Genomic DNA, 144179 nt, shown 5'->3' on the forward strand with positions numbered 1-144179 from the left:
ATGAACTATCAGAAGGAAAACTAAGAAATTAATTTCATTTACAATTGCATCAAAAAAATAAAGTACCTAAAAATAAATTTAACCAAGGATGTAAAAGACTTGTACTCACAAAATTATAAGACACTGAAGAAAGAAATTGAAGAAGATGCAAATAAGTGGATGGATAAGCCTGGGCAACTTCACAATAGGTACAGGGCTTGCTGAAGCCAGATGCTGCTTGTTCGAGAGAATTTAGGAAAATCTAAGGCATGGGCCAAGACAAGCCATTTGTATGGAAAAGCCACTGGAAACAGCTTAGGTGGGCCAGAAAGTTGGGTAGGGCAGGGTCTCAGGGAATCCCCAGGGCAGGGCAAACAGTGAGACGGGTTGATGAAGTATCAGATATGGCACCCTGCTGCTGGCTGTGTGCCTCTGTTGGGGGAGGGCTCAGAAAAGGAACAGTGGCCTCTGCCAGCACTTCTGTCTAGGAGAAAGACACCCCTGAACTCTTTCCCTGATGACAGACAATTCAGTTCTTCCCCATATGTTTCTGATTCCTTTCAATCTGCTGCTCATGTGCTGGAGCTCAGAGGGAGTGAGTCTAAGTAAATATGCACATGGACACTTTAAGACTAACTGCCTGGGACTCCAGAGGTTTTATCTTCCACAGCCTCAATCCCCACTGGTTTTATAGCCAGAAGTTATGGGGACTTAACTTCCTGGCTCTGGAACCCTGGGCTGGGTGGCTTGGTGGGGCTGGGACCCCTCACTCCTGAGATATCTCTCCTGATTTTTTTTTCTTTTTTTTTTTTTCTTATTACAGCAAAGGCGAGTGGCAGCTGCAGGTATTATGCTGACCTGAACTGTCAAAGTCTCTCCAGGTTGCTCTAGCATGCAGTTGGAGATCCCATGTCTCTCCTGATTCTTATCTGCCACAAATGGTTGTGGGACCAGTCCGTTTGGCGTCTGTGCCCCTCCTACCAGTCTTGATGTGGTTTCTTCTTTAATTCCATAGTTATAGGACTTCCATACAGCTCGATTTCTGATGGTTCTGAATGATGATTGTTCTATAGTTTAGTTGTAATTTTGACGTGGTTGTGTGTGGAGGTGAGCTGTGCTTACCTATGCTTCTGTCTTGACCAGAAGTCACCTGTTGTTTATCACATACAACAAAAATGAACTGGTAATGACCTCCACACTTTTTCCCCTTTCCTTTGTCTCCTTATTTCTTAGGACTTTTCCTCCAACTCTATAAAAATCAAGTATGATTTTTAGGTGTTCGAGAAGCCAGCCTCTACTCAGCAATAGTTAAAAAACACAAATCTTTGCTTAAATAAGTCTGGATAGTTTCTAGAAAGATGAGATTGTTGAGAACTAGAGGGCATGAAAGGACCAGCTGTAAGACCCTCTGCTGGCCTGGCAAAGAGGCAGCTGTGGGCACCTGTACAGTCTGGCTCAGAGGCAGCATGGTGCTCTGCCACACTGGTAGAAAGGCAACATGGAATGTTATGCTGGTCTTGCAGAGAGGCAGCCTTAAGGCCGTGTCCACTAAGGCAGAGAAATAATTTTAAGACCCTGTGAGGGACTGATATAAAGACAGTATTGGGTCCTGTGTAGGCCTGGCAGAGAGATTGCACAGGACACTGTCCCAGCCTTGTTGAGAGGCAATTATAGGGTCCTTCCTGTACAGTCCAGCAAAGTGGCAGCATGGGACCTTGAGTAGACCTAAGACTCAGCATGGGCCCCTGCTCAGTCAGGCAGAGGGGCAGCAGGGGGTCCCATGTGGGCCTGGCTGTGGGGCAGCATTGGCTTTGAACCATCCAGGAAGAGAGGCAGTTGTAGGGCCCTGTGCAGTATGACAGAGAGGCCGTTATAGGGCCTTGTGCAATCTGGCAGAGAGGTAGCATGGGGGGAGGGGGCCTCTACCAGGGGGTTCCAGTAGAAAGGGCAGTTGAACTGCCCTGTGCAATAAGGCAGAGAAGCAGTTCTAGCACCCTGTGTGGGTCTGGCATAGAGGCAGCATTGGGTGTTCTGAAGATCAGTCCTTAAGGCAGTTTTAGAGTTTCGTACAGACTAGCAGAGAGGCAGCATGGGACCCCGTGTAATCAGGCTGAGAGGTGCCTGGAGTCCCCTGGAGTTCTGGCAGAGGCAGCATGGGAGACTGATGGCCTGGCAGAAAGGCAGAATGGGGTCCTCTTTAGTCCTGGCAGAGAGGCAGCATTCGGTTCTGTTCAGGCCTGACAGAGGGACAGCATGGGATCCTATGCAAACTTGGTAGAGAGGCTGTTGTAGGGCCCTGCGCAGTACAGCAGAAAGGCAGTTATTGGGCCCGGTATCATCTGGCAGAGAGGCAGAGTAGTCCATGTGCAGGCTGGTGGACAGCACGGGGTCCTTTATATAGGCCTGGCTGAGAGGCAGCATGCAGTCCTGTGCAGGCCTGACAGAAAGGCTGTTTTAGGGGCCTTGCAGTCTGGCAGAGGCAGCATGTGCCAAGTGGCAGCATGGGGTCCTGGGCATGCCTGGCAGAGAGGCTGCATAGGGTATGGTGCTAGCCAGCCTCGAAGGCAGTTTTAAAGTTTTAAGCAGCCAGGCCCAGGGGCAGCAAGAGCTGGTCTTGCCAGATGTAAATAGGATAGAAATCTGCCCCCCTTGACCTAGACTTTAGTAGCTAAGCTCCTTGGGAGTATTGAGGAACTAAGAATATCCTGGGCTAAGCAAAACGTCTCAAAAGAGTTACATTTAATCAGAAACTGATTATTGTGAAAGATAAACATATCAACCTGGGAAAGTGGCCCCAACTCTATCTTTCTCCTTCTCCTAGTAAGAATGGTCTTTCTAGATAAGTAGCGATTTTGATAATGGCTGTGGTGCTTATTCCTCATTCAGTCCGGGGGCCCAGATGTGCTGGGAAGGGGTAGGGCTATCCCTGCAGTTGTGAGGTCCAAAGGTCTGTAGTCATTTTGTCAAGTGTGAGGATACCCTTCATCCACGCAGGAGCCAGGGTGCAGCTCTGCCCATTATCTAGGGCCATCAGAGGCCTCTGGACTGAGTGCCGAGTTCAGACCATTGGAAGCCTAATCAAAGGAGCGAATGGCTCCTACTGCTTCCCTTCAGTGAGATTAATTGTATCAGCTGGTCAATGGTCATAGGACGAAGTTCTTAGATAGGAAGAGCAAACTCAGGACCACTAAAGCTGTGATCCACTCACTGGCACCTGTGTGCTGGCACAGGACTGCCAATCACAGGCCATCATTCTTTCCAGCCTAGAAGAGAGGCCTAGGGAGAGGGAAGGTGAGACCATGGGGGACACATCAAGGACATACCTGCGCAAGATGGTCATTTCCCTTGTCAGCCTGCTGTGCTCCTATCCTCATTCCCACACTGAAAATCCCACTATTACATTGTGATTGGGTTTGATAACACAGTGGAATAAGGTTACTTGTTCTGTCTGAAACTGTGCCTTCTTATTTGTTTGTTTTCGTTTGCAGGATGACATGATAGTCTATGGTACTTATTATTATTTTTATATCTTAACATCTTTGCAATTTAAATTATTTTGAAAATATTATGATTTATGAAATCCAAAAATTGGGGACACTGGGCTATATAGCAGGATTCCTAAAATGCCCTCCTTCACCACCCCCTACCCAAGTCTTCTTATTCCACTAGACTTCTTTTCTCACTTCATCTGCTTGGAACTGAAAACTGTAAAACAATGAGACTAGACAATATACCCCCCAGAGTTTTAAGCCCAAATCTACATGAATATGATTCACAGATTCATCTCTGCTCAACTCAGAAAGTTGGTGCTCTCCAGAAGGAAGTGTGTCCAAATGCCATCGTGACCCAGCCAAGTCCACTTTCCCAGTCTCACTGCTTACCTCTTCCATCCTCCCCTCAAACACTCATTGCTCACAGTCACATAGACCATTTGCTTTCATAGCTCTCTGCTTTTTCTTCTGCCTATAGTCAGACTGGTGAACTCCTACTCATTCTTCAACATTAGGCCTAAGTATCACTGCCTCTGTGAAGTGTTCCCTGAGCTCTCCCTATACCTTTTCTTTCAGGCAAGTCGAATGCCTTTTATCACTATGTCCATAGCACCCTGGACAAGTCTCACATTCAGCATGTAACACACTGCATTTGGAATAGCTGACTTGCTTTTCTGCTTTTCCTACTAAACTATGACTTCTCCCTCAAAGTTTTTACCACCTGTATCTCTCTATGCCCAGCACCTAAAATAAAACACTTGGTGTATATTTGTGCCATGGAGATTACTGAATTCAAATAAGACAGATTGAAGCAAGTAAAGTTTATTGTTTAAAACCAACATCTTAGTTGGTTAAAACCATTAACCTTAGTTAAAAGCTTAAGAAAACTTAATAAAATTAGAAATAAACTTACTATGACCATTATTGTTATCACAGTTTTGGAGGTACTGGCCAGGATTCTAAGGCAAAAAAAAAAAAAAAAAAGTTGTTATATGTTTAAGGATTGGAAGGGAAGGGAAGAGATTAAATTGTTATTATTTGAAGATTATATAATCATCAACAATTTAGGACTTCCAGCCAAGATGAAGGCATAGGTAGACACACTGTGCCTCCTTGCATAACCAAAAGAAGGACAACAACAATTTAAAAACAAAAAACAACCAGAACTGATAGAAAATCTAACTGTATGAAAGTCCAATGACCAAGGAGTTAAAGAAGAAACATTCATCCAGACCAATAGGAGGGGCAGAGATGGGCAGCTGGGCAGAGAGGACTCACGGCAAAATGTGGCTGGCAGACCCTGCGAGGCTGTGGCTGGCGGACCCTGCGGTCCCACATTTGCATGCAGATAAACCAGGAGGAACAAAGAGAGAGCAAAACAGACCGCACAACACCAGGGCTCCAGCACAGGAAAATAAAGCCCCAAACCACTGATTGAAAACCCCTTGGGGGTAGAGGCTGCAGTGGGAGAAACTCCCAGTCTCACAGGAGAGTTCGTTGGAGAGACCCATAGGGTCCCAGAATGTAAACAAACCCACCCACACAGGCATCAGCACCTGAAGGGCCCACTTTGCTTGTGGGTAGTGGGGTAAGTGACCTAAAGCCGACAAAGGTTGGAGCAAGCACTTGTTCCCTCTTGGACTCCTTCCCTACATACATCCTCACAGCACATCGCCATGGGTTGCCCCACCCTGGTGAACACCTAACGCTCTGCGCCTTTATGTAACAGGCATGCCAAGACAAAAAAAAAAAAAAAAGCCCAAATGAAAGAATAGATCAAAGCTCCAGAAAAAATGCAACTAAGCAACAAAGAGATAACCAACCTATCAGACGCACAGTTCAAAACACTGGTAATCAGGATGCTCACAGAATTGGTTGAATGTGGTTGCAAATTAGATGAGAAAATGAAGGCTATGCTAAGTGAAATGAAGGAAATTGTACAGGGAACCAATAGTGATGGGAAGAAAACTGGGACTCAAAACAACGGTATGGACCAGAAGGAAGAAAGAAACATCCAAGCAGAAAAGAATGAAGAAACAAGAATTTGGAAAAATGAGGAGAGACTTAGGAACCTCCAGGACATCTTGAAACGTTCCAACATCCAAATCATAAGGGTGCCAGAAGGAGAAGAGGAAGAACAAGAAACTGAAAACTTATTTGAAAAAATAATGAAGGAGAACTTTCCCAATCTGGCAAAGGAAATAGATTTTTAGGGAGTCCAGGATGCTCAGAGAGTCCCAAAGAAGTTGGACTCAAGGAACCATACACCAAGGCACATCATAATTACATTACCCAAGATTAAAGATAAGGAGAGAATCTTACAAGCAGCAAGAGAAAAGGAGAGAGTTACCTACAAAGGAGTTCCCATAAGACTGTCAGCTGATTTCTCAAAAGAGACCTTACAGGCAAGAAGGGGCTGGAAAGAAGTATTCCAAGGCATGAAATGCAAGGACCTCCATCCAAGATTGCCCTATCCAGCAAAGCTATTATTTAGAATGGAAGGGCAGAAAAAGTGCTTCTCAGATAAGGTCAAGTTAAAGGAGTTCATCATCACCAAGCCCTTATTATATGAAATGTTAAAGGAAAAAGAATATAAAAAATATGAACAGTAAAATGACAGCAAACTCACAGTTATTAACAACCACACCTAAAAGAAAAACAAAAGCAAACTAAGCAAACCACTAGAACAGGAACAGAACCACAGAAATGGAGATCACATGGAGGGACATCAACAGGGGAGTGGGAAGTGGAGAGAAGGGGAAAAGGTACAGAGAATAAGTAGCATAAATGGTAGGTGGAAAATAGACAGGGGGAGATTAAGAATAGTATAGGAAATGTAGAAGCCAAAGAACTTACATGTATGACCCAAGGACATGAACTAAAGGGGGGAATGTGGGTGGGAGGGGGTGTGCAGGGAGGAGGGGTGTAAAGGGGGGAAAATGGGACAACTGTAGTAGCATAATCAATATAATATATATATATATTTTTTAAGGCAATCCTTTACCTATTGATATATATTTTATTTTTTTTCTTTTTTTTAAATATATTTATTGATTATGCTATTACAGTTGTCCCATTTCCCCCCCCACTCCACTCCATCCTGCCCACCCCCCTCCCTCCCACATTCCCCCCCTATAGTTCATGTCCATAGGTCATACTTATAAGTTCTTTGGCTTCTACATTTCCTACACTATTTTTACCCTCCCCCTGTCTATTTTCCACCTATCATCTATGCTACTTATTCTCTGTACCTTTCCCCCTCTCTCCCCCTCCCACTCCCTTAATGACAACCCTCATGTTCTAGTTGTTTGCCTAGTTTGCTCTCGTTTTTGTTTTATGTGTGGCCGTTAATAACTGTGAGTTTGCTGTCATTTTTACTGTTCCAATTTTTGATCTTCTTTTTCTTAGGTAACTCCCTTTAACATTTCATATAATAAGGGCTTGGTGATGATGAGCTTCTTTAACTTGACCTTATCTGAGAAGCACTTTATCTTCCCTTCCATTCTAAGTGATAGCTTTGCTGGATACAGTAATCTTGGATGTAGGTCCTTGTGTTTAATCTTGGGTAATGTAATTATGATGTGCCTTGGTGTGTTCCTCCTTGGGTCCAGCTTCTTTGGGACTCTCTGAGCTTCCTGGACTTCCTGGAAGTCTATTTCCTTTGCCAGATTAGGGAAGTTCTCCTTCATTATTTGTTCAAATAAGTTTTCAATTTTTTGTTCTTCCTCTTCTCCTTCTGGCACCCCTATAATTCGGATGTGGGAACGTTTCAAGGCGTCCGGGAGGTTCCTAAGCCTCTCCTCATTTTTCCGAGTTCTTGTTTCTTCATTCTTTTCTGGTTGGATGTTTGTTTCTTCCTTCTGGTCCACACCATTGATTTGAGTCCCAGTTTCCTTCTCATCACTATTGGTTCCCTGTACATTTTCCTTTGTTTCTCTTAGCATAGGCTTCATTTTTTCATCTGTTTTTCGAATAGATTCAACCAAGTCTGTGAGCATATTGATAACCAGTGCTTTGAACTGTGCATCTGATAGGTTGGCTATCTCTTCGTCGCTTAGTTGTATTTTTTCTGGAGCTTTGAAGTGTTCTGTCATTTGGGCCATTTTTTTTTTTTGTCTTGGCGCGTCTGTTACTTTAAGGGGCGGAGCCGTAGGTGTTCACCAGGGCGGGGTAACACTGGTCGCTGAGCTGTGACGCTGTACGAGGGGGAGGGGCCGAGTGGGAGCAATGGCGCCCGCCTCACTCTCCTCCGGATTTCAATCCTTCACTCCGCTACCCACAATCAAACTGGGCCACTCTGGTGCTGGTTCCCGAGTAAGTGGGCCTGTGCACACTTTAGGCCCCTGTGGGTCTCTCCAACAACCTCTTCTGTGAGGCTGGGAGTCTCTCCTGCTGCCGCCCCAACCCCCAGGGGCGCTTTCAATCAGAGGTTTGAGGCTTTATTTCCCGGAGCTGGAGCCCTGGGTTGCACGGTCTGCTTCGTTGCCCGCCGTTCGTCAGGTTTATCTGTGGGCGAATTTGGTGCCGCGGGGTGCTACCCGCTGCTCTGCCTGCCCCACTCTCCGCCACTCTGAGTCCGGCCCTCTCAGTTTATCTGCGCTGATGTGGGGCCACAGGGTCTGCTAGTGCTCGGACTGCCTGCGCCATTTGTCCCACACTCCGCCAGTCTCAGTCCCACCACAGCCACGCGAGTCCTCTCCACCCCGGTGCCCGTCTCCGCCCCTCCTACCAGTCTGGATGAATGGTTATTTTCTATTTTCTTGGTGTTGGTCCCCCTTGCTGTTCGATTCTCTGTCAGTTCTGGTTGTGCGAGGAGGCGCAGTGTGTCTACCTACGCCGCCATCTTGGTTCTCCAATATAATATATTTTTAAAGATTATATAATCATCAACAATTTTAAAAAAGAAAGAGAGAACTTCTCTTTCTGGCCATAATTAATCTTCTTGCTGAAACAACCAAAAACTAACAACATGTATGAAACAACAGCTTCAAGGCACTGGACAGCATGCAATGAAAGAAACTGATCTCCAAGAGACTGGAAAAAAATGATATGAGTCTTACAATTGTCCCAACTTAAAGTCTTGAGAGAATTTCTAGGCTATGGTGCAAATAGGGGAAACCCAGGCAGACCATAGTGAATTCCCTGAGCTGAGTTGAGGAAACGGAGCTGAAACTCCAGGAAGACTAAGTCAGCTAGATTTTGCAGAACAGAGTACCAGAAAGGACAGAGTGACACAGGCAGAGAACCCCAGGGATCTGCGGAGTGTACCTTCCAGTATTCACCAGACACCGATCAGCAAGGGAACTACCCAAAGCCAAGGAAAGAACCAAGCAAATGGATTTAAGGTAACAGTGTCTGATGCTCACCTGGGGCTGGAAAAGTACCTGTTCTTACCACATGATTTATGGGCTTTAAATACATTACACTGAAAGGTCTCATCCAAGTACTGGGGGATAATTATCCCTAGTCAGAACACTGCTCTAGTCCTACCTATCAAGTCTTGAAAGATCCAAAGGATCAAATTATTCTGAGGTAATAAAACTGTATCTCAGTCCTGGCCAGTGCAGCTCATTTGGTTAGAGTGCCATTTGCCAGAAGGTTGGGGGTTCGATTCCCACCACATACCTAGGGTTATATTGAAGGCACATACCTATGTTGTGGGTTCAGTCCCTGGTCAGGGTGCATATGGGAGGCAGCCAATCAATGTTTCTCTCCATCATTGATGTTTCTCTCTCTCCCTCCCTCTCTCTCTAAGATCAATAAACATATTTTTAAAAACTGTATCTCATTTTTAGTTTTCTGAGGAAATTCTATACTGTTTTCCACAGTGGCCTCACCAGTCTGCATTCCCACCAACAGTGCACTAGGGTTCCCTTTTCTCTGCATCCTCTCCAACATTTGTTTGTTGATTTGTTTATGTTGGCCACTCTGACTGGTGCAACAGCATGGATGGAACTGGAGAGCATTATGCTAAGTGAAATAAGCCAGATGGTGAGGGACAAATACCATACGATCTCACCTTTAATTGGAACATAATCAACAGAAGAAAAAAGCAAACAAAATATAACCAGAGACATTGAAGTTAAGAACAATCTAACAATAGCCAGGGGGGGAGTGGGGAGGGGACATTGAGGAGAGGGGATTACAGGAGCTGCTATAAAGGACACATGGACAAAATCCAGGGGGAGGGAGGAGGTGGAGGAGGGAGGTGGGTTCAGCTGGGGTGGGGTGGAGGGATGGGGAGAAAAGGCACACAACTGTAATTGAATAACAATAAAAATTAAAAAAATAAAATACATAAAAATAAAACTGTATCTCAGAACAAAGGTCAAGAATATTAGTGGGAATAATAAAATATCCACAACTCAGTGAAGTTAAATTTATAACAATGGCATCCAATAAAAAATTATCAAGCTTACAAAGAAACAGAAGAAAAAAACCCATAATAAGGAGGAATCTCAATCAATTGTACTTTCTCAAACTGATGTAGATATTAGAATTAGAAGGTAAGGACATTCACATGGTTATTTTTATTTCATATGTTCATTATGTTAAGTACAAGTATGTAAGATTTTTAAAAATCTACATTGAATTTCTAGAGATGAAAACTATAATGTCTAAGATGAAAAAATACACTGAATAAGATTAAAATCAGATTAGATGTTTTAAAAGAAAAAATAAGGAATTGAGGACACAGCAATTAAAATTATACAAAATGTAGAACACAAGGGAAAAAACAATTAAAAAAATAAATGGAGGGTCAGTAATCTGTGAGACAATCTCAAGCAGCTTAAAAAAGGTGTGGTTGGAATCACCAAAGGAGAGAAGAGAGAAGGAAGTACAGAAAAAAATATTGGAGAAATAATAACCAAAACTTTCCAAATTTGATTGAAGCTGTAAACATGCAGGTCCAAGAAGGTCACCAAACTCTGAGCAAAAGAAAGATGAATAAAAGTACTCCCAGTTAATCTTGTGTAAAACATGTGAAAGTAAAACGTGTGACAACAGTAGCACAGAGGTCAGAGGGGAGAAACGAAAGTGTAAAGGTTCTTACAGTATATGCAATGGTATAGTATCACTTAAAAGTAGCATGTGGTAAGTCTAAAATGTATACTCTAAGTCTTAAAGCAATCACAAAATAATAAAGATTTTATAGTTAATAAAGTAGATAAAACTAAAGGAGATAATAAAAGGAGATAAATGGAAGCATAAAATATGTAATTAATCCAAAGACAGAAAAAGGAAAGAATAAATGAGATTAATAGTAAATAAATAGCATGATGATAAGCCTAACCATATCAACAAACACTTTAAATGTTAATGACACAACAGATACAATACAAAAGCAAAAGCAATAAAATATTGATGAACTAGATTTAATCAAAATTAAAACTTAGGTCAAGATGGCAATGCAGGCAGACATGGCTCGCCTCTTCGCACAACCACATCAAACTTACAACTAAAATATAGAACAACCATCTCCCAGGAACATCAGAAATCGAGCTGGATGGAAGTCGGACAACTACAGAATTAAAGAAACCATATCCGCCCAGGTGGTAGTAGGCACGCAGACACAAAACAGACTGGACCCACACCACGTGAATAAAAATTTGGGAGGGATATCTCGGGAGCAAGGAGTCCCAGACCCACACCAGGCCCCCCAGCCCAGGATTCCAGTTGCGAGGAAGATAAGTCCCCACAACTTCTGGCTGCAAAAACAAGTAGGGATTAAGTGAATAGAAGAAACTGCTGGAGCCCCAAGCAATTCCTCTTAACCCACAGACTCACCTACTCAGACTCACTCCCTCTGAGCTATAGCACCAGGGCAGCAGCTTAAAGGGCACCAGTGACATACTGGAAGAAAATAAGTGCCTGCCATCAAGGCAAGCAGTCCCTTTTCTGACACACACACACAGAGCAGGCAAGCTGATACCATACCTAAGACTCCATCAACATGGCTAACACTGTTTGACCTGACTTTGAGATCCCCAGAGGCTCTGTCCCACCCAGGGCCCATCCAAGCTGCTTTTCCATAAGAATGGCTGGTCTTGGCACCTAAATCCTATCAAACAAGCAATAGCTGTCTTCAGTGAGCCCTAGTGGCAGCCAGATTAGATTCACAGTTTGGTTTCACCTGGGAATCTCCAAGCCCAGCACAAGTAGTGGCCATCTCAGATTGCTTTGCAGCTCAGACAGGGTGCTCTGAGCAAAACACAGGTGGGGGCTGACCTTGGCCAGCATCACCCAGGAAACCCCAAGGCCAGCACACCCAGTAGACTGCTACGGACCACCACAGAGCACCACTACACTGCCCCTGCACACCTGAGCCTCCATGGACAGTGGAGGTTTGTGGTCAGTGGTCACAGGCAGTCCTCGCAGCTGTCTGGCCTGGGTAAATCTCTCCCATTGATCTGTCATCAGCAACCAAGGCTCAACCACAAGAGGAGGGTGAACTCAGCCCACACGAAGGGCACACCTCAAGTACCCAGCTTGGGTAATAAGGGAGGCTGTGCTACTGGACCCTACAGGACACCTACTACATTAGGCCACACAACCAAGAGAGGGAGTCAAAGCAGCTCCACCTAATGAATGGAGACAAACACAGGGAGGCTGCCAAAACAAAGAGACAAAGAAACATGGCCCAAATGAAAGAACAGATCAAAACTCCAGAAAAAGGGCTAAACGAAATGAAGATAAGCAATCTATCAGACGCAGAGTTCAAAACACTGTTTATAAAGATGCTCAAGGACCTTATTGAGGACCTCAGCACCATAAAAAAGATACAGTCAGAAACGAAGGATACACTAGTTGAAATAAAGAACAATTTACAGGGAAACAACAGTAGAGTGGATGAAGCCAAGAATCAAATCAATGACTTGGAACATAAGGAAGCAAAAAACAACCACACAGAAAAACAAGAAGAAAAAAAGAATCCAAAAAGATGAGGCTAGTATAAACAGCCTCTGGGACAATTTCAAGTTGTTCAACATTTGCATCATAGGGGTACCAGGAGAAAAGAAAGAGCAAAAGAATTGGAAATCTATCTGAAAAAATAGTGAAAGAAAACTTCCCTAATTTGGTGAAGGAAATAGACATGCAAGTCCAAGAATCACAAGAGTCCCAATTATGATGGATGCAAAGAGGCCCACTCTAAAACACATCATAATTAAAATGCCAAAGGTTAAAGATAAAGAGAGACTATTAACAGCAGCAAGAGAAACGTAGTTACCAGTTGGTTGCCAGAGGGGAGGGGGAGGGGATTAAGAGTACAAATAGATAGTTACAGAATAGTCATAGGGATGTAAAGTACAGTATAGGCAATGGAGTAGCCAAAGAACTTACATGCGTGACCCATGGACATGAACAATGGTGGGGGGATTGCCTGAGGCAGTAGGGCATACTGGGTGGAGGTGGGCAAAGGGTGAAAAATCAGGACAACTGTAATGATGTAATCAAGAAAATATAATTTTAAAAAACATAAAATGAATAAGATAAAAGCCGATTAAATTTAAAAATAAATAAGAAAAACTGAATTTGAGAAAAGGAAAAAGAATGTAAGAGGATGTGCACTTGGTGAGATGACAATATTATAAAAGACATCTCTCTGGATTGATACAGACAGAAACATAGGAATAGAAAGTACTTGATTTATCAGAAATGCATACAGCTGCAGTAAGAGAAAATACAACAAGATGGGTTTTGTTAGCAAGGAAGACAACCGAAAGACAACTGCATCAATAAGCAGTAGGGAAACATTCCTGTTAGTGAGTCGAGAGTCTAGGGTTCTAATACGAGCTCCAGCACAAGAGCACTGGAAATATGGGCCAATCTCTTAACATCTTTGCCCTCTTACCATCATCCATAAAGGCAAAGTCTGGACCATTTAATCTCTATAGTACGTTTAGCTCCACATTTTACCACTGAAGTGACTAACAGGCTATTCCTTTTACTTCTGTACAACAACCCAGGAAGCAAGGAGGTGCCTCCAGCTCCCCAAAATCCTTAGCCTTTGTCCATTAGGAAGATATCCACCTGGTTGATCCCCATTAATCTTCTCAACAACTTCTAAAAACAGCCAGCTTTGACTTCTGGCAGGATTAAAGCTTTACAAACTCCTCAAAAACAATAGTCATAACTTGTTAATGTCTTGTGATGAGCAAAATCCTGGAACAAGGTAAATGTTTAATGAATAATTAATTATTGAATGGGTGGATAAATAAATTATTTCTTATTCTACAAATGAGAAATTTGTGGCCATGGAGGCTGATGGGATTGTGTAGCCAGGAATCCCTGATGTCTCCTACAAATCCATACTCTTTTCAATCAATAGCAATGCCTATTTCTCATGTGCATTGAAAAGAGTGAAAGAGAGGCAGTAGTGAGAAACAGGGGCCCTCTCGAGAGTCACCGTAAATGATTGGCAGCAATAAGCTGTGAATGTGGCCATTTGAGTCTCTGAATGCTTTATGCTACAATGTGAGGCAGTCTTGTTATGCCCACTTGAGTGCCAGGAAGGTCTCTTTAAACCAGGGTACCCTGATCTCTGATGGAGAGGATGTAGTCAACTTGCAAGGCAACTGGGGACTTTCAAAAGGGGTTGGAGAAGGTAGGAAGGGGCACCCTGGACAGATGCAGGGTGCTCAGGGAGCCCTCCAGCAGCCACATTCAACCTCATCAGCAGAATGTCACGGGTCATGCTTTTTTAATGAAGTACAGAAGCTCATTGACAATTTCCTTGGTCTTTTTTTCTTTTCTCTCTTAATGTGGATTCAAGCTTCTTTTTATGATTATATGGCACCTACCACTTGGTCCTGCTATGCATTCCTGAGGGTGAGAAGGGTCGCATACAACTGAAAATAGGGCAGGTGGCATTGTTACAGAATGGACCCATGGGCGGGGGGGGGGGCGGCAGAATGATATACTATTAGCGAATGGACACCCCTTCTCCTGGAGTCCCCCTGTACTAGGTTCACCTTGCCTGCTGCCAGGGAATTATAGCTCTCAATGTCAGAGATTGGTGAAAAGGAAAAGAATTATTTATTCAAAAGTTATACAGACTTAAGAGTAATGACTTAATGTCTTCATTAAAAATCCCAAAGTCCCTTAAAGCACCCACAAACACACACAGTCCTTCCTTCCCCCCTTTGCCCAGTCTGGGGTACCGTATCTCAGGAAAAGAAATAGAAGTCCGTGGCTCAGGTAGGCCCCAGTTCTTCCCAGTAATCCGTGCTCGGCTGGCAGGCCTCCCGTGGTTCCCAGCACCATCAGCTGTGTCACTGGGATCTCCAATCTTAATCCATACCCAGGTGGCACCTCCTCATGGCCCACCAGCAAGAGTCCTTTCACCCCTTTCCTTCCCACAGTGTCTCTCCTGCATTCTTCCAAACTGCTAAGAGAGAGCTCTGTATCGCTGCTACATCCTGCTTTCCAGCTTCCTAAACTGCATGGCAAAAGGAGCCCCAAAGCCGCGTGATCCCTCCTAGCATGGCTGCCATGCCTGGGTTTAAATCCCAGCACCAATCTTCCTCTGCAGCCCCATTTCCGACTCCTCCCACAATCGGCTACACCTGCCAGCATTCCCACGTTTTTCCAGCTTTACTGGGCTGCCATAGCAAGTCTGGGCAGGCGTGGCCCTGTGGTGTGGAGCAAATCATGTCCAAGCTCTCACACGAGCACTGTAATCAGGGGGAGCTGCCTCCCAGTTACATCGAGTGTGGAATTCGCTCCCATCTCCCTGGCTCAAAGCAAGGCCACAGCTATTTAACATATTCATGAAACCAGTTAAAAGTTATAGATATGTTAAATGACCATTCCTGAGGTTATTTGCAAAACTGTTGCTATGCAAAACAGCTCTCAATGGCTCTGCTCCATGTGCCCCATCCCCCAGCTCAGACATGTAGGGGTGAGGACATCTATATATTTTTAATATTTCCTGGATACCCTGAGTTCTGGACCCCATTACAAATCCCTATTTGTGGACCCCCTTGCTGCACCCTGTTACAGTATGTGCAGCTTGTGTGTGGAAGCAGAAGACAAGCCTGAAAACCACTCGCCACCTTTGAAGCTCAGTGCTAGAGAGTGCATAGCGGTCTGGCACTCAGCCACAGCCCCAGAGCACCAGCCGAACAAGCTTCAGTGTGCAGAGCGAGGGTGACTGGGATCGACTTGGGCCTTGAAAGCAAAGGAGTCTGCTCTGCCTCATCAGCCTGGGCCTGAAGTGAGCTAATAAGAAAAGCCAGGGGACACTACTGCTGCAGCATGGAGGCCTCTAAGATAGTTTTAAACCTCATTCATTTACTCATTCATTCATTCATTCATTCAATAAATAGTTATTTCACACCTACAATGTGCCAGGCACTGATTTCTCCGGTTCTCTGATCTAGTAGCTGAACAAAATTTGATGTTGATAAACCAAAAGAGAAATTTCCAAATTCTGAGTTTTTATACAAAGGGAGACCCCCCAAAATACTAGAATTATCATCTGGAGGGCAGGCCCCTTGTAGTATAGGCTTCCCCCGATAGGTGAGTGTTCTAGGAACCCATCTGTATCAGTGTACTAGCTGCTGGTGGTGTGTGAGGCTGAGTTCCACTTCAATGAAAATTTTTTTGAAGATCCTTTGAATGCCTTTGCCCATTTCATGATGGGTGATTTACAAGCATACCTGCCCACAGTGCACTGAGTGTTCAGCAGTTTTTGACTAAAAACGACATGACCCCCATGCCCCACCCTCCCTATTCACCAATTTCACCCCAAGTGACTTTTTTTATTTCCCCAGATGAAAACAGTTCTGAAAAGGAAACATTTTGCCAAGGGGAAGAGGTGAAACAAAAAAACAACAAAAGCACTAAAAGGCATCAAAATTGATGAGTTCAAAAACTGTTCTGAGGAGTGAGAAAAAGTTTCAATAGGTGTATTGCATCAAATGGAGAGTACTTTGAAGGTGACTGAAGTTTAAACATGTAAAAATAAATACACAATATTTACAAATAAATTTCAAGTTTTGGGGGTCCCCCTCATACTTCATTAAAATACTGTACAAAGCTTGTTTTGCAATTAGAATGAAAATGTAAAGGGAGACATCTCTGGCATAGAGGAGACATAGGATTGCTCTCAGAAGGCCTGTGTCCTGCGCTGTTGCCTAACTGTGTGTCCTCCAACAAGACACTTTCCTCCTCTGAGTCTCAGTCTTCTCTGTGGTGGAATGGGGATTGTGGTATGAGCTGTCTGCACTCAACGGTGGTTGGGAATGAGTTAAGTCTTGTTCTGTGAAGGATGAGTTTTGACATTTGATTCTAGCATTTGGGAATTTGGAGTCTCTTTGAATCAGTCTCTCCAATGAAAAGGATCAACCAAAACCAGAGTCAAAAGTTTGCCCCTTGGGCTTATTTGGAAAAGGAGTCGAGTAAATGGTTTAAGACACCTACCTGGTTCCATTTGGGCCCACACATTTTTGTAAATAAAGGTTTGACTCCAACTTACTATGGCTAGTTCTGCCCTTTCTCAAGGTACCAAGGTTTCCTTGGAAAACTTTGCCCTGACTAGGAAAACAACTCTCATCAGAGCTATTTTCAACAACGACGGCCATAGAAGACTGATCGATCCCAGCACCCTGAGTTGCAGGGGAACAGTTTAGTCAAATAATATTCAGTTGAATTTAACCAAATAGCAAAAGCTTTGGAGAACAGAAGAATTTGGGCCAGAACTGGACATGTGGTTAAAAATGCCCCCCACCTACACACACACCGATGGGTGGATGGGGTGACCCGTCTCGCTCTTACTCTCAACAGACAATGTGTATTTTGTGAGCTCTGCCTGTTTTCCAAGGGCAGTGGACGTTACCGTTTCTACAAAATGCTTATAAGGATATTGCTAAACAGACTACAGGTCCTTTTTCATAGATCTCTAATTACTCCTTAATCTTCATTCTGTGCAAGGCATTTGTTCCTTTACAAAATCAAGGATGCTGCCAGGATGCAAGTGCCAGAAGTGGTGTCACCTGCAGGCAAAACTTGTGGCATTTGTTTTGTTCTTACCTGTTCACTCAGCCAGACATTCAACAAGCATCTCTTGCCTACATGCCTTCTACTTTCAGCAACTTTGCTAAGCTCCAAAAAAACATATGAAAACTCGGACACTGCCTTCAAGAACTTTATAAGTAATAAACCAAAAAAAAGAAATAGAAATGTCTTTATAAACCAGAAACCTCTATGTCTGATTTTATTATACCCCTGACTTAATATTAGCATTATTATTATCTAAAAGTTGAAATTCTCTCAATTATAGATCAAAAAGTAAGCAGTTAAAATTTTCCTTTGTGTGTTTTTTGAGAACTTCATCAAATTTTTACAATATTTGAAAAATTTAATAGTTCAACTGGAATTTGAAGCACAAGGGAAAAGATAATAATTCAGGGAGCCCCAGGATTTTCCCCTTGGCCCCAGACCCGTGGAGCCTTGGGTGTCCCTGAACCTGTTGACAGGGCATCAGAACAGCTCAGGGTTACATCTGGAGCCCATCACTCTTAAAGGTCTTGGCAGGCTCAAAAATTCTACAGAGTATTGGGTAGGTTCCATTTATTGAGAGGCAGTCCCAAATGTGGGGAGAGTTTCTACATTTGTGGGAAATATTCTGACAAAGGATTTACAGTGGTTCCTCCTAAATGGAGACACTCCTATGCCCAGTATAAATAAGAAGCTCAGAATGGTTTTGACATTAATGGATCCATCTACCCTGGTTTCCATACACATTTCCCATGGATTTGGTGAATGTAGGTTTTCGCGGAAATCTGATAGTTTGACTTATCTTGCACTGATGTCCTTGGTAGGCATAGCTCCATGGGTTTGAATTCTGGCTCCTCTGTTTTTCACCTGGGAGAACTTAAGTAAGCTTCTTTACTTCTCTGAGCCTCAGAATGCTCATCTCTAAAATGGGTTTTGATGGGTTGTGTAAATGGGATAATTCATGTAAATATGTCTAGTAACATTGATCGTTCAGTGCTAGCGATGTGTAGCTATGAGTAGCAGCCAAGGACATGCTAGAGGAAAGTGGTGGTTCTGCAGCAGGTCAATAGTGAGTCCTGTGGAGACAGCTGGTGCTGGTCTAGATCTGAAAGGAGCCTGGGCAATAGCTGTTCTCATCCACACAGGCAGGAGCCAAGACCCATCCTTCGCTAGCAGAGAAAGAGATCAGGCTGAGTATTTCTCACATGACAATGCCTGCCTCATTTTTTTAAGTTAATTAACTAATTTAACTAGCTATTCATATAGGAAATATGTTGTTAAAAAAATCAAATAAAAACCAAGGTAAAGAGTACCAAGTACATTTGCACTCACTGCTCCCTCTCTTCCCACTGCCCTCTTCAGAGGTAGCTGCCTGGGATGTGCCCTTCCACACTTGCTCTACACACATGTGGTACTTGTACATATATAGTCGGTTATTGGGTTTTTTAAATTCAAGTGAAATCAGTTTATTATTTTTCTATAACGGCCTTGTATTACTTTAACAGTACATCTTTGGAAACATTTTCAAGTCAGCACAAACAACTCACTTATTCTTGTTAATGTCTACACAGAAACTCAAGTCACAGAAGGCACATAATCTCTGTAATCAATCCTCTACTGGTGGATATTTTGGTTACCCTCACCCCCTTTTGGAGGGGAGCTATGGTAAACAATACTACAGAGAGAATATCAGTGTGGAGACCATTCCTTCATGAGTCCAAATACATTGAAACTTCTGAGTGAAGGATATTGCAGACCCTTGAAATGAAAAGGTGCTACATTTTAAGGCAGAACCAGATTCACTTTAGTCGAGTAAGTATTCACTGAGACTAGACTACATATATGAAGCCAAGGAATCCCATCAGGGATGGGGCAACTGCCACAGGGGTTGAGTGACAAGGCAGCTTGAGTGAATCTAAGCAACTTTCAACTGGCTTTTGCTGTTCTATTCAGCTGCCAACATAGATGCTGGGTTTTGCCCTAACGATTTCAAAAACACCATGGACATGTGGCAATGCACAAACAATCTACTAGGAGCTGAGAAGGGTGGGGGACGAGATGGGGAGGCATGGCATGCAAGTGCACAGGTAACCAACATTATATTATTACAGACATTGCTCCTTTCATCAAACATTTATTGAGCCTGTCTTGAGCCAGGGACTGTGGAAGTCTGTAGGCAAGACGAGGATGAGTGCTCGTACCCTGCCACCAAGCACCACCACGTATCATTCAGAGGGAAAAGAAAACACGAAACCAGGTTAAGATGTAGGATAAAGTGGCACAAACAGTAAGAGGGGTATAGAAACTAGATCGGGAGAATTCAGAGTGGAGAGAATAATACAATACTTTCATCTGGGAGAAGGGGGAAGGGAAAGGGATGAGGGTGATTGTCTTCTCCCTGCATCGCCCACCTGTGTGGATGGCATTAACATCCCCACAACCCAAGATGGAGCTTCCAGGGGCATCTTCAGTTTCTCCCATTCCCTCATGCCTCCCATAATGGATCCCCTAATGGTCTCAGTTACAATTACAGAATAGCACTCCTGTGTCCTCCCAAATTCAGGTCCTCGCCCTCTCTTATCAATATTTGGAGGAGTTTTCTAACCCATGTCTTCACATTCAGATCCTCTACCTGCTGCCTCAAGAATAATCACCCAAAATCACAATTATGAATGTCACTTGTTTGCTTAAGATCTTTTGCTGACCTTCCCTCACTTAGCATAGCAATATCAAAATTTTATTACTATCCTATCAGCTTCCCTAATTTATTTTTATCATAACTTCATATGTCCTTTTGCCAGTTTTTTGCTGGTCTCTCAGTCTGTTACCTTCACTTCACCACTATGCTCTGTATTTCAGAGGCTTGGTGTCTATAAACTTTTGCCAGCGGTGTTTCTATCAGGACCTAGAGTATGCCAATCACCAACCAGCAGGAAACTGGAAGCTGGAAGTAAGAGACAATCTTCCTTCTGCAGCAGGTCCTGAAATTCTTGTGGTTGCTGTTGTGGCAGCAGGCATGCAGTGGTTCTAGATTCCAGCAGCTTGAAAAGGGGCGCCTTTTCAGTAGTTCAAGCCCTGGTCAAGGTGATACCACCTTGTTGGATCCAGAACTGAAGGCACCAGCAACCTCCAACCAGGAACCTCTGGGTTCCAGCCCAGGAACATTAGCAGCTTTAAATTCCCTTTGTCCTGTTTCTCTTCCAGCTCTTCAGTACCTTGGTAACCAATCCCCTGTATTCTGTTTTCTCATTTAAAATACCTATGGTAATATCTGTTTTCCATAGTTGACTCCTTTACTATTTTTCTCAGTTACTCCTTAAAAAACAAAAAAAGAACTTGATCTTATCCTAAGTAGTAATGTCCATGAGTTCGTAAATTGGTGTATATTTTTCTAATAAATATTAGTCTAAATGCATAACTGTTAATATTATCTAAAATCATCTTTCCTACTGATATATACTCCATTCTGGGAAACTCTAGTCTGGAGAATCCAATCCAGCCTCCCCTTCACCATTTGCTTGGGACTTCCCTCTCCATCTCCCATCTCTGGTTCCTCTACGTGGACTCTTCCATTCTCCTCTCTATCCTTCCTCCCTGAAACACATGCCTTTCTTCAGCAACACAATGTATTTTCATCCCTTTTCATGCTTTGTTCTCTATTCATGAAAATATCTTGACTCCTTCCTTGACCAGAAAATCTCTTCTTACTCTTAATTCAATCATTACCTAAATTTTGAAGTTGTATTCAAACTTCATTCTATTCAAAAGTTAGCTTTAACTTCCTTCATGCTCCCTGCTAGACAGTGAGTTCCTTTGTGTAGTCAAAATGTAACCCCCACGTGAATTTCACATAGTAGGTCGGCATATAATTGTTGAGTACATAATTGAGAAATGGATGAATCCTCTGATGTCTGTGGCTCCAGTGGAATCTGAAGCTGGGGAAGGCAACCTGGAGGAGAGGACAGAAAGATGTGCATGGTCACCATGAAGCACCAGGTACGTGCTTACAGAGTGGTCCGAATGGGATGGTCCAGTAAATCCAGTATAGGAAGAACTATAGACCCTAGCTTTAAGATTTGGAATTCAGTAAAAATGCTTTGCACTGCACCTCTGCTGACCACAAGGGCCCAGCAGCCACCTCAGGATATTTCATTTCTTTGAGATCTCTCTTCATGAACATGGACTTTCAGGTTATTTGATCTAGAGTAATAGGAAATTTCTGAACCAACAGCAACCCAAAAACCATTTAATGACTCAAGAGTCAACAGCACCTGGACTATTGTCCTATCAATATTTTCCAGACATGTACTCCATGGAAAGTGCAATCCTAATCACTGGCTTAGAAGAATTTTCAGAAAACTAGCCAAAATACACCTTTAATAATTATAATATGGAAATAATAAAAGTCAAAAACATAAGCTTTGGTGTCCAACAAACTAGGTTCATTGCTCCTATTTGGCAGCTTTCTGTTTAAGTAGCTGGAAGCAGTTACTAACCTTATCATGCCTTAGTATTCTCATATGAAAAAATGGGGATTACAGTGTTTACCTGACAGTATTGCTTTGAGAATTCCATAAAATAATACAGACAAGCACCTACTTAGTGTTCAGTTAATGGAGGCTGTTATTTTATTACTATTAATCTAATAGCATAAATGGAATAGAGTAGAAATTGCTATCGGGGATATTAAGCTAGAGGAGCTAAGGAAACAGAGAGCTCAGGTGGGCTGTGTGAAAGGGGACAGTGGAGCTGAGCCTTGAGGGATCAGTGGAGTGGCTGTCCTTGCTCTGAAAGGCTGATGGCTCGTAGCTCTACAGCAAGGAGAATGCAGGACTGCAGGGTGTGGATCACAAGTTAGCCAAGGATTCTTGGAACAGATTTCTCTTTGAAGTGTCAGGCTGATCTGAAGCCAAATGGGCTGGCTTTCAGCCCTCAGAGGGCAAAGGGACACAAGAACCCAGGGACACAGGATAAATAAACACCATTAGCTCTGGCAGCCAAAACAGGGGCCTGATGAACTAGCCTTACAGAAAAGTTTTCAGCTCTTTCTTGATTACATCAGCCCTCAAATTATCTCCATTGTCTGCCCCATAATCCACAGGTTTCTCTCTACTGTTCACAGTAAAGGAGATCTCACTGGGGGACTTAAACTAGGTCATAGGGTCTCACTTTATACAACAAGGGTACTTTTAAAAGCTATTGTGTAAAAGGAAATTTCACTGAGAACATTTTTCAGTGTAGTCTGTGTAGTATGATTCCTTCCACAGTACACACCACCATCCCACGATTTTTGTTTGGCATATTTGTGCTTTTGCCCCTCAGTGGGTTCTTCAAGCCTGCATATCTCTAAACCGTCCTGACATTAAATGGCTTTGAGTCAGATCCCATTCTAGCTACTGGACAGTTGTTCCAGGGATACACTTTACATTTAAGGAATTTACAATGAGAACAGACAGAATAAGCATATGAAAGAAAAGGCTTAAGAATGTCTTCTAAAAGTTTTTTGGAAGGCTGTATATCCTGAAACCTTATGAGAAGGACTTAAAATAGCACATAATACAAACACAATACTTCTAGGACCTACAACGTGGCCAACTGAACTGATACAAACTCTTTACTCAGCAAGAAGGTACAGGTTGAACCGCCTGAGCAATAAACAGTGAGGTGAGTCTGGGGCATGGTTGCCAGACCTGGAAATAGGCCAGATGGCCAGGAGCATGAGTTTTCAAATCCCTCAGAAGATGAAGCCTCAGGAGATGAGGCTACGGGCCTATAAAAGACACAAAGTAGGATCTGAGATGCCTGGTAGGACAGCTGCACCATAGCAAACCAGGGACTGGAGACTGTACCTAATGGCCCAGGGAGGTGGGAAGAAACTTATCACCAAGTCATGATATAACAAAAAATTGCTCTTGGGCCAGGGACTCCTGATACCTCTGGACACATGGCAGAAGCAAATGCAAAGTGCTCTGAGTCCCTCTAATATGAGCTTCACATTCCTGAAGGGCTGGGCAGTCTACCCAGTGCTTTCACAAGGCAGAGACTGTCATAACCATTTAATGGATAAGGAAGTGGAGGCTCAGTAAGGCTGAATCATTGTCCAGGATCACACATCAGGTAAAGAAAAGAGCTGGACCCAAACCCAAGGACTTCCGGTCTGCAGCCCTGACTCTAGCATATGGGCTGGCAGGACACTTCTTGGGACACCAGGAGGTGGGCAAGCTGGTGCTATAGACACCCTGGGATCAGATACAGTGCAAAGGTGCCTCACTTAAAATGAATGCCAGTTATATCCTGGCCACCCAAAGGCATGTCACCTCCTCTCCCTCACCTTTATGCTGCTCATCTAAGTAGGGAACATGAGGACAGGGGACGTCTGGTGGGGACTGGAGGAGTACTGGAGCCTCTGGTTGACAAAAATCAGAAACTGTTCCCATAAAGTGGGAGCCTTTTTTTTTCTTGAAAGCCACTTGAACTTTGTCATTCCAATTATGTGAGCTTATCTCTTCTTGTGTTTGCTTAGCTCGTGGGTGGGAAATGTCATTACCCTCTCCTAATTTTATGGGAAACTACTTACAAGTGATAAATTTTGAAATGGCCACTAGCCTCCTTGGCTTTGTGGAGGAGAAAGGATCCTTGCCTTGTGGCAGCCAGCTTGTTCTACCTGCCTCTCCATCCGTCGGGCTGTCCATTTATTCTGGGAGTTGTCAGGTGCTCAGCGACTGTGCCAGCCCCTGACCGCCTAAGTCATGCCCAGGCACTGCTTGGACAGGAAGTACAGGCAGCAGCTTCCACGGGGAGTCAGTTCACAGGTCCTGCTTTCCCTCAGACACCCAAGAAGGAGTTCCTGATCGATCCGGGATTCCTAGAGGCCTCTGGGATGGGTGCCCTAAGAAGAAACTTTCATGACCCTCCTTCCCACTCTCCACCTCAGAGCCCAGAGACCAGCATTGTGGGGACAAGTCCCCAGGCATCTGTGGTCCAGGGGAGAGGATCTCGATGTGAAATTCATGTGCCAGATGTAAAACAAAATTGATTTCAGACTGTAATAAAGAATAAAGAGCATTTATTTCAGAAAAAAAGAGCAGCAGCCCAGAAAACACAGATTCAAGTAGCAACCTAATTGTGTTCCACCAAGACAAAGGGGAGGCCACCTTTTATAGTGAAAATTCCCACCCAGGTTCTCTATTAGGTCCATTTTATGTAAATGAAGTACCCAAATTGTACACTTCTGATTGGTCTAAATCTCAGTTGATTTTTCAGCATTATGCATCCTGATTGGTAATTATGGAGCAGTTCTGATTGACGGGGTAAAGGAGCAGAATGCAGAGGGGGACGCTGAAAGTTCAGTTTGAGGTGGGTATACAAAGTATGTGAGAAGCCCTTGCTGACTGTGGGGAGTCCATCTCAGCCAATAAGTTTCTTCTCGGGTTCATATCAAATGAATTTTTCTTCTCAGGGTCCACATTTGACTGAAGTATTTGAAGTACTTGAGGAGGGGATTAAGGAAAGATGACTAGAGATTCACTGTGCAGCGAATGAGCAGCTTCAAACTCAACATTAGCCTTCCTAGGAACACTTCCAGTCTCACCGACACTGGGGGTGTCTTAGCAACCCATCACCCTACACCCTTTCACTGGCACCTCTCCTTTCTGCCTTCCTCACTTCTCTCTGCTCCCCTGACATTTAGCAGGGAGAAAGAAAATACAACCAGGCCTCTCCCAGACTCTTACACAGCAGCCCTTCTCCTTCACTAACCTTGCCCTTGCTAAACATATACCTTGGGTCTCACTCACCCTCTCTCCCAAGCAGCTTATCCAGTCACACACACACACACCCCTTCTTCTCTGAGAAGAATTCCAATGCCACTTCCTTACATATATGAAAATAACAAATCTTTGTCTCACCTGGAAGAAATTAGGGTCTAATATGGTCACCCTTGGTATAATGTGACCCATTAAAAGGTACATAATCAAGGTTCAGAATAAAATGAGAGGAGACTATGGCTGTGTCTGTCATCCTTTGAAACACTTTTCTCACTCCCTCCTGAGTGCTAGGGCATTTGTGGAGACTGTAAATAACTCTGAGTTCTTAGCATACAGCCTGCTCAGGGTTCTCCAGGGACAGTCCCAGCTTGTGACCTGGTAGACACTTTGTGTCCTGGGCACTATCAGACTAAGGCCGAGCAGGGAGGGCAGCACCGCTGTGCACTGGAAGGGAAGGTTTAATGGTGCCAGAATCCACATGGCCACACATGCAATGAGTGCCCTCTGCCCGCACTGTTCAGAAGGCAGTGACCCCTCCATGGCAATGTACATGCTAGTGCCACTTGTCAGGGATGCTGGAGAAGGGCTCTGGCATTGAGCATGTGAGTGGACAAGAGGTCTTCTGACGTGCTGGATCAACATGGAAGGGTATGTGTGAGGGAGGGGAGATGATGGAGCATACCTTTACTGTGAGCAGCTACGCTTGTGCTAGTCCCGTGCCCCTCATGCTTGTCTTCCTGTGACATCAATGTCCACTGGCATTAGCCCTCATCCACTTGTATGTTCCTGCTTCATGCAGAACCAGAATCTGAGGACTGCCGGGCTTCCAGAGAAGATGCCTCAGCAGCCACAGAGTTTCGGGGTGTAGAACAAGGACTGCCAGTTCAACAGGTAGGCATGTGAGCATATAGTCATCATGGTGATTGTGCTGCAGGTAGGAACAGACAGGATCTCCCGGCAGGGGAGACAACTGTCCAGGAAACAGAGAGAGCTCTGTCTGGAATCTGCCATCTACTCAGGCATAGGCTGGAATGGCAGAGCAGGAAGGCAGAGAAAGGAGAAAGAATGGATAGGGATGGGAAGAAAGTAGCTGGCTCTCGGCCTGGGGTAACATGTAGCCAGCCCTATTGCCATCCTCTCACACGGACTGTCAGCCACGTCCCAGCCCCATTAGAATGTGCACAAACACACGCACCCCGATCTCCTTGCTGCCCAGCCCCACTGATCGCGTGATTTGAGGGGGTTGCCAAACTCACTACTCCATATCTCTTTATATCTCTTATTTTCATTTAAGAGCCAGGGCCTCATTATCTTTTGATGGCTTTATTTGCTGACCCTTCATTAATTGGACACCTACCAAGTGTCAGGTATTGGGAATACCAAGGAAGAAGTACAGTGAAAAAGAATACATATAGAAATCATCCCAGTAAAAATTAAAATATAGGTATTTGCCACATGCTCCAGGAACCAAGAGAGTTCATAGAGGGGTGAGCAGGTGGAAAAGGGAAAGACAGGCATGGAAAGCAGAGCGAAAGCAAACATATAGGCATAGGTGTCCCTGATGTATTCAATTGCCCAGCAGGTACTACCTTCTTTCTTTCCACTACCTTGTAACTACCTAATAAAATGCACCTCAATTTCCACACAGCTAGCTTAAATGGTTTACATCTTCCCTATAACATGTACCATTTTAACACTTTTTGACTTGGATTGTGGAGGAGCCCATACTCACCAAGGAGGAATTCCCAGAATACAAAATAGCTTTCGGGGCTGATGATGACTTTGTAAAAATTAAGTCTGTGTAATGACAAAGATGGGAAGAGCCCATAAGGTTATGTAAATAATGTGAGGGTTTGAGTTTAAAGGGGTTCTTGGTATTTTTATGTTTGTCTAGCTCTAGATACACACACTATATACGCACACTCAAACGTATGTGCATAGATGTGTATACATACGCATATGTACACGCACATTTCATGGGAGAGTAGCCCCTTAAAGGCTGCAGGACCACAGGGGTTGGCACTTGATTGACACTGTTAATGTTTGCTGAATTAGGGCAAATCTCTGCTGTGCCCATTTTTTTTTTATCATTGACCATTGCTCTCAAGTTAATATTTGAACCTGGCCATAAAGGAGGTGATAGATGCAGACCTATGGCCAACATTCAAAGGGGGAAGAGCCTCCTATAAATCAACCCACAGTGGACAGCCTCACTAGCAGAGCTGCTGACCAGCTGTGGAGGGAACCTCATTGCCACCATGAGTTTCTCCGGCAAGTACCAACTGCAGAGACAGGAAAACTTTGAGCCCTTCATGAAGGCAATGGGTGAGTGAGGAGCTGGATGCCAAGGATGGTGGTCATGGTGATTAGGGTCTGGCCCAGTAGGTGGTGTCCAGTCACAAATGTAGGTTCAATGTTGGGATGAGAGGAGAGATTCAGGCTTTACACAGATCAGGGGCCATGTTATACTTGTTACTTTTGCAGTCATTTGCAGCTTGTGCTAGTACTCCCTGGACAAGGCCACTCCATGGGCAGTGGAAAGAGCACTGAACTAGGGTCTGATTTGGATTGAGGCCACCTCTGCTAGTGACTCATTGCATGACCCTATTCATTCATTCGTTCTTCTAGCAAATTGATTCAAGGCCAACTATGTTCTCAGCACTGTTCTGGGCAGATACAAGATAAACACATAACAATAATTCACATTCCCAAAGTCACAGTTTAGAGAGAAAAAAAGAGAAGAAATAAATATAATAAAGAATCTCCTACTGTGTTCTGAGTGTTGACCCAGTGCCAGGCACTGTGCTAAGCCATTGATAGGCAATATTCTACTGAATCCTCAATAAAAATACTGAGTTGGGTACTATTTTTTTTCCATTTTATATTCAAAATAACTGAGGCCTTGAAAGGTTAAGTAATCCCAACCTAGGTCACTCAGGTAGAAACTCAGGTACACAGTGTTTGCAGGAGGATTTGTTCCCAGAGACCCTGCTCTAGCCCCTGTGTCCTCCACAGGATGTGGCGCTCATGGGAGGAGGGCTTGGGGGGAAGATTTGATGGTGGTGAAAGTGAGCTTTGGCTAACTTTTGGAAGATGGGCAGGTGTCCACTAGGAGACTGGGCAAGGGGATTGTGTTTCAGGTAGAGGAAGCCTTGTGAGCAAAGGGGCAGTGTGACAAGGAAGGGGGCCAAGAGGGAGAAGGGTGGGAAAGACAGCAAATACAGAGAGGGGAGGACCTTCGGGGCCAGCAGAGAGCTTGGATCTTCTCCTGCAGGGCAGGTCGTGCCACCTCTCTGTGTCTCACTTCCCTCACCTGTGCAACAAGACCCCCTCACACTATCCACACACATGGTTTCGTGAACCTGAATTCACATTAACAGCATAGACATGCTCTGAAATTTGTAAAGCTCTGCCCCATGGCAAGGCACTCCTGACAATTCTTCCTTGAGAGACTTGACAGCAGAGGTCAAGGCAGGGCTAGGTGGACAGGTGTTTATGGGGACAGTCTCAGTGTTTGTGTGTTGCTCTGGCATAATTTTTAACAACCCCCCAGCTCTCCCTGCCATCTCACTCCCAGGAGTGACCTAGCTTGGAAGAGAAACTATTGGTCAACCTGGGTGTGGAGGATGAAATGTTTATACTCAAAGAGCAAAGACTCTGGGAGTTAAAGGAAGAGGAGTGAGGAAGGAGAGTGAACAAGAAGCAGGGTGCTCACTAGGGGAGAGCTCCTTCAGGCCAAAGGTGTGTCTTTTCTATAAACCAACTACCAACATAGTGAGCTGGCCAGGGCAGGTCAAATTAGGTCCCTGGCCTTTCCTTTCAAAGGTCAAAGCCCATGTTGCCCAAAGGATGCTGGTACATGCCTGTGGCCTCCAGGGAGACAAGCACCTCCCTTTCCCCCTCGTACCACAGTTTCTCTTGTGACCATTGCCTTGCAACTCCCACCTCTAAACTCCTGCCTCTAAACCTCAAATGGTTTCTACCAGGTCTGCCTGACGACGTCATCCAGAAGGGGAAGGATATCAAGGGAGTGTCGGAAATCGTACAGAATGGGAACCACTTCAAGCTCACCATCACCTCCGGGTCCAAAGTGATCCAAAATGAGTTCACTTTGGGGGAGGAATGTGAGCTGGAGCTCATGACTGGGGAGAAGGTCAAGGTAGGAGATGACCCTCAAGATATACTCTGCTTCCGCACTTTCCTTGGAGCCTGGTCCCAAGGCTTCCTCCCTCAAGGGTCCCACCTCACAATTCCCACTATGGATACCCTATCTCTGAACTTACTTCTGGGGTGAAAAGCAGAGACAAAGACAGCTCTTAGGGAAGAAGCTCTTAGGGAAAGCTTCCCAAGGACTGTCTAGGGGTGCTCTGGCCCAAGAATCTAAGCTTTCCCAATAGGGAGGATATGGGGCACAAGGCACAGAGCAAGAATCTAAGTCTTGGGTTCTCCCAGACCCAACAGTGAACAAGTGGGGTGTCAGTAAAAAACCCTTAACAGAGCTCTGAGGTCACTCTTGATTCCAAGGTAAAGTAAACTGGGTTTTGCTAGGCCTAGAGCTGGTGGTCATGGGGAGAGGCTTCCTGGAGTAGGTGCTGCCAAAACCAGAGTACTAGGGACCCAGCCAGACACTCAGACCAAACCTTCAGGGGGATCACTGAGCCCCCGGCCTCTGCTATGTCATCTGTAAAATAGGCATAGTCTCCCTTCCCAGACTGAAAGCAGAGCAACCTCTCTTCCACTGGGCTGTGAGTGGTCAGCGGGAGACTCCCGGATCTGGGCACTAGGCACCTGTCACCAGGAGCCTTTCTTCCTCCCTGAGAAATTCCACAAACCCCAGCACAGCCAGCACCACTGAGCAGCTGTCTTCACTCCTGCCCTCCAGACAACTCTGTGTATTGGGCTCAGCACATTGCTTATTCTTACCTTTTCCTATCAGGCTTTATTTCTGCTTCTCCAGATACAACATTACAGATCAAGAAATTTGTGATAAAATTTAGGAGAAAAATTCTTTTGATATGCCCATGGGAAGAAGCAGGTGGTCATGGGTTTTACCACAGGCCTTTTTCAATTGTCCATTTTGGAGACAAATTTTTAACCTTGACCAATGTCTTCTGCTCCCTGCTACCTCTTCCTGAATTTCTGTTACCTCTCCCTGGATGCATAAAGCTTGAGAAAGATAACACAATAAGAAAGGAAGGAATAATGCATGACAAAGCAAAATACGTGTTCTCCCAACTGGCCAGTTTTTGAATTTCGCAATTACCTCCCTCTGTTATCTTGGAGAATCGAGATTTTACTCAATTTCACTTTAGTGTTTGCATTTGAGCCATGTAGGTGCCTTATGCTGACTTTTAGATTGCATACCATAAATTTAAAAAGTTTGATGAAAGAAACCCTGATATATTCTTTAGTTCTTAAATGCACCTCACTTCTGTTTAGAGCCTGAGAGCTGGGAGGCTGGCCTTATTTAAAGATGAGTGGTGTGGTTATTGTGAGCAGAGACCCGTGCAGGGGAGCCAACCTCATTAGCAAGGCAGTGTCTTGCACCCTGCCCAGACCCTTCCTCTCAGGCCATCTCTTCTGTCTCCTGCAGACAGTGATTCAGAAGGAAGGTGAGAATAAACTGGTGACAACTTTCAAAGGCATCAAGTCCATGACTGAATTCAATGGAGACACAATCATCCATGTAAGTTGGCGCCTTGAACTTGCTGCTTCCAGTGCAAGAGGGGAGAAAAAAGGTGAAGAGTGAGGAGCAGCCTTCCCCACCACCTTTCCTGGTGTCAGTCTCTGCTACCACTTACTGAGGACCCATTACGTACCAGGCAGTTAACACACATTCTCTCCAATCTTCCCTGAATTTTCTAAATGGGGAAACTGAGACAACAAATAGCCAGGGAATGGCAGAGCTAGGGTTCCTCTGCATGGGGTTAGTCACACAGGGCTATCATTCACAGTTGCACAACCTTAGGGGGAGCCACTCCCATTATAGGCAGTTTAGATTTGCATATTTATTATAATTTTTCAGTGTCTCCTAGTAAGTAGTATTAGTCTAACAAAACCAGTACAGTGCATTAGGGTCAATTTCCAACAGATAAAAGAACAGTGTCTTGAGGAAGGGGCACCCTTTTTTAATTCACCGAAGACCATATGTGCTGGCAGCGGCCCCAGCTGGTGCTTCCCCACTTGTCCTGGTTCCCTCAGGCTGTCCCTCCACTACCACTTTCCTGGTCAGGATTCTCCACTCCAGTCTCCTCACGTCCTTCTCCCTCATTGCCATACCCTGCCTTCACCAAACCTAAATCAGATGATACAGGAGAGATGCTTGGCAGGAGGAGACATAGAGTCATGCACAGCCCACCTTCCTTAGTCTCTACTGGGGTGGAGCCCCAGGACACACTCATAGGCTAGAAGGCAGAAACCCATTCACCCCCTCCTGTGGGCCTCTGAATCACGGAACAACCCTTCCCATTGACACAGAGTCCACATGTGAGAAAGGCTTTGTTTGGCCAAAAGTTGGGCCCTTTCATTGTTTTTTCTATTTTATAATATTGCAATAATTATTAGCCATAACCTTTCTCTTCTGCCTCAGCACTAACCAGGAAGCCACAGAGGCCTCTATGTGCCCTACAAGCCCAGGGCACTCAATAAATGCCTTCGCCCTTTTGGCATTTATAAGGAGAATCATACTCAGGGTGACTCTATGGCAGCTTATGACGCTGGCACACTGCATCGTGTGTGCCACGTCATCCTTGGTGCCTGGCTGCTGGCCGTGTCTGTCTGATTCGGTGCAGCGTTTCTCCATCAGTTATGTCCCCCTGGCTCTTCCCTTCTCCCAGGCTGTGTTTTAGGCAGTAACAGAAGGCAGAACACTGCCCAATGAGTCTGTCGTCACTCAGTTCAAGTGGAAAAATCCCTCAAGCAGGGAGAGTGTGAGAGTCAACCATGAAGCATGCTGTCCCAGCCCCCACCCCAGCACATTTACAGCAGAGCAGAGATGATCTGTCCTGGACTTAGCCCTGACCAATGTGCTTTAATATTCTCCATCTCCTCTATCCTCACATCTCCTGTGAGGAAGGCAGGATAAAGGATTTAATAGACAGGTTGACCTGTCCAAGGTCATCTACAAATGAGTTGTAGAACCCAAATCTTTCCATTCCATTCCATTGCTGCTGAAGCTAAGAGACTCCTTTTTAACACTGATGGCATTATCCCGCATCATCGTCACAGTCTTGTTCAAGAGAATCAGTGGGAGGGGGGACAGGAGGAAAAGGAATATTCCTCAAAAACTCAAAAACTGATGAGCCCAAGAAACTTAATTTTGATGTGCTTCACAGCTTGGGGAGGAAATTTTGCTTTGCCTACTGTGTTTCAGGCTGGGTGCCTCGGTGTTTCCATGTACGTGTTTCCTTAGTGTTCAACAAGCATTTGGTACATAGCAGGCACTCAATAAAGCTTTGAGAAATTGGAGTGGACAAGACTGCTTTTGATGGTCTTGCTCTAACAGCCATTAATGTAGAAAGGAATTCAATGGGAGTCAGGAGCACTCTCCATGTGAGGGAGTAAAGTGACAAAAACTTGGCATGGGATTTTAGGAAAGATTGCCAACCCTTTCTCTCATCCTTTAAAAAGCAGAGGAATCTTTGGGTTGTTATTTAGAGCTACTGTCATGACTTAGTTATTTTCACAATTTAGCATCAGATGGATATTACATGATTTCTTTTCTGACTTTCAGACCATGACACTGGGTGACATTGTCTTCAAGAGATTCAGCAAGAGAATTTAGACAAGTTTGCATTTCATATTCTTTTACTGTGTAGAATTAAAGTAATAAAGTAAACTTTGTTTTTACAAAATGTTTTTTCTTCTTGATGGCCTCTCATTGACTGTGTTACTGATATCAGTAAGCACTGATAACCTTTTTCATGAACTTTGGTAATCTAGTCTGAAGTGGACCCCAGGCTGTCCACTCAGGCGACACTACAAGGAACATGAAATATGGCTGGATCTGTAGAACAGCCCTCGAGTGGCCTTTCCTAGGAGATGGAGCAAGAGGGTATGTGGTATGCTGGCTCAAAAGGTGGCTCCCCATGAGGACAGAGAGCAGGCATGCTGGGCAGACAAAGGAGGGCTATGCCCATGAGTGTAGTCAAAGCAGCCTCACCCACCAGTGGACATGAACAAAAAGAGCAGGCACTGACCCACCAAATGAAGAATTCTCCCCCCTAGGGAAGGGCTGAGTGAGGAGCTTAGCAAGATGTGCCACAAGTAAATAGAGGAAGCTCAAAAGGAAATTCTCTTCATGCTATGAGCAAAGGCAGAATGTGGGAGAACGATGATTTCTTTGAAAAGTACCTTGTACCAGGCACTGGTAGTTGTTACCGGTTAAGGTGCATCTCCCCAATATTTACATGTTGACATCCACACCCTCATTACCCCAGAATGACCTTATTTCAAAATAGGGTCATTGCAGATACAGCTACCTAAGTTGAAATGGAGTGATGCTGGAGTAGGGTGGGCCCCTAATCCAATATGGTGGGTCTCCTTATTAAAAGGGGAAATTTGGACACAAAGACACCTCCACGGGGAGCATACCATGTGAAGATTGGAGTTGTGCTGCCATGAGCCAAGGAACTACCAGAAGCTGGGAGAGGGGCCTGAAATGGATCACTGCCTTCCAGGGGAGCATGGCTCTGCCAGCACCTTACACTCAGATTTCTGGCCTCCAGGCTGTAAGATTCAGGCTGTGGGCAGCCTGAGCCACCCAGTCTGTAGTATTCCGTTACAGCAGCCCTAGCAAACTAATGGTGTTCCTTCCCCATCTCCGAAGAGCTGCCCACCTCTGACATTTCCACCTCCATCATATCTCTCAGCTCCCAGGACTGTGTCCAACTCACAGAAAACTCTCAACAAAGATGCTATTTTGAGAAAACACAGTTTTTCTCCTCCACTTTCACACAGAACACTTCATTCTGACATTTCTGATCACCAGATACGTGGGGTTTTTCACCATACTAAGCAATTTTAGAACACCAGCTGGGTGTGCTACAATTTAAGTCAATTCTGACCGTCTACCCAGAAATAGTGTCAGATCCCAATAAATAACTTACTGATTTGGACATGTTGAGTATGTTGGCTATCTCCTGCATAGTAGATCGTTGGTTGTAAGCGCTCAGTCTCATGAGGCCGCCACCTTCCCACACTCTTCATTATTTTCTTAATCATCACCCCAGGATATATTTATTGACTTCAGAAAGAGAGAGAGAGAGAGAGAGAGAAATCTGTGTGACAGAGAAACATCGATTGTTTGCCTCCCGTCCATGCCCCAACCGAGGATCGAACCCATAACCCTTTAGTGCACAGATGACACTCCAGCCAACAGAGCCGCCCTGCCAGGGCCCTCCCACACACTTTAGATGCCAATCACGAGTAGTAGGCTCCAGGTTACCCACCACTTTAGTCTGGTCTGGCTGCAGATCAGAGGTTCCCATGACCTCCTCCACCTTGGATGTGATTATTTGCTAGAAGAGCTCACAGAATTCAGGGAAAGACTCACATTTATCATTTTATTAAAGGATATAATTTTAAAAAATACAAATGAAGAAATACATAGGGTGAGGCCTGGGAGGGTCCCAAGCACACACTGTGGAGTTGGGGTGTGCCACCCTCCCAGTACAACAAATGTGACCTCTAACCTGGAAGCTCTCTGAACCCCATATTATTGGGATTTTATGGAGGCTGCCTCATGTAGGCATGATCATTTATTAGCTACATTTCTAGCCCCTTTTCCCTCTCTGAAGAAGTGGGAGGCGGAGCTGAAAATTACAACCTTGGTCTTTCTTGTTGCTTTGTCTTTCTGGTGACCAGGCTCCACCTGGGAGCCACCCAGGAACCCACCCAGGGTCACCCCATTATAACAAAAGATGCTCCCAGTGATTTTATCACTCAGGAATTTACAAGGAGCCCTGTTTCAAGGACTAGGGATGAAGGTCAAATATATATTTATTATTATAAATCACAGTATCTTAATAAATAAATGAATTAATAAATGAATCTGTCACATTTTCCCCTCCTCTTCCAACTTCTAGAGTTGAAACCCAATTACTTGTTACTTAGGTTATTTCACAGCCAACTCAAGGCATCTCCCTGAGTCTCTCTCTCTTATTTCCAGACCTCCACCCTGCTAACAGTCCTCTCCTTCATAAACGGTGCTGGTCACAATGCTTCCTTGTACATTGCCTAGCACATGAATCATAGTCCTAAATCCATATCATTTTATATGTTATAATAGTCTTCTTTTGTTTCTATTTAATCATTTAAACACGTGGGAACCATTCTTAGCTCATGCATTGTACAGAAACAAGTGGCAGTCAGATCAGATCTGACTTGTGGACGGTAGCTTGCCAACCCTTACTCGAACACAGTCTGCCCCACCTCATCCAGCTCCACACTCTCTCCTATAATATTGGGTTGACCAAAAAGTTCATGTGGGGTTTTTTTCCTTAAAATAAAAGACACATTTTTCATTTTCACTAATAATTTTATTGATTTGGACATGTTGAGTATGTCCGCTATCTCCTGCATAGTAGAACATTGGTATTTCTCAATTAATGTCTCAATTTGATCTCTGTCAACTTCAACTGTTCTACCCAACCATGGAGCATCATCCAGAGAGAAATCTCCAACATGGAACTTTGCAAACCACTTTTGACACATTGGATCAGTCACAGCACCTTCTCCATACACTGCACAAATTTTTTTTTGCATTTCAGTTGCATTTTTACCTTTCTTGAAATAATAAAGCATAATGTGCCAAAAATGCTGTGTATTTTCTCCCATCTTCAATATTAAAATGTCTACACAAAAACTCACCAGTTTTGATAAGATTTTTAAATGCATACTGATATGACAGCTGTCACAATACAATCTAACAAAAAGTTTTAAATGAAGTTGAAGACAATTAAGCACTATTAGAGTCATCCTATAGAAAAACCCAAAAGAATTTTTTGACTAACCCAATATACACACCAGTCAAGCTAAACAACCTCTCATTCCCCTTGTGATTTAAGTGCCATCTCCTTCAAGAAAGCTTCCTAAACTGCACAGCTGAAAACACTCTCTCCCTGTCTCTGGCATTTTACCTGCACCAGTGTTTTGGAATGAGGTTCTTCCTGCCTTGCACTATAGTGTTCTCCATACATTTGCCTTCCTTCTACCACATGGATCATGGTCTTGGGAAAAGGGAAACCATTATTTCATGAACAAAGGTGGATTTAAGGAAAGAGCTTCGGAGCTCCAATAAGAACTCAGAGTTTGGAAATAAAAAAAAAAAACCCAAAAACCAATGGCATACTACAATATACCATTGACAAAAATAAATTCCAGTTAAACTAAAGAGCTAAATGAATAAATATGAACTATTAGAAATAGATATGATGGTAGGTAAATAACTTGAATTATAGAAGGGTTTCTTAAAAACTGTGCAAAAACCATGAACAAAAAGATTAATTCATTTTACTATCTCAAAAAAATTTTAATCTTACATGAAAAAAGACACTGTAAACACAGTTTCAAAAAAAAGCAATAATGTGGGAGATATCTGTAGCTTACATAACAGAGGTTAACAGACTGAATATGAAAACCTCCCCCAAATTAATAAGACCAGTAAGTCAATGGCAAGGTGGGCTGAGGACATTAATAAGGAATTCACGAAATAAAATATGTTTAGTCTCTGAGTAATCAGGAAGGAGGACTGTAAGATGAGATATCATTTTACAAATCCAACTGGTAAACATGGAAAAGGTTGGTAACACCCAGTGTTTGCAAGGTGGTGGAGATGTAAATGGGTACAGCCCATATGCAGTACCATTTAACAGTATTCACTGATTTTTCGGCATGACTTCCCTGACACCTAGCAATGCCACTGTTTTGTATCTCCCAGAGAACTGTTCCACACAGGCACAAAGAAGCATATAGAGCTGCAACAGCCGAAAACTGAAAACAAATGCCCATCAGTAAAAAAAGGTTGGGTAAACTCTGGTACAGCCATACTCTGAAATAACCTGTAACAGATTAAACGAACAAGGCAGATCTGTATGTGCTGTCACAGAACTAGCTCTACGACAAAGCTTAATTGTTTTTAACAAAAAAGGCAAGGTGGCTCAGTTGGTTGGGGCATTTTTCCGTACACCAAAATGTTGCAGGTTTGACTCCCGGTCCGGACACATAGCTAGGTTACATGTTCAATCCCGGTTGGTGCATGTGTGGGAGGCAGAAGGCAGCTGACCGATATTTCTTCTCAGTGTTTCTCTCTCTCTATCTCCCTCCCTTCCTCTCTCTCTAAAATCAATAGACATATCCTCAGCAGTATAATATCATCCATGTAAATTTTATTACAATGTGAAACAAAATGATCTATTTGTATAGATTCACACATATGTGTGTAAACATGGATGGTTGTGTAATAGCCATTATCCTACAGTGGGAACAGGAACAGGGTGGGAGGTCAAGAGACCTTTTTGCATTATTTATATTGTTTGAATCTTTCAGAAGGCAATAGTTTTGTGGAACTATTTTTTAAGTGAGCAATGAATTTTTAAGGAGCAGATGATGTAAAGTAAAAATATTGGGCTGGAAGATATATTTCACCTAATCTATCATTTTAGACCTCAGTTTTCTCATCTGTAAAATGGGCAATACAACACCTTCTCTCATGGCTTTTATAGGGAACCTGTGAAACAAGGCAAGTGCCATCCAAATGAAGCGTGTTACTATTGCCACTAGGATTCCTCAGGGAACTGCGGCTGGGCTTGACATTCAGACCATTAGCAGAAACTCTGTTCTGCCCAGAGAAACATCAGTGATGAAGAGGCACAGAGAGGAGGAGCGGTTTGCTAGGACTACCCAGCTGGCACACGGTGGCGCTGAGTCTTGACTCTCCAAACACAGGAGGAGGGAAATAGTAGAAATGAGGTCCTCTCAGCAAGGCCTGCAGGGAGCTGAAAAAGTTCCCAAAGTCTCCTCCTAAATGGGAACAACGCTGGGTTTAGAAGAAGATTGTGTGTATGTTTTCACCTAAAAAGGAGAATAAATTTTAGATACTGAATTTAGATTTTGTACAGGTGCCCAGAGAACTTTGGGCCTGAAGCCTGCTTTAAATAAAATGAATAAACAGCTGTTGGTTATATCAGCTATTTTTACCTTGACCTCTCTTCCCTCTTCACCCTTCTGCCTTTGCTCCTAGTGCCCCATGCGCATCCCACCAACAGGCAGTGCTCCTTCCCCTGAGAGCCACTTGGTTTGAGAAGAGGCAGTTTTGGTGGCTACGTCCACATAAAAGCAGACATTTCTGGTGGGGGGGGGTGTTTTCTCTTTTTTAACTGATTGCTATTAGAGTAAAGAAAGTGAATGTTTTTCTTTTTTTTTTTTATGAGAAAGGGGCTCTAACTTAGTCCACACTTAATCTTCAGAGCATTTTTCTATACATACTAGAGGCATATTGAATATCTCATGATTTTCTAGTATTTCTTACCAGAAAAACATGGAGACATAGAATTTATTTATCTTGACAACCTGGCATCATTCAGCCAAATCAGGGATGAGCATCATTAAGCTTTGAGGAGACAATGATCCCTGGGAGACAGCAAGTCTCCCAGGGAGGCCAACCCGTAATCTGCATGGCGACAGTATGACTCATGCCACGACGCTGGTGTGTACAAGCTGCAGACCCTGGCTACCTAGGAAAATGTCCCAGAGGAAGTGACATTACCCCGACTCGCAGAGCATCCAAGGATAATTTTTGGCCAGGAGGTGTGGCATAGATTAAGGCTTGGCAAGAGATGAGGCAGAGAAGGACAGTCTCCAACATGAATATCCTTTGCTCTGGAGTAAGGAATTTGAACTTGATCCTGGAGATCAAAGGGTTTCGTTGAAGGGTTTTCAGCTACAAGAATAGTGTGGAACTAAAGGCATTGTAGGAAAATTATTCTGGCCATGGTGTTGAGAATAATGAGAAAGGCCAAGGCCGAATACAAAGAGACCATTAAGAGATGGCAGCAGTGGTCCAGGCAAGAGAGGTTGAAAGCCTGAACGAAGGGAGTGCCTGGGAGAAGGGAGCAAAGCAGAAAGTCTCAAGAACATTTAGGAATTGGAATCAATGGGCCCTAGTAATTAGATGTGAGAAGTGTGTTAGAAAGATATATCTTGAGGATGTAACTGCAGGAACTAAGGCACACTCAGAAGTGTTCTCCTGATGAAAATTTAATACAGGTACCATTTATAAAGATGTAGTTAGAGTAAAAGAAGCCAACAAGATAAGTGAGGTGCCTGGGGACTGGCAACCACAGAAAGGCATCACTGCCCGTAGGCCTCAGGGCAATGTGGGCATCAGCGTTACTGGAGCTCAGTGACAGCTGGAGCCACGAGACAGCCACCCAGAAGGAGCTGAACACTGGCTGGGCAGGGAGGGGGCAAGGAAGATAGAGTGCGGTGGGGAGTAACACCCGACTTCTCTCTCTTTCTGCCTACTGTCTCCTGCTGGTGCCTGCTATTGCTGAGAAAGCAGAGGTCAGCCTTTCTGGGCAGAGAGCAGGGCAGAGAAGGATGGAAAAGGGATGTAGGGGCAAAAGGAGACAAACCAGCATGATGGGAACTCCTTTAGTTGCAAGTGAAAGAAAGCCACTTAAACTGGCTTAGGCCAAAATTAATGTGGGAGTTGGAGGGAAATGGTTCACTGAGTCATGTAACTGGAAAAACTAGGTGAATCCAAAGCCTTACAATGATGTTATCAATACTTTTCTCACTATCAACTCCCTTTTCTCTTTTCTCCCTCAATGCCAGCAATGTTCTCCCAGAACTTTCCAACAGCAGTGAGCATGACTACCAGCACCTCCAGGGTGACAAACTGAGAGCTTGCATTCCCAGAGAAGAGCAGGGACTCCTCCTTCTCCAATTCAGAAGGGCCCTGGCAAGGGTACAATCAACTGACCTGAGTCACATGCAATGGTGTGCTAGAGCTAGAGAGTACTGAGGTGGGATAGTAAGAAGCTAGGAAAATTCCTAGGCAAGTGGAAGGGGAAACTGAGACACGAAAATCAAACAGGGCCAAACAGTTTGAACAACTTGCAGCCAGCAAGAACTTATCTCCCCTAACCAAGGACACTTGGCTTACACCTCTCCTCCCTCACCAAAGAATACACAGCTTAAGTCTCCCTGGCCTGGGAAATAAAGGACAAAGACCCAATTAATGTCAGCTAAATCCAAGGACAAATGAAGTCAGGGAAACAAATAACAAGAATACCCTCAAAAGCCGGCAGCCCAGGATAAAAGTAAAACAGTATAATAGACCAAAGAATATTCCCAACCCCACTATGTGCTTCTTGTGAAGCATCAGCATATTTTAAAAAATGCAACTAGAAAACCAATGAGTATTCTGCTAAAACTCTCCCCTGAGATTCTCACCAGAAGAAAAAATATAAAAAGTCCTCAGAACAAAGACACAGGTCTCACTCCAGAGCATGCCCAAGCCACTCCCCAAGTATGACCTTTTTATTTCCTCTAAATTCTAAAGGTCCCAAGGAAACTTGCAGCCAGGGGAACAGTGGGCAGCGGCAGCTTGACCTGGGCTTACCCCGTGATCCTGTCTCCAGGGCCCCCTTTCTCTGACTTCTAGGTGAGTTAACAGCAGCCCCACCTTGGTTCACTTCCTATAACTTTTCTAGGGACCAAAGCGGCCTGCCTAGGTTCTCTCTTGCTACTTCTACCCTAAGTCCTCCCTTTGTTTCACTGTACCCAGGCTTACTAAACGTATTCTCAAAATCACCTGGACTCATGTTGTGAAATCTTTCCTACACGAAGTCAAGAACCCATACACTACAGACCAGCCTGAGGCAGACCTGCTCCAGGCTGGTGCCTGTCTGGTAACACTACCAGCTCACAACTCAGCTTGGTAAGTTTGGTAAGTTGACATTGGCCATGGTGGGAGTATTTACAACATGGAAATAAGCAAATGTTACATTTACCAGCCCACCACTGACTCTCAGGCCATCATTGTTTGTCAGGAAATGCTGTGCCAGGATACAGCAGGCTGGGTCCTGAGCCAGCCCGTCCTGAACAACCCCCTAAGAACCTCATGATGTAGGGAATGTCTCTGGAGGAAGTGGGGAGTGTTACCAGAAGTGTTACCAGAAGTGGGGAGGAGAAGTTGGACTGAAAAGATGAGCTACAGGAGCTCACTGCAGGCAGAGAAGGAGAGGGAAGCATCTAAGATCATATCCAAGACCTTGAGGAACTAGGTAGATGGTGAGGCGGTAAGTAGAGATCTGGAGGGAAATAATGAGTGAGTTTAGGTATACGTAAGTTGTGTATGAATTGCCTGAACAACACCTACTACCATGAGTAAGGCAAAATTCTTCCATTTAAGAAACATATACGCTAACAAGACAGGTGGTGAATAAAATGCAAAAGACCATCTTACAAGGCCAAATATAAGTGCCAGCAAAGGACACAAATCACATAGCCGAAATTCTATCTGCTGCTTCAAACTGTGGTTCCCAGCACTGGCGCAGCTCTGTGTCAAACCCAAGAAGGAGCAGGGTCCCCAAGGGGATTCCACACACACCACAACTGCCCAGGACTGGTGAGCAGAAGGGAAGCAGTGAGACAGGGCTGTGGTGTGCTGAATGAGAGTTTAGAAACCCTGTCCTGTTGAATGAGGAAGAGAAAGAAGGCAAATTGCACATGGCTGTCAATGTGACGAATAGGAAGGAAGATTCATTCTCCTGGAGCCTGAAAATCAGGATTTAAGTCTCATGTCTGCTGCTCAGAGGTTTGCAGCTGTGCCTGCATGACTGGTCTGAGCAGACCTCTGGGCGGGCACGAGGATGGCCTCCACAGGTGTCCACGTGCAAACTCCTGGGCCTGTGAATGTGTGCCTTTACGGGGCAAAAGAGGGTTTGCAGATGTGATTAAGAAGAGGAGAGGAGGAGATTATCCTGGATGATCCCAGTCGGCCCAATGTAATCACAAGCGTTCTTATAAGTGAAAGAGGAAGGCAGGAAGATCAGAGAAGGAGCGATTGCAGGCTGGGGGGCCACAAACCAACGAACATGGGCATTCCAGAGAAGCATGTAGAAGCTGAAAAAAGCCAGAAACAGATCTCTCTTCTAGAGCCTGCAGAAGGAACCCGGCTTTGCTGACGCCTAAATTTTAGCCCTGTGAGACCAATTTTGGACTTCTGGCCTCTGGAACTATAAGATAATAAATCTGCATTTAAAAATATATATTTATTTATTTTTAGAGAGTGGGGAAGGGTAGGAGAAAGAGAGGGAGAGAAACATCAGTGTGTGGTTGCCTCTCGCATGCCTCCTACGGGGGCCCCGACATGGCCCACAACCCAGGCGTGTGCCCCGACTGGGAATCAAACCTGTGACCCTTTGGTTCGCAGGCTGGCACTTAATCCACTGAGCCACACCAGCCAGGGCTAAATCTGCATTTTTTAAAGAATTTATTTATTGATTTGAGAGAGAGAGACATCAATGTCTTGTTCCACTTATTTATACATTCATTGGGTGATTCCTGTATGCGCCCTGACCAGGGACCAAACCCCCAACCTTGGTATGTCAGGATGACGCTCCAACCAACTGATCTCCCCAGCCAGGGCGGTCAGTGTTGTTTTAAGTCACTAAGTTTGTGGTGATTTGTTATAGCAAGAGGCAACAAATGCAACTCCTAAGGACATCTGAGAAACTGTGCCTGGGCCAGAATGTTCTCAGACCAAGTCCTGTGAGGTGGGGAGGCCAAGGTGATAACGAGGACGAAGGTCATGCCTGGGTTAGTGAACCCCTATGTTGGCCTGTGGTCATGCTGCATGTTGTGACTTTCTGAGACTGATGGGGTCCTCCCGGCCAATGTGAGACTGGGTGGTTTATAGGTAGTGCTGGGCCAGACGGGACAAAGAAGCTCCAAGAAGCTCTGTTTACCTTCACCCACGGAATGTTGTCACTCACAGCTGTGCACACTGTGGTCCAGAAGCTTGCACCTCTCTGCCCTCAGAGATGTTACTATTCTCTCTGCTGTGCCTCAGCTATATGAACTCCCTTCTGCACTCCTGAGAGAAATAAACCTTGAGCAATTCCCCCAAGCAGCGGCTGTATCTTGACTTTAATATATGCGTCTGTCAATACATTGTTGGTGCAGTGGGCAGGTCACTTAGTCTCAAGTGTAGTAATCAGAGGTTTTACACTAGTTTGCTATGACCCTTGGGGTAGAGGTTTCAGAATGCAGATGTCACCCCAATTTAAGTAAAGATTTCTTTAATGGTCTTTAATGATCTATTCTGCTACTTCCATATAGCAAACCCTATTTTCACAGATTGACAACACTACCAGTTAATGTGTTCTTCTAAAGTTAAGCCAATTACCATGGTGTCAATATTCCCACCATGACCAATGTCAGGGTATCAATGTGATATTGATGAATGCAGAGTTGGAAACGATGTGCACAGTCAGCTCTCACAAGCTGGTAAGTGCTGGTTCCAGAGTATCACTGCTTATCTCTACCCTTTACTTTCACTTTCTGATTAAGAGAAATAGTAGCATGGTTGGAATGCTCATGGAGCACTTATAATGGATCAGGCACTGTTTTAAGGGCATTATCTTTAAAATTTTTAATTCTCAAGGCAACTCTCTGTGGTAGGCAGAAATAAGGCAACTGAGGTACAGGTGAAATAACCAGTCCAAGCTAATAACTTGTGATATAAACTCAGTTTGTCTCAGTGCCCATAATCTGTAAAACTACAGTAAAGTCTTCTCTAAAACTGCACTGTCTGGTACAGTAGCCACTAGCCACATTGGCTATTTTAATTGAAATTAAATAAAATTAAAAATTCACTTCCTCTCTCATACTAGACACATTTCAAGTGCTCATCAGTCACATGCCACTAGTAGCTACTGTATTGGACCACATAGATATAATACATTTCCATCATCACAGGAAGTTCTATTAGTGCTGCTCTGAATAGATTGTCAGAAAGAAAGAAGCCACACATTTTCTTGGAAACAGTGGATTTAATGGCCTTTATTGATGGCTGTAACATAAAAACTCAAAATACACAGTTTATGTCTCTTCTGCTCTGAAATAAGCAAATTCATTCACTTATTCATTCATTCATTCAACACATTTACTGAGCACCTACTATGTTTCAGAGCCTGTGCTAGGTTCTGAGGATAGAAAGATGAATAAAGGGGCACAGCTCCTGTCCTCCAGGAGCTCATGATCTAATAGAGGAGGCAGACAAGTAAAAAGTCAATTACAATGCCATAAGGAGAGAGTTATAATGGGAGATTCTAGGGTAATATGAGAGACTCAGACAGACAGACAGCTAAATCAAAGGCGTTCAGGGAAGGCTTCACAGAGGGGGTGATTTCCAGACTGAATGCTGAAAGATAAATAAAAGTTGGCAGGTTTTAGGTGTTTTAGATAGAAAACTCTAAGAAAGGCAGGAGAACATGGGTCACTCAGGACCTGTAAGTGAGTGGGTTTGACTGAAGCCTAGGATGCAACTGAAGCAGGAGAAGTCAGGTGTTCTCAGGTAGTATGCTGAGGAAGAAGAGTTGGAGAGGGGAGAAAGGAAATAGAAAGTTTTCTTTTGGGTATGGTGAGTTTGATGTGCCTGCAGAATGAGTTTGATGTACCTGTTCAAGGGGGTGTGTGGGGCTGGAGCTCAAGGACAAGGTTGGGAAATATGGATTTAAGAATATCAGACTTAAGGTGGTAAACAAACCAAGGGCCTGCTGAGTTCAGGCAGAGAGTGTGTGCAGACTGAGATGAAAATAAACCAAGAGTAACCAGAAAAAACAAAGCCAGCTATAGGAAATACCCACATATCAGGGCATGCAGAGAACAGGGACAGAGAAGGCTCAGAAACCACATCAGAGGATCATCACAAGGAAGTGGTGTTGCAGAAATCAGGTTCTGGGAGTGTCAGCTGATGCAGAGATGCCAAATAATGTAAGGACTGAAAAGTACTCACTAGAGATGACCTTGGTAAAATCTATTTTAGTGGAGTTCAGGAAGCCAGCCTGCAGAGGTTTCAGGAAGAAATGAAAAGTGAAGAAAAGAAAATAATAACTATGAGAGACAGATCCTTTAAAATAATACTCAGCTGTGAAGATCATAACTGAAGATTATCCCCAGCACGTTTGGTGGCTGCGCTGAAGAAGTCAGGGAACAGAGAAATGTCAAGGACCCAGGGTGGAAAAGGAGCAATAAATGAAGCAAGACCCAAAGGATACAGAGGAGGAAGGAGTCCAGAGCACAGGTGGAGAAGGAGAGGGGAGGGAAGGATGGGTGCAGACATGTCGTGCATGAATGTAGGGACAGGAAACTGAGGGAATCCCATATTCCAACCTCCATTTTCTCCTCCATGAGGCAGGAGGTGAGAAGCCGAAAGCACAGGATTTGAGAGCAGAGCTGAAGGCCTGAAGTAACTTTTTAACAAAAGGGAAAGCAAGCCAATCAGCAGCACATGAAGCACTTCTGGGCTGCACCCAAAGGCCAGCTGAAGTTGAAGAGGAGGCCAGAGAGGCATCTGTTCCCAGGAAGGCTATGCTCTTTTCCTGGCTGAGCTCAGCATCTCCAGGTGCAGCAGAGAAAGAACAAGACAGTTGAATTAATCCACGGTTGGGACTCTGTCCAGCAGGAAGGGAGAATGTGCAGAAAGGAAGGAGGGCTAGAGGCCCGGCTGAGCTGGAAGGAAGTGAAGACAGGAGGAGGGTGAAACACATGAGTAACCTGGTGCGGAAAAAAGGGACTGAGAGAGGAGAAAGGGTAAGAGCAACAACCAGAAAGTTAGACTTTAAAAATGGAGAAGTGATGGGTAATGACAGTGCCCAGCGTGTGGTCAGAAGAATTAATCGAAAATAGAATTGCGTAAATTAAAAAATCTGTGAAACAAGAAAGTTAGAAGCTTTGTCAAGTGGACATAGAAGACACTGAGTATGAGGAAGGGGGGATGGAAAATGGGACCATGATATGGGAATGACCAGACAAGGGTGACAAAGGGGGAAAGACAGCTTGGGGGAGGTTTTACATGACAGTACAAGAGTGGTCATTGATGGTGCCAGTTTTGCCCCTGGGAGGATGCTGGTGCCACCCCCAGACCTGCAGTATAGGGGCTTGGCAGAACTGTCACACTTCCTGTGAAAGCTTCTAGAGAACAGGTATCCTCAAAGAAGAGCCAAATGCCAATACAAGTATTCTGCAAAGAGGTGGCACACTTGCCAAGTTTTTAGAGAAAGTCTTTGACACCCTTGCAGAGCCATTTTGGACAGGGGCAGAGGGAGGCAGCAGGTCATTCTAAAGATGAAAGGGTGGGACTGGAGAAGCTGACACTTCAGGCAGAGGTGACAAATATTGGACCTGGGAGCATCACTTGTTAGCTGGAGTTCTGGGGTCAAAGGAGGCCCCAGGTGGTGGAGAAGACTTGGTGACACCCCCAAATGGAGGCTCTGCTCTGGGATCCCCCAAAACATTGGTGAGAAGTTTGGGATCCCAGAAAATAACAGAACAACTACATTGATTAATTCCTGTTCTTGAGTGAAAACCAAGCAGCATCCCAGAAAATGAAGGCAAGTTGGTCACACCCCCAAAGAGATCCTACCCCAGATGTGCAGAGTCCAGATTAGATGTTCCCTCTTGTGAGAAGAACAGGGGTCCCAGTGCATGGACAGTAAAATAAATTAAGCAAGACAAGCCATAATTGTTCACTACTAAGAATAGAGATTTACTGGGGCAGGGAGGGACGGTAATGAAGTCTAAGCTGATAAAGATGTAATCAGATAAAACCCAGAAAGGCCAATTCTGCTGGACCTGAGATCATCAGACACATGTGTTTCCAAGTTTTCCCTCAGCTTCATCCTGAAAAGACTTCTTCAATCCTAATAGGCCAATGGCCAGAAAAATCTCAGCTATTGTCCCAGGGAATCACAAGGCTTGGCGGTGAGGTTGGGGAAAGGAGATATGCCCTCTCTGTGTTTTAGAAAATGTTTCAGAATACTTGGAAACCAGACTTTAAACAGAGGCCTCAAGTGGTTTGGGCAAAGCCCACACCTCATCCTGCATATGCACCATTCTGAAGAGGTTTCAGTTCTCTGGGTAGAACCTAAGCGGCCCAACACAGCCACTTCTTCCTGACTCCACACCCACCTAAAGAAGCTGGACATCACCCATCCTAGTCTGCCAAATCCTGGACATTCCAGACCATGGGTGAGAGCGGCGCCACAGACAACTCCACGGATGGGTGAGCAGCCCCCTGAGGCTCCAAGCACCTATCCCCTAGGCTGAGATGTTACCCCCTCCATGATATGCCACACTGCATTACACACACACACACACACACACACACACCAGACATCCCACTACTGCCCTCTCTCCATATTGTTTACCATTGCATTTGTTATTACACAGTACTTAACTGTGTGTTTACATTTTGCCTCCCCAGCTACTTTTGGAGCTTCTTTATCTCTCAGGTCCACTATCCAATAAATATTTGTAGATGGGTGGGGCTATAGAATGAGTTGATTGAATTAAACTGAGTTGAAATGAACAAAAATGACACTGGGGAACACAGGGCAGTGCATTCCCATAGCAACAAGGGTGAGCATTACTCTGACTTCCTCAAGGGTCTCCCCAGAACTCCAATACCTCCAAAATGTCTCCCCAGTCTTCCAGCCTAGCGCCCCCCTCCACCAGGCAGGTCCTCATTGCTTCTTATGGAACAGAGATGGTGCTGGCTCACTGCTGGGCTCAGCCATGACCTGCATGGGCTGGTTGTTCAGGGCGGCCTCGCGCATCTTGTGGTACATGAACTCGTTCTGGTGGAACAGGCGCAGCTCCATCTCCGTCTGCACCCGCATGGCCTGTGGGACGCAGACACACCGTGAGCAGTGATGACAAGCCCCCAGGACGTGTTGGTCTCTGACCTACCTCAGCCCTTTTGGAAAGGGCAGACAATGGGGTAAATGACTCCCAGTCACCAAGATTCCACTCTCCCCCCTCAGAGGATACATCCATCCACTGGGGGCCCAATGTCCTGGCAGCAGGCTCAGTTTATTGGGGAGAGGGAGTCAGACCCCTGAGAGAGTAGCTGAGGGATTGTTCCCAGAGGAGAGTGTTTTTTCTCAGGAATCATCAAGTGAGGACCTAGATTTGAACCCTGGTCCCTGCATTTGGGTCCCACCTAAGGTTGTGGGACCTCACGCAATTAATGTAGTCTTGTTCAGCCCTCAGTTTCCTCGTACATGAAATGGGTAAGATTCCTTCATAGTTTCCAACAGGCCAGGAAAATTACAGTATGTGACACTCACACACAAAAAGCCCTCACTTTTCCGTAGGTTCATTCAAGAAATACTTAGCAAAGGACAGGCATCGTTGAAAGGCTGAGGATACGGCAGTGAATAAGGCTGACAAAAACTCTGCCTTTGAGAAGCTTAATACGCTGGACATACATTTTGTCTTCTCATACATTTTATGACATCAAAGTCTGTCATCTTTCCCTACACTACACTGTCTGAGAACAGTCTTTCAACTCTGTCTCTCTCAGATAAGCCAGCCCTTCAAAGCACAAAGGAGACCAGCAGCAATTGAGAGCACGCTATTTGCCAGACATGGTTCTAAGCATTCACACATTAACTCACTGACCCCTCATTACAAGCTTACCCTTTTTCTCCATTTTACTCATGAGGAGACTGAGGCCCACACATTCAACATTGGCAGCCACATAGCTCGACAGTGGTGAAGCTGAACTCAGCCCCAGCAGTCTGACTCCAGAGCCTGTGCTCCCCAAGTCTACTCCGTGTAGCACATTTTCTAATGTACAAGGCTGTGCGTGCACACACACATACACACATGTGCACCACTGTTTAGGTTCTCTCAGCCCAAGCTTGGAGCATCCCAGTGTTCAAGTCTCCCATTTGTCATTTACTAGCTACATGACTATGGACAGATTACTCCCCTTCCCTCGGCCTCAGTTTCCTGATATGTAGAACAAGGGGAGTGGGCTAAAGCCTTTCTGAGTTCCCTTCAGGTCTGGCAGGCAATCTAGGGATTTTCCAAAAGCAGAGTCCAGAACTCAGCTCTCATCCTCGGAGAGCTCAGAACAGGCGGGGGGGGGGGGGGGGGGGGGGGCCAGCGTCAAGATGCTACTTGCCTCTAAGTCCTTGGTAATTGGGTGGGTGGGCCCGTGTGTCACCAGGAGAATGGCATAGGCTTTGCAGATCATACCGTGCCCCACCTCGATGTTACCAGCATGCCAGTTGGTCAGCCCCGCCCGCATCACAGCCATGCCCAGTTGGGCATTGTTGGGGTGGTAGAGCTTCCTGTAGGGGCATATGAAATAATCATAACACATACTCCCAGCCTTTCTTGTGCCTGCAGAGTATTTGACAACTTATAAAATACCCTCATTGAAGTCCATCTGCTTTCCCACCAGTGCTGTGAAGCATCTACAGCCCGTTGGGAGGGGACTGAGGCACAGAGAGGTGAGTGAATTGCCAAAACCCCACACAGCGAAGATGTAAGAGCTGAGATTCTGCCTGAGCCACTGAGCCACCCTCATGGGGAAAGGAATCAGGATTGTGCTCCAAACTTTCCTGCAGGAAGCTGGGAGCTCTCAGGTGCACCCTAGCCCTCTCCCTGGAAAGCAGTTGGAAGTTCAAAGGAAAAAAATATATAACTTGAATGTCCTTCCTGGGACAGAATTTTTCCCTCTTTGACATCTTCTCAACAGAGCTTCCTTTCAACATGTTATACGGTTTTCCCACATTTTGTCTAAAAGTTACATCCTCCCCCCAAAATGAACCTTCTTGTGCCCACACACTCATTTGGCCAGAAATGCAAGTTAACGTGCCAGTGCGGACAGAGAGGACATTGGCAGAGTGAAGGCAAGGGCACTGTACCTTATAATTTCTAAGAATGGCTGACACCTCATTTTTCTTTAGTAAAAGAAAGCTCATAGGATTTCCTGTGTTGATGGTTAGAGAGAAAACCCTTTCTAAGCATATAAAATCAAGCTGGACATAGCCTTAAGGAAATTGAAAGCAGAAGACACCATCAAGTAATATTGATACATGAGCTGGAGGACTTGGGAATGATCAGGGATGACAAATAGGTTTCATCTCAGATACCAGCTCTGATTATTTGGTTGTTACCACGGGAAGCACCGTGATTAAAAAGAATAAAAGGCCCCATTGTAAAGAGCCCCAATTACTGACACAGCAGGTACAGGAGGGAGAGGTAGCAACCTGTGTGCCATCTAGTTGTCCTGCTTGGAAAGGACATGTTTCCCGGAGACTATGTGAGACCCAGGATTGTCACCTACATATAGCCATCCACCATCCTGCTGGCGTAGTGTGAGGCCTCCTCGAAAGCCTGGAGGTAGGAGAGGACCTCTGACACAATGCTCAGCATCCTCAGCGTGTAGATATTGGTGTCAGAAAACACTGACTCCTGCTTCTGCAGGCACTCTCGGCATAATTTCACAACCTAGAAGACACATAAGCCCCATCCATTACCAATGCATAGTACGTAGCACATGCTTAATTTACATATGGGGGCTAACAATGATATCGGATGCTCCTTCTTTGAAAGTTGAGGAAATTGCCGACAGAAGTGGGAAAGCAACAGCGTGTGGTTTGAATAGCAAAATGGTCCTATCAGGGTAAGATGTAGGGAGGGAAAGGGTAACTGCAGTTACAACTGAATGGCAAAATGAGGAGTTTTCATCTGTAAGTCAGGTGATAGCAGGGAGTTATGAAAGATAGAGATCTATCTTTACATCATTTTAGATATATATTTTTTACTCTCACAATAATGCAGTGAGATAGGTTCCACTAATATTCCTGTTTTACCAGATAAGAAACTGAAGCACAGGGAGGGTAAGTGCTTTGCCAAAGTCACACAGGTAGTGTGCAATGGAGCAAACCAAGCAATCAAGGTTTATCTTGACCACCTTTCCTATGATTCTCCAACCTGGCTATGCTCTGTAATCACCTGGAGACATTTTTAAAAACACCTGCTATGCCTGAGCCTTACCCTCAGAACAATTGAAACCAAATACAGTATCTGGGGAAGGGACCCTGGCCTCTGTGGTTTGTATAAGCCCCAGGTGGTCCTTGTGCACGGTGAGGTTGAACAATCAGGTTGGCCCTGCTTGACATATACAGGATGGACTGGCAGGGAGGGAGGCCCTGGGAGGCTGGCAGAACCACCAGGAGAACCCCACAACGGTCCTGGTGAGAAACAAGATGGGTCTGACCCCGATCAGCCCAGCGTCAGGCTGTTCTGTCTCATTCACATGCAGACACGGGCTCAGGTTGTACTCTGCAAAGTCAGATGGTCCTTAGATTTTAGTTGTTCATGGTTCTCTTCTTTTTCCCTTGCCACTGTCATGGGAGAAATGCCACACAATGCCTTCCATTTTAAATGAGTGGACCTCTGCTCTGAGACCATAGGCCCATGAGGCAACTGGGTGGGGGTGTGGCAAATATAGGCTGGCCATCCACCCATCCTACAGGCCATTCTCTTACACTGTGGGGCAGTGTCCAGCCCTACATCTGCCCCTGGAGGTTTTGAATGGACAAAAGGAGAAGTGACGAGGAGGGGAGAAGCCAGAGGACTGGGATGAGTAGGGCCCTCCTGATTGCTCCAGCTCCTATGTTGTGCCTCCGACATAGGTTTTCCATATTGTTCAATAACTTTGTTCACGTGACCATCTCCCCCACCTGAAGGAGCTCTGGGAGTCAAAGGTCATGTCCTGTATCAATCTCCCCAGTGAGGGCTCAAAAATGTGTAAAGAGTGAGTGAATAAAGGATGAAAATGAAGACCTCTCTTCATTTTCATGAGTTGTTTAAAGAGCTTGGGAAAAATAGGGATTTATGTTTCCTGTATTCTGTTGCAGATTGGATAAATCAACCTTAGGAGATGAGACACAAGAATCTATATTTCTAAAAAGCTGCCTAGGTGAATTCAGTGCAAGTGCTCTGCAGGTCAGCGGGTCTCAGTTTTGGATGCGCATTGAAATCATTTGCGAGCTTTAGAAATCCTGGTGTCTGGGTCCCATCCCAGGAGAGTCTGGTAAAGTTGTCCTGGATGTGAGCAGTGGGATTTTTCAGTGACTCCAGTGTACAGCCAGCTGAGAACTCCTGGTGCTTCAGGAGCCAGGGTTACATGCTCAGTTAGTAGAGACTGGAAACTGTAGCCAAGACATGCATTTAATTATAGGAAAGCAAGCAACCCACTGCCATCTCCATTTCTCCGTTTCTGATGCCAACTTGAGATATCACAGATCCCCCAGGGACATTTGTCAGGCTGCCTGTGTTCTCAGCCCCAGTTTCAGTGGGTTGAATATTCACTGAGAACACACCCCTGAGAAGTGCTAAAAACATAAGGGCAAGAGGAGTCCTGGTCTCAACAAAGGGACATCTTCCTGAAAATCAAGCTACTTGGTAGCCTCTCCATCTTCACTCCACCCCATTTCACTTCCTGACTGGAGAAATTTTCTGCCTTCCTCTCTGCCCCTATCCACCAATAAAAGGAATCCTTACCTCGTGGTACAAGCCCTCAGAGCGAGCCTTGTCAATTTTTTCTAGTGTATCCTTAGAGAGCTGTGTCATCTCCTTCACCGCATCCTGAGAGGGCTGGGAAAGGGAGGGACACTGAGTTACCTCTCTGCATAGTTGCCATCTTTGATGTTCAATGTGTAACAGAATTGATGCCTTCCTCATTCTGAAAGCTTCATTCCTATAAATACTGCACAAGATCCCTACAGCTTTTCCAGCTCCCTCATCACGCTCTGACTCATGCTGTGGTTGCCATGGACCAAGCCCCAGAGCCTTACTGCCAGCCAGTCATCCTTACCCTGTACTCATCATGCCTGGGCTTTTGGACCCAGGACAGAATCTGACGTTGCCTCCTGTTGTATTTTCTCTGGCATTTTGGATTCTCACTCTATCACCCAAAATATTTTCCATTCTCCCTCTGTACTCCAAGTCAGTCATATACATTGATACTGCAGATATGCCCTTGCTTTTTTGTCTTTGCCCAAGTCATTGACTTAAATACTGTACTGGCTAGCACAGGGCTGAGAACAGAGGCTGAGGACTTGACTAAAGTTTGTACTCCAGGTTTCCACTGGAGTTCATGAAAGACAGCCCTCTAGACTATGGGAATCCAAACCCTCCCAGTGTCTTAGCATCCAGTTCATATTTCCTTGTTTTCACCAAAAGAATATTATGAGAGAATCTGTCAGCTATCTCTGTAAAATCTAGACTCATTAGGCTTACTGCATTTGCCTGAGGAATCCAGTGATATCGTTTTTAAAAATGTGGCTTCGATATTTGAGGCAAGGAGATACCATAATGAAGAAGTCCATGAGGGCACCATAATTGCAAAGGAAGAGTCCCAAAACTTTTCATAGTCCAAAGGAAAAGTGTATCTGCTGTGCTTATACCATATCAAAAGCTCTTTTCTGATTTTTGTTTGCTTAAGCGAATATGATCAAGTTTTTTCCAAAATGAAAATAAGTTTATTATTTATCCTTACTATAAAATTAAAATATATGAAAAAAGTATGGAGAACAAAGTAGAAATCCCCCAAACCCACCCCAAAGATGGACACAGCATTTTGAGGAACATTTTACCATATATATATATATATATATATATATATATATATATACACTTATACACACACACACACACACCACACACATATACATGAATAACATTTAAAATATTTAACAACTGGTACTGTAAAGGCTCTGACAAATTAGAACGGACACTAACCATAGATAGTGAGTACCCCTACATGGCCTTCTCAGCGGGTTCGGCTGAATTGCAGTCCTGTATGTGCACACACATGTGTGTGTATATGCTAATAGAATCAAATATTTTTTTCTATTTATTCTGTTTTTTATTTTATTTTTCAATAACAATTTACATGCAGGGTCATAGAGCTAGATAGAACTAAGGCTTCCTAATTATTGAATTTATTTGGGTGACATTGGTTAATAAAACCATACAGGTTTCAAGTGTACAACTCAATAAAACATCATCTGCACACTGCGTCATGCACTCACCAACCCAAAGTCAAGTCTCTTTCCTTCCCCATTTATCCCTTCGTCTCTCACCTCCACCTCCCCCATCCTCCTTTCTTTCTGGCTATCACCATACTGTTGTCTGTGTCTATGTGTCATATATATATATTTTTTTGCTTAATCCCTTCACCTTTTTTCACCCAGCCCCTCAACCCTACTTCCCTCTGACAATTGTCAGTCTGTTCTATGTATCTGTTCTTCTCTTTCTATTCTGTTTGTTAAATTATTTTGTTGATTAGATTCCACATATAAGTGAGATCATGTGGTATTTGTCTTTCTCTGACTAATTTCACTTAGCATGATATCCTCTAGATCCATCTATGCTGACTCAAATGATAAGATTGATACTTTTTATGGCTGAGTAATATTCCACTATATACATATATTCAATAGTCCAAATATTCTGATAGATAGATAGATAGATAGATAGATAGATAGATAGATAGATAGATATTCCACTATATGCATATACTGGGAAAGAATTGGTATACATATATACACCAATGGCATATATACCATTGGTATATATGGTATACCATATGGTATATATATACGATATATATATATACCATTTTTCCCCCATTTGTCTATTGATGGGCACTTGGGTTGCTTCCATATCTTGGCTACTGAAAATAATGCTAGTGAAGGTAGGAGTGCATATATCCTTTTGAATTAGTGTTTTGGGTTTCTTTTAATATCTACCCAGAAGTGGAATTGCTAGGTCATAAGGCAGTTCCATTTTTAACTTTTTGAGGAACCTCCACACTGTTTTCCATTGTGGCTGCACCAGTCTGTATTTCCACCAACAGTGTACAAGGGTTCCCTTTTCTCCACATCCTCGCCAACACTTGCTTGTTGTTTATTGATTCATTGAGGATAGTTATTCTGACAAGTACAAGGTGATGTCTCTTTGTGGTTTTAACATGCATTTCTCTGATGATTAGTGACAGTGAGCAATCTCTGATGATTAGTGACAGTGAGCACCTTTTTATATGTCTATTTGCCATCTCTATCTCATCTTTGAAGAAATGTCTATTTAGGCCCTCTGCCCATTTTTAAATTGGATTGTTTGTTATTTTGGTGTTGAGTTGCATAAGTTCTTTATATATTTATGATGTTAACCCCTCATTGCATGTATCATTGGTGAATATCTTCTCCCATTCAATAGGTTGTCTTTTTCTTTTGTTGATTGTTTCTTTTGCTGTGCAAAAAATTTCAGTTTGACGTAGTCCTATTTGTTTACTTTTTCTTTTGTTTCCCTTGCCCAAAGAGAAATATCAGGAAAAAGAAAAAAAAAAACATTGCTAAGTTAAATGTCAGAGAATTTAATGCCTATGTTTTCTTCTAGGAGTTTTATGGTTTTAAGTCTTACATTTAAATCTTTAATCCATTTTGAGTTTTATTCTTGTAGATGATGTAAGAAAGTGGTCTAGTTTCATTTTTTTTTGCATGTACCTGTCAAATTTTCCCAACACCATTTATTGAATAGACTACTTTTATCCCTTTGTACACTCTTGACTCCTTTGTCAAATATCGACCATATAGGTTTGGGCTTATTTCTGGGCTCTTTATTCTGTTCCATTGATCTCTATGTCTGTTTCTATGCCAGCACCATGCTGTTTTGATTAATACACACTTGTAGTGTAGTTTGAGACCAGGTAGTGTGTACCTTCAACTTTATTATTCATTCTCAAGATTGCTGTGGCTTTTGGGGGCCTTTTGTGGCTCCATATAAATTTTAGGATTATTTGTTCTAGTTCTGTGAAATATGCCATTGGTATTTTGACAGGAATTGCATTGAATCATAGATTACTTGGGCAAGTCTCTTTTGGGCCTCAGTTTCCTCATCTGTAAATGACGAGTTGGACTAACTTACTAACAGTTCCTCCAAGCTGTTTATCCATGGTGGCGTCACAGTTGCCTTTCTTTCTTTTGCTCATAATTCTTCATCCCAGCCTGATAAGCCCCCTCAGTATAGCAGCCATTGTGACTCATCCCCAAACTTTCGATTGACACCAAAATCGTTCCTGACTTCTCAATATATGTATGTGCAAACCTAGATAAAAATAAAAGCCAAATATTTTGAAAATAAAATGTAAATTGATAAAATTTTCCTTAATTGTAGCTTTGGGCTTTCTTCATTTAGCCTCCTTAAGTTTTTCTATTGCCCTCTCATCAGCTGTAGTTCTCAATAGGATCATGGCAATTTTTCAAGGTTGGGGAATCAATCTCTCTCGTCCTCCCTCTACCTTTTCTTCTGATTCCTCCTCTTGTGGCCCCTCCCCCTCCTGCTCTGTCTCCTGCCTGTCTGTTCCTCTCTGTTTTCTATTTTGTGATGTTTCTGGTGGGCCTCACAGGCTGGAGCAGTGGTGGTGGCTGTTTCCACTACCCCACACCAGACTTGGTGCATAGTTTCTGAAGGGTGTTGCTGTCAAGACCCCTGGCTGGTCATGCTCTTAGAATATTTGCATTCCCAGCCAAGAGACCTTTCTTCCTAGGTCTCTCTACCTGAGGCTCTGCTCTGAGGTCTTCTTTAGACCCTTCTATGAAGGCCTCCTGATGGGGGAGGGAGTGAGGAGACTTGCAGACAGACACTTTTCCCCACTCTGACTCAGCACCCAGTACCCTTCCTCTCCTAGTCTTTCCCCCATGCCCTCTCCCCCAACCCCTCACCTCAGGGCTCATAAAACTGCTGGAGCCTTTTGTTCTGGGCCCCTCAGCAGTGAGATGAGCCCCACATCTGTGCTGATCCACCTGACCCTCTACCAGTATACCTTTCCATGGGGACAAATGAAATAGGGGAAGTCTGCCTGCCCCAGTTCAGCCTCTTGCTTATCCCACTGTAGGAAGTGATTAAGGGAATACTGCTTTAATTGGCTACTCCAGCACCTGGCAGTTCCACTTTCTCCCAGCTCAGCTGAGCTCCTAACATCCCCGTCAGTAAGCCTTGCCGCTGCTCTGTGGTCTCACCATCAGCTAGGCAACAGCTTCTCAGTGCTTAAGCAAATTAACCAACCTAAACATTGCCCCATCTCCACATTGCCCATTTTCATGGGACTAGGAATATCTTTGTGATAACCAGACAATGGTCTCAATATGTGAAATTTTCAGCATTAAACTGCAAAGGAGCAAAGAGAAGACTAAAATTTACTGAGTGTCTATTGTTTATGCCACGCCCTTTACTTATATCATTTTGTTAAATACTCATAACAACCCTTGTAGTGGTTGCCATCACTCCTATTTTACAGGTGACAAAACTGAGTAATGTCCCCAAACCCAAATACCCAGCAAGTGGTGGTGCCCAGGCACTAGCTAGGACCTGTCTGCGGTGCACTGTTCATCACCCCATGCAGTCTTCCCGGGGGTTACAGGCTGGCCTTCTGGGAACTAATGAGCAGGGGTGCACTGATTAGCTGTGGAATCTACCCATGCCTGGCTCCTGTGTAGGTGGCCACAAACACCCCCAGAGTAGGGCTGTGTGTACCTTTGGGTCGTCTTTCACCCCCAGAAAGAGGTCGTCCTTCAGCCCTTTCTGGCAGTGCTCACATGTGCAGTCAAAGTAGTACTGCTTCTTCAGCTGCTTCTTGCGTTCTTCGCTGACATTAAGGAAGTCAATATAGGACACTGTCAGCTCTTCTCCTTCTGAGATCTTGCCCAGGGCCCGGAGCTCAATTCTAGAGCAGGGCAAAGGAAAAGAGTAAATCAAATTTAGGGCTATCCAAGTGGCATTTGTGCTCTTCAAGTTTCAAGGAGTTGAGTCTCAAAGACAATAACTTGAGAAAACTCCCATTCTCATTCAGTATGAAAGAAGGTGAAGGGATTAACCAAAAAACATATGTTCATAACACATAGACATAGACAACAGTGTGGTGATAGCCAGAGGGTAAAGGTGGGTGGAGGAAGGTAGAGGTGCAGAAAGGCAGGGAGAATGGGGCTGGAAAGACTTTGCTTGGGGCAATGGGCACACGATGCAGTGTGCCAATGACATTTTATTGAGTTGTACACTTGAAAGCTCTATGGTTTTGTGAACCAATTTCACTCCAATAAATTTAATACAAAATATTTTTTAAAAAAGAAAGAAAAAGCCCTGGCTGGTGTGGCTCAGTGGACTGAGTACTGGCCTGTGAACCAAAGGGTTGCCAGTTCAATTCCCAGTCAGGGCACATACCTGGGTTGCAGGCCAGGTCCCCAGTAGAGGTGTATGAAAGGCAACCGCACATTGATATTTCTCTCCCCCTCTTTCTCCCTCCCTTCTCCTCTGTCTAAAATATATATATATTTGAAAGGAAGAGAGAAGGAAGGAAGGAAGGAAGGAAGGAAAGAAAGAAAGAAAGAAAGAAAGAAAGAAAGAAAGAAAGAAAGAAAGAAAGAAAGAAAGAAAGAAAGAAAGAAAGAGAAAACTCGTATTTCTTCCAAAAAGGGGAGATGTGGCCTACTGGATAGTTTTCTAGATAATTCTGCTCTACTCATTATGACAATCAAATCTGCTCCATTCTGTAAATTGCTCTGAAATCTGCTCAAATAGATTCCCAGTAGACTACTGGTCTTGGTCTTAAAACCATACATAGCTTCCACGCCCACAATTATCCATGTACGATTATCCAATAAGCTCCTGATTGTTAACAAAGGAGGGAGAAATAACAATAAAGTGAAAACTGAAACAAGAGAAGACTCAACAGTCATTTCTACTTAGTTTGGAAACTGCTCCCTCAGAAACACACATATTCAGTTACCCACAATCTTGGCCCATTCTGTGTCTAACTGTAAGACCCTTCTTATCTCAACCAGTGGTTCAGGCCCACATTATGTGAGGAGACTGATTTAGAAGGTCTGCTGACAGCAAACAGAGTCTGGCTCTGTTAGTCCACTGCATCATTCACTTTTGTGTTTATTAGGGACAGGGCTTTTTAGCTGAAGGTGGCTAGCAAGAGCAGATGGCATTTCAATCCCCTTTCAGCCTAGACCTGACCCTCCAATGACCTAGAGCACAACCCACTTTGCCACGTAACAGATGCAAAATGTGCTGAAGACAAAAGCTCACTCCAGAACTGACATCCAGGTAAGCCAAACAAGCAGAGATCAGCCTGTGGGCCTCTCAGCCACGCACAAGGCCAGAAACTGCAGAAAACAAGTGGTGAGCCCTGCAAGCTGGACCCTAAGCTGTGCTCCTATATCTTCCCAGAACTCTAGAGACTTACTACCCAGTAGGAAACCATTGCCCAGAGAGTGAGCGGCAGGATGCAGAGGCCGGGCAGAGCTTCCGCAGAGAGGTCCATGGTCATTTCTTTTACCTCCCAGAGAGGCTGTCAGACACCGTGTGAAAGGTGGGACAAGATTTCAGCACCACAGAAGCATCCTAGTTCAAGGCATCCTCTTCCACATGCTCTGAAGTGACAATTGAGTAAGCAACTACTGAACAGCAGTGACATGCAAGTCCGGGCACTAGAGGTGACCACTCAAGATAAAAGATCTTTCTCCCAAAGTGGAGTCCACTGACATGCCAAATAAATGCGATAATATACATAAAAACAACTCATATGGCACCTAGCAAAATCTAAGTTCCCGTTCATCTATTGTTCCTTTTTTCCTTTCTTCCCCACCCCAATTTTTGGCAGCAGCTCTTACTGAAGTGATGAAAGGCAAGAGGGAAAGGGGTGCCCAGTGATTCTACTCACAGCTCTGCTTGGAATCCTAGTATATTTGAGCTGCAGGGAATCAGCCCCCTCATTTCACAAATAAGGGTACTGATGCCCAGAGAAGTGAATTAACTTCCCCAAAGGTCCCATAGCACTTTGGCAATGGAGTCAAGATTATAACTCAAGTGCAATTCATGCCTCACCACATCATATTGGCCTCACCTGGTTGTTTTCAGTCTGCCTTGTGAGTCTGCAGTGCATGGGAAGTGAGATGCACCAAAGCCCTTGGTTTTAGGACTCTACTAATGTCCTAAATAGTTCCATGTGAGCAATATCTGAGTCAGTGTTAAGAGTGGCTCCCAGGCGTTTGGTCATGGTAGGGTCAATAAGCATGCTAAACCCACCAACCCCTTTTACAGAGGCAGTTTCCCATAGTAACACATCTCCATTCAGTAGTGATTCGATGGCCAATAAGTTAGAATTTCCAGTAGCTTTATATCCCATCCTGGTTAAGCCAGCTTGTACAAGGTCTCCAAGTATCTCAATTTATTTCAATAATATTCAATTTAAGTATTTCTTGTAGAGACTGGGAAGGTCCCGTGAGACACTCTCATCTTGACCTTTGCTCTACAGATGTGGACCAAAATGCCCAGGAGATGATGTGAATCATTCAAAGTCATGTGCAGTGCATGCCAACACAGGCTAAGGTGCACAAGCCACTCTCCCCTGCACTCCTAAAGCCCAAACTTCCATGCAGCATTTTGTTCTAAAACCAAAGAGCATTTCCAGTATTTCAAGCCCAGCTTGAGAAAAAAGACCCATCTGGAGCCATTTGTTTGTGATTAAGAAAAGTCAAAAGTAAAATCTAACCCAAACCACTAACTCATAGTTAGCCAGAAGCAGTAAACAGAATACTATGAATAAATATTTATCAAAATATCACAGTTATGGGTGCAATTTTCAGAAACCAGTCTGGGTGAGAGGTTGGGGGTTATAAACAAACAGGTAGCCCTTTAGTAGGTCAGTAATACCAGCAGTCCCCATTTCATGGTAAGCAGGGTTTAGAGGGACAATGTGGATTTTTGCCAAGATGATGTGGGCCAGAAAGGACTATCACACTTTGATGATGGAGGAACAAGAGAAGTAAGGAGTGAAAGAGGGGGAAGAGAGAAAGCAAAGTGCTGAAAAGCCATCAGGTGGTAGATGAGTGAAGAATAAAGTGATTAGTTTAAATGCTTAGGAATACAGAATTCAAAAAGACAAGACTCTGGAGCGCAGAAGGACATTACAGACAGACAGCAGCCATGGAATCTTGGGAAGGGGTGGCCCCAGCAAACCAGGCAAGTGAGGGAGGTGGGTCAGAGGATCAGGGAAGTTTGCAAGAACTGACCCACCTCATCTGGGTGTGAAACATGGATTTCACTGCCTCATGACTGAAAGACAAAACAGACACCCAAATAGAAATCATTACCATTGACTGGTCCTGCACAGCTAGCAAGGGTGCACAGTATTTCAGGTTATGCAATCAAAGCTTTGGCCATAACAACAACCTCTATCCCAGCCCCTATAGCTGGGGTCACTTGACAAGATGTAGCCTGGTATAGTGGAAAGTTCACTGCATTTAGAATGGGAGGTTCTGGGTTCAAAAGTATGCAGCCCTGGACAAGTGACTTTCCTTCCCCAGGCCTCCATGTTCTCACCAATAACCTGGCAATAAGATTTACGAGACAATACATTTTAAAGTAGAATGCTGCCCTGGCTGGTGTGGCTCAGTGGATTGAGTGCTGGCCTGCGAACCAAAGGGTCGCCAATTCGATTCCCAGTCAGGGCACATGCCTGGGTTGCAGGCCGGGTCCCCAGTAGGGGGGTGCATGAGAGGCAACCACACATTGATGTTCCTCTCCCTCTCTCCCTTCCTTCCCCTCTCCCTAAAAATAAATAAATAAAACATTTTTAAAAAATAAAATAAAGTAGAATGCTAAAAATAAGGGATAGAAAGCTATTATTATCCCACTAACAAGTATCTTAGACAAATAGGTGTTGCCTCTTTTGATGTCTACATCACAGAGAGTTTGAACTGTGTATGGAAACTGGTTAGGTTACACAGGTAGTAGATAAAAATTGTTAGGGTTAGAATTGGGCCCCTAACATCATGACCAGTGTTCTTTCCACTAGAGCAGGCAGCTAGACCGGGACTGAAAAGTCACTTTCTCTTGCACAACAACCAAGAAGCCTAGGTAAAATGTGGCTGCTCAAAATTAGTGGGTGCATAGAAACCAGAGCAGATCCTGGAAATGACCTGAAAAATGGGCTCCCAGGTTCCTGTGGCTGTCACAGGTAGTGACAAGAGCCCTGGGTCACCATTGCTTAGTGGAGGGGTATCCAGAAAGGCCAGCCCTGTATATGGCTGAATTTGATCCTCTCTGCCAACCACGCTAACCCTGGACAACAGAAGGCTTAGGAAGGGAAACACAAATGCTGTGAAAAGATTATCATCTGGATGCAAAATAAAATTCCCTGTCTTGAGTGACTTTCTCAGTTGCTTAAGAGCCTGATGTCATGTGGGCCCTTGCTTCCAGAAATAGGAAAGAAAAGGGAAACCAGAGTCCCTACTATATTGGGGCTTAGACCTGATTCTTGGCTCAGAACCAGAAACTATTGTCTTTGGTTTCTAGGAAGTTTGGGGGGAAACTTGCTCAATGCCAATGACTCAGAGTCAACTTGCACCTGTCATAAGAGCTTGTCTCTAAGAGCAAAAGCAATATTGCTCAGGCCTCATCCTCCAAATTCCCCCAGCCTGAGCCATGGGCAATGGGTGGTTCATCTTATCTTGTTTGCTGACTCTTCTCCTTTTGAGCTCCACCCCCAAACTCCATTCTTTACCCTTCTGTCCCCTCTGGGCCTTCTTTGGGATGGAGTCGGGGTGGGTGGGGATGTTGATGACTGACCTCTAAGGACCATATCACCCTGTTTGCTTTGCCTGCTCACTTCAGCTTGGGGTTGGCCAATAGGAAGAGAGAGAGTTGGGGTGTTTAGTCTCCTGGCTTCCTCCCTGCTGCTTATGGTTCCAGCAGTGGCTGGTTTCTCTACAGGAACAGCCAAGATGCTGGGGAAGAAAGGGCCTCTCCCATGGCTGCGGCTCTCACCAACCACAGCAGTACATCTTTCATTCCTAGGTCTAGAGATAATAATGGTTTCATGCTGCTGCTAGACCCTGGACACCTTACCATTCTTTGTTAGTTGCTTAAATGATACCCACATTTCTATAAATTGTTCTTTTATTAAATTCTCTTCAGGTAGACTCTGAGTGTGCCTTCTGATTTCTGCTGAGACCTTGACTAATATATGCTTCTGCCAAGCACCTTCTCTGTTGGTGATGCTTTATAATGACCACTAGATAGGTAATTCAAAGCATCAAGTTTTAAAATAGTAGTTAGAGGTTTATCTGACATATCTAGGCAAGCTCAAGAAAGACACAAAGACTCAGAAATTACTCATGTGGAATTCTTTGCTATCCCCCTCATTGCCTTTCTACTAGCCATGATTATTCTAAGTGAAATTTCTGTTTTCTTCCCATTTGAAATCCATGCTAGTTGAGGTCCAACAGTTTACCTTTGGCTTAAGTCAAGTGGAGAAAGCACCATAAGGCCGCCCCATCCCCATCACACCACCCCAGTGAAAGACATACTCACTTGCCATTGTTAAATATGACGGTGCAGTTGGGCCAACAGTCGTGGTTCACCAGACCCAGGTTGGGGAAGATGCCCACGCCCACTGCCTGCAGGCCTCTCTGATCGCTGAGCGTGAAGCCATTGCAGTTAATCTACCCAGAGGAAAAAATAAACGAGTCAGCTAACAGACACAGACTAGGGACAGAACACCATCCTAGCTACTGAAAGTTTTTTAAAAAATAATAAAAAATTCAAAACCAAGTCTAATCCTGGAAATGCTTAGAGAATATGGAAATAAAACAGTCTCCTATTCTCTGTGTGATTCCAAATGACCCTCAAGATTAGTGCCATGGGCAGGTCTCATATTTGCTAAAATATAACACTACCTTGAAAGTTTGGGGTAGCTATTTTCCAAAAAAGGCCAAAGATGGAAATGCTGGTTCTGGAAGTCTCCCCCTTTCCTGCATCAGGGTGTCTCATGAGCCTCCCCAGTATCTGTTTGGTTTCTCTCCGTGCACTACTCTGTGTTACTGGGTGTGCCTGTGCACGCACGTGTGTCTCCCCGGCCTTCTGCTTTCTTTGTCTGCCCACCCTCAACTCCTATGGCTGCTCATAAGACAAAATTGACATCTTTTTCTTGTTATTTGCATCTGCTGAATATTTATACTCCCAGTTCACAATTTTAAACTCTATGAGTGGAACATTAATCTCTGAATCCAAGGCAAATCAAGTTGGTTATTTATGACACTCCATTTATTTCTTTTTCCTTAAAAACAAGTGGTTCTTTACAGAAACAGGTTCCAAATATCTGCTATCAGGGTATGAAAATGCATAAGAATAAATATAACCTAAAATACATTAACAACTGCACAGAAATGTCTGCTTTATCTATAAATAATATAAATAAATGTATACTATACATACTATAATGTACATTGATATATGTATATTCATATGCATAGCACATGGCTGTTTCTTATTGATATTGGAGGACTGTCACTTCCTCCATTCAGTCTCCTGGACCATTCAGCAAGGAGGTGAAGTTAGGCCTGTCAATGCCACTAACAAGCCGAGTTACCTTAGTTAAATTTCTTTTCTCTGAGCCCAGGTTTCCCCATCTGTAGGTTGGACTAGATAATTTCTGTGATCCTTTCAGCTCTACACTTTGGTGATTATGCTATTCTGTGGCTATAGTCGCCATGCCACCTAGGGATGCCCAGAATGGTCTATGACACTCATTCACCCCAAGCCTGTGGAGCCTAACAGCTAAGATTAGCAACTCTGCCAGCAGGCAGACTGCTTCTAGCCCTTCCATGGACACCAGCTCACAGTGGAGGTCATATAACCCCTCCGGGCCTAGGCCTTCTGTTTACAAAGTAGGAAAGTTAAAAGCAGAAACTGCACCTTGTATTGTAAAGATTGCATAAAATAATACATGGTAAGATGTGATAGTCAATTTTATGCGTAGTGCCCACATATTTGGTCAAACATTTTTCTCTGTGTTTCTGTGAAGGTGTTTTTGGATAGATTAGCATTTAAATCAGTAAGTAGACTTTGAGTAAAGCAAATTACCCTGCACAGTGTAGGTGGCCTCATGCAATCAGTTAACAAACTTAACAGAACACAGACTGACTTCCCCTGATCATGAAGGAATTATGTCGGCAGATGGCCTTTGGACTCAAACCACGACTCTTTTCCTGAGGGGGGGTGTCCTGCCTACCGGCTTGTCAGACGATTTTGAATTTAACAAGCCTCCACAATCTCAAGAGCTAATTCATTAAAATAAATCTTCTCCTCCTGATAGATAGATGACAGACAGATAGATGATAGATAGATAGATACATAGATACATAGATACATAGATAGATACATAGATAGATAGATACATAGATAGATACATAGACAGGCAGCTAGTTCTGTTTCTTTGGAAAGCTCTATTACAGAAGCACCGGCACAGGATAAGCACATGATAAGAGATGTTGGTTGTGATCGTGCCGTTGTTGTTATTACAATAATCCCCCTCTTCAGTTCACCAACACCACAGACGGTGCTGGGCCGGCCAGATGGAAAACATCTACCCCCACCTCCCAAGGCCTGCTGACCCTCAGGACTTCCAACCCCACCTCCTGGACTCTCATGACTACATGAGGCCTGGCTTTGTTGCTACAAGACAGCACACTCCGAAGGCCCTTATTTTCCTGTCTCTGGCTTCCATATCCACCACTCCAGGCTCCCCATTAGCCTGCCCATCAGATCTGGGAAAAGGAAGGACTTTTTTTTTCAAAGTAACTAATAGGCAGGAAGGGATGGTATTGGATCTTTGTTTTCAATGTGGAAAGGAGGAAATACAGGAAGTGCAGATCAACAAGAAGGTAAAATATTCAAATCTACCATTCACAGATCATGGAATGTGCCCTGGCTGGTGTGGCTCGGTGAATTGAGTGCTGACCTGCGGATGGAAAGGTCACAGGTTCAATTCCCAGTCAGGGCACATGCCTGAATTGTAGGCTGAGTCCCCAGGTGGGGTGAATGAGAGGCAACTAATCAATGTATCTCTCACACAGTGATGTTTCTCTCCCTCTCTTTCTCCTTCCCTTCCCTTCTCTCTAAAAATAAATAAATAAACTTTTTAAAAAAAGAGATAATGGAATGTTTGTGTTGGGATGCCAAATTCAGATAGGGCAGGAATGACCTCATAGTAAGCAAGACCAGAAAGACAGAGGACTAGATGACAGTTGTTCATTTTAGGGCTCTGCCTCCCTGCAGCTCTTGGCCCCTCCTCCCCACACTGGCCTGGCAGCATCTGAATACTTCTTCATTGGACAATCCCAGCTGTCACCCACCCCCACCCCCACTTCATGAGAAATCATACCACACCAAAGATGTTCGAGATGTACTGCATACTGAACTGCTGGCTCTGGGGCAGCCAGTACTGCAAGAAAGTGTCCATGTCCATTCTCAGCTGCTTCTGTTCCTCTTCCCCAAAGTTTGCCACATGGTTCTGCAGGTCGTCCACGGAGACCAAGCAGCCCTCTGTGAGCCCAGTGCCCTCTCTTTCCACCCGCCACATGATGCGTGCAGCCAGCCTGTGAAGAGAGGCAGGGTTACAGAGACCCCACTGCATTCATTCATTCAACAAACACTCACTGACTGCCTAATGCATGCCACAGTATCGGGCCTAATATACAGCTCTGAACTAGACAGAATTTCTTCTATCATGAAGTTTGTTGTAGTGGGGGAGACAAAAACTTATTAAAGATCATTTAAACTAGGGTTAAATGCTATGCAGAAAAAAGAATAGGGAGACATGATAGAAAGTGGCAGGAAGTGGAGGAGCCAAGGGGATCAGGGGAAGTGGCATAGGGGAGTCACACTCAGGCTGAAAGTGGAATGAACAGGAGCCAGTTCTGTATTAATGGGGAAAGAGCAGTGAGTATATGAAGGAGAAATAGCAAGACGACCGAGGAAGGTGGAACACGAGTGAGGAGTGGAAAGTAAATAAAGGTGAAGAGGTGGACAAAAGACAGGCCACATGGGGTCTAGGAGACCACAAAAAATGTCTAGGGACACCGTGAGGTATGGCAGCCTGGGTCTCCCCTAGTAGTATGACTGAGATGAGCACTGGAAGAGTCTAATGGCCTGAGTTCAAGTCTGTTTCCACTCCTTACTGTGTGACTTCCCTGAACCTATCTAATGACCAGTAATGAGGATAATAACTATTCCATGCCGTGCTAACCTCCAGAGGTATTTGGAAGCCAAAGGGAGGTAATGGATGTCCACATCATGTGTGAACTTATTTATATTCTTAATGATTAGATGAAGAGAAGATGAAGAAGACATCTAGGTGAGGAAGCAGTATAAGCAAAGTCCTGGATGCAGCCCCAAACATGGCTTAAGCCAGAAGCAGGGAAGGATCAGGCCTGGCTGGAGCTGAGGGCTCAGGAGAACACAGGGCTGAGTGTGAGACAGAGGGGTACATTTAATCTTGACAGCAGAGAGGGCCCCCCTGTTGACTGTTAAACAGCCCATACCCACAAGATGGAGCCTGTAACCAAGGGACACTTTGGCAATTCTCTGCCATTCACTGACTGCAGGCTGGCCAGTCACCAGGGAGAGCTGGTGGCCTCGAGCAGACCCTGCCTCTGAAGAGAAACCCCCTTGACAAAACATGGCCCTTTTTTCCTCTCATCTGTGTCACAGGGTTATTTCTATAGAGTTGCCCTGCTGGGCACCCCAGGTGCCTGAGAGCCGAGATGTCCCCACATGGATGCCAGAACAGAACTGTGGAAAATAAGACTCAGTTTGGGGTATCTGCTATCTCCAAATATTAGGAAGAATATCACAAAGCTCAAAGAGTTGAGACAAATGGGTGACAGATTTCAACCCAGTATCAGAAGAAATTACCAACTGGGACTGTGCAGCTGGAGGGAGTGACCTCCTCATCACAGGAGGTAACATTTGCTTCTGGCCTTAAAGACTAAGTAAGATATCAAAGAGATACCTGCATCCCCATATTCACTGCAGCATTATTCATAGTAGCCAAGACATGGAAATAACCTAATGGCTATCAGCAGATGAATGGAAAAAAGATGTGACATTTTATATATTCAATCATGAAAAAGAAGGAAATCCTGACACTTGGGACAACATAGATGGAACTTGAGGACATTATGCTAAGTAAAACAAGCCAGAGAGAGAAAGACAAATAGTGCATAGTATCACTTATATGTGGAATTTTTTTTAAGTTAAACTTATAGAATCAAAGAATGGAAAAGTGTTTGCCAGGGATGGGTGGTGGGGGGAAATAGGGAGAAGTTAGTAAAAGGGTACAAACTTTCAGTTGTAAGATGAATAAGCTCTGAGAATCTAATGTAAAACATGATGACTATATTGATAACATGATATTGTATAATTGAAATTTGCTAAAAGAGAAATTAAATGTTCTCATACATACACAAAAATATAAATATGTGAGGTGATAGATGTGTTAGTTAACTAGATGGGGGGAATCCTTTCACAATATACATGTATATTAAAGAACCACAATGCATACTTTAAATATCTTACACTTTACTTCTGGTCAAGATGGAGGCATAGGTAGATATGCTTGCTTCTTCACACAACCAAAAAAAGAACAACAACAAATTCAAAAACAAAAAGCAACCAGAAATGCTAGAAAATCTGTATGGAAGTCCAACAACCAAGGAGTTAATGAAGAAACATTCATCCAGACCGGTAGGAGGGGCAGAGATGGGCAGCCGGTGCAGAAAGGACACATGGCAAGGTGGCAGCTGGAGGACCAGGAGGTCCCACATTTGCATGCGGATAAACCAGGAGGTACAACAGGGGAGCGAGACAGACTGAACAACCCAGGAATCCAGCGCAGGGAAATAAAGCCTCAAAACCTCTGACTATAAAAAACCTGTAGGGGTTGTGGCAGCAGGAGAAACTCCCAGCCTCATCGGAGAGTTCGTTGGAGAGACCCACAGAGTCCTAGAATGTAAACAAGCCCACCCATCCAGGAATTAGCACCAGAAGGGCCCAATTTGCTTGTGGGTAGCCAAGGAAGTGACTGAAAGCTGGCAGAGAGCTGAGCAAGCAGCATTGTTCCTTCTCTGACCCCTTCCCCACATACAGTGCCACAATGCAGCAGGGAAGTGGGTTGCCCTGCCCTGGTGAATACTTAAGGCTCTGCCCCTTACAACATAACAGGTGCTCCCAGACAAAAAAAAAAAAATATGGCCCAATGGGAAGAACGGATCAAAGCTCCAAAAACAGAACTAAGCAATGAAGAGCTAGCCAGCCTATCAGACACAAAGTTCAAAAGAGTGGTAATCAGGTTGTTCACAGAAATGGTTGAGTATGGTCACAAAATAGAGGAAAAAGTGAAGGCTATTCAAAGTGAAATAAAGAAAAATAGGGAACCAATAGTGAAGGGAAGGAAACCGGGACTCAGATCAACAATTTGGAGCAGAAGGAAAAAAGAAACATTCGACCAGAACAGAATGAAGAAACAGGAATTCAAAAAAATGAGGAGAGGCTTAGGAACCTCTGGGACAACTTTAAATGTTTCAGCATCTGAATCTTTGGGGTGCCAGAAGGGGAAGAGGAAGAGCAAGAAATTGAAAACTTCTTGGAAAAAATAATGAAGGAGAACTTCCTCAATCTGGCAAAGGAAATAGACTTCCAGAAGTCCAGAAAGCTCAGAGAGTCCCAAAGAAGTGGGACCCAAGGAAGCACACACCAAGGCACATCATAATCACATTACTCAAGATTAAAAAGCAGCAAGAGAAAAGGACACAGTTACCCACAAAGGAGTTCCCATAGGACTATCAGTTGATTTCTCAAAAGAAACCTTGCAGACAAGAAGGGGCTGGAATGAAGTATTCCAAGTCAGAAAGGCAAGGACCACATTCAAGATTACTCTATCCAGCAAAGCTATTATTTAGAATAGAAGGGCAGATAAAGTGTTTCTCAGATAAGGTCAAGTTAAAGGAGTTCATCATCACCAAACTCTTATTATATGAAATTTGAAAGGGACTTATCTAAGAAAAAAAGGATCAAAACTATGAACAGTGAAATGACAACAAACTCACAACTATCAACAACTGAACCTAAAAAAAACAAACAAAAATAAGAACAAACTAAGCAAACAACTAGAACAGGAACAGAATCACAAAAATGGAGATCACATGGAGGGTTATCAGTGAGGGGGCGGGGAGAATGGGGGAAAAAGCACAGGGCATAATAAGCATAAATAGTAGGTACAAAAATAGACAGGGGGAGGTTAAGAATAGTATAGGAAATGGAGAAGCCAAAGAACTTATATGTACAACCATGGACATGAACTAAGGGGGTGGGGAATGCAGGTGGGAGGGAGGGTGCAGGGTGGTGGAGGATAAAGGGGAGAAAAAAACTGGGACAACTATAATAACATAATCAACAAAATATACTTTAAAATATCTTACAATTTTATATTAATTATAACTCAATAAAGCTGAAACTTAAATAAATACATACATGCATACATGCATACAACTGTATGTGAAATTACAAAAAAAAAAAGAAAAAAAGGAATAGGATTTCAACAGATGGAACTAAGGGGGTCAGAGAGGCTAACAGAGCCATTTCATTCTGTAGTTTCCAAAAAATGACCAGCATGTAATGATTCCAGTCTGTAACTTCACATTCTACACACACGGTGAAAATCCCAACTTCACCTTCACCATCTCCTCTGCTCTCCACCATCAGCTTCATAAGCACCTATCTGCCGCCTAGCATCAGGCCCAGCTCTAGTGGAGCTCCAGGGCTTGGGAGCTCTTGAACTGGGGCTCTCCAGATGTTAGTTAGCCCTGAGATTTCTGGTGATGGCCGCTAGGGGAGGCCACTAATTGTTGCAAATACAAGTGCCTTTCAGGTGGAGTGGGTACAGAGGGCTGCATGTACAACCACCGTAACTAGTGGGCCTGTGATGACTTGAAAAGCTCAGTATTTTGTGAAGGGGGCAGATGCCATTAAGCTCTAACTCATTTTGCCAAATCTACAGATTTTGTTTTTTCAAGAGAGGCCAGAAAATCTCTTTTTTTAATGTGAAAATTTTCAAATTTTGAACATTGGCAGATCAATTTTTTCAAATTAAATATTAGGGAGTCATACAGAATGAGTCTGCAGTCAGCTCCAGCCAGTGTCTACAGTTTGGAGCTGCTAACCTGTTCTCCGTCTTAGATGGTCTCCCAGACCTACAGGGAGTTCATAGAAGTGACCATATTTAGTCTCTTTGAGGCTCTGTCCTGACTTGCACTTAGCCCAGCTTCCTTGGGCCTGGGAATGCTGTCACTGCCACCACCCCCATCTGACACTTGGGAATCCCAAACATTACCCCAGGGCCCAGCTCTGACCTGATGTTTTCATTGGGTACCTTCCCGTGTCTCTTGATGGCCAAACATTCATTTTTGTGGTTCAGCCAAGCATCCTTCTGGCAGGTGCGGTCACAGTAACGGGCAAACTTGCACTGCCCACAGTGGTGGAGCTTCTCCTGCCTCTTGAAGCAGGTGTGGCACACAAAGTTAATGAGGCTGGAAATAGAGAAAGAAAACATGATTGAGTTCGGAGGGGCACCATAGAAAGGAACCGCTTTGGCCTTTGAAAGACAGGGGGTTACGTACTGGCTCAGGGGTCAATCCTTGTCTTTCTAAGCTTCAAACTCCTACTTTTCAAAATCAGAGGCTTGGGCTTCCAAAGGTCCTTTTTAGCTATAACTATTCTTTTAGCAGATATTTTAAAGTGAACCAAATGGGAACAATATTGAGCTCTGCATGTAAGCCTTTCAATTTAATTCAGCAAGTGTAGGTTTATGACCTATAGGCACTGAGATTACCACAAGTTCCCAAAGGAAGAGCTGAACTTGCAATCACCATGCAGCATGAGGAGCACTATAATAAGGGAGGCACAAGGGTTCCTGGAACACATTGGAGAAGATACTTGAGGAACCCCAGGAAGTCTTCTGGGCCAAGGGAGTGTGAGTGGAAATTCCTCATGGTCCCACTGCCAAAAGTCACAAGTTATTGGCACCATGGCATGGTGGCAAGGGGGGCGGAGGGGAAGTGGCAGGATTCTGTGTGATGTATTGTTATCATTGTTGAAATGTACTGTCCCTTCTTCCAAAGAATAAAATATCATAACTATCCACAATGTGATGCAAGATGAAACAATGTATTTTATACCAAATGAGGTCTACACATTATGACAGGTCTTAGTTCTGTGTTTTGCAACATTAAGAATTACAAGGTTAGCCATGGCCAGGTGGCTCAGTTGGTTGGAGCATTGTCCCATACACCAAAATGGTGTGGATTCAATCCCTGGTCAGGGCACACACATATGTTATGTGTAGGTTTGATCCCTGGTAGGTGTGTGTACAAGAGGAAACCGATCAATGTTTCTTTCTCACATCAGTGTTTCTCTCTCTTTCTCTCTCTCTCTCTTCCTGTCTATCTAAAGTCAATAAAAACATATCCTTGGGTAAGGATTTTTTTTAAAAAGCAAGAAGAATTACAAGGTTACTGATGTCAGTGATGTTATCTGATGTATCTCCTGGCTCAGAGTTAGTGGAACAATGTATGCCCATTCTGTGGGTGAGGGAGAGAGACATAGGAGGATTAGGCCCCTTACCCCCCGCTTCTGGCTTCCCAGTGTTCCTGTTAGAGTCCCATGCGTCCCCATGTTAAAGCCATGATTCAAACAGACAAGGTCATGGGCTAGCATGAAGGAACCTTATCTCAAGACATAATCTAACACCCAGAATGAGTGAAATCTGGTGTGATGCACAATATCTCTGGGCCCCAGCTGCATACTCCTGCAATGTGGGAAAGAAATCCTGACCGCCGAAGCAGAGAAACGATGAAAGGAAGTTTGGCGATATGCAGGGAAGTGTTGAGCTCCCTGGGAGAGAGCGGGTATATAAACTCAGGTTGTACTTAACAGTCTACACAGGAATCTCAGAAGTTTAAGAAAACAAGGGCTTTTAGAAGTATGGAATCCTAGAGCCTGAAGGAAGAATCTTTAACAGAATATACAAGTACAGAAATCCCTTGTGTTCATCCCTAACCATGCATTTTCTAATTCCCATAGTGAAAAAGAGTTTGCAGCTTCCAAGAACAATTAGTCCATTGGTGGCCAGTCCCAATTACTGCCACCTTCCTCCTCATGCTAAGCTTGAGTTTGCCTTCCAGATAAACATACTCCTATAATGTAATTTGGCCCTCTGGATCCTTGTCTAATGGAACGGGCCAGGTCATGTCAGCCCTTCAAGAACTTGAAGACTACTGCCACGCTTCCCCTTCATTTCCCCTCTCCAAGTTAAATACTCTCAGCTTCTCCAACAGTTCCTTACACAAGTTTCTGAAAATCTCACGCTGTGCTGGTGTTCTCCAATGTGCCTACAGCATGTTCCTGTGACCAAAGGAAAGTGAGCATAACAGGGCAATCAAGCAAGATCCAGCAGCCAATGCTAAGGTATCAGGCTCAAGGACCAGCCCAAAGGCTAGGCCTGGTGTTTTCAACATAGCATCAGGAGATGGAGAGACGGCAACAGAGCCAAGCGAAGGGCACTGCATGGGCTACTGCTCTAAGCTAGATTCAGGGCTTCCTGGTGTCCAGAGAGTTTTCAGCCTCTGGATGGTCAACTCAACACACTGCCATTTCCCCATCTGCTGTGATGGGCATCGCTGGTAACTGGCTAATGATCATAGAGCATTCACGGGCATGCAAGTTAGAGCAGATTGAAGGTTATTTCTATGATTATGTCTTCCTCACTACCTTGCATTCCTCAAGCTTTCCTAATGAGAGAGGAAGGGTAGAATTACACTGGCATACCTAGTGAGTTGCATCATCATGCCACAGAGGGTACCCTTCTTCAGAAGGCTGAGAAGAGAATACAGGGGACTTACATGGGACCCTGACTGTTTTGTGGAATCTCCAAACCCCTGGAGGAGGGGAGCTATGAATTTCTCACCTCTGTCTCAAGTCAGGATTACTTTCTCTGGAAGGAACGTGAAGTTCCTTAGCAGGGATGGAGGTGCTGAAGAACCCAGGTAATTTGGATCCGAAGGAGGCTCCAAATCTTATCTCCTGGTCACTCAAGGGTGAGACTCTGGGTCACAACACTTTAAATTGTGGTGCCCAGAACAGAGTGTAGGTGTGGCGCTGTTCACACTTCCTGAATCTGGACATTGTAATTCCAATAGCTTCTTTAGCAAAAGCTTCACATTAATTTAAGGTCAAATTACAAACATAGCCACTGGAACCTCCCAAGTTTTCTCAAAGGTGCTGCAGCCAAGTCAGAGCTTCCTGTGTTGGTCCATTTGTCATTATCTTTTAAAAACAGCTTTATTGAGATATAATTGACATGCATAAACTGTACATATTTAAAATGTGTGATTTAACATACACATATACCCATGAAACCACTCACGGTCAAGTTAACATATCCATCATGCCCCAATATTTTCTCATGACACTGAATTTTTTAACCTGAAGTGGGGTCTTCATCTTCACCCCTATCTGCCTGCTTTCAGTATAGGATTCCAAACTGTCCAGGTCATTTTGAATTTTTATTCTGTCATCATTATATCTCTATATTAAGCTTTGAGTCATCTGCAAAGCAGAGAGCATGTCTTAGGCTGGGAAGGGAAAGGAGGAGCAGATGCCCACCTCTAGGGTATCAGCACCCAGACCAGGAATACAAATGAAGGCAGGAAAGGAAGGAAGGACACCCAGGAAATGGGCTGGAGAGGAAGAGTTAGAAGCAAGCAATCATGCTGGCTGTCGTTTATAACTTGTCACTTGGAACTCCATGCCTATCGGCCACAGGGCACCCATCAGAGAACAACCTCACACTGGGACTGCTGTAATAATTTACACCCATCCTGATATTCTTAGAATATTATAGTTTAATATTTTATATTTTTATTCATACACATATATTCATATTCACATACGTAGTTGATGTGTAAATGTATTGCACTTCACAGTTCTTACACTATTTCACTGTTTAAAATTTTAAACCCAAATAAAAACTCCAAATGGTCACCTAGAATAATAGAAGTTCTGCTTCTTTATGTTTTACAATCACTGCTTACTTCTAACCTATTTAAACTGCAGGGAGATGTATTGTCTCAGGGACTGGAGACTTTACTGTGGTCAACAAAAGCTTGAACAACCCTGGACCTTATAAACCTACCACAGAGCGAACACCTGCAGCCAAGCGCACCAGTGGTAGGGGATGGCTCTCCAACTGAGAGTCCTCCGAATTAACTTCCAGGCAGAATACAATGTTTTCTCAAGAATAAGTAATTTTTAAATGTGCTAATTTGAAGTCTACTCAACAGCAATCATTTAGAACTTAGACTAACATAGATTTTTTTTCAAGGAAGAGTATTTTATCCCTGACATTGTTTAGAAGTGCTTGTGCATGGTGATTTAAAAAAAAGAGAAAGAGAGAAAAAATGGACTTTTACCAGTTGTGTGTGTGTGTGTGTGTGTGTGTGTTAAGGTTGTTACTGGCCTGGAGCAGGTCTGCCTCAGGCCAGTCTGTAAGTGTATGTGGGTTCTTGACTTCATGCAGAAAAGATTTCACAGTATGAGTCCAGGTGATTTTGAGAGGACGTTTATTAAAGCGGGGAACAGTGAAACAAGGAAGGGCTTAGTTAGGATGCAAGAAGCAACAGGAGAGAGTCTAGGAAGAGCTGCTTTGACTCTATAGAAACATCATGGGAAAAAGTGAGCCATAGTCAGACTGCTGTCAGCTCACTGGAGAGTCAGAGAACAGGGGGCCTTGGAGATAGGATCAGGGGGTCAGCCTGGGACGAGCTGCTGCTCCCGTCGCTCAGAATTTAGCAGAGGAGTGCCTGTGGGGGAAGGAGAGGGGGAAAAGGGAAAGGCTCGGGCTTGCTGCTGGAAGACCACGCCTGTTATTGTTTTCAAATTCTGTGCAGACAATGCCCCTTTATTGCCTACACTGGGGATGGGCCTCTGGCACTGCCCTCTCTTTCGTTGACACTGCCTGTGGGTCTCATCAGGACAAATTTTCCTAGCCTGGCACAAAGGGAGAGAATACACCTGCCCTGGCACTTGTCTCCAGGCCCCCATGAACTGACTTAAATCCCTTCTAACATGGCCTGATTAGAATAATCTATCTGCCATGAACTACAATTATGTCCATAAGAAATTCCAGCGGAATGCTCCTCTTGTCTTCAAAGTCACTAATAACCCATTTGAGGCTGGAGACAAGCCCTGAGGTAATGCGATCTAAACGTCACCCCAGACTTGGTGATAGACCTTTACAATCACGTATATAACTACTTACCAGTTCAGTAATAACTCACCTTCATATTTACTCATGAGATTCTTTATAATCACTTTGCTATAATAAACTTTTAATTACTTTTCAAAGAAAGAAAATGTAATCAATTTGGAATGGTTCTTTTTCTCATGGTGAACTCTAGTGGGTTCCAAGTGTTAACTGCCAAACTATTGTCTACAGGCTCACGCACCTGTTGTAGATTCCATTCGACAATTTTTCTAGGGCCTAGAGTCAAGTTTTAGATGTTGGTGAGTAATCTCCTAATTTAGATCTCCTTAGAATGAGATTGACCTTTCTCTCCATTACCTCACCTGCTATTAAGGCTTAACTGACAAGAAGGAATAGGGATGGTTTGATGGCTTCTCAGACTTTAGTGGGCATCACACCACCAGAGGTCTTGTTAACCACCAAGGTCTAATTCATAGGTCTGGGAGAGGGCCTGAGAGTCTGCCTTTCTAACAAGCTCCAGGTGATGCTGATGCTACAGCTTTGAGTAGCAAGAATATAGAGATGAGAGAGAACTGAAATCCTACTCCTTCTGGTGAGGTATGCAGGTAAGTATCAGGTAGGCAAGAGTGGGAAGTTTCAAAAAACAGTGTGTCCTTCTGGTCTCCATCCCCTTCCATTGGTGGCAGGATGGGTATTAGGGAAAGTCAGACCTGGTGTCAGTCAGAGCTGGGTTCAATTCCTGATTCTAGTATCTACTGGCTGTGTGACCTCAAGCATGTACTCTAACCTCTCTGAGCCTTGGCTTCCTTAGGTGAAAATGGGAATAGCAACACCTAGATCTTGACTATTAAAAAGTAATGGCTATTACTTTTTAATGAAACATACTTACTATTTTTAAAATTCAAGCAAGAAGAAAATCACATACAGTTTTAAAATCCTACCACTCTTGCCCCAGCCAGTGTGGCTCAGTTGGTTGTCATCATCCCACAAACAGAAGGGTCACGGGTTTGATTCCTGGTCCGAGCACATGCCTAGGTTGCAGGTTCAGTCCCTGGTCAGGGCGTGTACAAAAGGCCACCAATCGATGTTTCTCACCCACATCAATGTTTTGCTCCCACTTTTCTTCCCTTGTTCTCTCTCTAAATCCTCTCTCCCTTCTTCTCGCTCTACCTCAGGTGAGGACAAATCTATATATATAATATTGTATATATATATATATACACACACATATATTTTATATATATATACTGAGCAGGGTGAGTGCTCAGTAGACGTCAGCCTGGTCCACCCATCCATCTGTCACACGGGGATGCCGGGCCACGTGATTACTGAGCTTCTGCTCTCCTCCAGCCTCCACTGTTTCTCAGGCAGCCGTCAGAGAGGAAAACATTCCTCTAGGCTAGAAGAGAATCCCCATAGGGGAAAAAGGGTGCTTCTTCACCAGAAATATATCCCTTTCTTTATTTCCCACATGAGAAAGATAATCCAAAAGACATGAAGTCATAAAACCACTTTTTGGATTCCAGGAGAAAGAGTGCTTCACCCAGACAGCTTAGCTGGCTGATCTTCATCAAGTCTCTCTCCTACTCTCATTTTGCCAGTCCGCACAAGAGTCTCATCTATACAACACTTTGCAAAGATGTTTTTTAGCAATTTTTTTGTTAAACCTTCACAACAACCTTTAGAGTAGTGATGATCAGTATCCTCACAGATGTTATTCTCATAGGGCTTTCTGAGGCCTGACGCTGCTCCCAGCACAGAGGGCAAAGGAAGCCACCAAGCCCACCTGGTTTGCCTGCAGCCCTGAGTGTGCCTTGCCCCAGCCAATGGGTCCCCACTCACTCTTTGCTCTGCAGGCGCTGGGTTATGTCACCTGTCAGAGTCAAGAGGGATGGAGGGCAGCTGCTGCTCAGCTCCTTGTTATGGAAATAACCAATTACTGGACAGATAAACAGAAAGAAAGGGTGCCTGCAGATCAGACAAGACCTCCAGCCAGAGAAAACTGGACCAACAGTTCTAGCTTTCTGGGCTGCTTAAAAGCTCTCAGCCAGCCAGGAAACCTTCCCTGAAAATTCAAGGGGGAATTTTTTTTTTCCTAAATTTTTTAAACCTCACCTGAGGATATATGTATTGATTTTAAAGGGAGAGGAAGGGAGAGAAATAAAGAGAGAAACTCGATGTGAGAGAGAAACTCTGTTGCCTTCCATATGCACCCCTACCATGGGTGGAACCCACAACCTAGATATATGCACTAAATGGGAGTCAAACCCGCAACATTTTGGTGTGCAGGGTGACACTCCGACCAGCTGAGCCACCCAGTCAGGGCTAGGGGGCATGTCTTAAAGAACACCCCATCCTTCAAGTACCCAGAGAACTTCACAATATTTTGAATTCCTTCTCTCCTTCCTTTCTTTTTCCTTCCACTCTTCCTTCCTTTCACAAGTATGTACTGGGTACCTGTTATGTGGTGCATCTAGCTTGTTGATGGAGGGCCTTCAAGATAAACAAGACACAAACCTTGCCTTTGAGCAGTCTCCAAGCTGGGCTGGGACTTAAACACAGGTAAGCAAGGCGAGACATGCCACCCAGGAGTGCATGGATCAGGGAAGAAGACCTGACTCCCACTGAAGAGGAGGAGGCGAGGAATCTGGGAAGGTAATCACCCAGGAGGGGAAGAGACATTGTTCTGCTCCTCTGAAGCTGGACTGAGTTCGTGCCCAGAGAATGTCAAGTTCTTCCTTGGAGATCCCCTGGAATTAGTCAAAGGCTTCCATGTGGGGGAGAGCAGGCATGTATAGGAGACAAGAGTAGCTATTTGATGAGATCGCAGGATGCACCATATTGACAAATAATGTTAGAAAGATGACTAGACAATGGGGAACCTGGAATGCAGCTCTCAGAAGCACTTCCTTATTCTGCATGAAAATGGAAGCCATTGAAGGCTTTTACAGAGAGGAGAAATACGATCGGGGTTGGTTTCTTTTCCCCATAGCAACTACCTAATATCATTTTTAAATGGCTCATGTAACCCTTGAGGGGCATTGATGGCTTCTTATTTGTACTATTATTATACTAGAGCACAAGAAGTTTGGTGGTACTGTTCCCTTACATCAATGTAGAGATGGCCATTTCTTTCTTTATTTATTTAGCCACTTAAACAAACACTATGGACCCAGTAAAAAGTATGTCTGGAACGAAGGTTGGCAAATGTTTTATTTCTATTTAAAAAAATAAAATAAAATGATTATGTTTCAGTTGCAGTTGAAAAATCAACATTATGGTTTCAGGGGCACAACACAGTTGTTAGACATTTATTTAATTTACTTGGTGATCCTCCGGATACAACCAGTACCACCTGACACCACACATAGTTGTTACGAGATTATTGACTCCAATCCCTATGCTGTGCCTCACATCCCTGCGACTGTTTTGTAACTGCCAGTTTGATCCCTTCACCTTCGTCATCCAGCCCCCCGGACTCACTCCCATCTGGCAACCAACCAGCAGTTTGTTCTCTGTATCTATGAGTTTGTTTCTGCTTTGTCCACTGATTTATTTTGTTTTTTAGATCCCACAAAAGTGAAATCATATGGTATGTCTTTCTGTGTATGACTTATTTCACTGAGCATAACACACTCCAGGTCCACCCATGCTGTCACAAATGGTAAGATTTCATTTTTTTTATGACTGAGTAATAGTCCATTGTATATATGTACCACTTTTAAAACATTTTTTAAATTTTTCAGTTATAATTTATATACAATATTATGTGGGTTCAGGTGTGCAGCATAGTGATTAGACATTTATATAACTTATGAAGTGGTCACCCTGATGAGTCTAGTACCCATCCGACAGCATACACAATTATTACAATATTATTGACTACATTCTGACAGCATACACAGTTATTACAATATTAACTGTATTCTCCATGCTGCACTTTACATCCCCATGACTGTTTTATAACTGGAAATTTGTATTTCTGAATCCCCTTCCCTTTTTCTCCCAACCCCACAACCCCCCTACCATCTGGCAACCATCAAAATGTTTTCTATCTGTGAGTTGTTTCTGTTTTTTGTTGATTTATTTTGTTTTGTTGGGGTTTTTCTTAGATTCCACATGTAAGCGAAATCTTATGGTATTTGTCTTTCTCTGCCTGAATATTGCACTTAGCATAACGCCCTCTAGGCCCAGCCAAGCTGTCACAAATAGCAAGATTCATTCTTTCTTATTACCGAGTAATATTCCACTGTATGTACCACATCTTCTTTATCCATTCATCCATCAGTGAACACCTAGGTTGCTTCCATATCTTGACTATTATAAATAATGCTGTAAAAACATAGGGGTGCATGTGTCTTTTACAACTAGTGCTTTGGATTTCTTCAGATAAATACCCAAAAGTGGAATTGCTGGGTCATATAATAGTTCTATTTTTAATTTTGTGAGGAACTCCATACTGTTTTCCATGGTGGCTGCACCAATTTACAATCCCACCAACAATGCGCTAGAGTTCCCTTTTCTCCACATCCTTGCCAGCGCTTGTTCTTTGCTGATTTCTTGATGGTAGCCATTCTGAGAGGTATGTGGTAATATCGAACTGTGGTTTTAATTTGCAATTCTCTGATGATTAGTGATGTTGAGCATCTTTTCATATGTCTATTGGCCATCTGTATGCCTATTCAAGTCCTTTGCCCATTTTTTATTTGAATTGTTCATTTTGGGGGTGTTAAGTCATATAAATTCATTATGTAGCTTGAATACTAACCCTTATCAGATGTATCATTGGTGAATATCTTCTTTCACTCAGTAAATTATCTTTTTGTTTTGTTGATGGTTTCCTTTGTTGTATAGAAGCTTTTTAGTTTGGTGTAGTCCCATTTGTTCATTTTTGCTTTTGTTTCCCTTGACCAAGGAGAAATATCCAAAAAAATATTACTAAGAGCAATGTCAGAGAGTTTACTGCCTATGTTTTCTTTCAGAAGTTTTATGTTTTCAGGTCTTACACTTAAGTCTTTAATTCATTTTGAGTTTATTCTTGTGTATGGTATAAGAAAGTGGTCTAGTTTTATTTTTTTCACATGTATCTGACCAGTTTTTTCAACTGACTGAAAACTCTATCATTTCACTATTGTATATTTTTGGCTTGTTTTTTGTCATTATGCCTTGTAGTATAGTTTGAAATCAGGAAGCATGATATTTCCAACTTTGGAGGTTTTTTTCCTCAAGATTCTTTTGATTATTCAGGGTCTTTTGTGGTTCTATATAAATTTAGTGTTATTTGTCCTAGTTCTGAAAAGTTTGCCTATTTATTTCAAACTCCCTGCCCTGGCTGGTGTAGCTCAGTGAACTGAGTGCCAGCCAGCCTGCAAACCTAAGGGTCACCAGTTCAATTCCCAGTCAGGGCACATGCCTGGGTTACAGTCCAGGCCAGGTCCCCAGTAGGGTATGCATGAGAGGCAACCACACATTGATGTTTCTCTCCCTCTCTTTCTCCCTCCCTTCCCCTCTGTCTAAAATAAATAAATAAAATCTTTTTTTTTTAATCTCTTTTATTAAAATAGCAATTCTTAAGGTTTTCTCTGCCACAACTCATGACTAGGTTCATACAATGCACTCAAACCTGTATGCATTTTCCACACTCTAGCTGCAACCAAACCCCAATTCTCATGCTTAAAACACATCTTCAGATGCAACTGAGTGAGGATGACAATGTTATGGGGGCAAGCTGACATTTGATCTAATCTACATTTAAAAGAAATTATTCCCAAACTTCTGCATTTCAGGATTATTTAGTAAAATTCAGTGGCTCATAACAGTTCATGTGACATATCAACATTTCTTACCTTCACAGCTACAAGTGCCAAATTAAGGGCATAGTTCTAAATCTACTGTGGCTGTCCTCAGTATCAGGCACAAACATTTAATGCTATAACCTGAATACTTTAACAGTTATTCATCCATTGTCTGAATTAACTGTTCAGGAATTTCTCTAATCCTTTATTAAATTATTTCCGTTTACAGCATCATTTGTCCCTACCACCCACCCGCCAGCTGTTTCCAGGTGAAAGGCCGCACGAGTGTTTGTGCATATGCCAGGGCGAATCCCGCTGTGCCCACAGGCCCACATAGAGTTACACTGGCGAAAAGCCCAGCTGTCTTCACTGGCCCTGACAAAGCTCCTAACTTTGATTTTCAGAAAAAGCCTGCTAACAGGACTTTCTTTTAAAGTACTCTCCTTTTCTTCATGTTCTCATGTTTGTTTTTCTCTACAAATGTACACATTTACATAATCTCCTGGGCATTTTCAACTCCTTAAACAGAATCATTCAGTAGCTGGTTAATTTTTCTAAAGAATTGTTTTAAAAATTCACTGTTCTTGCTCCTTCTTTGCTTTTTTTGGTAACATCTTTTGTGATAAATTGGATTAACAGGAAATCAATATCATTGACTGTGGTAGGATGAATAGCCCTTCCCAAAATGTCTGGGTCCTAATCCCCAGAAACTGTGATATGTTACCTTGTGGCAAAAGGAACTTTGAAGATGTGATTAAGATTAAGATCCTCGAGATGGGGAGATAGTCTTGAATCATCAGAAGGGCCTAATGTAATCACAAGGGTCCTTATAAGAAGAGGGCAGGAGCTCAGAGCAGGAGAAGCCAGCTGACTTTGAAGACAGAGCCCAGGAATGCAGGTCCAATTCTGCTTTTTCATTGCATTGTGTGTGGGAGTGGTCTCTTACATCATCCAAACAATTCTCTGACACCAGCTGGGCATCTTACAGTTCAACTCAGTTCTTTTGCCATCTGCCTAGAGATGGCATCAACTCCCACAGATTAAGGTCTTAGTCCCATAAATCTGTCCTCCTAAACCCCCCAACTTCATGTAACACATGATTATATATATATTTTACATAAATCACAATACCACAGCAGGTAGCCTGTAGAAGCTAGAAAAGTCAAGGAAATCTAGTCTTGTGGCCCCATTTTAGTTCTCTGACCTCCAAAAGTCTAAGGTAATAAAATTTGTTGTTTAAGCCACTAAAATTTGTGGTTATTTTTAAAGCAGCAGCAGGAAACCAATACATTGATTTGTTATTATAAGCACATTTTTTGCTATGTAATCACATATATATTCCTGTTTTTTACCTATGAGTTTCTGGAGCTAATCATTCTCAGTACCCAGAACCAGATTATGATTCTTCTGAAATTGATGGAGAGGTGCCCTTTCTTTTATTAAGATTAAATATTAATTGGACTAACAAGAACAAAAGAAATGTAAGTAGGCAGCTCTGGGTCCACTTGTGGGGGATGAGTAGTGATGCCTGACAAGATCCCAGAAGGCTCAGTCCTGCCTTATGACTCACCCCTATGTGGCCTGGGGAAGGCCCTTCACCTCACTAAGCCTCAGTTTCCCCATCTGTAAGAAAAGATTGAATAAATTCAATGGGTCCCAACCTTCTTCTGGGTTAAAAATGGTTTTGAAGGTGATGCAAGTGCCCTGGCTGGTGTGCCTCAGTTGGTTGGAACGTCATCCCATGGACCAAATGGTCATGGGTTTGATTCCCAGTCAGAGCATATACCCAGGTCGCAGGCTTGATTCCTGGTCTGAGCTAATATGAGAAGGCAACCAGATGATTTTTCTCACATCAGTGTTTCTCCCCCGCACCTCTCTCTCTCTCTCTCTCTCTCTCCTCATGCCCCTTCCTCTCTCTCTCTCTGAAAGCAATGAAAAAAATGTCCTCAGGTGAGGATAAAATAAAATTAAAAATGAGCATGATGAAACCTATGGACTTTTTGCACAAAAATAAAAAGCATGCATGCATATCTACATAAAACTTTGATCTTCCAGTTATAGGTGGTTCTGTAGCTAAGGATCCATGGACCCAGATTAGGAACATACAGGCTAGATACCCTCAAAATTCAAGGCATCTGGGACTGTTAAAAAGAGTAATCAAATAGTATTTTTGGCCTCTAGAACAGCTCACAGACACCATTCCTATGCCATTTCATATTTAATGCTAAAATAAAATAGTATAATCAGAACAAGCTCCATTCCTATTTTAGCCTAGCACTCCTCTCGCTGCACTGAAATCCTTTGCACATAGAAGAGATCATGCAACATATAGCATCTCAGGCTGGAAGAAATCTTAAGAGTCATGTGACCCAGTTCCTCTCTGTTGTCTGACTCTCTGCATACGTCATCTTTGCCAGTTGTCATGAGGAAATGCACAACCTTGGATATAGCCATTTCTATCTCCAGAGAGCGCAGACAGACTCGTTCTAGTCACTAGACAATAGAGGCTCAGTGCCAAGGTGCTAAAAGCTTGTAGGTAGCCCAGGGAAAAAGTTTAGGACTGATATCTTTCAATGGTTCCAAAAACAAGTTTAAGGCAAAAGCAAAAAGTGAAAAATGGAAATTAATAACAATATTAAAAGCAAAGTTGTAAAAATCCTTTCAGGAGCGATAAGCAGAAACTACATTTTGACTTACTGTGAGCTGATTCATTTAAAGGTAAGGGTGCCCAGGGTCCTCTTAATTCTTTTTTTTTTTAAAGATTTTATTTATTTATTTTTAGAGAGAGGGGAAGTAAGGGAGAAACAGAGGAAGAGAAACATTGACATGTGAGAGACATATCAATAGGTTACCTCTCACAAGCCCCCAACTGGGGACCTGGCCCACAACCCAGGTATGTGCCCTGACTGGGAATCGAACTGGCGACCTTTCGGTTTGCAGGCCAGCAGTCAATTCACTGAGCCACACCAGCCAGGGCTCCAGGGTCTACTTAATTCTTAAATGGTTTGAACTCTGACTAGCATTTCCCCCCACCCTCCCACCCCCATTTTCACCTGATATATGACACTGTAACTTATACTTGAGATGCCTAGTTCTCACTCACCCTTTTGTAAATTAAAAAAATGGAGGGGAACCCTCTTTCTTAAAATGACAGTCATTATTTGTAGATGGTTACTAGGAGCAGTTCTCTGATGTTACTGTAAAACATGCTGCAAATTCCTTCACCTGGTCAGTGAATCTATTCCAGTTTGGCCATGTATCTATTGGTTGTGGGTATTGTCTGCAGAGAATGACAATAATGGTGATGGTGGTGGTGCGATTTAATTCATACTGTGAAAATTGTGCCCCCTGGGTCTTTGTCTGTGGGTCAATTGAGTTAACCAACCAATTGATTTTACAGTTTGGGAAAGATGGAGGTTCTACTTCAAAAGGCTAGAAGAGTCCTTCCAAGACCAAGAAGAAAAAAGATAAAGATTTAATCTCCTTGCTGAAGTCCTTCAACTCTTTAGACTAAAACCATTTATCTTCTCATTCTATTTCTCATAAGATGAACTAAATAGCCCAGCCTGCAATAACATGTACAAAATAATACAAACGGAGCCACTCTGAAATGGAGTTGGAGCTGCCTTCCCAGGGAAGCTGCCTTGCACGCCTTCAGCCTCAAACCTTTGGAAACAGGGTGACCTAACATTTGCACTGGGGCTATAGCAACAACATATCCCAAAGAACCGTTTGCAAAGATGGCAAGAAAACAGATATGACTACCAAACTGAAAATTAAAAACATTCTTTAGAATTAGTGTCACTATGTTACCTTATCTGCACCAATAGCAATGACCTCCTTCTATTGACGTAACTGTCCCCTTCCCTTTGTCATAAATACCCACTGCTTTGTCCCCTAATCGGAACACTGTCCGGGCTTTTGCATGAATCAGTGTGTCCCAAATTGTATTCTTTTCTTCCTTTTTTTTTTGATCTCAAATAAATGCTTGTTGCCTCTCACTTTGGCCTTTTATTTTTAGGGTACCACATGGATTAGAGCATGCTCTTTTATAGAAGGACCTTTGTGGGTGACTCAGTCCTACCTCCTCAGTCAGGGTTCTCATCTACAGGGGCAGAGTCTCACCTGGAGCCTAAAATGAGAGGGAAGATGGGATGGACAGATTTTTTAAATCATTTTAAAGATCATTTACCCTAATCATTCTAATTTTTATTACCCTTATAATAACAGTATTTTATGTAGCAGTTTATCTGTAATGTACACTAAGGTTGTTTTTGTAGTTATTACTTCAAATGAATGATAAGTTATGTACAGTAACAAAAACATGTAAACAACATAAATGTCCAGCCATAAAGGAATGGTAGGATAGTATGCAGCCATTAAATACTATATTTATGAGGAGTGTATATAATACAAAAGATAATTAAATTATTATGTGGAAAAAATAATATTTTGTGAAACAAGATTCCAGTTGTGAAGTAAAAACAAACGAAACCTCTGTTTTAAAACAAACTGAAAGGAAATACACAACAATGTTGAGAGTAGTTATCTCCATGTGAAGGTATCTGCTTTCTTCCTAAGTTTTACTTTTACTCAACTCCAAACATTCTTGAAAGGGAAACCGATTGGCTATATTTCCTTTGGGAAATTGGAGATACCAATGAAGGTGTTCTATACAAGGCAAAATGGCAGCACTATGATCAGTGCTCAGAGTTTTTGTGTTTCTAGATTTGTATATCTTAATTCTGAATCCAACTCACTCCTTAACTGCACTTACCTCCACCCCAACACACACACACAAATTAATGAAGCAGGACAAGCTTTCTCTGAAGAGCTGTGACTGTCACCTAAGCCCCCTTATATTCTTCAAATGGTAATCAGCCACATGCCCCATTCACTGCCTTTCCCCTGAAGGTCTTGGTAGGTGGGAAGAAAGGAGAATCTCTTCATAATCAAATTATCTCTTAAAGCAGTGCCCACTCTCAGATGGTCAGTGCAGTGAGCAAACCACAAAGCCTAGATTACCAGACACCATCACGATTCACACCACATAAGGCTCAGGGGGTCACCCCAACTTTGGGCTCAGAGAATTTTGTCAAGTTTAATTGCAATGTAGTTTTTTTTTAAATAAAGATTTAGTAGAACTTTAAAAATAAAGTGTCACCCGGTAGAGCATGAGACTCTTAAAAAGTATGGTAGTCAAGTATGGACAGGGTGGTGGGAAATGGGAACATAAATTTAATAGAGCCACTTTGAAGGGTCTATTAAACCTGAAAACAGCACACCCAATGGCACAGCGATTCCTCTTCTAGCCACATATCCTGAGAATTGTCACATGTGTACAAGTAGACAGTCAAGGATTTCAATTATAAAAAAGTTAGTTTTTATGAGAAATTGGAAACCACAAGTGTCTTTCAATAGGGGAATGGATAAAGTTTATAGGGTGGGATTTCTACAGCAGTGAAATTGGTGAGCCAGATAGCATCTGAGTCAACATAGATACATCAACATGTGGATAAAAGAAATAGATCTTTCAGGATTTAAAAGAAGTGTCTATAGACTTATAGTTCCCATAAGAATATCAAAACATGCTTAGTGAAAAGAGCAAGCTTTAGAATGATATCTGAAGAATGATACCATTTCTGTAAAAAAAAAATAATAATAATAATAATAATAATAATAGCCCTGGCCGGGTAGCTCAGTTGGGTGGAGCATCATCCTGTACACAAAACGGTTGCAGTTCAATCCCTGGTCAGGGCACGTACCTAGGTTGCAGATTCGATCTCAGTCAGGGAGCATACAAAAGACAACCGATCAATGTTCTCTCTCTCTCTCTCTCTCTCTCTCTCTCTCTCTCTCTCTCTCTCTCCCCCCACCCCCTGCCCCACCTCTTAAAGTCAATAAACATTCTCAGGGGAGGATTAAAAAATAATTAATTAATTAATAGACAAACTATAGCTGTATATTTTGATAAGTGCAGATGTATGTAATAGTACAAGAACATTTGAAAAGGTAACACGTTAAAATTATAACAGGGATTAACTCTGAGGAAAGATAGAGGGGACTGGGAATAGGGTGAAAAAGGTAAAAAGGGATTCCAGCTTGTTAGTGATATTCTAATTTTTCAAAGGTAAATGCCTCCCAGTGTTACTTGTGTGCTTACAATTCCTTTTCAAAGGTCTCCAGTAGGACCCTTCGGTAAGAAAGCATTTCCTACAGCACCACACCCACCTTCCTACTCCTCTCCCTCCACCCTCAGCACACCCAGCACACCCCTCAACCAAGTCCACTGGTGTTGTGAGAAAGTGCCACAAAGCCACTGCTCACTTTTACAGCCCTCCTAGGGCTCAGAGCAAATCACACTGGCAATGAATGAGTCTTTGCAAAAAAAGTTATGTCAGAAAACAGGTGGTGGAAATGACATTTTCTTCAAAATGATCCCATGAATTTTATCCCTTTCCTGATGATTTTTAAAAGCAAAGTGTTTTGGAGTTTGGCACCAGCCAAACCGACTAGAGAAAATAAGGCAACTCCCCACAGTTCATACCTGTCAAAAACCACTGCAGAATAAGCCCTCTCAGCAAAGATGACATCCGCGGCCCAGAACTCTTTAGCGGCCTTCAGTCCCCTGCCTTTGCCTTCAGAAGTGAAGACCTCCACGTTCTCCATTTTCCCTATTGTCATCTCACAGTCTTTCAGGCAGCCCCGCAGATATTCCACGCTGAGCCCTTGCTGCTATTTTAGCACCTTCAGCACCCCAAAGAGCAAGCCTATAAATGGACAAGCCACCTCCCCTTCCCCACCCCCTCTGGTCACTGGGCCCTCACCTCCCCCTCTGCCACTTTTCCTGGAGGCAGAGATGGGGCACACAAGAGGCCAGTGATATGGGAAGGGTCCCATTTATCAGCCAGCAAAGCTGATAGAGCCGAGAATGACCATGGGCTTGCAGGGCTCTGGGACTGAGTATGCAAACTTAAAAAGTTCCTTTGCAAGAAAAAGCTCAGTCTTGGATGGCTGTCATGTTCAGCTTTAGTTGGAATAGGGAGCACTTGTTCAGTAAGGTATTTTTAGCATCCAGATGCCTCTGTCAATCCAAAGTAGACAGCTGAAATGGTCCAGGGGGAGAGGTGACGCCTGCTGCTCTGGGACCCTTCATCCATCAGGCTTACACTTCCTCAAGTGAGGTGGCCCCTTACCCTCCCGTTCCCTGCCCCATGGTGGACTATTTTCAGAAAGCAAAAGGTGGATGGCAGACACTGAGCCACCCCTCTGGCATTCACCTAACAGTACTATTTAGGCTCCAACTGGCATCCCTCTTCTCCAATATTACTGGGGGTTCCCACAGTACCCCTTGCAGGGCATACAAGTCTGGGAATTCCCTGATAATGCAGGTGCGCTGGGTGCAGGCTATCTGAGAGGAGGCGAGTCTTGAAAATAAAAACCCTTATTTCTACCTTTCTATCAAATCTCTAACATGTGCTTACTGCTAGGAAAATAGCCATGCGCTCTGTGCCTCTTACCCAGCAGTGAAGACACTGGAGAGACAATTCTAAAATCTGCAGTGAACTAAATTCCAACTCGCACTTGGGTTGAAAAGAAAGACACTTGCAGGTCTAGAGCTATGGCGTATCTCCCATGTAATATTTTTAGTTTCTGGGATGCATCTATTTCTGGGAACCCTGCCTCTGTCTGGACTTCTGTGAGTGTGGTAATTCTCAAGCACTAGCTTCTGAGTCAGATCTGCACTTGAATTCTGAACCTACTACTACGACTTTGAGATAGATAGAACCTGCGAGACAAGGAAAATAATTTCTCTCTCTGGATTGTCACGAGTGTTGAAGGCGGATAACGGACATAGCACAGCACTTGGTACTTAATAAAGAACTCACTAAATGATATTTTATTTTGTCACATTATCTTCCTAAAACTATCAAGATGCACTAAAAATTCTAATGTGTATTCAACCAAATTGCATCTTCTGAAACTTCTTTGACTCTTGCAAGCTGATCCAAAATCCTTTGACAGACCATATGTCCTGACTTATAGGTCAGAACACATAGCCCCTGGAGCCAGAGAATATCTCAGGGACTTCTGATGTATCCAGGAAAGCAAAACAACTTAAGACATTTAAAGTAAAAAACAAATGCTTCCAAGGGGAAAAAAAGGCTAAAAAGGAATTCTTCGATTCAGGTTAGCTTTAAATGAATATACCCACATTAGCTGGCAACTCAGGGCCCTGCAAAAACCAGAGCCTTTCCTCAGCCTGGCAGGATTTGGTTGTTTTCTAAACACTGTTCTCCAGAATAGGTTCAACCCAAGCCAAGGTCAAGGACATACTCAACTGCCCTAAGAACAGAAAGATATTAACCAATGTCACCCCAATAAATTCAATAAAAGTTTTTGTAAAAAACACAAAGAGAGAAAGTATCAAGCCCAGTGCTTTAGTTATATCTGTGAATCTCAACCTTATCAGAACACATATTATATTATTAAAGTGTGGTAGACAGGATAATGGCCCCGCAAAGATGTGTAGGTCCAGATCCCCAGATCTATGAATAATCTACCTTATAAGGCAAAAAGGGCTTTGCAGATGTGATTAAATTATAAATATTGAGAGAGGCAGGTTATCCTAAGTGGGCCTTGGAATCACAAGAATCCACATAAGAGGAAGGCAGGGATGTGGGAGTCAGAGAAGGGGAGGTAGCAATGAAAGCTCAAGTGCCAAAGACAGAGACATGTGAAGATGCTGTATTGCTGTCTTGGAAGATGGAGGAAGCGACCAACTGTAAGATAACAAATTTGTGTTATTTTAAGCCACTAAGTTTGTGATAATGTGTTACAGCAGTGGCAGGAAGTTAGTGCATAAACTATCATATGTATCTCTCATTGTAGTAAATATTATATAGCATCTCTTTTGCTACTCCCAAATGAAATTCATACATAATAAAATTTACCAGCTCATACCTGAAAAACATAAATTACTAACTCAAATGGTCTGAATATTTGGGACTCCTGAATTCATATGTTGAAATCCTCACCCCCAAAGACTAGTAGGTGAGGCCTTTGGAAGGTGCTTAAACAATGAGGGAGGAACCCTCCTGAAAGGGATTAGTGCCTTAGAAAAGAGGCTCCAAAGAAACTCGCTCTCTTTTACCAAAGTGGCCTCACCAGACCATGCTGGCACCCTGATCTAGGATGTCAGGCTTCCAGAACTGTGAGAAATAAATGTCTGTTGCGTATAAGCCACCCATCTGTGGTATCTTGTTATTGCCACCCAAGTGGACGAAGACACTAACCTAACCTAATAAGGAAGAAACATAATGAAAGTTATCCTGTAATAAAATAATATACATTCATTGTAAATTAAATACATCAATGGGCTCATATGCTTGGTTACAGCTACACTAGAAAACATCATAAAGTGAGGTGTTTGCTCCTGAATAGAATCACTGTGACAGTTGTGTGTGAGGTGATTTTCTGAATGGTGAATGACTCCGAGTCAAGTTCTGAACGAAAAAATACACAATCCTCCTTCAGTTAACAAGACGGTGCATTCCTAGAAAATTTTGTGTATTTTAAAACTTTACAAAAGCTACTTTATAATTAAATATAAGATAAAATCCTAGGATCAGATCATTATAAACAGGGTTTTCACCTACCTGAAATGAGCACCTGGATCTTTGAGGTTGTGCAGAATGAGCAAAGATTTTTTACAACATCAGAGTGTCTCTTGCTTCCCAAGACATCTAGCATCTTTGCCCACGATCAAGATAAAGTGTGTTGGCACTAGACATCAGGATGTTGGCTGGTAATGGAAAAGGGGACACAGGGCCCTGCTACGTTGCATATCAACACAAATCCTATGGAAAGTTTTTTGTTCATTTTCCCTCTTTGTCTCTCTGCTCCAGTTTTCCCCCGCACTGGAATCCAAACCTTTCTTTGAGGCTCTGGCCCTCCCCACAGTCCTCCAGTCGCACCTCACAATAATTGTGACAAACAAAAGTTTCTCTCACATTTTTTTAATGGTAATATCATTTGTAGCATTTTCTTTTAATTATTTTTTATTTTTACTTTATTATATTGATTTTAGAGAGGGAAAGAGGAAGGGAGAGAGAGGGAAACATCAATTTGTTATTCCATATATTTTTGCATTCATTGGTTGATTCTTGTACATGCCTTGATCAAGAGTTGAACCTGCAACCTTGGTGTATCAGGAGGAAGCTCTGACCAACTGAACTACCTGACCCGGGGCCCCCCTCCCCACATCTCTAAAATGCCCCCTAAGTGGTACAACTTGCCTCCATTGAGAATTGCTGTTCTTGGTCAGCAGGAAAATCACATCTGGAGTTTTGAAAGGATTTCTTACTGCACTACTGAAGATGTTTAACCAGAAAAGAAAAGATTCAGGGAAAACATGAGTGCTTTCTTCAATGTCATATTGAAGTAGGCAAGAAGTAGATTCATTTCCATTTCCTGAGAGATGAAAATAGGTTGCCAGAATAGACATGACCTTGTGTTGTAGACTTGAGCTTCACAGACCTTCATAATGTTTCTGTTCAGCCCTTTTTCTCTCCAGGAAGATGGGAACTTTTTCCATTGTTAATGATTTTAATAGCCATCCAGTCTCTTTCTTTTGTGTGTCTGGATCAAGAAGGGTAGTGAGAAAGGGAGAAAATGAGACAGCTCAAGCAAACGGACCCCTGGTCCAGGAAAGAGGGCTGACCTGGGAGATTTCAGACAATGGGAAGACAAGGATGACCACTATGGTTCTACCTACCTCTATTTCAGCCAAACGTTCCTGCCATCTCAGCCCACATGTACAAGCCAAGAACATTACGATGGCTACCAAGTACTCCCACACCCTAAAGAAGGTACGAGGCAACTGCTGCAGGATGTGCAAGAGTAACCCCGTCCCCGGTCATGCCCCTCAGGGGTAAAAGGAAGTCACATGAAAAGGCCAAGAATGGGGCTGTTTGGAGAGAGTCATCATCACAGGCTTAGACACGGGCTTCAAGTATCCTCTCACAATAAGCTTCCAAATCTTTAACCATAACCTGTATTTGTATTATTACTGTCCTGACCTGTGGGAAAAATAATATCAGAGGCCTTGAGAGAGGGATTGCATTCTCTTCAGTTGGATATGTTGTAATTCAAGGAATATGAACAAATAAGTGTGAAGGTAGAGACATAAATGAAGTCCACAGTGATTGTGATAAGTTTTGAATCACCAGGACTGTTTGTGTGCCTATTAATGCGGCGGCAGCTGATCTATCACACTCTGGAAAAAACTCCAGTCACCCCCTCTGATGAAAGACCCACTGTGATTCCTACCCCTGCAGGCACCACCATCTAGTGACAAATCAAGGGAGCTGCAAGGTTTTAAATACTTTCTAAGGGCTGATTTAGGAAAAGAACTGCCCTTCATCACTGGTTGTGACTACATTTGTACCTGGAGTGGGGCATTTAGGCCAGCACCCATTAACTAAGTTTGCTTTGTACCTCTTTAATGGTTATGGGGGAAAAATCAAGAGACCACTTTGTGACACATGAAATTCAAAATTCAATGTCCATTAATAAAATTTTATTAGAGAACAGCCATACTCACTTGTTTACATATTTTCTATGGCTTCTTTCACATTACAACAGCAGAGCTGAATACTTACAACAAAGACCATATGGCCCACAAAGATGAAAATATTTACTATCTGGCCTTTTACAGAAAATATTTGCCAAACCCTGCTTTGTAATAATAACAGCTTAGTGCCTGGCAGTGTTAAATAGGCCAGGAGTAGCTCACCGCTCCAAGTGCATTCACTGGCTGATTCATCCATTCACTTCAAAATCACTGTGAGTGACAAGATCAAAGAAAAAGTACTGTGCATATCTAGCACTCACGTTCCAGGATGACCGGGGCAGGTTCCCTCCTCAATGGTCCATTATATTTGTATAATTACATCCTTAACAAAACTTTACACTCTCTCTGGTCTCTGTGTTCTTACTAAAATATTGTCCTTGCTTCCATCTTTCTTCCTTTGGCTCCAAGAAAGTCTTAGCTACCAATTGCTTTCCTCCCAAGAATTCCTAAATTCATTCATCCCACATGCAATTATCAGCACGTGTATTAAGCACTGTGCTCAGTGAGTGCCTTGATAAAAAGATGAATAAAATGTAGCCCCTGTCTTCAAGACACTGGCCATTTAGAGGGGACTGTACAAGAGCATAAAGATAATGAGAGATATCAGAGGCAAAGAGGAAAACGTATCCAGGGAAGACTACAGAGAAGAAGGGGCCAACAAAGACAAGAAGTGAGAGAGAGAACCAAAACTGGAGGAAACTATTTCAGGCCCAAGGACACAGCAGCATGAGAGATGTGGAGGTAAAGAAACAGAATGACATGTGCAGACAACTACAACCTGTTACATAAGGAGGGAGCTACAGAAGCACATGCATTATATTTCTGTTTATCATTCTGAGACCAGACTATTGCCTTTTATGTCCTAGTGTTTCATACGTATCTCAAAGCTTTTCTAACAGCAACAATAAATGTTTAAATGCTTAAAATTGTCCTTTCCTTGCAATACTTCATATGCTTTTACAACACCCTTTGAGGTGGGTATTATAAAGGCCTCCTAGTTAAAAAGAAGGATCTCCTAACTATAATCCCCAGAGGAACTTTCACATACATGTGCAAGGAGGCTCCACAAGATCATTAGAGTAGCACTGACTGTAAAAGCAAACATGGGAACAAGCTCACTGTCTATTGACATGGGAGCAGACAACTCATAGCATTCATATGGCAGAATATTATAGAGCTGTAAAAGCGAATGAATTAGAAACTCATGACTCAGCATACATTAATATAAAAAACAGTGATTAAATCAAATTGCAAAGGAATAAACAGTATGTATAATAACATTTATGTAAAGTTTTAAATCATGCAAAGCAATACTTTATTTTACTTAGGGATACATACATATAATACGTATTTAGTGAAAGTTCAAAGAAATGTATGGGAATGAGAAATGCTGAGTTCAGGATAGTATTTACTTCTGAGCGAAGGAATTCATTAGAAAGCAGGAAGAGGCCCTGGTCAGACCAATGGATGCATAAGTAAGTGCAACTACAAATTGATGTTTCTCTCTCGCTCCCATATTCTCATTCATATTCATTCTCCCCCTCCCCCCACCTCTCTCTCAAAAAATCAATTTAAAAAAAGTAGGAAGAGGACATTCCAGGAAGAAGGAGCAGCAGGTACAATAAATTGAGTTTGTGCAATAACTTGGCATTTACAGGAATCAGTAAAGGTTTAACATTGCTGGATCCTAACGTGAAAGCAGGGTGGGGAAGTGAAGGCAATAGGAAGGTAATGAGATCAGGGAGGTGCATAGAAGCCTGGCCATATTCACTTTCGACTTCTCAACAGACAATTGGAGCCAGTAATGACTTCTAGGTAGACCCCTTTGGCAACAATATGGGCAGCAGATCGGAGTGGTGAAGTCTGAGGAAAGATATCAGTTAGGCAGCCACTGCCATGGTTTTAACAAAAGAAAGGCTGGAATTAAGACAGTGGCAGTGTGACAGGAAAGGATATCTGAGAATAACTTGAACAGTGCACCAGGAGACATGCCCATCAACAAGAAAATGAGTAGAGCATTGTACAGCAATGAAACAAATAACATGTATATACTACAGATTGAATGAACCTCAAAATGTTGAGTGAAGTAAATCCCAGAACCGCATAGGGAAAGATATAAATCTTATTAAATTCAAAAACGATCTAAATTTTTTAAGCTGCATGTATGTCTGTGTGTGTGAGTGTGTGTGTGTATGGAAGGAAATGACTACAAGCCAGGGTAGCGATTTCTTTGGGAGGTAGGGAATAAGATGATGAGATGTGTATGTATATGTACAGACATGGATACATACACATATTTAACAGATAGGGAAAGAGGGAGAGGAAGAGGGACAGGGCGGGGAGAGCCAGAGCAGAAAGAGAGGTCATTTACAGACCAATGATGACAGCATATCATGACCAAGAATTTTGTTTAATCTACCGTGTACTAAAGGTTTGACAAAAGCACAGAAAGACAAAGCAGGAGGTAATGTATTTTTCAGATGCTGTGGAGGTAATCTGTAGATTCAAGGCTTATTTTTTTCTTCTTAGTTGGCTGCAGATTCACCCTCAGAAAGTAGGAGCTCCACAAGGTTCTCCTTGCCTCCAATGGGAGGGTGGGGAGTTGGCTAGGGAATGCGAGGGGACAGCCAGATTAGAGCAGAACCCCGGAAATGGCGGGCGAAGGGGCGGAGCAAACAGGAAGGCGGGGCTAAGCGGGCTTTCTGGGACGGGCGGCTAGCGCAAGCGCATTAGCCCGCCATTCCGTCATGGCGCCGGGGCCGCCCAGTCAGCCGTGGGTGGTGGCGGCGACTTCCCCTCAGGAGTCCCGGTCTCCGCCTCCTCCTCCCACCCCGCCTGTTCAGCGGCGGAGGCGGCGGTGGCGGCAGCGGCTGTCCTTGCCTCTCCGCCATCTCCACCTCGGCCTATCCCCCGGCCGGCGGCGTTGGCGGGGAGGGGGACAGTAGTTGTAGACGCCCGCCCCTGCCTCAAAGAAGGTGAGTTCCCGCCCCGGCGGCGGGGGCGGCCCCGCCTTCAGCCCCTCCACTCCCCGGCCCAGTAAAAGGCCCTGCGCATCTAGCCCGCCGGCCGCGCCCCGACGTGCAAAATGGCCGACCCGGTAGTGGCCGGAGTCCTCCGCTCTCCTCGCCCCCCGCCGCCCAGGAGAGGGGCGCCTGGGCCCCCAGGTGGCGTGTGGAGGCAACAGGGACGCCTCAGCGTGCTGAGGAGGCCAAGGTGTGAGTGAGAGAGGCGGCCGGGCAGAGGCCGGTGGACCTGGAGTGCCAGGGAGGCAGGGGCATTGACGAGGAAACTCGGATGGAGGGGACAGAGATGCGGAGATGAGAGGCCCGAGAGTGGAAGGGAGCACACCGCCGCTGGGTGGAGTCCGACACCTGGAAAACAAACCTCACAGTAGGCTAATTAGGGAGAAGTGGAGTTAGGAATTTGGGGGAGTAGGACGTAGCATCTGGGAGAAGGAAGGAAGGGCTCAGGTTTTTGAGGGATCACTTTGGAGACGTTTCCTTGGCTTTTTGAGGATAACACCCTGTTAAAACAAGTTTCTGAGATCACAGGCCCATCTAAAACTCTGAACTGAGTTTTAGTGTGTACCTATCAATGTCAAATAAAACAACCGGACATCAGAGCGGTGAAAACATTTTATTCAGCAACTGACAGCAGGGGAGAGCGCTGAGCTCCTTTCCGTCTGCGCAGACGGGACGGGGCGTGGGAAAGGGAAGGGAGGCACGGGGAGCAGTGGAGTTCAAACAGACTCGGGGACGTGAAAATGACGGAGGGTTCGTCAGTGGGAATGCGCTTGGCTGTGTCTGCTTCTGGCATTAGGAAGTTAGGGTTCTTTCCTCCTGCCGTGGCTGGGGGACTGAGGCCTCTACTTCCTGATGATCGCATTTCAAAGGAATGACTTCCAGGTCCTTAAGAAAGACAAGCCTGAGTCACAGGAGATACCGTACATCTTCAAGGGTCAGGAAGGAGTCATAATTGAAAGCCCTTTTTAGTAAGTACTCCTAAAAAGAAATAAGACTACCATCAGGTGTTGGCCGGAACAAACAGTAAATTTCTTTGGACAGCCCTGAGCTTATCCTAACAAGCTCAAAAGGTCATCGCAGGGATTTCATCCTAGGCTGCTAGAGGCCATGGTTAAAATTTGGGCAAGTGTCTTTGAGCAGGCGTTTGGAAGGAGTGACCCTGCCAAAAGTCTTTAAGGTTCTCACCACACATTTCCCCTAACACGACAGGCTATTTCTTGATTGTTTCAGTCTAAGAGATGTTTAAATTGTTGCAAGATGGTATCTGCAAACAGCCTGCTTTTTCCAAACTGAGATAAGGATATAAGGCAGTTTGCAAATGATTTTAGATGGAGTTTGATCCCACTGCAGAAGATCTCAGTAAAACATTGAGCCACCTTCATTTTAATAATTAACTTTTAGTATTTACTCTATTGCTTTATGTTGCTTTTTGTCTCCAGAGTGAAAGATGGTAGAAGCCAGAATATCTTAAAATAATTCCTTTCATCTGGAGGGACACCAATAAATACAATAAGCTCATAAAAATAATTTTGTGTTTACCCTCCTCCATATATTCTAATATATGGAGATATATTCTAATTTTGTGTGCTTTTCTATAGTCTTTTACACCTTTCACTTTGGAGGAATAACAAAGTAGTAAAATGTAAATTTCTTAAAATGTTTTATAAGCACTTTATATAAATTTCATTCACTAAAAATGGAAATTAGAAATTCATTGCAACTAGATGATGTGCCATTAAGTATCTTAGTGAGGGCAGTTTGAAAGACTAGATGTAATGTCTTCAGTCAGCCTGGGTTAGCATCATTTTCTGAGATAAATTAAATCTGGATTTTTAGTTTTCATAACAAATATCCTACCTCTCACCAACAAGTAAGCCTGAGCAGTTTATAGGAGTCAAGACTACAGTTCTATTTGGCTGCCATAACCACATCACAGGAAGATTTGTTAACAGTTTCTCATGGAAAAAAAGCTTTTTACCTGACTTGGCATTTTCTGGGTTTTTTGTGTGATGACTGAATATGTACAAAATTACTAAAGACTTAATGATGTCAGTCCACACAACACTAGCCAATAACCTTTTATACCACTTCTGTGTAGTATAATGAGAATACTGGAATAGGAGTCTTGACTAGTCAGAGGTTCTAGTTCTGGCTTCTCCACTAGCTGTATGACCCCAACTCCCAAACTTTTCTTCTTTGACTTCTATCATCTGTGGGGAAGAGCAATTGGATTAACCCAATTGAGTAGTTTTCAACCAGGGGCAAATTTGCCCCCTACCCCCACCCCCGAGGACATTTGGCAACTTACAGAGACATTTGGGGTTTTCACCACCTGGCAAGGAAGGGCATAGTGAGAGCAGGGGTACTGGCATCTGTTTGGTATAGGCCACAGATGCTGCAAATATCCTAAAATGCACAGGATAGCTACACATACACAAAACAAAGGATTCTTCTACCCAGAATGTCAGCAGTATTGAGGTTGAGGAACTCTGCACTTAACCAAACTGAGGCCCTGGACAACTTTAAAATTGTGAGCTGATTTACAGTTTTGTGTTGATAATTACTCCACGTATTGGCTGTATACTAGAATGGCAATTCATAAAACATGAATGGCCATCAGATAACACTTACAGAGTAATGAAATTTCTGTTGACAAAGGATTGAGACTATTCACTAAGATTTGAAAAAATGTAATTTATTTCAGTAACTGTTCAGTTAACTGTTACTTAACAAATGATAAATATTTGATACATTATTCTCTGTAAAACACTAGTGAGACTAAATGTATTTTTAGTTTAGATATTTATAAAAGCCTTAAATAATTGCCAATTAAGAGTACATGAACAAGCACATAACTGAAAGACTGCAGGTTCCATTCCTGGTCAGGGGGCATACCCAGGTTGAAGGTTCGATCCCCAGTCCAGGCACAGATCGGAGACAACCAATCAGTGACTCTCACATAGATGCATCTGTTTCTCCCTCTCTCTCTGAAAGCAATGAAAAAAAAAGTCCTCAAGTGAGGATTAAAAAAAAAAAACTTTGTTAGAAGATTCAGGATTTTAGCAATTAAGAAGAATACAGAAATATGTAATATGAGATCTAAAAAAAAAAAAGCTAAGCTAACTGCAAAGGTAAGAATGCAAATAGTGTCCACAAAATAGAAGTAGCATCAAAATTTTCCAAGGGAAGATTTCTATAACGCCCAGAATTTACTACTATGCCTTCTTTCTTTCCTCTAATGGTTCCTATCGCCCACCATGTTCACAGAAGTTTGGTATATATACAGTTAGTTCAAATGCCCAACTATGTTAATTTGTAAGGAATTTCAGGGTATATAGAACACCTGCAAGTTACTTAAACACTGTTTCAAACAGGAATTGAACACATGGAGGAATGGAACACAGAGGAAAAGGAAGGGCAGATGTGAAAGATGATAGAATCTGAGTTTATTTCAAAATCAACTTCATCTTTTTGAATACTATGCTTCTCCACTTCCCACTTCCATCCTTCTGGGTAATAATTATAATAGCAGTAATAACTTTTCTTTCTCTTTGTTATTCTGACTTCATTGGCATGAAAGCCTTAGAATTATCCACGCTTCTGCATTCTTCTACCTTCTCTGTCCCCAGCTATCAAAAACTGCTTTCATTCCACCTGTAGAATGTCTTTTACATTCTTCCCTTCTTTTTTGTTCTCACTACCACACTTCTGGTTCAGCCCAATAATCTCTTGCCTTCACCCTGCTTACGATTGTCCCCATTTTGAGTCTCTTTTCTTCCCCTATCGACTGCAGAATCAAATTCAAATGCCCAAATAAAGCCTATTAGGATCTGGCCTCATTCTACCTTTACAGCACAGTCTTTCACTATCTTCATGCATATCTCATTTTGACTAAAGCAGATAAGCCTTTTCTAATGTCCTGCCCTCCAGAATACCCTTTCTTTACTCATGGTTTCTTTAAATTTTACCCATCTCCTAAGGGTCAGTCCAAATCCATTCTCCACAAAGCCTTTCCCAAATCCCTCAGCAAGAGGACACTACCTTCCTGTGTCTTATAGCACTAACATGTTTTTGTCCTACATTATAGTTCTTTGCATATCATTTTTACAAAATTATAAATTCCTTGATATTAGAAATTGTCTTGTTCCCTTATTTGTAATTCCCAGTGTGTGAAACAGCTATGTATATATAATGGAAAGAGTCAAGATAAACCAAAGTTTAAGATCTAGCTCAATCATTTAACACATGTGCCAAGCTATTTTCTTTGAATCCTGATGTCTTAATCTTCAAGGAAATTCCAGTTACTTTGCAGAGGTACTAGATAGAATAATATATTATCTTGTTTGGCCTACAGTAGTAGTAATATTCATCTCTTTTTTCCTATCTTGTCCCACACCACCATGGTGCCTTGAAGATAAACTTTAATTAATAGTAATAAAGTTTTATAAAGCCCAAAGGCATGGAGAACTTGAACTAAGTAGTGTTACAGGATTTGAAAAATGAAGAGATAGAAATTCTTTTCATTTTTTATCTAGTTATTTTTTTTAAATCCTCACCCAAGGATGTTCATTGATTTTTTAGAGAGAGAGAGAAAAATGTCAATGTGAGAGAGAAACATCAATAGGTTGCCTACCTTACGCTCCCTAACCGGGATCCAAACCCACAACATTTTGGTGTAGGGGACAATACACCAAACTAAGTGAGACAATCAGCTAGGGCAAGAGATTGACTCTCGAAAAACAGAGCTAGACTTGACATGAGTCAGAACTTGATAGGGTGAAATATGGCTGAGATTTTGAGCTCGGGAATATGATACTATTTAATAGAGATAGAGCTTGGTGAGTGAAGCAGTTAAAGGTGACTCCAAGTGTCTTTAGTATCAGCCGGCAATGTAAGAAAACGTCCGAACTTGTAGAGAATTTTTCTAAGAGTTTATTTGAACCAAACTGACAGAGCATGCTGGGAAGCAAGATCTCAAATACTCTACAACAGGGGTGTCAAACTCATCTTCACCGGGGGCCACATCAGCCTCGCAGTTGCCTTCAAAGGGCCAAATGTAATTTTAGGACTGTATAAATGTAACTACTTCTCAAGTAGGGGCAAGGAGCTCGGCACTGCCACCAGGTAGAAACAAGATGCCAGGCCAGATAAAACAAATTTGGCCCGCAGGCTTTATGTTGGCCACCTGTGCTCTAAAAAATAGCAGCTCTGCAGTTTCTTTCATGCAATATTTGAAATTAATGGGAGGGCCCTGGCTGGTGTGGCTCAGTAGATTGAGCACCAGCCTGCAGACCGAAAGGTCACTGGTTCGACTCCAGTCAGGACACAAGCCTGAGCTGTGGGCCAGGTCCCCAGCTGGGGGCATGTGAGAGGCAACCAGTCAATGTTTCTCTTACGCATAGACATTTCTTTCTCCCTCCCTTCCCCTCTCTTTGAAAATAAATAAATAAAATCTTTAAAAGGGAGAAAATAAATTAAGGAGGGAACTAAGGAAGATTACAGGGAGGTGGGGGGAAACTGAGGGGGAATTGAATTACAGGATAGTTACAAGATTATGTGCTCTCTTTAGGATGGTTATTGCAAAGATGTGTTGACCTAGATCAGCAATTTTCATCCTTTTTCATCTCATAGTACAAATAAACTGAGTACCAAAATTCTGCTACCCACCAAAAATAGGGGTTTTTTCCAATCTGATCAAAAAAGTAGGTATATTTTGATTGACTTACAAAAAATAATAATAGTAATTACTTACTTTTTTACTCTAAAGCAGCTTTTTAAAAATAAATTCAGGTGCCTGTACTTGTATATAAGGATTGCTGGTACCAAGAATTAATTAATCAGACACAATCTTATGCAACATGATCAATAAGATAAAAATCCATGATTAGACCCATATACTTATGGTTTAAGACAGGGCATTCACACCAGACAGCTATTGTGTTGGCTGCTGTTGTTTTTTTTATTTGGCAATCTAAGGGAAAAGAGGTCAGTGCCCCTAACTAAATAATCAGGTATTGCATGTTTTAAAAATTCTTGTGGCACTCCAGTTGAAAAGAGCTGAACTAGATGCATAGAAACAATGGACAGGACCTGCTCATGGCAAAGATAAACCTTTTACTAAGAAATATGCCTGGGGCATGACTACCCACCCTGACCTGTCCCATTAGGAATTTACATTCAGATCATCCTGTGAGGTAACTGTCCAAAGAACCCCTTTTTTTCTGTCCACACAGCTTAGAATGTTTACTTTCAGAAATAGGCAATCTGGTATTAAAGGTTGAATGGAGAGGGACATTGTTCTAGTTTAGGCTATCGAGCTTCTAAATGACTAGTCTTCAGTAACTTTCCATCTGTACTGTTTTAGTTGTTATAATATTTACCAGGTCTTATTTAAGATTTTTAAGCCCCTATGGTGTGACTCAGTTGGGCATCTTCCCACAAACCAAGAGGTCACCAGTTCAAGGCACATGCCCAGGCTGCAGGTTCGATCCCCAGTGAGGTCGCATGTGGAAGGCAGCAGCCTATCTATGTTTCTCTCTCACATCGATGTTTCTCTTCCCCCCCCTCCCTCCCTCCCTTCCCCTCTCTCTAAAATAAAAAATAATTAAATTGGTAAAAAAGATTTTTAATAGAAAAGCCAATGTCATATCATCATGGTCATATTGTATATATTAATTTTGAGTCAAGGGAAGTTCTGAAAGCCTTTTTAGTTAAACTGTTTACCTTGCCTGACTTAAGAGTCAAATGTAATGTACATTATATACTTTAAAGCAACTAAAAATAATTTAGAAACTATATATAATTTAGATACTATATAATTTAGATACTATATGTAACAAATATTTTTAAATATTAAGTAAGTCCTTTCTAAAATGTTTCTGATTTACAGTTCTTGAACATAATGTTTTTAAGCAAATCTTTTAATCTGTACACTGGTACTGAATATTAGGCTTAGTTTGAAGATTTCCTGTAGAACCTTTAAATTAAATTTGTATGGAGTTTTTAATTACAAAGTTATATATGTTCTTTGCAAAAATTAAAACAATACAGACATGTGCAGGGAACAATATGTTGAGTGTTCTGCCCTATTCCTTTTCTAACCCCATTTCCCATACCCCATTAAGTTTAGTGCATATCTTTTCATTTTTTTCCTGTGGATATTGAGCTAACACACAAGATGAGACCATTAAATCAGACTCACAAGAATCAGTAATATTACCCAATATTGAGGTTTACTAATTACTTAAAGCACTGGTCCCAATCCTTTTTGTCACCAGGGACCATTTTTGTGTGAAGATAATTTTTCCACGGGCGGGGGATGGGGGTCATGATGGTTTCAGGATGATTCAAGTGTATTACATTCAAGTTCACCTCCTGCTGTGCGGCCTGGTTCCTGACAGGCTACAGACCCAAACAGGTCCTTGGCCCTAGAGCTGGGGACCCTGTCTTAAAGGGTAGAAGCAATCAAGAGGCTCTAATGAAACAGATGTCTAATCTGTCTGTAATGAAATCAGATGATTTGAAAGATGGCTTCTCAGAACATACTTTCCCACACTGATCATGCATCTCTGACCCAGAATGATAGGTGACCTTTCTAACTCACTTCATACAGTGAAGTGTTTAAATTATGAATCAGTATTTTGTATCCCAGAGAGTTGTTAGCTTGTGACATTGTTCAAGGAATTATGCCTCAGAGATCCTGGATTTATCTACTTTGGGTAATCTTTAGTCAGGGACGTCTTGCTAAGAGTGTTTCAGAGATAAGTTCCCTTGCTCCTAGCAAATATCATTAGGCTCTTTACTCAAGGCCCAAAGGTCACCTGCCTTCTTCCCCAATCCACCTGCCAGGAAAGGGAGTGAGTGGATTTACAGTCCATCTCCTTTAACTCCTTCCTTACAGGCAATGCATATGCATATATTTAAATTTTAGTTCTGTGTGGTTGAGTTCTTATACTAAAATCACATTTTAGATAAATAGGTAGGTATGTAGCCAGATATCATTCTACATCTATAACCATTAATATTAACATTGCTCTGTATGGTTCCAACTCATTTAAATGGCTGCATAGAAAGTATTTTTGATGTTCCATGATTGGCATTGTATTTATAAACTAGTAAACTTCTATAAAATTTCAACTGTTAGGAGCTTTAGGTAGTAGTATAGATCTCAAGTGTAAGTGTAGTTAACTTTGACATAGATTTTTTACTGTGGTAAGAAACATTTTTAGCAAATGTGCTAGAAGTTAATACGTGAATATGATGGTAGCTTTGAGTGGCTTGTTTAGTGAACCTTGCTTGTGGTCATGTTTGTGCCAACTGTGGAACACAGTTGCCTACCACAGGTAATGATGGTTAGTGGTTCCTCCATGGGATTCTCAGATGACATTAGTGATATAACTAGAATTAGTGACTATCTTGAAATTGATTGCATTTCTTGAGATGATCATCTATAAAAAACAAAATTCCAAGACTGGATTTCTTAGCCAGCCTTTCAATACTAGTACCCCAGATAATTTCCATCAAGTCCAGATTCCTGCAGGTGCCCCAGTAACTTCTCCTTCAGAATAGTATTTTCTGGACTAAGTAAAAATATATTATCATATTTAATATTATAGTCTTACTAAATGTTTTCATACTAAAACTTTAATGAGCAAAAGCTAGTACTGTTGGCCTTCCGCTCAGGAAATTAAGATTTGAGATTGTATGTGAAATGATATCTAGTTGAAGATCAAAAATATACCTTAAAGTTTAATATGAACTTCTATCTTACCTTCCTTTATTCTATTCATAGATACCATGTGAATAAACAAAGACTGAACATTTTACAGATACTTTTTGTAAAAGGCAAATGTCAGGGGTATCAAACTCATCCTCATAGGGGGGCCACATCAGCCTCACGTTTGCCTTCAAAGGGCCAAATGTAATTTCAATGCCTTAACAGTTAAGGAGTAGTTACATTTATACAGTCCTAACATTATTTCAGCCCTTTAAAGGTAACCGCGAGGCTGATGTGGCACCTGGTGAAAATGACGACATCCATGGTATGTGTGGAGTAGTAAATAGTTTGAATCACAAAGGATTTCACATTATCCAGTAGGTTGAAAATAAATATCTTCTAAATCATAGGAATATTTCTACTGAAGCTGATACTTTGATGTGAAAGCAAGCAAAAACTATCCTTAAACTGTTCAGACTAAATATATTAAAAATTATGAGGTGTAAGTTTGGGGTTACTTTGTTTTAAAATAAACAAAATACTAATTTTTCCAGGGTAAAATACATCTCAAAAAGTGAGCTTTACTATCCGATTTACTTGAGGCAAAATGGTTAAGACATTGAAGGTGGCTTTTGTGAATTTTCAGATGATTGACCTATAATAATGATATAATTTTAAAATTTGAATGATTTAATCTTTATAACAAGATTGTGGTTGTTTTCAGGTGACTAGGAGTGGCGTATTGGACAAAAATAAATTTTGTAACCTTTGTATCATGTTTTTTAGCTCCCCAGTTGTTGCACAGTCTCACTATTTGGGAAAAATTTATGCTAGGAAACTGAAGCAATTAATGGGTGAATATGATCAGATTTCTACACCAGGTTCTCGGCCTGATAAGGGTAAGGTTCCTTTCACCTCTTTATTGATCTTTGCACCATCTGTGGTTTTTGTACAACTGGTTTTTTTTTAACTTAGCATGTCTTCAATGTTCATACATGTGGTACCATGTATCAGTACTTCATTCTTTTTTATTACTGAATAATATTCCATTGTATGAATATACTACATTTTATGCATTCATCAGTTGAAGGACATTGAGTGGTTTCTGCTTTTTAGCTGTTACAAATAATGCTGCTATGAACATTTGTATACAAGTTTTTGTATGGACATAGTTTTCAATTCTCTTGGGTATATATATAAGTAAAATTGCTGGGCCATAGGTAACTCTATATTTAACATTTTGAGGAACTCCCAAACTATTTTTCAGAGTAGCTGCAACATTTTACATTTCCATCAACAGTGAATGAAGTTTACAATTTTTCCACATCCTTACACTTAATATCACTTGTCATTTTGATGATCTGTCATTTTGTGACAGATCATCTGTCATGGTAGTGATGATTTGTCACTACCATGATTAACCATGGTAGTGAGTATAAAGAAAAATCTTTTTTCCCTTTTCTTATTTTTTTATTTTTTATTGCATTTATTGTGGTGACATTGGTTAATACCATTAAATAGGTTTCAGGTGTACAATTCTGTAATACACCATCTGTGTATTGTATTATGTGTAAAATTTTTTGAGCTTTTTTAATTGTATTTTTTCCATTACCATTTAGTCCCTTTATACTCCCCTTCCCATCCCTTCACCACAATCACCACACTGTTGTCCATATCCATGAGTCCTTTTTACTCAATCCCTCCGCCCCTACCCTCCCCTTATTAAAATTTTTCAAACTTAAAAGTAGTATGAAATTTCATGCACCCATCATTCACTTTCAACAATTATCAACATCTTTTTAATCTTCTTAGTGACTTTTTAAAAACAGCTTTATTCAGGTATAATACACAATAAACTGTACACTACCGATCAAGATGGTGGTATAGGCAGATGTGTCTCACCTCTTTGCAGAACCACATCAAAATTATAACTAAAATATAGAACAACCATCACTCAGAACTGTCAGAAATCAAGTTGAATGGAAGTCTGACAACTACAGAATTAAGAAACCACATCCATCTAGAATGGTAGGAGGGATGCAGGGGTGGGACAGGTTGATCCCTCATCCACGTGTAGTGGATAAAAATTTGTGAGGCATATCTCAGAAACAAGGAGTCTCAGCCCCACACCAGGCCCCCCCAGCCCAGGGTTCCAGTGCCAGGAAGATAAGTATCCACAACTTCTGGCTTCAAAACCAGCAGGAATTGAGTCAATGGAAGAAACTGCTGGAGCTCCAAAGAACCCACACACTACCTCACCTACTCAGACTCACTCCCTCCGAGTTCCAGCACCAGAGTAGCAGCTTAAAAGTCACTAGTGGTATATAGGAAGAAACTGAAGTGTTTGGCATCAAGGTGAACAGAGGCCATTGTCCCTTTTCTAAACCATCCCCCCAACAGAGCCATAAGCTAATGCTATATTTGAGACTCCATCAACCTGGCTAACACTGGTTGACCCGCCTTGGAGATTCCTAGAGACTCTACCTAACCATTTATGGGCCCACCCAAGCTGCTTTTCCATCTAAATAGCTGGTCTTGGTTCTTGCTTCACAACTTACTAAATTCTATCAAACAAGCAACAGCTGGCCTCAGTGAGCCCCAGGCACAGCCCTAGCAGCAGCCAGACTGGATATACAGCTTGCCTTCACCTGGGAATCTCCAAGCCCAGCACAAGTCAGAGCCGTCTGATTGCTTTATAGCTCAGACAGGGTGGCCCCGGGCAAAACACAGGCGGGGGCTACCTTTGCCCTGTACCACCCGGGAAACCCCAGGGCCAGCACACCCAGTGGACAGCTATAGACCACCTTGGAGCATGACCACCCTGCCCCAGCACACCTGGTCCTCCATAGAGGGTGGAGGTTGGTTGTCAGTGGTCACAGCCAATTCTTGTAGCTGACTGGGTTAGGTAAACCTCTCTCACTGACCTGTCAACAGCAACCAGGGCTCAACTACAAGAGGAGGGTGAACTCAGCCCACACAAAAGGCACACTTCAAGTGCCCAGCTTGGGTGATAGGGGAGGCTGTGCCACTGAACCCTACAGGACACCTACAACATTAGGCCACATTACCAAAACCAGAGTCAAAGCAGCTCTACCTAATACATAGAAACAAACACAGGGAGACTGCCAAAAAAAAAAGACAAAGAAATATGACCTCAATAAAAGAACATCAAAACTCCAGAAAAAAGAGCTAAGTGAAATGGAGATAAGCAATAATCAGATGCAATATTCAAAACACTTTTCATAAGGATGCTCGAGGAACTTAGTGAGGACCTCAGCAGCATAAAAAAGATCCAACAGATACAAAGGATACACTAATTGAAATAAAGAACAATTTATAGGGAAACAACAGTAGAGTAGATGAAGCCAAGAATCAAATCAATGATTTGGAACATAAGGAAGCAAAAAACAACCAATCAGAACAACAAGAAGAAAAAACAATCCAAAAAAAAAAAAAAAAATGAGGATAGTATGCGCAGCCTTTAGGACAACTTCGAGAGGTCCAACAGAACTCATGGGGGCGCCAGACTGAGAAAAGGAAGAGCAAGAAATTGGAAATATATTTGAAAAAAATAATGAAAGAAAACTTCCCTAATTTGCTGAAGGAAGTAGACATACAAGTGCAGGAAGCACAGAGAGTCCCAAACAAGGTGGATGCAAAGTGGCCCACTCCAAGACACATCATAATTAAAATGTCAGAGGTTAAAGATAAAGAGAGAACTTTAAAAGCAGCAAGAGAAAAGCACTTAGTTACCTACAGGAGAGTTCCCATAAGACTGCTGATTTCTCAGAAAATACTTTGCAGGCTAGAAGGGATAGGCAAGAAATATTCAAAGTCATGAAAAGCAGGGACCTAAAAAAAAAAAAAAAAAACAGGGACCTATAGCAAAGATTGCTGTACCCAGCAAAGATATCATTTAGAATCAAAGGGCAGATAAAGAGCTTCCCAGACAAGAAAACACTAAAGGAATTCGTCATTACCAAACCATTATTATATGAAATATTAAAGGGACTTATTTAAGAAAAAGGTCAAAACTATGAACAATAAAAGGCAAAAAATACAAATGTATCAACAATTGAATCTAAAAAACAAATTAGGCAAACAAGAAAAACGGAGACAGACTCATGGATCCAGAGAGTGTTTTGGTGGCTGCTGGGTGGGAGATGGTTGTGGGGGAATGGGTGAAGAGGTGAAGGGATTAAGAAGTACAAATAGGTAGTTACAGAATAGTTATGGGGATGTAGACTACAGTATAGGAAATGGAGTAGCCAGAGAACTTACACACATGAGTCATGGACATGAACAATGGTGGAGGAATTGCCTGGGAGTGGGGAGTGCTGGGTGGAGGTGGAGGCAAGGGGCAAAATCAGGACAACTGTAATAGCATAAACAATAAAATATTTTTAAAAACCGCATATTTAAAGTATACAATTTGATGGGAGTTTTTTAATATTTTTTTTATTTTTAGCGAGGGAAAGGGAGGAAAAAAAGACAGAGATTAACATTGATAGCTTGCCTCTCGCATACCCTGAAATGGAGACCTGGCCTGCAACCCAGGCATGTGCCCTGACTGAGAATCAAACCAGCAGCCTTTCACGTTGCAGGCCTGCACTCAGTCCACTGATCCATTGAGCCACACCAGGCAGGTCTGGTTTTTGACAGACGTATATGCCCATAAAATCACCAAGACAAGGTAGTAAACATATCTTTACCCAAAAAAATGCCCTTCATTATGGCTTCCTCCCACCTCTTCCTACCTCATCTCAAAGCAATCACTTTTAGTACAGATGAATTTGCATTTTCTAGAGTTTTGTGTAAATGGTATCAAATACTATATACTGTTTTGTCAGACTTCTTTCACTCAGCATAATAATTTTGAGATTCATCCATGTTGTTAAGTGTATCAATAGTTTATGCCTTTTTGTCAGTGATAATATTCCATTGTGTGAATATACCACTATTTATTTGATTTATTTATTCACCCGTTGATCAACATTTGGGTGTTTTCCTTTCTGGGGCTATTACAAATAAAACTGCTATGAACATTCATGTATAAGTCTTTATATGGACATATATTTCCTTTTATTTGGGGTAAATATCTAGGAGTAGAATAACCAGCCCCTATGGTATGTTTAACTTCCTCAAACTGCCAAACTGTTTTCCAAGTGGTTATACCATTTTACATCCCCACCAACAATGTATGAAAATTCTAATTGTTCTGCATCCTCACCAACACTGGTATTGTCAGTCTTTTTCATTTTAGTCATTCCAATAAGTGTATGGTGGTATCTCATTATGGTTTCATTTGACATTGACTTGATGACTAATGATATCTTTTCATGTGATTCGCCATTTGTATATATTTTCTGAAGAGTCTGTTCAAATCCTTTCTATATATTAATCAAATATTTGTTACATTATCGTATTTTATTCTGAATTTTGTACAATTTAAGTTGAATAGAATAGTAGCTAAATTTTCTGCTTCACCAGTGAGACTTCATGTAGACTTTCTTTTTAATCTCAAATTTCCAGATAAGATAGTTGATCATTAGTGACTCTACAGAGTGCTGTGTTAGGCTTATTTTTCTTTTAAAGGGAAGAAATGTTCAATTCTGCATGGGTTATGCTTACCTCCTAATCTTTGGAACTAAAATGTATCACCAGAAGTACCTAGGGCATTATCATCTCATAGTTAAGTACATTTTCTGCTGTTTTTGTACTTATGCAGGATTTTAGGTAGGGTAAAGGAAGAGAAGCAAGAATAGTGCTATTCCTCCCCCACATGCCCTCAAAAAACCAGAATCAACAAGCAAGCAAAACACTACCATATGTATTCTAAATTTTTCCTGAAACTTTCTCTGTAACAATTCAACCCTCCTCTCAGCTTTCACCTCCATTTCCTCCCTTAACCCTCCCACCAGCAGTTTAATAGAGAACAAACCAGAATGCATTCTAGAATGCTTTTTTCACCAATCAGAAGTAGCGGAATGAAATCTAAGCCCTATATAGAAGAGACGGAACTCTGTTCTCTCATTTTCCCTTATCCCCTATACCTAAGAGCTTTATCTCATAGCTGAATTTCTAATTCCCAGCATTCCCAAACCATTTTAGAAACATCCCTATATTTTTAAGTCCTGCAGTACTCTAGTCAGGTGAGTGTGTGTGTTTACTTAATTTTGTTTGGGTAAACTGAAGAGTTTAAAGATTGAATTACTTCTTCATGTTTCCATTCTCATAGAAAACAATAAACAACAATTTTAAAAAACAGAAAAAAGAAAACAAGATACAAGAAACTAATTAATCATAACTTTAGAAAACAAATGAACATTTAGATCAGGCCACGCACCATGGATATGTAGTGCTTATCTACACAGCTTTACATGCCTTACACTGTAGCCCTACAACAAAATCTTACAAGTCAGCTCCTTTCTGCCCTCTGCCTCTCTGCTGAGAAGGGTAAAGTTCCTTGTGAGTAGTCTGGGAGATATTTGACTATCATAATGTTCCTTTTTGGCATATAACTTTATGATATTTAACTTATGCTGCATTAGGTTTTAATTTGTTTGGACTTCTATGTTTTGTTTTGTTTTGAAGCTCTCTTTAAAAGCAAAAGATATATTCAGAATAAAATAATATAGTATAAAGAATTTTCTTTTATCTTCTCTATAGAGTATTCCCTTGACAACCTAATGAAGCATTCAAAGAAGACATATGACTCTTTTCAAGATGAACTTGAAGATTATATCCAAGTGCAGAAAGCCAGAGGCTTAGAACCAAAGACTTGTTTCAGACGGATGAGAGAGGACTATTTGGAAACCTGTAGGTACAAAGAAGAGGTTGATTTCAGACCCAGGTATAGAATGTTTGATCAAAGACTGCCATCTGAGACCATCCAAACCTACCCGAGATCATGCAGTATTTCACAAATTGTGGAAAACCAGTTACCTCCGTGGCTACCGGCTCATGACAGCAGGCTCAGACTAGATTCCCTGAGCTACTGCCAGTTCACCAGGGACTATTTCTCAGAAAAACCAGCTCCCCTGAACCTTAGTCAGCAAGAGTGTAATTATAGCACATACAGTGTAGACTCTAGAGTTTACGAGCACCTCTCAGAAAACAGTACCAGTGCCCATAAAGCCAGTCACAAACGGATGCATCACAAGAGAAAAAGGCATCCGGAAGAAAGCAGAGGAAAATCAGAGGAGAAGCAGCCCAAGCCTAAGAGGGAAAAAGGCTGTGAGGAAATAGACTTAGATAAACACAAGAGCATCCAGAAAAACAAAACAGAGGTGGAAGCAGTCAGGATCAGTACAGAAAAGCTTAAGAATCACAAGGAGAAAAAAAGACGAGATGTAGCCTCCAAGAAAGAGGATCGTAAGCGTAGAAAAGAGAAAAAGGAACAAGGTAAAGAAAGAACCGAGGAAGAAATGCTTTGGGACCAATCTATCCTTGGATTTTGAAGCTCTTGAGTTGATTCTCTTGAGGTTAAACTGAAAAATTCGCTGAGGAGCTTAGTTTTCTGATGCTCATGTTCAGAGCACTTTTCTCATATAAACAGGTATTTTAACTGCTAACAAAGGCCAAGTGAACAGAAAGTATTTTTAATGCTTGATCTCCAACATGGAAATTACTTTTCTTCATTTTCTAAAAGCATTATTACATTTTTCTTATATATAATGTAACTTCCCTTAATGAGAGCGGCTTTGCTTTTATTCATCAAATTGCTATGCTGATAGAAGTATTTTTCCTTTGGGAAGTCATTTATTTTAAAGTGGAGGATTAATAGGCTTTGTAGAATCTATTTCTTGATTGGGTTTGTTTTAGTTTGGGGTGGGTATTTTTATGTTCTTTAGTTTTCTCAGTGAAGCAATTTAGATTTTTTTCTCCTCCGTTAGATATATGTTTCATTTTGTTGAAGCTCTTTGTATTTTCTATATTTTCTTTGAAGCATCTATATTGAAAAGTGGAAATTGAAATACATTAAAATAATATGCTTAGGTTACATATAGTTTCAAAAGTTTCAAAGAGTCGATACAAAATCAGTTTATAACAACTATTTATAATAAAGAGTTCTAATTTTACATTTATTGTCCTGTATCAATGATCTGTCCCCATTCAGTGATGATTTTCTTCTAGAAGAGTAATAATTGAGCAGTTTGTACTTAAAAGGCAAGATCTTTTGGGTGGGTCACACTTTACAGTTATATAAAAAATTCCTTATCTCCTATACCTTGCTCATTCATATTTAAACTCATTTTACCCCCCTCTCTCCTCAGTTCTCATTCATGAAACCAGTCTCTCTACTTTTACTGGGCTGCAGCCTTACTCACCCCTGGCCCCTCTTGGGGTCACCACCTTGCCAAGCCTTCTACCTCACTGGACCCCAGATAGCAAAGATGAAAGGAAGGAATAGGGGGAAGAAGAGAGGGGGGAGGGTAGGTAACCCATTTTATTTTACACTATGACCACACACCTTCAATCCTTCAAGGTTTCCCTAATAAATCTCCCATTCAGAGATGTCTTTTACATTCTCCCCTCTCTCTGCTAACCTTCCCTTTCCTACTGCTACCCATATAGAACCCCTTTCTCTGCGGAAGGCTTCACCTCACACTCCATTGAGAAAATATTGGAGAAGCCTTCTTAGGCAGACTCTCATCACCCTACCACCAGACCTATAAACTTCCCCCAGGAAGCCTATTCTCTGGTTTCCCTCCTGTTACCAATAAAGGTGTCCCTGCTCTTAATTAAAGGCAAATCCCACCCCTTGTGCACTGGATCCTACACCCTTTTACTTTCTCAAGGACTTCTGCACCGTGAATCTCCTTGACTGGATCATTCCATTAGGAGACGAACATGCTTCTGTTTCCCCTCTTCAAAAACTAATAACAGCACTCACTTCCATAGCACATATGCTAAAATCGGAACGACAAAGAGAAGGAAAAAATGACAGACAAAAACTCCCTTGACCTCTGCTATATCCTCTTGGAGCTCATTTCTCCTTCACATCAAAACATCTACACCAGCGGCCTGCACTTGCTCACTGCACTGTCTCCTCCACCTATTCTGACCCCACCACTCCTCTGCAACTGCCCTTCTCAAGGTCTCCAGTGACCTCCATGTTGTCACATCCAGTGGTTATTTTTTATCTGTACTCAATTCAGCCTCTCAGCAGCTTCCATCTGGAATTGGTCAGTCCCTCTTCCTCATGCTCCTCTCAGCTTCCACAGCACCACTTTCTCCTGTTTTCCCTACCTCCATAGCTCCTCTAGTGGTCTCCTCTACTGGTTCCTCCCCCACCCACCTGTAAATGCCCCCTGTGTATCATCAGGAGCCAGTTCTAGACCGCCACTCTAATTGCACATCCTGAGGGATCTCAGCCAGGGCCATGGCTTTAAATTTGCCCGTGTGCTCAGGTTGTGGACTGAATGTTCCCCCTCCTCCAGAGGCGTATGTTGAAATCTAATTCCCAGTGTAATGATTTTGGGAGGTGAGACCTTTGGGATATAATTAGTCATGAAGGTATAGCCCTCATGAATGGGATTAGTGCGCTTATAAGAGGCCAGAATGCTAGCTCAGCTACCCAATATATGTTTATTATAGCACCCCAAAGTGACTAAGACAGTTGAAGACCTCTGTAAATTTCTATTTCTGGACTAGATCTTCCCCCCTTGAGCTCTAGACCCCTGTCCAACTGCATTAAGTGATATTTCCCCTCATAACCCCAAAAGCACTGGCTTCCCTTGGCACCGGTTATTCTGTCAGGATGGGCAGGGATATCCGCCTGGCAGCCTGAACCCGAGGGGAACCACCAATGATGGATTGCCGCTTTGTTCAAGGAGACCAATCCCTAGCCCCAGAGGGGAGCCAACCAGAATTTGGTGCATAAAACCCCACCATATTCCCTGCTTGTGCCGCGACTTCCTCAGCACACATGCGCAAACCCCAATAAAGCTCTGTACTGCCGAATTTTGTGGCTGATTGGCATTTCTTCCTCAGTGGAGCCTAAGAAAAGCTTTCATATTCTTCCCCAGTTTTCCCCACTAAAATCACACTTGACCCTTCTACATCAGACCCACCATTAATTCCTCCTGGTTATAACACCAAATTATCTCCTATTGTCCAGTTCTTTCCATCTTCTTTGTCACCACCCTGTCCCAAGCCATCATTTATCCCATATGAAACAGGACAATAGGTCTGAGAGGAACTGCAAAACTGGAAGAAGTCACAGGCTCTGGGTTGGTGAGTACAAACCCTGCAACAGAAGCACCAAGAGATCAAATGGTGTTATGATCATCTCAACCCTGAGCATTTCAGAAATATCCAGCAAATATATCCTTCCAGAAGGACAAAGCCTTACCTGAAAAGTGCTAGGCTGAGAAACCCACTTGAGAAGGGAAGTAACACGGGGTGGGGGGGGTGGTAAAGGAAGGAGAGGTGCAAATGGTCGGGAGCGGGGAAGGTCCAAGATGAAGCAGGACCCTGGTAGTACTGCAACAGCAATAAAACAGCATCCATGGTAAGAACACTACCTTAGCAGGCAGGACCTGTAGGCCTGCCGGAAATAGATCAGAGAAACTTTTCTGAACCAGGAGTAGCCCTCAGAGGCAGAGAAGTAGCCACATTTTGAACCTTTCACAATAACAAAGAGCCCTCAGGCCATGAAGCTGAGAAAGATACCCTAGGCCATTGCGCTTTCCACAGAACGTGCTCCCAGTAGTCCAGGTTAATACATTTCATTTACACTTTGGAAGGAGGGGTGGGGAGAATATGATTTAGCCACACAAAATGTTACAAGAGAAAAATAAACTGAAATATTTTGACTAAAGATACCAGTAAAATGCAGGCACAAAACATATGAAAACTAACCTAACACTTCAAACAAGGCTGAAAGAGAGTAAGAAAACTATTACAGCTTTGAGAAAAGCTCATAAAACAGAAAAACAACTCTGAAGTAAAATGACCAAACAACTATGCAACTGAAAAAGAAAGAATTATTAATTCCAGGGAAAATAAAATGCAGTACAGTAAAGAAAAAGGAATTCCTTTTTTATGAAATATATCCATGAAACCAGAAGCCATGGCTACTAAACAATGACCCTGACACCGGGGAAAATAATACAATAAATTATTTTGGAAATGAAAATTACATTAACAGGAATTTGAGAGCATATAGACATTGTAGAAAGAAGAATGATAATCCAACAAAAGTAAAATAATACAAAAGGCTTGTGAGAAGGTGATAAAAGATAAGCAGAGATCCAAATACACGTGGAGTCTCTAAAGAACGACCAAGGAAGCAGAACAAACATTTAAAACTGTAATGTTTGTTTGTTAATGGCAGCCATATGCAAAACAGTTGCAGGTGTGTACACAAAAGGTTGTTGGCTTAGTTTGGCAATGCATGGAGTGTTCTGGATTATCAGCCCTGGGCAGTCACTCCAACACAGTTTTGAACCTTCTGAACTGACAACTCAGTTTTGAATTCCAGTTGTACATTTCTAAGTTATATATAGCAGGTTGATTGTCGGAGAAAAGGCAGCAGTAATCCTCCCTCCCTGTATCTACCCCTTGGGTAGTCCATCTGCGGGGGCTTGGCCTTGTTGAGACAGGATAGTAAGAAGATAGGAAAATTCCTTGACAAATAGAATAGGAAACTCAGACAGACAGCTGAACAAACTGGCCAAGCAATTCACAGCGAGGTACAGGAGGTCACCTTCCTAGACATAACATCTAGGCCTCAGTCGTATTTCAGCTCCAGGTCCAGAAAAGCAGCAAAACCAGGTAGTGACCCCAGGCCCAACTGCAATGACTGAAGTCCCTTCCCCGTCCCTGACCAACCAGTGGATACCAGGACCCTAAAAGGACACACCTGGAGAACTGATGAATATTCTACTGAAACCCTCCCCTAAGATTCCCTCTCACTCTCCCTCTGGAGAGCAGCCCTAACCATTTCCTTTCCCTTCTTTCTCCCCCACTTCTTTCCTCACAGGCATTCCTTTCCTCAACTCTAAGGCAATGGGAGGCTGGCAGCTTGTCCCAGGCTGACCCCCTGAACCCTGTCCCCAAGGTCCCCTTTTCTCTGACTTCCCAGGAAACTAAGGCAGCCCAGCTTAGGCTCTCCTGTTGCTTCTTCTGTACTAAGCCCTTCCTTGTTTTACTCTCTCCAGCTTTAATAATTGTATCCTCGCAGTCATCTGAACGTGTGTTATGAAATCTTTCCTACACGAAGTCAAGAACTCACACACTACTGGCTGGCCGTAGGCAGACCCTCTCAGGGCCAGGCCCCATGTCCGGTGACATTGTGACTTGCTTTGACAGATAGGAGAATAGCAAATACCATGCAAGCTAGATCTGGAAAGTGCCTCTGCTTGCCCTCGTGTTACTTTGGGAACTCACCTGCCTTTAGTGGCTTATCACCAAGTCCTGCTGGATAATGAGAGTTTCCTAGCATGTTCCCATCACCCAGTTGACATTGAACTCCTCCTTCCATCACCCCCAGATACAAGGCCCCTTGGACATGCAGCCCACTCCAAGAAAGCCCAGCAAACTCACAAAATTGCGAGAAATTAATGTTTGCTGTTTTAAATCATAAGTTGTTAGTGGTTTATGATACAGCAAAAACTTACACACTACATGATTTTAGGTGGGTTTCTTAATCTCTCTGAGTCTCAGTTTTGTCATCCGTAATATGGAAATAAAACAATTACCCTTGGAAGGCTATTTTGAGGATGACATGAGAAAAAATACATATGAAGTGCTTGGCACAACATAAATACTCCACATAACAAAAACAAACAAGCTGTGCAGGCTGGAATGGCTCTGCCCTCAGGCTGGGGCACCTTGCTGTAGTATTTTGCGAGCAATCTAGAATGCCAGAGAAAAGCACGCGAAAGAACTGGAAGGATGAGGAAGCAGCTGCCAAGATAGGAAATTGCAAGTCGCAGGTTAGAGCGCAAATCACTTGGCGGGAAGGAGGGGAGGGGTGGCGGGAGGTGAAGGGGCGTGGACTCGAGGCTCTTTCCATTCCCCCCACCCCCACCATACTGTGTTCCCTGGAAACGTTGGAAGCACAGGCTCTCAATGATTGAGCTGGCTCCTCCCGGAGCACAGGTATGGCTCTCTGCGGATAAGAAACAAACCAAATAGAAGGACCAGCCCCACAGCCAGGGTGGATATCCACACGTACCACGCTTTGCCTGGAGACCAGAATCCCTGATGACGGCGGAGGCTGACGGGGCCCTGGCTTTGGCAGACATCGAACATCGTTGTGCGTTTCACCCCCACAACCACCATAAAGGGAACTGCCATTGATTGCTCTCGCCCCTTTACACTGAGGCAAACAGGCTCAGAGAGATTAAGTAATTTGTCCAGGGTTACACTGGGGGGCCAGCCCAGTCTCCTTCCAGGGCTAAGCTTTGAAACCCACCCCTTTAAGGAGCTGGGAGAGAATCCAATAGGAGGTGTGATGGATAGCGGCAGATTGGTGCTGGCTCAACTCCAGGGGGCCTAGGGGCTTCCTGGAGGGACCACGGGCGAGGAAACGGGGCTACCATGGATCTCCAAGGGAAGGAGGGAGTCACCCGCCTCCGTGTGTATGAGAGAATATTCAGAGAACGGTGGGCACAGAGCTGGGGCGCGGAGAGAGGGTAACGGGCAGTTTCTAGGTAGAAAGTGCGGGATCAGGACTGGATGGTCTAGGAGGCCTAAACCGGCAGTCAGCAGTAAGCGTGTGCAGGCGGTAGACCATGGAGGCAGAAGATACAGGGCACAGGCTTCAACCAAAGGTTTCGATTGCTCTGGTTGTCACAGGGTTTAAAGTCAAAGACAAAGAAAGTGTTAGTCACTTATACCCGAAGATTATAGAGTATCTTAGTCATTACAGGCCTACCTGTAAAGCGAGTTCCAGGAAAAATGTTTAAAAACTACACTTTTTTAAGGTAATAGGAAAATATAGCTAGTTAAGAACAAACCAGTGATAGCATAAACAGAAGCAAAGCTCCCGAGATGTTCAGTTTCTGCTTTGGCTTTAAAGATAAAATCGCCGATGCACACGCATGGCCCATGTTGCAGAGCCGGGATTCCTCAACCCGTTCCATCACCCACCTCAGTGAGAAAGGCAGCAGGCAAGGTCTCTAAGGAGAACCACCCGAGCTTGCACAGAACTAACCAATCGGCTTTGCCCTCAACCCCTGAATATTAATTGTCCATCTCTGCCTTTAAAAACCCTCGCTCAAAAGCCTTCAGGGGCTTCGAATTTCAAGCACCAACTCACTATGTCGCTTTGCTTGGCACCCTGACGATAAACTGCTTTAATTTTGCAGAATTGGGTGTTCTGTGTTTGGCTCTGCTGCGCTTCCAGGGGTGAGGGCCCCTTGTTTGTAGCGGGTACCCCTCCAGAGTAGGCCCCCCTTGGTGCTGACCTGAAGCCCTGGTTTCCATGTCTTCCCTCCCAGACTGGGGACACTGTGAAGTCACTTGTTGTTCATCACTAATCCATGTCAGTGACACCCCCACAATACACTTTCTTCAGATGCATTCCCACCACCCTGCCCCCAACAGCCGCACTCCCGCTCTTACCGCCACCCAACCTCTCATTCCCTGCAGTTCTGGGCAAAAATTGTGTTTTACCCCGCAGTGGGGTCTCTGCACCCCTTTTTAGGCGTATAATTTCTTTAGTAGAAGGTTTATCTTTGTCTTTAGCAAGCCCTGTCCATTGTTTCTGTGCCTCTAGGCTAATGCACCTTTGAAATAAACTGCAACCACCTTCAGGAGAGCACGTAGTCCTGTGAACTCTCCTGTAAGCCGATCCTTTTCCCACCTCTGTGTAATCGTCCTTACATTCCTTCCTTTTAAATACATTTAAAAAGCTGCAAAACTGTTCTCACACGGAGCATTTATGATCTTGCTTCCCAGCATGTGTGGTCAGTTTGACTCAGATAAACTCTTACAAAAATTCTCCACAGGTTTCCACATTTCTTATGTTGACAAAACTTAAAACAGCAGAATGATCTCTTCTCCAGACCTCCAAAGATAAGCACCCCAACATTCCTCATTATCTTTTACCCCTACACCTTTGTAAACTATGTACGTTGTGTTAACCATCCTGCACCCACCAATGTAAAAGAAGTATTTTATCCAATCCTAGAAAGTACCCTCTTCGCTTTTTTTTTTTGTCTTTTTAATCTGCTGCCAATGAATTTTATATAACCTTCTTTATGTCTTCTCCTTGGTTATATTGTATAAAATAAACTGCAGGACTTCTATTCCCCAGGGCATCCTCTCAATTCTTCAAGATTTTGCTTTTGGGATTGGCCCCAACCCTTGGCTTAAAGAAAGTCTAAACCTTTCTTTAGGTTTGGAATTTCTTTTCTCAACATAGCTTTGAGGCAGTTTACAAAGATAAAGATATATTAAAAGAATGTTTACAATGTGAAGAAAGAGAAGAAAGGAAGATAAGGTGGATCCCATTCTGACACCAGTTCTGATGTGTTGTTTTTCCCACACCAGCAAGCAACTCAATTCTGATCGTGTCTGACCTGGTGGGAGAGAGCATCAGGTCCCACAGGTTGAGGGCTCAGTGTTACCAGAACCTCCCCCTTCAGGTGCCATTCGCAGGTCCAGGTTGTCACCTGTGCTTCTGATCACCTGGCTACAGATCAGAGATTCCAACAACTCCCATGAATCACAGTGGGAGAGATCAAATGAGGAGGAGGGTCTCGCCCCTGGACCACCCAGTCTTTGTGGATCGTCACCCGCGTTTAGCGTGTGTTGGGCGCTCGTTTCACCTCTGGGTAACTCTGACTTTTAGGCTCAGAACCTGGACATTCCACACTTCATCATGAGCTCCCTAATGTTGGGCTCTAATTGTTTGATATTCTTATTCAATTAACATGTATAGTATGGCAATGGCACATTTTGTTTTGAAATAATCTCCTGAGTGAGATTTTTTTAAATCCCCATTTTAAAGATTAAGAAAATGAAGGTTTAAAGAGGTTCGCCCGCCCGCCCTCAGTCACCTATAGTAATCTGAACATGGTCAGCCCGTCTTCGGATCCTGAGACCAAGGCCCGCCCTCACTCCATTCTACCGCCCCTGCTTGGGGGCACCCTCCTGCTGCTGTTTGTAACCTCTGGGCACCAGGAGGGTGCCTAGGGAACAGAAGGCTATTGACTTCTAGCTATTGACTGTCAGACTAGCTGAAGGGATGGCAGGGGAGGGCTCAGGAATCACTTCTCACTGGTGTTGCCCGGGTGAAGACAGATGCTGACACCCATCTGAAGGGACAGTCTCTGGCTGTCACAGGACACGTCCTGCTCATCCCAAGCCCTGAAGGCTCCTCCAGCCTTGAAATGAACTCTGGTTGGAGCATTTGTAGGCCGCAGATAAACCTTTCTCACTTACTTTATACATTTTTTCCATAATTCTCTCTTGCCCCTGTGCCTACAGATTCATTCACTTCCCTGTGTACTTCCTGCTTGGACCTCTATTTGAGAGTACCGGGTACCTGGGGTAAAAAACTTAATTGTCCTGGTTTACAGGAGGTGAGATGAGGCTGCTGCACCGCTTCTCTTTTGAAAAAGAACCACACAGTTGGATTTTTCTCAACTGTTCTTTCCTCAATGGACAATTCAAGGTTTTCGCCGTCTTTTTTCAATCTTGTCATAATGCATGAAGGATGATGTAAACCCACTCCATAAATGATAGAAGACCTTTAGCAGTGTCTGTGTCCTTGAACGCTTCAGTGTGATTGAGCTTTTGCAAAGGGAATTTTATTTTGTTTATAGAAAGATGGACAGGTTATATGGGGAATACCTTTTAATCCAGAAAGTAATTTATAGATTCCACCCAAAACCAAGTGTAGTGCAGTTGACCCTAAACAAGGGGGAAGAGAAGGGCAAGAGGCGCACAGTCTCAGAGAGTTGAAAATCCCCATATAACTTTTGGCTCCCCCAAAACTTAAGTTGCCCCCCAATATCTGTAGGGGAATTGGTTCCAGGATCCCCCGGATACACAAATCTGCAGATGCTCAAGTCTCCTAAACAAAACAGCATAAATCAATGCATATTCCCAATTACAGATCAAAAACATACAATGCTGGCCCCAGCCGGGTAGCTCAGTTGATTTGAGCATCGTCCCCATACGCCAAGGTTGTGGGTTTGATCCCTGGTGAGAGCACATACAAGAAGAAACCCATGAATGAGTAAATAAGTGGAACAACAAATTGATATCTCTCTGTGTCTCAAATCAATAAATGTAGAAAGTTAAAAGAGACATTACAGGTATTTACTGAAAACAATCCAGATGTAATTGGACCTTTCACAATTCCCTAGGCATACTCCATCATTTAGCTTCAGGATTCCACTCAGTGAAACATTCTCAAGCAAAACATTAAGGCAACAAAAACATACCACATCTCCCAGAGCACCTGGTCTTCTCCTGCCTCCTGTCGCTCTCCTTTCATTCATGGTGAGAAACCTCATACTCACTCTAAATCTCACCCTCTTCCTTATGCAGATATCATATTGAAAACCTTCACTTCTTTTTTTTTCTAATTTTTTAAATATAGTTTATTGATTATGCTATTACAGTTGTCCCATTCTCCCCCCTTCACTCCCCTCTGTCCTGCACACCCCCTCCAACCCACATTCCCCCCCTGTAGTGCATGTCCATGGGTCATATATATAAGTTCTTTGGCTTCTACATTTCCTACACTATTCTTACCCTCCCCCTGTCTATTTTGCACCTATCATTTATGCTACTTATTCTCTGTACCTTTCCCCCTCTCTCCCCCTCCCACTCCCCTGTTGATAACCCTCCATGTGAGCTCCATTTCTGTGGTTCTGTTCCTGTTCTAGTTGTTTGCTCAGTTTGCTTTTATTTTTGTTTTAGGTGTGGTTGTTAATAACTGTGAGTTTGCTGTCATTTTATTGTTCATAGTTTTTACCTTCTTTTTCTTAGATAAGTCCCTTTAACATTTCATATAATAAGGGCTTGGTGATGATGAACTCCTTTAACTTGACCTTATCTGGGAAGCACTTTATCTGCCCTTCCATTCTAAATGATAGCTTTGCTGGATAGAGCAATCTTGGATGTAGGTTCTTGCCTTTCATGACTTGGAATACTTCTTTGCAGCCCCTTCTTGCCTATAAGGTCTCTTTTGAGAAATCAGCTGACAGTCTTATGGGAACTCCTTTGTAGGTAACTGTGTCCTTTTCTCTTGCTGCTTCTAAGATTCTCTCCTTATTTTTAATCTTGGATAATGTAATTATGATGTGCCTTGGTGTGTTCCTCCTTGGGTCCAGCTTCTTTAGGATTCTCTGAGCTTCCTGGACTTCCTGGAAGCCTATTTCCTTTGCCAGATTGGGGAAGTTCTCCATTATTTGTTCAAATCAGTTTTCAATTTCTTGCTCTTCCTTTTCTCCTTCTGGCACCCCTATAATTCGGTTGTGGGAACATTTAAAGATGTCCTGGAGGTTCCTAAGCCTCTCCTCATTTTTCTGAATTCTTGTTTCTTCATCCTATGCTGGTTGGATATTTCTTTCTTCCTTCTGGTCCACAGCATTGTTTTGAGTTCCAGTTTCCTTCCGATCACAATTGGTTCCCTGTACATTTTCTTTTGTTTCACTTAGCATAGCCTTCATTTTTTCATCTAATTTGTGACCAAATTCAACCAATTCTGTGAGCATCCTGATTACCAGTGTTTTGAACTGTGCATCTGATAGGTTGGCTCTCTTTTCATTGCTTAGTTGTATTTTTTCTGGAGCTTTGATCTGTTCTTTCATTTGGGCCACATTTTTTTTTTTTTGTCTTGGCAAGCCTGTTACATAAAGGGGCGGAGCCTTAGGTGTTCACTGGGGCGGGGTAATGCTGGGTGCTGATCTGTGACACTGTGTGGGGGGGAGGGGTACCAGAGGGAGCAATGGCACTTGCTCCACTCTCTGCTGGTTTTCAGTCACTCCCTCCGCTACCCACGATCAGATTGGGCCCTTCTGGTGCTGCTTCCCGAGTGGGTGGGCTGTGCAGGCCCTAGGCCCCTATGGGTCTCTCCAACGAACTCTCCTGTGAGGCTGGGAGTTTCTCCCTCTGCAGCATCAACCCCAACAGGTGTGTTCATTCAGGGATTTGAGGCTTTATTTCCCCACACTGGAATTCTGGGTTGCGCGGTCTGTCGCCAAGTCAACCAGCTGCTGCCTCACCGGCCAGCTGCAGCTTTGCCCACCCCACTTCATAATCCACCACCTCACTGGGTCTGCCAGCTGCCGCCTTGCCCTGGGTTCTCTCCGCCCGGCTTCCCGTCTCCACCCCTCCTACTAGTCTGGATAAATGTTTCTCCTTTACCTCCTTGGTTGTCGGACTTCCATACAGTTCAATTTTCCCTCAGTTCTGGTTGTTTTTTGTGTTTAAATTGTTGTTGTCCTTCTTTCGGTTGTTCGAGGAGGCACAGTGTGTCTACCTACACCTTCACCTTGGCTGGAAGTCTGAAAACCTTCACTTCTTTTGCAGACATTTTTGTCTCCTGACTTAGTAGCGACTGTTTGCAACCTTTTTTGCATGCATCTCACTGAGGGTTGGGCTAGCCACCGTGACCTGCCCAGCAGAGAATTTATGATAAGGTCACCCTGTGGAGTGACTTTCCACAGAATCAACTCCCTTTTTCTGTCCACATTATGTCATTCTAGATGCACAAGAACAATGGATAGGGCTTGCTAAAGGTAAAGACTAATCTATCATATAGACCTTAGGATGAGACTTTCCTTGATGAAACCCGCTTAGTTAGGAATTACATTAACCCCATCCAGTATGGTTACTTGCAGTTATTGAGCTTGTCAGGCGTGCCAAGGCCCTTTCCGTGTTCACAGCTACTTGAAACAAAGCCTGACACAAATTTCACACGCATCATACGTGGCACTGGGCCGAGGGCTTAAAAGTTTGGCCTTTCATGATCCTGTGCCCAGGGGAGGTTTAGTGGGTAAAGTCTGTCCTCAGGGAACACAGAATAATACTGAATCCCCACATAAGTGGAGACAGAAACCATGTGCACATATTGAAAGGCATAATGTTGGAAAGATGTCAGTTCTCCTCAAACTGATTTCTATAGATTCAGTGAATCCCAAGCAAAGTTGCAAGTGCATTTTTGGAAATTGACAAGCCAAGTTTAACTTTATATGGGAAACAAAAGGCCATGAATAATTAAGACACAGGAAAAGATAGGGAGCAGACCTGCTTAGTAGCTACAAAGACTTATTACAAAGATGCAGTAATTAAGACAGAGGAATATTGGGTGTGATGCAAAGATACAACGGAATACAGAACCCAGAAGCAGAACCATGAACAGATGGGCGTTCAATTAATAACAAAGGCAGCAGTTGAGAGCAGTGAGGAAGACAGGCTTTTCAATAGATGGTGAGTATCTATATGGTAAAACAAATGAAGTATGACGCCTACATGGGCGTGGAAAACTTTTCCTTCTTCCCTTCTAGATTCTTCAGCTAGGTTCTTCAAATTAACATAAAACACATTAACAAGAGAAAAACTCGTTTTCATACAAATATTTTCTGCTATTCTAAATTTAGAAAAAGAAAAGAATACTCTCCACTCTTACTTCCACTGGACGCTGCAAGGCAGAGAAGTCCAGGAGACTGGCATGGTAAGAATTCTTTCTGCTGGTGCTTGGAAGGGGTCCCAGGATCTCTCATATGCCCCAGAGCGAGCAGTGTCCAGCCGGTGAAGTCTCCTGGCTGGCTCACCAAAACCATAGGCGTGACCAAATGTCCTCTGGGGAGCAATATCGTCCCTGGTTGAAAGATACATTGTTATATGATGTCTTGTAAAAGCTTTATGTGATTCAACTGGAACTGATTTTAGTGTAAGCTGTGAGGTAGGTGATGGGGTTCAGAGTGAGCTGCCCCAAAGTGTGCCACTTTGAGCTGAAAACAGTCAAGACTCAGCAGACTCAAGGAGAGCTTTTTACCTTCTTCCCTTCTGGGGTTCTTTGGCTGTCCAAATAACTAAACTGATATAAGACAGATCTGGAAACAGCCCAAGTGCCCATCAGTAGATGAATGGATAAAAAAGCTGTGGTACATTTACACAATGGGATACTATACAACCATAAAATCTTACCCTTTGCAACAGCATGGATGGACCTGGAGAGTATTATGCTAGGCGAAATAAGCCAGTCAGACAAAGACAAATACCATATGATCTCACTTATATATGCAATCTAATGGACAAAATAAATTAACAAATAAAATAGAAACAAAGGAATGGATACAAGGAACAGACTGACAGCTGTCAGAGGGGAGGGGGATTGGATGAAAGAAGGTGAAGGGATTAGCTAAAGATCATATATGCATAGCCCATAGACACAGACAACAGTGTGGTGATGGCCAGAGGGAAGGGGACGTGAGAACCGGGTAGAGGTTGGCAAAAGGGGGGAAATGAGGACATCTGTAACCATGCAACCATAAAAATAAAGTTTAAAAAGAATACAGAGTAACAGAAGTGAAGCAAATTTAATTTTGTATGTATGAAAGCCCCACAAGGATATGAGAGGGCTGGTTAAGTAGTCAAGTTATTGAGGTTTATACGCCATCCTTGAAGCAGGGTGCAGCCAAGAGGAGGGCCCCAAGAAGGGATTTGTAATGGGGTCCAGGACTCGGGGTGTCCAGGAAATATTAGAAAAATGTATGTAGGATGTCCTCACCCCCACAGGCCTGAGCCAGGGGGGATGGGACACATGGAACAGGGCCATTCAAAGCTGTTTTGGGTAGCAAGAGCTTTGCAGCTAACCCCTGGCACGGTCATTTAACATATCTATAACCTTTAACTGGTTTCATAGATGTTAAATAGCTGTGGCCCTGCTTTGAGCCAGGGGGATGGGAGTGACTTCTACCCAAGATGGGACTGGGAAGTAACTCCCCCTGGTTACAGGGCCTGCGTGAGAGCATGGAGATGATTGGCTCCACGCCATGGGGCCACACCTGCCCAGACTTACTATGGCAGCCCGGTAAAGCTGGAAGAATACAGGGATGCTGGCAGGTGTAACTGACTGTAGGAGGAGTCGGAAATGGGGCTGCAAAGGAAGATGGGCGCTGGGGTTTAAACCGAGGCGCGGCAGCCATAGAGAGTGAGGGCCATGCGGTTCTGAAATGGGGAAAAGGACCACAAGGTTCTGAAGGAGAGTAGAGAGGACCACGAGGTTTTGGAGTGCTTCTTTTTGCCACGCGGCTTAGGCAGCAGGAGAGACTTTGCCAGGAAGAAAGGGGAGGAAGGACTCTTGCTGGTGAGCCATGAGAAGGTGCCGCATGGCTTTGGATTAACTGGAGATCGCAGCAGCCACACAGCTGATGGTGCCGGGAGCCTGAATCACGGACTTCTACTTCTTTTCCTGAGACACGGTGCCCCGGACTGGGCACAGGGAGAGGGAAGGACTGTGCATCTGTGGGTATTCTAAAGGACTTTAGTATCTTATTGAAGACATTAGGTCATTACTCTTAAGTTTGTGTAACTTCTAAATAAACAATTCCTTTCCTTTTCACCAGTCTCTGGCATTGAGAGATGTCTTTCCTCTGGCGGCGGGCATTGCGAACCTAGCAGGTGGGCGTGGGGGAAGGAACCTCCAGAGACAGAAAGGGGGAATCCTTTCTGTAATAATTTATCGTGAACCACCCCCCCCTTGCTCTGTAACATCCTGAGCTAAGGAAAAGGGGAGAGGGGACTTCCCAGGGGAGAAAAACACTTCACAGGTAGATGGGAAGAGCAAATGTTTGGTAAACAAATGTTTGCCAAGCTTTGTGAAGAAGTCTTTTCTTATGTTAAAAAAAACTTAGTAATAGCTCTCTTCCTGGTACACGCTCCCTATCTAAGTTCCTTTGAGCAGTTACTGAGGAGGTAAAAAGCTCTCCTTGAGTCTGCTGAGTCTTCACTGTTTTCAGCTCAAAGTGGCACATTTGGGGGCAGCTCTCTCTGAACTCCATCACCTACCTCACAGCTTACACTAAAATCAGTTCCAGTTGAATCACATAAAGCTTTTACAAGACGTCATATAACAGTGTATTTTTCAACCAGGGACGATATTGCTCCCCAGAGGACATTGGGTCACGTCTGGAAACACGTGTGGGGAAAGAGGATTGCTACTGGCATCTCATGGGTAGAGAGATTAGGGTGCTGCTAACACCCCACGATGCCCAGAACGACCTCTACAACAAAGACTGATCTAACCCAGAGTGTTAACAGTGCTGAGATGGAGAAACCTGGTGTAAGGTTGGGAAAATGTCTTAAATATGACACAGAAAAACACTCTGTCAGTTTAATTGCTAAGTTTGACAACATTAAAATTAAGAAAGTCTGTTCATCATAATGCTTCACGAAGAACATAAAAACACAAGGTGAAGAGTGGGAGACCTCACACACGCAGAGCCACTAACGGGCTCATTTGCCGAATACAGACAAGGAGAAATGCGAACAGCACAACAGAAGGATGTTTAGGAGACCTGGGCCAGAAGTTCACAACGAGAAAAGCCAAGTGACCAACAGATATTAGGAAAGACACTCAGGACTGTTATAAACAGGGAAATGCATATTGATTTTTTTTGTTATTCTGAATTTTATTTTAATTATTACAATTAGATACAAAATTTAAGGTCTGACAATTTTGAGTGTTAGAGAAAATGTGAAGCACCCAAATACTTCTGGGGGAGATTTAAACTGGTAGAACCTCTTTAGAAAGACATTTAGTGTTCTGTGTCTGATAGAGTTGACTATGCCATGCTATGGAACATGGAAATCCCCCTCCTAGGCAAAGAGTGCACAGTAGCGCAGGCTTACGTGTATGAGGAGATGTATATGTGACTATTAATGGCAACGTGGTTTACAGGGCCCTGGACTAGAAACACCCACAATGCCCATGAATGGATAAATGATCTGTGAGCCGGTGTGTGTGTATGTGTGCATTTTTATAGGACAAACACCATACAGCCTTGAAAATGAACACATTGTGATGAAATCCAGACACATGTAGAACAAGAAGTGCATGCTATATGATTCCATCCACATAATACTTTAGAAAAAGCCAAACTAAACTATCAAACTTTGAGATTTATGTTTAACTGATAAACTACAGAAAAGCAAGCATGAGATCACCATAGCAGCCAGCTAGTGGGGTACAAGTTAGGATTAGAAGGGAACGGAGCCAGGGTTCTGGGGCGTGGGCAGTGTTCTATTTACTGACCCAAACGGTGGTTTGGTGGGCATTTCCTTTGTGCTGTAGTGTGTGTGTGTGTGTGTGCATTTCCACATGTGCGCTGTATTTTACATGTCAGAATGCTATATATTATTTACTTACTTTTTCAGAATAAGCTCTTCCAACAGCATATAATAATATTGAGGAGCTTATATATTGATTGTGGTCCAAAGGATGAGCTTAACTGTTCCAAGATCACCTTAGAAACTGTGATTGGATTTGTTTCTCTAGAGCCTGGCGCTGTGTGATGATGAGCCTAAAATCCAAAATCCAGAGACAAAAGCAGGGCTGGGTCTTCCTGCTTCCCTGCATCCCTGCAAGTCCCTGCTCCCAGGGGCGGTGCAGAGAAATCTGAGCAGGAAGGAAGTTAGGATTATTCTCCTGGATCCTAGGCTATAACTTCCTCCTCCAAACAGGGCACTGCCTTAGTTCCTGTTGAGGTTCTAATCAGTGAGCATCTGCTGTCTGTGGGCCACAGGACTTCTACTTACATGACCCCAAAGACGTGTAGGCTTGAAGAGGTGAGGGTTCCATCTGATTATAGAAATTTTTTTCATAAACTAGTGGATGGTGGTAATTCCAGGTAAGAGGTGAACCAAACATGTTTCTTTTGCTCTGAGGTTTGGCGGCATTTGGAGTGCTCATTGGGAGGGAGGATGCTGAGTGCAAACAGGAAGAGGCTAGGTAGCTAGAACTCTTTGGATCTGAGGTTCCTAGTGGACCTGAGCGTGCAGAGGGGAGGTCAGGGCCTTTCTTTATTCATTCATTCTTTTACTCAGCAAGTATTTATTAAGTATCTATTTGGTATTAAGCAAAATTTGGTGTGTTGAGGACACAGTAATGAATAAGGAATCTCAGCTTGGTGAAGAACTTCTATTTAAGTGGGGTAAAATAGAAAACAGACCAAATTTTAAAATTAAATTGTATCTTAAGCCCTGGTCTGCTAGCTCACTTGGGTAGAACGGTGTCCTGATATGCCAAGTTTGCAGTTTGATCCCTGGTCAGGCACATGCAAGAGACAACCAATGAATGCATAAATAAGTGGAACAACAAAGTGATCTCTCTCTCTCTAATTAATAAATTTAAAAAATTATAACTTAGATCCTTGCTTCTCACATCACTTGGGAGTTTGGTAGAAATGCAGAATCTCAGGCCCTGCCCCAGAGCCACTGTAGCAGAATCAGCATTTTAACAATATATCAAAGCACTGTTACATGATGGTAAGCTCCATGGAGAAAAATAAAGCAGGGAAGGGGCATAGGGTGCCCCAGGGGTTGAGGGAAAAGGCAGTCAAAACTCTGAGAAGGGGCCATTCCAACTGAGGCACAGGGAGTCTACTGGGGGATAAATAGATAAAGAGCTCCGCAGGCTTAAGGACAGAGAAGTACAAGGCCATGAGGTCAGGATGTGCCTGCAGGCGCCCATCCGACTGGGAGAACCGTGTGGTGGGAAGTGAGAAGCAAGGGGAAGTTTGTCAGAAAGAAACCAGAGAACTCAGGACAGTGGGACAACCAATAGTGTCTGAGCCTTGTAGGCGCCTTGCAGATCTGAGCGGCCCTCTGAGTGAGGGAGGACGCCTGATGGGTTTTGAGCAGAAGAGTGATGTCAGCCAGGAATACATAACATGGAAAGGAGAGAACCTGATCTTTTCAAGACAAAGAATACATTCATAGCAAAATAATACATTTTAACAGGAAGTTTTTCCTTCATCTTCCCCAACAGAGATTCACCCATAGTCAATCTAATGGAAAACTCTGAGACTTAGAACGCTTTTCGACATGAACTTAAAGATTGTATCAGAAAGCAGAAAGCCAGAGGATTACCACCAGAGATTTCCTTTAAAAAGGAGACAGAAGACTGTGCGCACCGAGAAAGGGACCGCGCTGCGCCCAAACCTGTCCTGCTGGAGCAGTGACTCTCCCTCGGGAGCTCCCCCACGTTCCCCAGTTCCTACTGAGAACAGCGGAAAGCCCCTTACCCCTGTGGTCCAAAATTCATCACCCCACACAAAAGCTGGAATCTCTAAATCACTGTCAGGAAAATCACGTTCATTTCTTCAGAAATCCGTGGCTTCCAAGCCCACCTGTGCAAGGAAAGGCCGCTGGCCCCTATGAGCACCATGCAGAAAAGATACCAGCCGCTCTCGGAGGCCCGCTCCGGCATCCATCAGACTGGAGATCCAGACCGAGGCCCAGGGAGAAGGTCCAGGGAGGAGTCAGCAGGGCGCGGCCGGGAGGAACAGGCGAAGTAGCAGAGGAAGCACCGCGTGGCTGGAGAGTCGGGCAAGAAGACCTGGGAAAGACGGAGGTGGGGGTAGGGAGCGCAGGAAAGCGGGGAGGACGCCGGAAGAAAAGCCGCGGAGAGCAGGGCGCCACCAAGGAGAAGGAAGGTCTTGCAGATGGAAGCGGCCACCTGGCAAAGAGCGCGCAGGAGAGGGACCTGAGGGTTGAAACTGTCCTCAGCAGTTGCTGCTTATATAAATCAGTGACAATATTGTTCTGATACTAAACGGCTTGGATTCGTTGGAAAGGCTGGATTAAATGACAGTGAAGCCAGCAAGAAAACAAATTTAGGTTCCCAAGTAAGACTGTTCAAATATGAAACCCAGATGGTTTAAAGATACAAATGTAAAAAGTAAAATATAAAACTACTACAGGAAAATCGTTTTTAATCTTGAAGTATAAACGGCCTTCCTGAACAATACACATTAGTCAAGGGCAATAAAAGAAAAATAATAATAAATGTAATTGCGGAAACATTAAAAATCTATGTATAACAGAAGATTTTGTTGTATTAAAAAAAGAAGTTAAAAGACAAGCTTTGTACATGTGTATACAAACAGCTCCAGAAAGATACACGAAACACTGATGACTCTGAGCCCTGGGGTAAGAGCTCAGTGGGGTACAGAAGTGACAGGTAGACTAACTTTTCAAAGTGCACGTTGCTTTCTGTTTTAAGTTTTGTACTATATGAGATTGTACCTTTTCAAGAAGTAAATATTTTTAAATGCAAGCAACATATTGGGAATAAGTATTTGCAACACTCTATGTTAATATCTCTTTTTGCCATTTATCAAATTACTGCCTCTTAACCTCTGAGCCGCTTACGCTCAGCTTTGAGAAACTGGATCCTGTAGGCTTGTCTCCTTTGCCAGTCTGCTGCCAGTAGAGGGCGCCGGAGGGACGTCTTAAACTGGGAGCAAGAGGAAGGGACTTTCCTTTTTTCCTTTCTTCCAGGGTTGCTAGTTTTCGGGACAGCAAGTCTGTACGTGTGTGTGTGTGTGTGTGTGTGTGTGTGTGTGTGTGTGTGTGTGTGATATCTAGCTGAAGCCCGTGCCTTCTGACAAATTTCTTTGTCACTGGTGGGCTGTGTTACCTGAGGCATCCATGTTCTCTCTGCAGAGGTCTGAAGCTCAGTCAGGTGGGGAGCCCCTCTTCCAAGTTTCTGTCCCTTTCACGTTCACCCTCCAACAAAGGTCAAGGATGGGCAAAAAGCATCCTGCAGGCCAAATCCAGCCTTCTATCTGTTTTTGTATTGCCCTTCATTAGAATGGTTTTCACATTTGAACTCCAACTAAGCAAAATGTTATCCCAACAAAATGGGCCCCATTCTGCTTATTAAAGAACTCAAAACTTGCACTCAATTATTGTATTTTTAATTTTATCAATACAAAACTGAACATTTATTTTCTGTGTTGTTATATAATTACTTATATAATATATTTGATTGTGCCTGTATTCCACAAAGCCTAAAATATCTGCTACCTGGTCCTTTACAGAAAAAGCTTGCTAAACCCTCCCTCAGAGTCTCTTGTACTCCTTTTGGTAGATAATCATCTTTCATTAGGGAAAAATTCTTTAAATTTAATTTTATATGTTTTATTTATTTTTAAAGTATATTTTATTGATTATGCTATTAGAGTTGTCCCATTTTTTCTCTCCCCTTTATTCCCCTCTGCCCTGCACCTCCCCCCCCACCAGCATTCCCCCACCTTAGTTCATGTCCATGGGTTATACATGTAAATTCTTTGGCTTCTCCATTTCCTATACCGTTCTTAACCTCCCCCTGTCTATTTTGTACCTACCATTTATGCTTCTTATTCCCTGTACCTTTTCCCCCATTCTCCTTCCTCCCCTTCCCCACGGATAACACTTCATGTGATCTCCATTTCTGTGATTCTGTTCCTGTTCTGGTTGTTTGCATAGATTTGTTCTTGTTTTGTTTTTTTTTTTTAGGTTCAATTGTTGATAGTTGTGAGTTTGTTGTCACTTTATTGTTCATAGTTTTAACATTTCATATAATAAGGCCTTGGTGATGATGAACTCCTTTAACTTGACATTATCTGAGAACTTTATCTGCCCTTCCATTCTAAATGATAACTTTGTTGGGTAGAATAATCTTGGAGGTCCTTGCCTTTCATGATTTTTAATACTTCTTTCCAGCCCCTTCTTTGCCTGTAAGGTTTCTTTTGAGAAATCAGCTGATAGTCTTATGGGAACTCCTTCATAGGTAACTGTGTCCTTTTCTCTTGTGGCTTGTAAGATTCTCTCCTTATCTTTAATCTTGGATAACGTAATTATGATGTGCCTTGGTGTGTGCTTCCTTGGGTCCAACTTCTTTGGGACTCTCTGAGCTTCCTGGACTTCCTAGGAGTCTATTTCCTTTCCCAGATCAGGGAAGTTCTTCATTATTTTTTCAAATCAGTTTTCAATTTCTTCCTCTTCCTCTTCTCCTTCTGGCACCCCTATGATTCGGATGTTGGAACATGTAAAGGTGTCCTGGAAGTTCCTAAGCCTCTCCTCATTTTTTTTGAATTCTTGTTTCTTCATTCTGTTCTAGTTGAATGTTTATTTCTTCTTTCTGCTCCAAATCGTTGATTTGAGTCCCAGTTTCCTTCCCTTCACTGTTGGTTCCCTGTCTATTTTTCTTTATTTCACTTTGCATAGCCTTCACTTTTTCTTCTATTTTGTGACCATATTCAACCATTTCTGTGAGCATCCTGATTATCAGTGTTTTGAACTCTGCATCTGATAGTTTGGCTATCTCTTCATCACTTAGTTGTTTTTCTGGAGTTTTGATCTGTTCTTTCATTTGAGCCATATTACTTTGTCTCTGTGCACTTTCATGTTGTAAGGGGTGGAGCCTTAGGTATTCACCACAGTGGGCAACCCAGGTCACTGTGTTGTGGTACTGTCCATGGGGGAGGGGTCCAAGAGGGAACAATGCTGCTTCCTCGGCTCTCTGCCGGCTTTCAGTCACTTCATCTGCTACCCATGATCAAATTGGGCTCTTCTGGTGCTGATTCCCGGGTATGTGGGCTTGTGTACATTCTAGGCCCCTTTGGGTCTCTCCCATAAACTCTCCTGTGAGGCTGGGAGTTTCTTCTGCCACTACAACCCCACAGATTTTTACAGCCAGAGGTTATGAGGCTTTCTTTTCCCCCACTGGAACCCTGGGTCGCATGGTCAGTCTTGCTCCTCAGTTGTTCCTCCCAGTTTATCGACATACAAATGTGGGACCGCCCTGTCTATCAGCTGGCACGTCCTCTCCATCTTAGTTGCCTGTCTCCTCCCCTCCTACCGGTCTGGATGAATATTTCTTCTTTAACTCCTTGATTGTCGGACATCCACAGAGTTCGATATTCTGGCAGTTCTGGTTGTTTTTGGTTTTTAAATTTGTTGTTGTCCTTCCTTTGTGCGAGGAGGCAAAGTATATCTACCTACGCCTCCATCTTGGCAGGAAGTCCTAATTTTATCTGTTTTAATTTACTGGCATGACTTGTCTTCTGATTTGACCCTGACTGATACAGCCCTAATAGACAAAAAGCTTTTACCAATGAAAAAGAAAACATAAACAACCCAATAAGAAAATAAACATTTACCTATTAATTTAGATACAATATAGTAAATTGTTCTAGGCACTAAGATAAAGCCAAAAATGAAATACAAATGAGATACAGAAAAGGAAAGAAAGAACCTTTGTTATGTATAAAATGGAGCTCGTTTTGGGACCTGGGTCATGAGGAATAAGGTACCTCGCCCAGACATAGGTCAGGAAGGATGTTGAAAGCCTTGCAGGTTGTGGAGTTCATTGTTTGCTGTTTGGTGCCATCCCACAGTTGTAGAATATCTGGCATCCTTAATTCTTTTATTTTTTAAATTAATTAATTAATTAATTTTTATTTTATTTTCTTCCACCACCATTTATCCCCCTATACCCTCTTCCACCTTCACCCACCACCCCCGCCCCCCCCACATGGCATGTCTAGTTCTTATCTATTAAATATCAGTAGCTCCCTCTCCCTACCCAAACATTGAGACAATCAACACAAGCCCCCATAAATCTACAAAATGTGCTCCCTCTAGGTGGCTCGTGCTCCCTCTGCGAATGTATCTGAGAGTCCAAGTGAACAAACATTTGAGAATCAAGTCCTGGTTTTCTTTGTCCCTGAAGACAATCCATTGAGATAAACTAGGCTGATATTTTAGCCCCATTTATCAAATGAAGAAATCAAGATCCCAGGGCTGCAAGAGCCAAGTCATGTAATGATCCACCTAAGATTCTCTGAGACCTGACCCACTGTTCTTCCCAACCACCTTTGTACAAGATCAACCCAGAAAACCAGTTGTGATTGTATATACCAGCAACAAAGACTCTAAAAAGGAAATTAAGAGAAACAATCCCATTCAGAACAGCATCCAAAATAATAAAATACCAAAGAATAAATTTAACCAGGAAAGTGAAAGACTTGTACATTGAACACCGAAGAACAGCGCTGAAGCACATTAATAAGGACCTAAATAAATGGAAAGACATCCTGTATTCATGGGTTGAAAAACTTAATATTGTTAAGACAGCAACGCTTACCAAAGCAATCTACAAATTCAGCCCAATACCTACCAAAAGTCTAACAACCTTTTTTGCAGAAATGGAAAAGCTGATTCTCAAATTCATGTGGAAATATGAGGTCCTAGGCAGTTAAAACAGTATTTTAAAAAGAACAAAGTTGGACAACTCACACATCTTGATTTTAAAACTTACTACAAAACTACATGTATTAGCATTCAATAGACAAACAGAAGTAATAGGAGACACATATAAGAGATTTATTATAAGATGTTGGCTCGTGGAGTTTTGGAGGCTAAGAAGTCCCATGAACTTCTGTCTGCAAGCTAGATACCCAGAAAAGCTGGTGGTGTTATTTGAAGACCTTAGAACAGGAGGGCCAAGGATGTAAATTCCAGTACAAGTTCAGAGGCTTGAGAACCACGAGTGTGGAGGGCAAGAGCGATGTCCCAGATCAGGCACACAGGGAGAGAGAGGGCAAGTCCCACTTTCCTCTGCCTTTTTGCTCTATTCAACCCCTCGGACTATTGGGTAATACCCACATAAGAATGGGCCATCTGCTTTACTCTGTCCACCAATTCAAATGCTAGCCTATTTCGGAAACAATTTCATAGACAGAAATAGTATTTAATCAGATATCTGGTCATCCATGGCCTAGTCAAGTTGACATAAAATTGAATAACACACTAATCAAAACAGTGTGCTGCTGGTATAAAAATAGACCAATGGGCCCTGGCTGGTGTAGCTCAGTGGATTGAATGCCAGCCTGCAAACCAAAGGGTCCCCAGTTCAGTTCCCAGTCAGGGCACGTGCCTCGGTTGCGGGCCAGGTTCCCAATAGTAGGCATGCGAGAGGCAGCCACATATTGAAGTTTCTCTCCATCTCTTCCTCCCTCCCTTCCACTCTCTAATAAGCCCAAACATCTATGGTCAATTGATTGTCAATGGAGAGCCAAGACTACTCCATGGGGAAAGAATAACCTCTTCAACAAATGATGTCAGGACAACTGGCTATCCACATGCAGAGGAATGAAACTGGACCCTTACTTCATCCCATACAGAAAAATGGACTCAAAATGGATCAACAACCGAAATACGAGAACTAAGACTGTAAAACTTTTAGAAGAAAACATCAGGTAAATCTTCATGACCTTTAATTTAGCAATGGATTCTAAGATATGACACCAAGAGCATAAGCAACAAAAGAAAAATAAATGGGACTTCATCCAAATTAAAAAGTTTTGTGCATTAACGGACATTATCAACAAAATGAGAAGACAGCCAACAGTACAGAAAATATTTGCAAAACATATCTGAGAAGGGTCTAGCATCAAGAATATATAAAGAGCTCTTATAACTCAACAATAAAAAGACAACCTAACTTTTAAAATGAGTAAAGGATTTGAACAGACATGCAAAGAAGGATGAAACAAGCACGTGAAAAGATGTTTAACATCATTAGTCATTATGGAAATGCAAATCAAAACCACAGTAAGGTACCACTTTACAGCTACTAAGATGAATATATGTATGTACGTGCATATTTGTGTGTGTGTGCGTGCACGCAGGCCCGTGTGTAACAAGTGATGTTGAGGGTTTGGGGAAACTGAAATTCTCATGCATTGTTGGTGAAAATGTGAAAAGGTGCAGCTGCTATGGAAAACAGTTACTCAAAAAGTTAAACAAAAAGTAAAAACAACTCAGTTTATTCATTAATAGATGAGTGGATTGCAAAATGTCGAATATACATACAACAGCATATTACTCGGCTACAAAAGGAACCAAGTACTCAAACATGCTACAACATGGATGAACCTCAACATACTATACTGAGTGAAAGACTCCCACTAAGTAATGGTTTTGCTTAAAGACTACATATTTTTAATAAATAACCAACTTACAAAGTGTGCTCATTTTACTTAAGGCAGATGATTTTAAAAATAATTTCATACAAAACCCCAAAAATTGGTGAAAATATTTTTTTAGGTAGGACAAATTTTATTTTTTGGTTTTGGTTTTTTTTTTTGAGACTTTATTTATTTACTTTTAGAGAGACAGGAAGGGAGGGAGAAAAGGAGAGAAACACTGATGTGTGAGAGCTACATCAATCAGTCAGCTCTCACACACCCCACACTGGAGATCTGGCCTGCAACCCAGGCATGCGCCCTGACCAGGAATCAAACCAATGACCCCTCAGTTCACAGGCCAGTACTCAACCCACTGAGCCATACTAGCCACAGCAGGTGGGACAAATATCTTCTTAAAAAGAATCTAGACTCAAAAGGCCACACAGTGTAATTTCTTTTACATGAGACGTCTGGAATAGGTAGATCCATAGAAACAAAATGAAGATTAGTGGTGACCAAGATTTGGGGAGAGGATTAGGGCACAAGAGAGACTGACTGCTTAATGGGTACAGGTGTTTCTTCTGGAGAGACTGAAAGTGTTTTGGAACTAGAGAGAGGTGGTGGTTGTACAACATTGTGAATGTACTAAATACCACTGGATTGTACACTTTAAAATGGTTGATTTTGTTTTTTTTTAATATTTTAGTGTTTATGTTATTACAGTTGTCCCATTTTTTCCTTTTTTATCCCCCTCCATCCACCCTCCCTACTCCCTCACTGTTGTCTATGTCCATGGGTCGTGCATACATGTTATTTGGCTAATAATCCCTTCACCTTCTTACAACCAGTCCCCCTCACCCCTCTCTCCTCCTACAGCTGTTAGTCTGTTCCATGTTTCTATGCTTCTAATTCTATTTTGCTCATCAATTCATTTTGGTCATTAGATTCCACATATAAGGGAGATCATATGGTATTTGTCTTTCCCAGACTAGCTCATTTCACTTAGCATAGTAGTCTCCAGTCCCATCCATGCTGTCACAAAAGGTAACAGTTCCTTCTTTTTTGCTGCTGCGTAGTATTTCATCGTGTAAATGTACCACAGGTTCTTTATCTGCTCGTCTCCTGATGGGCACTTGGGCTATTTCCAGGTCTTGGCTATTGTAAACAGCACTGCTATGAACATAGGGGTGCACGTATTCTTTTGAATTGGTGTTTCAAGATTCTTAGGATATATTCCCATGAAATGGTTAATTTTGTACAGAGGTGGTATTATAGAACTGTACACCTGAAACCTATATAATTTTATTAACTAATGTCACCCCAATGCATTCAACAAAAAAGAAAAAAAAGAAAATGGTTAATTTTGTGTTATGCAGTATCATTTAAATTAAAAAGAAAGCACGCTCACTAGCACATGGTCTCTGCAGGGCTTTGTGCCCTGTCTCTGCCCAGGCCTCAGGTCCGGGTACCAGGAAAATGTCAAGGGAGATTCTGGCCGCTGCCTGGGCTGGAGGAGCAGCCGCAAGTTCAGGACATAATGCTCCTTCTCCTTTAGTGACTTTGAATTCTCTGCACCTAACTCGGCAGTGTCTGTCGCCAGCAATGGACAAAGGAGCTGGGGCAGAGTGGGATGGAAAAGAAATTGGCTTTAGACACTGACGTTGACAAGTATGCCTGCCACACGGTCTGCTTTAGGCCTCCAGGGACACACGGTCCCCTCTTAGACAAACTCCTAGCTGTTAGGGTGACCCATGGGGCCTACGTGTCTAGGTCCTTGTTGATATTGTGGCCTCCTCCCACAGCCATCCCTCCCCAGGCTGCCTCACCCCTGCAGGCCCTCACACACCCGGTGGTCCTCCTCAGAATGCCTTCCCCCCACTCCCCAATGCCTTCCTCTGTGATCCCCACTGGAAGGGGAAGAGTCCCGGGCAAGTATCCCTGACAGGGCTGGGTGACACCGCCGGCAGACAGAGCAGCCTGCGTGCACAGAGCAGGAAAGCAGGGCATGCGCACACTCACACACACGTTCACACAGCTGCAAAGTTGGCATCTTTGTACATCTGCTAATTTCTCATTCTAGTGTTATTATAACCGTAATTGCACCTGTGGGGACAGCAGGGGAGCTAGAATCTTCTCGGCTCTTCCGGGCTATGAAGAGCTAGATCTGGTTTCAACAACCCCCTTAGGCAGGGTCGGGTCCCCCTCCGAGGCCCTAGCTTACTGTCCGCAAGCATCCCACTGGGCTTGGGTCACCGCCAGTTAACTTCACAAGCGCCTGCCCTTGAGGGCAGGGCCCGGGTCTTGGTGACTCCAGTCCCCACTGAACTGGGGGCACCCGGGAGCCTCGCAAGAACTACTCGGAAAGAAAAGTGCACTGAGTTAGGGTCCAACTCCACCACTCACTCACGTGGGACCTGGAACATCCTGACGCCTCTGAGCCTCTGGCGCCTTAACCTTCACTTGGAGTCTTGACCCTGTTTTGACCACCTCCCGGGGCAGGAGGCGGTCACACGCGTGCAAGTTCTCGGCACGGGACAGCAGTGCCACCTCCTTGCCTGAAAGAAGGGGTCCTGGTGCGCTTTTTAAAAACGGAGCAAAGATCTTGGAAATGGGGGGCGGATGAGAGTGGAGACCTCACCAACCTCAAGCCAGACTCGCCCCAGGTCCCGCCCCTTCCCTGTAACCTGCTCGGCTCCGCTGCCCCACCCAGTCCGCTCCCCGCCCCTGCACCCCTGCAGGACAGCCTCAGCCGAGCCGGCTGGGACCAGGTGTCGAGGCGCCGAGATGCGGCTGTGGCTCTGTCTGCTCCTTGCGGCCGCGCAGTCTGCAGGTAAGGGGTGGGGGGGCCGGCGGCGCCTGGGCCGGGGCTGGTGGTCTGAGCGGTGGAGCTTCGCAAGGCTGCCTGGGTGGGGGCAGAGTCCAGAGTCCCGGGCTGTGGGGCTCCCGGAGGCAGGCAGCGCGGCAGGGACAGCCCCTGAGGGGGAGCGGAAAGTCCTCCAGGGAGCTCACCCTGGGGAGCCCAGGACTGTGGCCACCTCTGCCCAGAAGCCTGCAGCTGGGAGACGGCTAGACGGGAGGGAGGGAGGGAGGGAGATAGGAAGGAAGAAGAGAGGAGGGAGGAAGTCTGGAGAGGAAGGAAAAACGCCCGTCGCTCAAAGACAATGCAGGGATGTGCTCCGGGGAAGGTGCCAGAGGCCCAGGCCTGGTTTGGGCGTCCCACACTTGGTCCAGGGTTCTGTAGACACATTTTTATTGCTTCCGGGCCAGTTTTCTCGGTACAATCTGCTGAATACCAGGCTGTTGCCAGTTCTCAGGCAAGTATGGTGGGGGGGTCGTTCCCTCAGGCAGAGTTTCCCTGGGGTTGGGTGTAGAGTGTGACTTCAGCAACACGCAGAATTAGAGGCTGGAACACAGAGAATGGAACGGAGCGGGAGTCTAGGCCGCCCCTCTGACCAAGACCAGTCAAACTACCTCTTAGAAGTCCCTCTACCTCCCAAAATGCCCGCTAACCTGGGGCTGGTTTGCTCTCTTGCCCAAAAGCCCCAAGCTGGACATCCCGCCAGGGGTGCCAAGCCTTGCCAGCCCAGTTTCGGACCCAGTGAGCTCAAGAACATCTAAGGTAAAAGCTAATCCAGGCCACTCAAAGCTCTAACGTTGCCGCCGATCACTTTAGAAACAGCAGGTCCCTCCCTCTGAGAACGGAGTCACTTAGCTTACTGATAGAAGGAAATGAATCAAGTGAGACCACATGGGTGACGAGGCCTGGCTAGGTGTCCGGCACATAGACAGGGTTGGGCCTCAGCTGGATGTTTAGTCCCCAGGGGCTGAAAAACAAGTGGTCACCAGAGAGAGACCAGGGAGTGTCTCAGCAGGACGTCTTCCTGTCGTGAAGAAGGAAGCGCCCCTTCTGACTTCTTTACCGTTCAGGACTCACTTATGGGCCTTCTTAGAAGTCTTTGAGAATCTGTGTATTTGTGGCCCCACTATGTGCGCACGAGCACATGACTACGATCCTGGAACCACAGTTTCCCTCACTTCAGGGAGGGCCTCAAAGCTCAGGTTCTGGAGTTGCAGACCTGGCTTTGGATCTGAATCCACCACAGACAGGCTGTGCGACCTTCAGCGTGTCTTTAGCCTTCCAGAGCCTCCATTTCCTCATCTTGAAAGTGGATGCGAAGCAGAGTTCGGTGGGGATTAAATGAGATAGTACGTGCACTACACCTGGCACAGTTCAGTAAGTACTGGCATTTCCCATTCTCATCTCCCCCAAGAGGTCAGCAACCCAAAACAATAAAGAACCACTACTCTGCTGAGAGAGGCACTATGGTATTTGGAGGGAAAACCAAAGGCCCAGCAGCCACTTGGGCCCCGGGTACTGTTTCATTCCTGATACAAGCGGAAGCCTGGAGTGATGTGAGTGGAGTCAACAAGTTTAAGTTCACTTCATCAGTATTAGAAAATGCCGCTCTGGAGCCTGAGAACAAGTATAGGCAGGATTGTAAGCATGGGCCACACCTCAGTAAGCCAGCTCCTCCTGGGTGCACACGCGCGTACACACACACACACACACACACCCCACTCTCTGGCCTCTTCTGCTCAGCCAGGCCTGTGTCTCACTGCGCCTGGGTCTCTGCTGTGCTCTCCCTCCACCTGACAGCTGAAATGAAAGGCTTGCTGAGTCAGATTCAGTTTGTTGGACTTTGCGGCAAAAGACCATTCCTTAAGATTTCTCCTTAAGATTTCATTTCCTGCCAGTAACAGCCCCTGATATGTGAGGCACATGAACCATGATTCGCCCACACACAGTGCTTTACAGTTTGCTTTCCCGGACATTCTAGCCCTCAGAGGCAGTCAGACCAATGGCCTTAAAGCACCCTCTTTTCAAATAGAAGCGACAGGCTCCATGACTCACCTTGGGTTCCACAACTGGTGAGGGGCAGAGTTGGGGTTCAAGGCCAGGTCTCCGAGTTCTGCTCCAGTTTTCCGTGAACAGCCTCCTACTTGCAGTGCTTCCTGTCTGAGACTAAAATGAACTCCCAGCCCTGCTTCTGGGGTGTCTGCCCTTCCACTGAGGAAGGGGATCCAGTGACCCATCAATGGCTGGGTTGGGGAGTGATGGTCATTAATTGTGCCTACCCGGGATAGTGAGTGTTGGTTGTCATCCATGTCCAGAAACTGTGGCCGGCCCTCTTTTAGACTGGCCGGCCCAGCCCTGTGCTCTGCCTGTGATTCTGACCTCCTCCCCCAGCATAGCCTGGGTCTCCTGCAGCTGCTCGGAGCCCGCTGAAGGTCTGTGCAGAGAGTTGCAGTGGGGCAAGGTGAAAGGCTTTGACTTCAGACTTTGAATCTTTGAGTTCGAATCCCAGGTCACTTACCAGCTGTAAGTGGGATTTTTGAACAAGTAACGTCATGCCTCGGTTTCCTCATCTGTGTAATGGAGACAAAAATCCCCAAGTGAGATTGAGTCTTGGTTGAGATAGTTATGCAAAGAGCCAGGTTTGTAAGCATGTGGTCAACAAATGGCAGCTGGCTCCCCGATTCCCTTGTAAAACTGGCAGAGTAAACGCCGGCCTTG

The 144179-nt window shown here is 43.4% G+C and overlaps 3 protein-coding genes and 1 pseudogene across 7 annotated transcripts; 2 read left to right on the forward strand and 2 right to left on the reverse strand.

Moving 5' to 3' along the window:
* Nucleotides 1–794: 794 nt before the first annotated feature.
* Nucleotides 795–937, reverse strand: LOC112303151 (small nucleolar RNA SNORA44; annotated as a pseudogene).
* A 26467-nt stretch (nt 938–27404) lies between these two features.
* FABP1 (fatty acid binding protein 1) lies at nt 27405–33090 on the forward strand. Its single transcript, XM_024558595.2, has 4 exons — nt 27405–27562; nt 29224–29396; nt 30831–30923; nt 32970–33090. The coding sequence occupies exons 1-4, from the start codon at nt 27496–27498 to the stop codon at nt 33018–33020; spliced, it is 384 nt and encodes a 127-aa protein (XP_024414363.1). The 5' UTR covers nt 27405–27495; the 3' UTR covers nt 33021–33090.
* Nucleotides 33091–44288: 11198 nt separating this feature from the next.
* Nucleotides 44289–89018, reverse strand: SMYD1 (SET and MYND domain containing 1). 2 transcript variants are annotated; one of them, XM_024558596.4, is made up of 10 exons: nt 88842–89018; nt 71590–71766; nt 66564–66777; nt 63713–63843; nt 61415–61453; nt 57869–58058; nt 52835–52927; nt 50610–50773; nt 49440–49608; nt 44289–48150 (listed from the first exon to the last, which is right to left on the reverse strand). In XM_024558596.4, exons 1-10 carry the CDS (start codon nt 88976–88978, stop codon nt 47992–47994), a joined length of 1473 nt encoding a protein of 490 aa, XP_024414364.2. In that variant the 5' UTR covers nt 88979–89018; the 3' UTR covers nt 44289–47991. The 2 variants fall into 2 exon arrangements, with proteins under 2 accessions (XP_024414364.2, XP_024414365.2); XM_024558597.4 differs by lacking the exon at nt 61415–61453.
* Nucleotides 89019–96684: 7666 nt separating this feature from the next.
* KRCC1 (lysine rich coiled-coil 1) lies at nt 96685–113749 on the forward strand. 4 transcript variants are annotated; one of them, XM_024558529.3, is made up of 3 exons: nt 96685–96904; nt 106455–106567; nt 112338–113749. In XM_024558529.3, the coding sequence occupies exons 2-3, from the start codon at nt 106519–106521 to the stop codon at nt 113126–113128; spliced, it is 840 nt and encodes a 279-aa protein (XP_024414297.2). In that variant the 5' UTR covers nt 96685–96904; nt 106455–106518; the 3' UTR covers nt 113129–113749. The 4 variants fall into 4 exon arrangements, with proteins under 4 accessions (XP_024414297.2, XP_045049788.2, XP_045049789.2 ...); XM_045193853.2 differs by having other exon boundaries at nt 106503–106567; XM_045193851.2 differs by lacking the exon at nt 96685–96904 and adding an exon at nt 96967–97142.
* The last annotated feature ends 30430 nt before the right edge of the window (nt 113750–144179 follow it).

This window comes from Desmodus rotundus, chromosome 5 (genome assembly GCF_022682495.2).
Source record: "Desmodus rotundus isolate HL8 chromosome 5, HLdesRot8A.1, whole genome shotgun sequence".
Lineage (NCBI taxonomy): Eukaryota > Metazoa > Chordata > Mammalia > Chiroptera > Phyllostomidae > Desmodus > Desmodus rotundus.

Coding starts and splice junctions, on each gene's coding strand:
- SMYD1 (XM_024558596.4), bottom strand. CDS start 88,978: ATGACAATAGGGAAAATGGAGAACGTGGAGGTCTTCACTTCTGAAGGC. Junction 71,767..88,841: donor TCTGCAGTGGTTTTTGACAG/GTATGAACTGTG, acceptor CTCTATTTCCAG/CCTCATTAACTTTGTGTGCC. Junction 58,059..61,414: donor ATGTTTCACACCCAGATGAG/GTGGGTCAGTTC, acceptor GCCCTGCTCTAG/AATTGAGCTCCGGGCCCTGG.
- FABP1 (XM_024558595.2), top strand. CDS start 27,496: ATGAGTTTCTCCGGCAAGTACCAACTGCAGAGACAGGAAAACTTTGAG. Junction 27,563..29,223: donor GCCCTTCATGAAGGCAATGG/GTGAGTGAGGAG, acceptor GGTTTCTACCAG/GTCTGCCTGACGACGTCATC. Junction 29,397..30,830: donor TGACTGGGGAGAAGGTCAAG/GTAGGAGATGAC, acceptor TGTCTCCTGCAG/ACAGTGATTCAGAAGGAAGG.
- KRCC1 (XM_045193851.2), top strand. CDS start 97,015: ATGGCCGACCCGGTAGTGGCCGGAGTCCTCCGCTCTCCTCGCCCCCCG. Junction 97,143..106,454: donor AGCGTGCTGAGGAGGCCAAG/GTGTGAGTGAGA, acceptor CATGTTTTTTAG/CTCCCCAGTTGTTGCACAGT. Junction 106,568..112,337: donor AGGTTCTCGGCCTGATAAGG/GTAAGGTTCCTT, acceptor TCTTCTCTATAG/AGTATTCCCTTGACAACCTA.